This window comes from Nycticebus coucang, chromosome 5 (assembly GCF_027406575.1).
Source record: "Nycticebus coucang isolate mNycCou1 chromosome 5, mNycCou1.pri, whole genome shotgun sequence".
NCBI lineage: Eukaryota > Metazoa > Chordata > Mammalia > Primates > Lorisidae > Nycticebus > Nycticebus coucang.
This window is the reverse complement of record NC_069784.1, coordinates 65,403,941-65,548,119: the sequence shown is the minus strand read 5'-3', so window position 1 is coordinate 65,548,119 and position 144,179 is coordinate 65,403,941. Positions and strand designations below refer to the sequence as shown.

General features: G+C 37.9%; 1 protein-coding gene across 4 annotated transcripts; it reads left to right on the top strand.

Annotated features, from left to right (window-relative positions):
* The first annotated feature begins 43,481 nt into the window (after positions 1-43,481).
* Positions 43,482-106,658, top strand: MAP3K7 (mitogen-activated protein kinase kinase kinase 7). 4 transcript variants are annotated; one of them, XM_053591419.1, is made up of 17 exons: positions 43,482-44,012; positions 55,816-55,926; positions 58,558-58,623; positions 59,986-60,031; positions 61,088-61,226; positions 64,424-64,548; positions 67,237-67,365; positions 69,021-69,151; positions 71,016-71,097; positions 73,480-73,610; positions 74,564-74,696; positions 77,289-77,369; positions 85,646-85,710; positions 96,108-96,213; positions 100,669-100,730; positions 101,661-101,776; positions 103,612-106,658. In XM_053591419.1, exons 1-17 carry the CDS (start codon positions 43,893-43,895, stop codon positions 103,790-103,792), a joined length of 1,824 nt encoding a protein of 607 aa, XP_053447394.1. In that variant the 5' UTR covers positions 43,482-43,892; the 3' UTR covers positions 103,793-106,658. The 4 variants fall into 4 exon arrangements, with proteins under 4 accessions (XP_053447394.1, XP_053447395.1, XP_053447397.1 ...); XM_053591420.1 differs by having other exon boundaries at positions 43,536-44,012; positions 74,567-74,696; XM_053591422.1 differs by lacking the exon at positions 77,289-77,369 and having other exon boundaries at positions 43,536-44,012; positions 74,567-74,696.
* Positions 106,659-144,179: the final 37,521 nt, after the last annotated feature.

Sequence of the window (144,179 nt, the reverse complement as noted above, 5' to 3'; positions counted from 1 at the left end):
GGATGTTCTCAAAGACATCTGCCACAACAGAAATGCCAGCCAGTGAGGACAGTGGCTTGAGAAATGACAGCTTCACTGCCCTGGTTTGATGTAATCAAAAAACAGGAGGCTTACTGATAACAATGGTGAGGGGAAAAAGAAAGTGAAAATGTATTTGTTTCAATTTAAAAAAGACATCAAGAATTCTAATGAGTCAACTATCTTAGAACGTACAATCTGGAGGAGGGAAACATCTCAAGCTAATTTCAATGATCCATCCCAATTTCCCAATCGTGAGGTCTTTGCTGTGATATGACTACATCCTCTTTAATTCATACATGTTGATTTGATGTCTGTTATCATTCGATCAGCAATACCAACCTAGGAAGTGTAAAAGAGAGTGGGTTCTTAGCGGCAACAATAGTGAAAGGGCAGTACACTGATTCAGGGTGAAGTCTCCCACAGTGATTTTATCTCAAGCAAGTTGGTGTTTTGATTGGTTTTACTAAGACTATTTCTGTTTTTCCTGGGTGATCAGTGCTTATCTAAAACTATTTGGAAGAAAGTAAATGCAGTTCTGGGCACTGAGGTCCCAGACAAGTTTTCCACTTAATCAGCTCCCGCAGAGGAGTCCTCCTGTCCCTTAGACGGTTCCTTCTGCTGCTGCCCCCGCGCTCCGCTGGCCTCTCACCAAGATACGCTATAATTTCAGAGATGTCTAAAGGCTCTCAAAATACCTCCCTGTGAAATCTAATGCTGACAAATTCTCAAATCCAATATTGACAAATTCCCACTTCTTGGCTTTTTCTGTACCTTAAAGAATTGATTCCACATTACTGAAAGACCTAACACTTTGTCATCCACAATAATAGCACACCAACTTTGCAATTTCATAAGCTTTTTATTATACTAGAAAAGACACTGAGAAAATAGGATTAGTTTCCATTCCTTCAAACACGTGCCATCAACCAACCAAAGCCAGCCTAGTTTCTGGGAATATCAAAATAAAAGTTTTTAAGTGTTTTCTATCAGAGGGTTTTCTGTTTGTTGGGGAAGATGAATATACTATATACAAATAATTTCATTGCACATAATAGATGAGTCTTAAAAAGGAATCATGTGATAACTAGAAACAGGAACTTCCACTTGGGCCAGTCAAATAGAGACGATACTAGGGTAAAGGGCTAAGAGTATCTAACAAGTGACTGCAGTCTCAACAGTGACTCCACAGGAATAGATAAGCAGACATTTGGTGGAGCCAAATGGTGCCCCACCCCTTTCCCCTTCTTTAGAGCCTAAGGATCTCTCACATGTACTTTTTCCTGCAATCTGCTCCATCTTCCAGCCTTTTCCTATAGATGGGCTCTCTTGGCTTGTACATATGACCACATCAACACTCGAGACTGTATCTCCATATCATCCCTCTCTGTTTCTCCATATCAATTCTTTGGAAAGAGAATCTGCCTTAATCCACCCCTAGTCCAAGGATAGATTCTCTTTAAAGAAAGTGTGGTGATGGGGAAATAATTGTTCTGTCCAGGGAAGTAAAGTAATTTCACAATAAACCTTGGTAGGCAGTTCAGGCAAACACAATGTCTTGTTCAAAGGTACAGATGGAGCAAGGCAAACCACAGTAACCTATAAAGGCCCACGTATAAAGAAGAATGGCCGGGGGGCATTGATAAAGCTGAGCAGATAGCCAGGGACCGGAGGACAGAGTACTTTTGATGCTTTGCTTAGGAGTGTGTGTTTACTCTGTAGCTGATGGAGACAGGCTGTAAAAATTTTTAAGCAGAAACGAGACAAAAACAGATATATGTCTGAGAAAGAAAATCCTAACAGCAGGTGAAGCATGCCCTACATGGAGCCCAGGCTAAGTGCACCGTTCCAGAAGCTTTCCAGTAATTCAGACAAAAGATGATGCAAACTCAGAATAAGACAAGGCAAAGAAGATACAGAGGAAGGAAAGGGTTCCAGAATGTTAAAAAAGTAGAATCTAAAATGGAATGGGGTCAGTCCAGCAAAGCAGAGAATCATAAGCTTTGATACAGGGAAGAGAAGAAATGTTTAAACCAAACCCAAGGCAGGTGGTAACGGGTACACTAGAGATGGGGGAAGGACACACTGAAAGAAGTGGTGAGCAGGTAAGAGCCATTTTGCCTTCTTTCCAGTCTTTCCACAGACTCACCTCTTCTACATTCTCTGACTATTTTAACCCAAATAAATTATGGCAGACCCCAACTGTTGAGGGTATGAACACACAGGGCAGCAAGGGAATTGGAAATTAAACCTTAATCAAAGGCACACTCCAATCATCCTGTCATGTTATTAAAGTGTCAGTTCAGCGTATCACACAAAAGGACAAGCATTCTTTCCTAGTGAAGCCTTAACTTGTGAATGCTGGGCCTTGTTTCATTATGTATCTAATTAGAGACTTTTAGGGTGTTGTTTTCCTTTCAATTTCAAGAATAAAAAGTAAAAACTAAGGAATGTGAACTTCTCAGATGATCCTATGACTTTGAAGCCACATATCTGAATATCAGATCTCTTATTTTTGCATTTAGAAACCCTGGGGAGTGACACTATCTGACTGATTATGAATGCGTATATTTTCATAAGAATATGCAATCTTAACCAGCTCAGCACAGGACACTGAAGTTACTAAGTATCAATTAAAGATTATTCTTTTTTGTGTTGAATTCACTCCAGCAAGAAATTGAACAAAGGGATTTGAAATCCAAAAACAGTGGGACCACCTCCTGAGACATTATTAATTATTAGCAGGCCCCAGTCTTCCAGTTTCTTATCTCCCTATCCACCCAATGCTCCCATTGCTTTAAATCATTACGATTATTTGCTAAATGCCTTCAGTATGCTTGGTACCCTGGCAAGCACAGAAAAAAAGGTGCCATCCCTGCCCAGGGGCTTTCTACCTAAATGACACAGATATAATTTAAGTTTAAAAATGGGTTGTCAGTTACAGTCTTTTCAATGGGCTTTGAAGCAATAGGACAAAACTAAAAATAGGCAGGTTCATATACCTCTTTTCCCCTCATGGATCTTCTTTCTATTCCACAGCCCAGCTCACTAATCTAGACAACATTCTCACAGAAATACACCACACGTATAGTGAGAGGCCATTGATAGCTCAGAGAAAATCAGCATTAACACTTAGAAACAATCCTGAGCGTGGGTCCCACTTCTCACCTGCTCCCTGCTCTCCCAGGGCAGCCTGTGTTCAGAAGCAGCAGCAGCAAGAGGGCTGCGTGGATGGAGAACCCCAGAGCACCTTCCTCCTCCCCAACCCTTCCTCACCCAGCTCAAGCCTGGATGTTGCAGGCAGCACCCACATCCCTGTCCAAATCCTCACCATCCTCAGAGGCCTCACTCATCCCAGACCTCTCTTTCAACTCCGGTGACAACTGTCGAGAGAACTGGGGTCTGACACTTCAGTGCCCCTGAGTTCCATCCTTCCCATACCCCAAGAACACCCCTCAGCCACAAAGACTGTATTATATAGTTTCTATAGATGTCTAAGCATATGAAAGAAGGGGAAATGGGAGCGCTCTTTTACTTATATTTCTTCTCTCCATTCCCATGATTGCTAATAAAAAAACAATCCTTTTTAAAAGCCAAAAATGTTGTATTTGCCTCAAGGTCAGATGGATGATAGGACAAAAGCTCTTACTCCACAGGACGGAGAAAACTCCAGACAAAAACCACAGGAGACAGATGTGGGAAAGGAAAGCCCCCAACCATTCTTTGAGTCAGTGAAGGAAAGAACAGTGGGGTAACGGCTGCCAGTGATGGGGTGTAAGGACATGGCCCCACCTCCTATGCCCACTGCCATCGCAGCTTCCTCAGACCCCACCCCGGTCTCCAACCTTGGGCCTCCCGCCCCCCCACCCCCAGCGATTTATCCTGCCCTTCCCGGCTGCAGACCCGAGCGCCCCTGCACCCGAGCTCAGTCACCAGCACCGTCTCCTGGCTGATCATCACAGCGGGGTCCGTCTTCTGCTGCTTCTCAGAGCTAACGAAGAGCTCCCACATACACGCCTTTCTAGGAGAAGATGATTGAATTACCTAAATTTTCCCCCCGAAGGCAAAGCTCTGTCTGACCATGAGCCCAGTGAACAGCCCCTGCGGATACACGTCCGAGGGCTATACGCCTCCTATTCCCACCGCCTCGCTGCCCGTGACTTCACCCTGTGCCCTAACTCGCACACAGCCAGCTCCCCAGTCATCTCCATCCAGCGAGGTGCCACCACTGCTGCCACGTCCACAGCTGACAATTTCCAGCTCAGCCTCCTCCTCTGGCCACCCCCGTTGTTTTCTCTCTACACCGTTCCAGCCTGCATTCCCTCTCCCACGCAGGCTCTGCACACACTCACTGTTGATTTGGAGATTATTCGCTGAATGCCTACCATGCACAAGACGCTGTGCTGAATATAAGGGCTGGTTAAGTTTGGAGTCCCTGAGTTTTGACATTCCTTTCATGTCTGCTCCAGCCCGACAACTTCCAAAATGTCAACTAGGTCTCAGCCCACTGGTGCAACAGCAGCCCGCGCTCACTCCTCACACTCTCCTGGCATCCTCTGCAGAGTCCTGCATACTGCATAATTATTTTCTTGCTGACCCTTTATAGTCTTATCCTTGGGGCCACCAAAACCCGAGCCCATTTTCTCTGAATGAACCTCAGTTGTTTAATCAGTAAAATAAATGAAATAGCTTTCAATAGATAGCTCAATAAAACTGCGTTTTGCTTGCATAAAAGTAAATTCAAAAGTAGCTATGTCCTGATGGGGTTCTTGGCACATTTTAAGCAGAAGGAATATTTTAAGTTAAAAGAACTTGAGAAAATAGCAGAAGTAGGACGTTCTTCCTGAACTTCTCCCACCCTTTCCCCTGAAGCAGGTCATAAGGCCTCATGTGAGAGGTGTCTTCCCTGTCCTGGGAGGAAAGGAACACAGTTATCTCTGCAGAAGGGACACAGAGACGGGTCTGAATCAACAGGCCTCGTGAGTTTCCCCCAGTTTGTCACAGTTAGTGTAAACTCTATTTGTTCTGTCATATTTCTCCACGGCTATCCACTCTTCATCAAACTTACCATAAAACTATATAAAACATATACAAAACTACTATTAAAAAATTCAAATTTAACCATTTCTTCAAGTCTTCATTTTCTTATGAAGGCTTTCATATCATGTAAAACTTATATTAAATATATTTGTATGGTTGCCTCTTATTAATCTTTTTTTTATTATAGAGGCTTCAGCCATGAACCTGGGATGGGTAGAAGAAAAGAAAATCATCCCAAAATATGTATATCTAGTATGTGTCAATAAAAAGAAAGAGATACTTTTCCACCCTTACAGTTCAGTGATGACTTTCAGGAACCAAAGGAGTAATGAACTGTAATAAAAGAAAAACAAAATTGGAATTAAAATAGCTAACATCCCACAAGTGAGAGGTTCTGCTGCACCATGTAACTGGAAAACACAGATTTTCAGGGGAAAGATAAGTTTTCCACTTGGCAAAGAGATTTACAGTGTCACTTTGCAACCCATATGAACAAAGCATGGTTCAGTTAGTAAAAAATGAGATACACATATCACTTTTCTGGCATGCATCAATATAGAAACCTGTAGTGCATGTACAATAATCTCTCACTATAAGCTGTGAAATAGTGGATGATCATCTCCAGATTTTTAGTTCCCATTCTGTCTTCTAAACCTTGGCAAGTATCTATGAAAATAAGAATAATCAGGTGGGAAGTATATTTTAAAAACAGGTAAAATGATTTAAGATGGGATCAGTCTCCTGCTTTTTCTTCACTGCCCAAAGGCTGATACATGATTGTCAGATCTGGAATCCATAAATGCCGTAAGCAAAAAACTAGGTAATCCATAGGGGCGCGTCAGGGTTGCAGGGGTGAAAGGAGGAGAGAGAGACATAGACAGCAAATTTAAAGAAAACACTTCGTTATTATAGTTTCTAGATGTTAATTAATGTTTATAATAACATATGTTTTCCTAGTTTCTGTACTGCCTAAATTCTATCTACATTATCACCTAGATTTGCCAGTAAATTCCCTTTTTTCCTCTATACATTGTATAGATTTTTAATCTTATATTTTTCCAGACTTTTTCATCCCTTCCTCTCTCCCTACCTTTTTTCTTTCATTGGTGAGTGTAATCTGTTTTCCTCTCAACCATTCAATTTTTTTTCTAAGTTTTTTTCAGTCTTAAATCTGGTTTGTACACAATTGAGTATGCGGATAACAGAAGAAACCAAAACAGGATGCTAAAAATATGTATAAGAGCAATAGCAACTTCATTTTATTTTTTTAATCAGCTTTTATCCTCCTGGGGAGGATTTTCTACTTTATTTTTACTGATACAGGCATCTTTGCTCAGTTAAAGGTACAAATGTGAATCAGTGTTTCCAACAAGAGCACAACCCCTGTGGAAGCTGGACGCCCAGATAACTGAGGGCCTGGAAAAGCTTGTGGTGCCTTGACGCTCTGATGGGAACAGACCTGGGTCTGGATGAAGTTACCCACGCGCCTCCGAAGAAACAGATGTCAGCGCGACCCGTTAAAGTCAACCCTGAGCTAGGAGGCAACAATGAGCTGGGGATTAGCACTGACAGCTCCCTTAATGTGATTCTTTTGGACAGGGATTAATTTAATGTGTTGCTGTCAAATGAAACAAAAAACGAGATGGATTTACTAATGACTCTATTCTACACCACACACTTTTCCACTCCTGATCTATGTCAGGATGAATCTGACAGCGAGAAAAAAATAATTTTTAAATTGAAAAGGAAGAAGACATTGCCTTCTTGACAAACTTTCAAGGAGGGATTATTTTTACTGGGCTCCCAAGAGGGAGGATGAGCGTGGGGTGGAGGGCCACCTGGAGGGAGGCCTTGGGAGCCGCGGCTCCACGAAGGCTCAGAGCGCCAGGGCGGGATCCAGGAGTCCAGTCCCAGCTGGGCACAAACTTTCGTCACAGCCTCAACTTCACCAGGCCGCAGTTCCCAGCCCTGCTGTATTACAGACCCAAATTCTAAATTTCCTCTTAACTTTAAATTGCTTATCTCTAGAAGAGGGAGCCCCCAAACCCAGCAGGAGCCTTATCCTCGTCCCAAAGACGGCCCTGCCGAGTCCGTGACAGGGGGCGAGTCAAAGAGCGAAGGTTGATCTTTAGAAAAACGGTTTGCCAAGCAAAATGCTAAAGCTTCCTTAAAATAATTTGGATCCTCTTTGTTCTCCCTAACAAAGAAACTTTAATTCACAGTTTTCTGCGGAGACAATGCAGACGAGCCATTTTCAGGTGAAAGGTGTCTCGTCAATTAATAATCATTGAATAATCACGGAGGATTGACAGGAGCTGTTCACTGGGTGGGGTGCTCTGACACCAAGCCGCACGGTTTACCACCCAGACGCGGCGTGCTCTTCCCGGTGGTTTTGTGGTTTTGCCTGCGAGGCACACCCGTCCCGGTCGCGTGTGTGGTATTTGTGCATATGCATGTAAGTTACGGTGAGGTTTGTAAACTGCCCGGGCGTCCTGGCGCCTGTGGGTCCAGAACCATATGCACCAACGCTCCCCGGCAGCGCCCGAGCCCGGGCGTGGGACACGCTGTTGCCGCCGGGTGCCCAAGCCGGGGACGCGCGCAGCGCCGCCCGCAGGCAGGTCGGGGCGGAGATCGAGGCGCGGGCCCCGGGAGTGGGGCGCCCCGCGATGGCGTGCGGGGGACCGAGTGCGGCTCGGGGAGATCCGGGCGACGCGCGCAGCGGTGGGGTGGGGAGACTCTCCGCGCGCCGGAGACCCGGCCTCGACCCTCGGCCTCGGGCCTCGACCCTCGGCCCCGGTCCTGACTCCCGCCCGGCGCCTCCGCGCGCCGCGCTGCCTTTCCTCCCCCGCCCCGCGGCCCGCGTTCTGGCCAGCCCGGAGCCGGGGCAGCAGCGGGGAGAATCCTGTTTCTGGCGCTTAGCGCGGTGACCTTGAGCAGCTACCGAACCTCTCAAGGTCGATACTTCCCCACCGCTAAGCCGCTCCGGAGAGGGTGACAGGAGGGAGCGCAGGCCCGGCCCGACCTCCCGGCGCCCGGCCGGGTCCTCCAGGGACCCCACTTCCTCCTCTCCTGTTTTGCTGTCATTTTTGATCCTGTGTTTTCCCTTGGTTTTGTCTTCCCAATCTCTCGCAGAGTCCTTTCTCTTTTGTTTTTCCTTTTCTTGCCACGTTGGTTATTGTGACCAAATTCATCAAAGATTTGTTTCCACTCCCTAGACCCTGGCCTTCCTCAGACCACCATCCCGCCACGATCTCCATCGGCCCCCTCTCCGTGCCACCCCCCAAAACAAGCAGTCCAGAAAAAACCCCGCCTGCTATGTCACTGCGGTCTGACACAGGTCCCTTCGCCCCACTTGCAACCACTACATTTCTACTATGCAGGACCTCTGAGACAGCCCCTGCCCCCTCAGGGCAGGGGCTGTGGTGGCTTCTCTGTCCGTGAGGAGCTTGACAGGCTCCACCTGTGACCAGCGAGCTAAGTAGGGAAGCTGAGATTGGGACCCAGTATTCTTTACTCGCCGTGGTCTTAGTACAGAGAAAAACAAATTTATATGTAATGTTCCATATGCAAATATAAATATATATTTTTTAATCGTCAAAGAAACTGAAAGATATAGCATAAAAAATTAATAACACTGTGTCTACTCAAATGCTTTTTTTAAAAAAGTATCTGAAATTTTTACCTATGTAACTGTGGTTTGAATCAAATTCTTAATCATAAAAGTTTATCAGAAAGAGAGAAAATTATTTAACACCACAGAGTTGAATTGCCTGAAGATTACAAGCTGTATTTATACTCATTTATTGAAAAATGTTAAAGATGCTTAATATTGTTATTTCTTTACAACAAACTACTACTACATCCACCTTCATAGTATGTATGTATATATGTATATATATTACAAAGTATAGATAAAATGGTATAAACTATAACCAAAGTTTGAATAAGAACTTTTTTAAAACCTAAGGAAAAAAACTCTTGTAAAGAAGTCTAAATGGAGAATCTTCGGTTGCTTGCAAGTTACTTCAAACCTAAAAGTAGCAGGTTGCCTTTGAAATTATTTCTCATTTTTATTAGAATCTAATTGAAGATCACCTGTAAAAAGTGGGGGAAGGAAGACAAGTGGAGAAATAACCAGTTCTATACACAGATTTTTGAAAGAGTAAAAGAACCACAGTACCACCTTGTGGGGAAGAGAGTTTGTTTTTTTTCTTTTTGATATGCTTGTTTGACTTGCCTTTACTATAGTCTCTGTCTCTCTCTCTCACACACACACACATATTAAAAGTAAAAACAAATAAAGCCATTTAAGGTACAGTACACAAATTTAAGTCTACGTGAATAAATTGTAATACATGCTTTCTCTAATTTTTAAAACACACTAGCATGTTTACATCAAAACTTTCAAGATACTAGCAAGTTAAACATAACAACATGTGGTATTAGGAAACTGCACCTCTAATGCTGCAAACAAAAAAAAAAATCCCCTAAACACTGGGCATGAAACAGTAAATATAAAATTGTGTGCAAATCCTAAATGAAGGCTACCTGTTTAAAAGTTGGATTAGATTTCACTATTAAATACTATGTATGTTTTTTAAGATGTATTTCTTAGTTCAATAGCCTGGACCTAGAAAAGGCATATTCTTAGAGAAATATAAAGAAATATTTCATTTTTTAAGTTGTCTGTTTCTTTATGTCTAAGAATGGTAGAGCAGTGAGACATTTATAGAACCTACAATCACTACCTTAAGAAAACTGTTCTAGTTACTTTCAGGATATAAAGAAGGCATGAATCATAAAGCTTGCACTTAAAGAAGTAAAATTTTAAGACTCCAAAGCCAAGAAATTAAAAAAAAAACTATTGCTTTTCGATTGTATATCTGGAAATATCTTACAGAACATGAATGTTTCCTGCTCTAAATGTGTTTTCTGTGTGACAAGAGGGAATTCAAGGGTTACCTGTAGGCATTCTTTATTCTTTGTGCTTTAGAATCACAGGGCTGATACATCCCTCTGACCTTCAGGAAGGACTAAATCAAAAGCATCCCAGGAAGAGACCAGTATATTTCAAACTGTGTTCAGCAGAGCCGTAAGGACTATCAAAAGATTATGAGGGGAGGGAGACTTGAAGAGAGGCCCCTCACTTCTAGCTTCCACCAAGCAACTCTGCTTTCATCACTTTTCACATACAGGAATTCTGCCTGTGATTGAATGTAAACAACAGGCCCCACAGTTTTAAAAATGTTAGAAAATCATTAATCTAACCTAACCAATTTTGTAGAAGTCTAGAATTGCTATAAGAAATCTCCTGATGCTTCTTATGTGTTTATTAACAAAGGCATTTTAAAACCCACCCTGCTCCCACATACCATGCTCTTTTATTTAAACAATCCATTCATTACAAAATTCATGTAAGTTGGCTATTTTAAAAAATTCCATTAAAACCAAAGCATATTAAATTAAAAATCTCCCTATCATAACCCCAAGCCCTTCGCTCCCCAAGAGTAAAGCAGTTAACATTTTGATTTGTATCTCTAGACACTTTTCCTCTGGATGCACAGATGCATATACATGTGGGTGTACGTGCACATGCCCACATTTGTTTGTTTCAAGAAAACAAGATCCTACATCTGTGTTTTCCTCCTCAAAAAGATAGTATCTTTCTGTATCAGCAACTACTAAACCATTTCATTTCTTATAATGATGCCATCATATTCAAGATATAGAAGCATATAATTTATTTAATCTCATTTCTAGTGTTGACTATTTGGAGTTTTGCTTTTTCATATAGTCACACTTGTTCTTCCTTCTATTCAAAATACATTTCCTATACTTTTTACCTGGCTAACATCTACAAGTTTCAGTTTTTAATGTTACTTCCTCAGAGTACCACAATCTCAAATTATAAGAAGCAACAATTTCAAAATCTTAAAGCATAGTTTGTCAATACAACATACTTTTCCCAAAGGAGCCAATTTTTTCCCTATTTTAACATTTTAAAATACAAAAGAATACATTGTTTGTAGAGACAGAATCTTGCTGTTACCCAGACTGGTCTTGAACTCCTGGCGTCAAGTGAGCCTCCTGCTTCAGCATGAGTCAGTGCATCCAGCCAGAATAGGGTTGGTTTTTTGTAAGCATGGTTGCTTTTAAAAAGCATATTAACTTCTTCACAAGAAAACGAATTTTACATTCAGTTTAGATTTTTCCAATACCTCAAGAATAGGATTTATACTTTTTTTTTTAGAGAGAGCTATTTGGCTGCATCTACCAATATTTAAAATGTTCATGTCTTTAAACCCAACATCAAAGTAGCTTTTCTATAGGAATATTCACGCAAGTTCATTAATTCATTCAAGACATTTGTTATACCCATGTAAGTGCTTATTGTTTTGCTAATTTCTCACAAGCAAGCGGTTAAAAGAAAAAAAAAAAAACTCAGGGCCATTATATTATAGCAGTGGTATGCATGTCTTTATAAATTGTAATAGATGGTAATAGGAAAATTACATTATAATAAGTGACTTTAACAGTGGGTTTTCTTACCAAAGAGCTACAAAATGTTATACTGTAATATCTCTCATTATGTTTCACCTTTAAACCCAATCATTGATGATATACTTCTGAAGCATTCCACATTTGTTCTTTCTTTTTATTAATACACCTCGACACACGGACAAGCTGCTTAACTCTAATGAACCTTTGATTGAGACTGACAAATCACTGCTTTCAGGTCATGTTAGTCTTTGTCCCAGATTTATTATTAAGATATTTAGGCCTTTGTATTTTACCAGCTCTTTCATTTTTCTCTTGTGAATTCATTTTTCAAATAAGGATAAAATATAATAGGAGATTCAAATTCGTAAATATTATTCCTTGGATAAAGCCAAGAACATGGTGAGGCTAAATTTTGACTAGCATTTAATACCAAGCCAGCACAATTTTGAAATAAGATGGCTTAGAAGAGTCCAAATTCAGTGGACACGAGGTATTTGGGGGATGTTATTGTTTAATATAGTAAAGTCTGGCTGTAACACATGAAAAGGAATGTATAAAAGCTAAAGACTAACAAAATAGAAAATGTTTTCTATTATATTGGACAAATAAGGGCTAGAAAAAATACATAGCCCTTATCAATGGTTTCGTTTTCAAGGATGTCGGTTTTGATAGAATAGTGACAGAAAGCAAGATTATGCAGTGCTATGAACTCACAGAAAATTTAGAACGTGTCTGAGCATATCTAGAGAACAAATGTGATTTGGCCACCAAAGATATATTTGTAAAAGATGTTTCTTGAAAATAACTCATCTTTAGGTTAACAGAGACTGTCAAAGTACCAGTTTGACCCAACAAAGGGTAACGAGCTAGTCTCAACACAGAGGAATGATTTGGCAGTGCTGGCAACCTCCTATGAAACATAGATGGAGACTTCCTGAAAGTGCTGCTGAGAATCTAAGAGGCCAGAATGACCTCACAGTGAGTGGGAGGTGAGGGAGGTAACAACTAGAGAAATGCTGTTTGTCTCTATTAGTGTAATACTCTGACCTTGTGACCCGATTTTCGTTCTGTATCTGGTGCACCCTGAGGAAATACGAGTTGGTAACTTAACACTAGTCTCTAAATGGAGAAAGTCATTGTGCAGTTGACACTGGCTTGGTTGTGTTCGCTTCTTTCTTTCAAGCTTTGGCTGTGTTTGAATTTTGGAAGCAGAGTTCTTTCTATATGGATCATTGGAAGAACAGATAACTGCTGAAGAAAGATTATTTGAGGGCTCATTAATGACACTAACTGGTATAAATCCGTGTCTTGAAACTACAGTAGAAAAAAACCAAATCAAAACAAAAACCAGAATAGCCCTGGCCTCTAGTGGTTGGGACAAGGATATACAGGGAAAGGTATAAAGAGAAATTTCTGGGATGATGAGTAACATTGTACATTGTGATAGAGTTTGGTTTATACAGGTATATTCATTTGTAGAGACACCATAAATGCATTATAAAGATTTGTGCATTTATTATGTATAAAACTTACCTCAGGAAGAAAAAAATGTAAAAAATATTAATTCTTATTAATGATATGAGGGCTGAGGGGAAATGTACCAATAACTATATTTCTTTTTATCAGTAAATACTTCAAAATAAGATATAGCAATAGGTGGATAAAGGGCTAAATAGATGGATAAAGATGTGATAAAACAAGCAGAGTTAAGTGCTAATGACAGAACCTAGGTGGTAGATATTTGGGTGATCACAATAAAATTATTTCAAATTTCCTGTATGTTTCAAAACTTTCATAGGAAAATACTAGAGAACAAATTAATTCCTTGAATCTAAGAAGGGTTGAAGTCTAAAAGAGACCAGAGTAGACTAAGCCAAAATCTATTTATGTCCTATGTAAAGCCAACAAAGAACCAGAATGATTGGAATAGGCAAGATTGGAATGTCAACTCATCACATTTCCTATGCCTTGGACTTCCCTAGCACTGATTAACTCACCTAGAGGTCCTTCTTTCCTGGTTAGCTGGCCATTCTGTGTGTTAAGTGGTCAGTAGGTAAGCAGATATAGCTGCTCACTATATAACCACCCCAACTCACTCACATTTCACACTCAAAACAAACAAGCTTACAAGCAGACACTTGCCCATATTCTCAGGCTCATCACTGGCCTCCCTGTTGCTGAGCCTCTTCTGTCTGTGGTCAGGCTTGGGGTCCAGTGTCCCAGTGATGACAAATGGGATTCTGGGACCATCCTTCCCCTTTCAATTCCCACTCTGGGAAGCTCCAGTTACAAGGATGGCGTTTCTGTTTTGGTTCCTCTTATCTCATCAGGTATCTGTGGTCACTGTCCCATTTTGGAGCCTGAGTCCCATCTTATCACATAAATAGATGATGACTGCTGTACCAGAGTGATTTCTAGGACAGGCAGCTGAAGGAGAGGGAAAGAAGGGGCCCTGGACTTGAAAGAAACAAGATTCAAAGAAGGCCTGAGGGAATTCAGAGTGCTGCTAAAGAGCCTGAGGTCAAGACACATAGTTATTCAACAAATAGATTTAAGTCTCTATAATGTACTAGGTCCTATGCCAGGCACTAAGTAATTTGGTGAACAAAACAGATACATAGTCTCTGACATGACAGAGCTCACAGTGGTGTGAGAGGTAGTAAATAACACTAAAAAATAAAACACATAGACATGAATCTATTGTATACACATATACATATAATTTACTATATATACTATGGAAAAAGAAGTTTTTTGTTATAATACTAAGAGGACCCATTTTAGACAGAGTGGTTAGAGAAAGCCTTTCAGAAGAAATGCCATTTAAGCTGGGACCATGTGAAATAAGGTGCAATGGAGGGAGGGGAAGATAGTCAAGACAGAGCAGAGAAAATGCGGGAGTTTCTGAAGCAGATTACTGTTAGAAAGGAAAGAAAGCTGGTATGACTAGTGCAAGCTGGTGTGAACAGAGAGTATAAATCCTTGGATAAGGCTTTGGACAAGTGAACATGGGCCAGATCTTACTGCTCAGGCCCAACAATGTATTAAAGGCTGTGGATTTTATTTAAGTACAATGGGAAACCACTTAAGGGCTTTCTGGCAGAGAAATGAAGTCTTCCTGAGTGCCACCTGCCCCAGAGATGGCCATTTCTGGGTTCTATCCCTCCAGAATAACACAAGAATGTCAGCTCCAAGAGATCAGGGAGTTCTATTTGTATCACTCATTACTCTTCCCCCTTGTCTAAAATAGCATGAGCTTGGTAAACCTTCACTGAGTAAATAGTAGGCAAATCTCTAAGTACAACAGATCTTCTTTGAGATTACAGATTCAGGTCATGCTCAGTGTTCAATGACTTTACCCTCCTTTAGGCATCTAACTATGGATTCAACACCATAGGGCACTTCTTACTGCTCCACAGCAAAGAAAAGCTTTACTCTCCTGCATATAGAAGAGCCAAAAGATCCTTAAAATAGAAGTCTATTGTATTTGCTGTTTTGAACACAAGGTCTTATGGACAGAAGGAGAAAAATGAGTTCATACAGTCTATATAGCATCCTATGATTGCAAGTAAGAAAAAAAATAATGCAAATTGTGAAGGAGTGGTAGGAGAGTGTTGATAGAACAGCCGAACATTAATGATTCAGATAAGAGGACAACAGCAGATCTCAGCATCCCTAGACCCAAACGCTCAGGCTTTCTCAACAGTATTTTGTTTCTCTTCCATTTGTGTTCTAGTTCCTTTTACAGGCATTGTACTCAAGCAAGCTGTTCTCAAATGGTCCCCAAAATAGCTCCAGGCATACAGACTACCAGGCTGGCAACTCTAGCAGAAGGAGAATACCTCTTTCCTATAGTTCTAGCCAAAGTCTGACAGCCTGTCTTGGCTGACATTATCTACCCTTGAACCAACCACCAAAGGGATGTCCTGAAAGGGATTTACCACTATTCTTGGCCACTCCTAAATTATGTTCCCTCCATGGAAGTGGGGAGCAGCCAACTTCACCTAAAATCTAAATATTGACAGGGGGTCATTCTCCAGAGAAAAACCAAGGTGCTAATGCCAGAAGAAAAGTCAACTACATGGGGGTGTCACCTGTGGCTCAAAGAAGTAGGACAATGGCCCCAAGTGCCAGAGGTGGCAGGTTCAAACCCAGCCCCAGCCAAAAACTGCCAAAAAAAAAAAAAAAAAAGAAAGAAAGACAAGTCAACTACATGTTGGCTCAATAAGCTTAATCATCATTTCTATATGCCTTTAATAAAAGGCAAAAATGTCTAAGGAATACTCACATTTTATGAATCTAAAACTTTATTAATAAAGGACTCTATGTACATAACCTTTCTGCTATGTTTTCTCGAGGTTTAGCTAGTTGCAAACTTGAGGTGAGGCATCCAGTCGCTGAATGTACAGGAATACAGTGACCATGAGACAACCATAGCTTTTCATTTGTAAATGTTTACACTGATGTAATAAGAAGTAAACATCTGTAAGAATTTTATACATTTCTAAGAAGCTACTAACTTATTCTTAAAATTAAGCTGAAAAATTGCTATAATGTGTAAAACTAAATATGGCATTTATTTCACACTTACATATACTATTCTTCATAGTATTAAGAATTATTTGTGCTTCAGACCACTTAATAAAAAACATATTCAGTTTTGAGCATTTTTATACGTAATCAAAAGCTTTACAAAAATTATGTAGACATGGCTAAACAAAATATAAAAACTTCAAAAAAATGCTGATTTTGCTGAGACATTCCTGGAGAAATAAAACAGAACTTGAAATAAGTGAAATTCTACACTAATAAAAAGTCATCCATGTAAGAAAAGAATGAAAATGGAGAGAAAAAAAAGAACTAGTTAAGTGAATGTACCCGGTGTGCAAAATCGATAAACTACAATCAATATAGAAGAGCATAGCAGAGAAAATGTATCACCACTGTGAATAGTTTGATGCAAATACTAGGGAAAAGAATCAGACACATTGAGTAAAACCTCTTAATAACAACTATTAACATTTATAGGAATACCATATATTTACAAAAACAGCAAGTAAATATAGCCAGAAACAACAAAATAAGTTCAACTTTAAACTTCCATGAAGGCAGAGAGTTAAGACTAAGCAATGGCTGTATCTCTAAAGTCCAGTATAGCACCTGGCACGTAACAGACATTCAATACGCTTTGGTTAGCTAAAAAATGACATACATAATCACACACACAGTGATTTCTTTTTTTTTTTTATTAAATCATAACTGTATACATTGATATGATCATGGGGCATCATACACTCGCTTCATAAACCATTTGACAGATTTTTATCACAGTGGTTAACATAGCCTTTCCGGCGTTATCTCAGTTACTGTGCCAAAACATTTACAATCTACATTTACCAAGTTTCGCAAATACCCCTGTAATATGCACCACAGGTGTGATCCCACCAATCCCCCTCCCTCTACCCACCAACCTCCCCTTTCCCACTTCCCCCTATTGTTAAGTTGTAGCTGGGTTATAGCTTTCATGTGAGAGTCCGAAATTAGTTTCATAGTAGGGCTGTGTACATTGGGTACTTTTTCTTCCATTCTTGAGATACTTTACTAAGAATATGTTCCAGCTCCCTCCATGTAAACATGAAAGAGGTAAAGTCTCCATCTTTATTTAAGGCTGCATAGTATTCCATGGTATACATATACCACAATTTATTAATCCATTCGTGGATCGATGGGCACTTGGGCTTTTTCCATGACTTAGCTATTATGATTGGGCTGCAATAAACATTCTGGTACAAATATCTTTGTTATGTTGTGATTTTTGGTCTTCTGGGTATATGCCCAGCAGAGGAATTACAGGATTGAATGGCAGATCTATTTTTAGATCTCTGAGTGTTCTCCATATATCTTTCCAAAAGGAATGTATTAATTTGCATTCCCACCAGCAGTGCAGAAGTGTTCCCTTTTCTCCGCATCCACGCCACCATCCCTGGTCTTGAGATTTTGTGATATAGGCTAGTCTCGCTGGAGTTAGATGATATCTCAAAGTAGTTTTGATTTGCATTTCTCTGATGATTAAAGATGATGAGCATTTTTTCATATGTCTGAAGGCCGTGTGCCTGTCTTCTTCAGAGAAGTTTTTCTTCAAATCCCTTGCCCAGCCTGCGATGGGATCCCTTGTTTTTTTCTTGCTGATGCGTTTGAGTTCTCTGTGGATTCTGGTTATTAAACCTTTGTCAGAGATATACCCTGCAAATATCTTCTCCCATTCTGAGGGCTGTCTGCTTGCTCTGCTTACTGTATTCTTAGCTGTGCAGAAGCTTTTTAGTTTGATCAAGTCCCAGTAGTGTATTTTTGAAGCTGCTTCAATTGCCCAGGGGATTCTCCTCATGAAATACTCACCCAGACCAATTTCTTCAAGGGTTTTCCCTGCATTCTCCTCTAGTATTTTTATAGTTTCATGTCTTAAGTTTAAATCTTTAATCCAATGAGAGTCTATCTTAGTTAATGGTGAAAGGTGTGGGTCCAATTTCAGTCTTCTGCAGGTTGCCAGCCAGTTCACCCAGCACCATTTGTTAAATAGGGAATCTTTTCCCCACTGAATGTTTTTAATTGGCTTGTCAAAAATCAAATAGCTGTAAGTAGCTGGATTCATCTCTTGGTTCTCTATTCTGTTCCAGATATCTACTTCTCTGTTTTTGTGCCAATACCATGCTGTTTTGATCACTATCGATTTGTAGTAAAGTCTGAGGTCTGGTAGTGTGATTCCTCCTGTTTTGTTTTTATTTCTGAGTAATGTCTTGGCTATTCGAGGTTTTTTCTGATTCCATATAAAACGAAGTAATGTTTTTTCAAGATCTTTAAAATATGACAGTGGAGCTTTAATAGGGAGTGCGTTGAAATTATACATTGCTTTGGGTAGTATGGACATTTTGATAATGTTGATTCTTCCCAGCCATGAGCATGGTATGTTTTTCCATTTGTTAACATTTTCAGCTATTTCTTTTCTTAGAGTTTCATAGTTCTCTTTATAGAGATCTTTCACGTCTTTTGTTAGGTAAATTCCCAAATATTTCATCTTCTTTGGCACTACTGTGAATGGGATAGAGTCCTTAAATGCTTTTTCAATTTGACTGTTGTTGGTGTATATAAAGGCTACCGATTTATGAATGTTGATTTTGTAACCTGAGACACTGCTGTATTCCTTGAACACTTCTAGGAGTTTTTGTAGTCCCTAGTGTTTTCCAGATACACAATCATATCATCTGCGAAGAGCGAAAGTTTTATCTCTTCTGACCCTATATGGATACCCTTGATCGCCTTTTCTTCCCTAATTGCGGTGGCTAAAACTTCCATTACAATGTTGAAAAGCAATGGAGACAATGGGCAGCCTTGTCTAGTTCCTGATCAGAGTGGAAATGATTCCAATTTAACTCCATTCAATATGATATTGGCTGTGGGTTTGCTGTAGATGGCCTCTATCAGTTTAAGAAAAGTACCTTCTAGACCAATTTTCTTGAGTGTTCTGATCATGAAGCGATGCTGGATATTATCAAAAGCTTTTTCTGCATCAATTGAGAGAATCATATGGTCTTTGTTTTTTAATTTGTTTATGTGCTGAATTACATTTATAGATTTACGTATATTGAACCAGCCTTGAGACCCTGGCATAAAACCAACTTGGTCATGATGTATAATTTGTTTGATGTGTTGCTGGATTCTGTTTGTTAGGATCTTGTTGAATATTTTTGCATCTATATTCATTAGTGAACTTGGTCTATAATTTTCTTTACTTGTTGGGTCTTTTCCTGGTTTGGGGATCAGGGTGATGTTTGCTTCATAGAACATGTTGGGTAGTCTTCCTTCTTTTTCTACATTTTGGAACAGGTTGAGTAATATAGGTACTGATTCCTCTTTAAAGGTTTGGTAGAATTCTGACGTGAAACCGTCTCGTCCCGGGCTTTTCTTTTTAGGGAGGTTTTGTATAGTTGATGCTATTTCTGAACTTGATATGGGTCTGTTCAACATTTCCACTTGATTCTGGTTAAGTCTTGGAAGGTGGCGTGTTTCCAAGTATCGGTCTATTTCCTTCAGATTTTCATATTTCTGAGAATAAAGTTTCTTGTAATATTCATTAAGGATTTTTTGGATTTCTGATGAGTCTGTGGTTATTTCGTCTTTGTTGTTTTTGATTGATGATATTAGAGATTTTACTCTTTTTTTCCTGATTAGGTTGGCCAGAGGTTTATCTATTTTATTGACCTTTTCAAAAAACCAGCTTTTTGATTTATTGATCTGTTGTATTATTCTTTTGTTTTCAATTTCATTTAATTCTGCTCTAATTTTGGTTATTTCTTTTCTTCTACTGGGTTTGGGGTTGGAATGTTCTTCCTTTTCCAGTTGCATGAGATGTCCCATTAAGTTGTTAACTTCCTCTCTTTCCGTTCTCTTGAGGAAGGCTTGCAGTGCTATAAATTTCCCTCTTAGAACTGCCTTTGCGGTGTCCCAGAGGTTCTGATAGTTTGTGTCCTGTCATTTTGTTCCAAAAAATTGGCGATTTCTTTCTTAATCTCATCTCTGACCCAGCTATCATTCAGCATAAGGTTATTTAACTTCCATGTTTTTGTATGGGTATGCAGATTCCTGTTGTTACTCAATTCAAGTTTTATTCCATGATGGTCCGAGAAGATGCATGGAATAATTTCTATTCCTTTAAATTTATTGAGGTTAGACTTGTGACCTAAAATGTGGTCAATTTTGGAGTAAGTTCCGTGGGCTGATGAGAAGTATGTGTATTCAGTTTTGTTGGGATGAAATGTTCTGTAGATGTCTGCTAAATCTAAATATTGGATGGTTAGGTTTAAATCTAAGATTTCTTTGCTCAGCTTCTTTCTGGAGGATCGATCCAACACTGCCAAGGCAGTGTTGAAATCTCTGATGATTATGGAGCTGGAGGAAATCAAGTTACTCATGTCTGTTAGAGTTTCTCTTATAAATTGAGGTGCATTCTGGTTGGGTGCATAGATATTAATAATTGAGATCTCATCATAGTGAGTATTACCCTTAACAAATATGAAGTGACCATTCTTGTCCTTCCTTACTTTTGATGGTTTAAAGCCTACTATATCTGCAAATAAAATTGCAACACCTGCTTTTTTCTGATTACCATTTGCCTGAAATATGGATGACCATCCTTTCACCCTGAGTCTGTATTTGTCTTTTAAGTTGAGATGTGACTCTTGTATGCAACAAATATCTGGCTTGAGTTTTTGTATCCAGTCAGCTAACCTATGCCTCTTTAGAGGACAGTTTAAGCCATTCGCATTGATGGAGAGTATTGATAAGTCTGGTGGAATTTTGGGTATCGAGTTTTTCAAAGGTCCAGTGGACATTTTTAATCCTTTCGCCAGTGTGGAAGTTGGAGTTTGATCTGAAGTTTCTGAGTGAGTTTACTTTTGTGGTATAGGATTGGGTTGGTCATTGTGGAGGATAGGTCTGAGAATATCCTGAAGAGCTGGTTTACTTATGGCAAATTTTTTCAACATATGAATGTCATTGAAGTATTTAATTTCTCCATCATAGATGAAACTCAGATTAGCTGGATACAAGATCCTGGGTTGAAAGTTTTTTTGCTTTAGGAGATTAAAATTTGATGACCAGCCTCTTCTGGCTTGAAAAGTTTCAGCAGAGAGATCTGCAGTTATTCTAATATTCTTACCTTTGTACGTTATAGTTTTCTTTCGCCGGGCTGCTTTGAGAATCTTCTCTTTCATGTTAACTTTAGTGAAGCTAGTTATGATATGTCTGGGGGATGACTTATTGGGGTTGAATCGTGCTGGGGTTCTGAAGCTGTCTGCTATCTGAATTTCAGATTCTCTAGGCATGTCTGGAAAATTTTCTTTCATAATTTCATGCAGAAGGGCCTCTATGCCCCTGGAGGCCACTTCATCGTTCTCAGAAATCCCTATAATTCTTATGTTGCTTTTTTTCGAATTATCTGAGAGTTCTCTGAGTGAGTGATCCGTTTTTGCTCTCCATTTCTCTTCCTCTTTGAGAGATTGGGAGCGTTCGAAGACTTTATCTTCAATGTCAGAAATCCTTTCTTCTGCTTGCTCCATTCTGTTACTGAAGGATTCTACTGTATTTTTCATATCTGTGAGGGCTGTAAGTTCTTGCTTCAGTGTGTCTAAGTCTTTGGACTTTTGTCTTTAAATTCGTTAAATTCTTGAGACAATTTTTGAATTTCTCCTCGAATTCCTAATTCCATTTTATTAATCCTGTCTGCAATCCAAATTCTGAATTCGATTTCTGACATCTCAGCCAGTTGTTTATGAATGGGATCTTCAATCACATCTGCCGTATCTTTTCTTGGGGGGGTTGATCTATTCTGGTTATTCATGTTACCAGAGTTTTTCCGCTGATTCCGCCCCATGGTTATTTTACTCCCTTTGGTTTTTCCCCTGGGGTTTTATCGAGGGCCCGTACAGTGTTGTGGCCTGAGAAACTGGGGCCCTGTCTGGTGTGGTGGAGCAAAGTGGTTCTGTCTTGTTTTCAGCTGGTTTCTGTTCGATCCTATTGCAACTTCTACTCTGGCTTGAAGTCTCAGCTGTGTGGAAAAATCAGCAATTAAGTCACCCCGCCTGCCCACCTCTGGCCTCAGTTGGAAAAGGAGAATCAAACCTTCCTACAACCGCACACCCAGGGCACCACCTGAAAAGTCCTCAGTCTATTAGCCCAGTTCAAAAGGTCCAAATCAACTGTCTCAATCGGCACCTGTCTCGGGTGGGAGGGTTCAAGAGGTCTCTGGGAACTGGATCACAGGGGCCTGGTGATTCCTCTGACACAGCTCACCCCAGTGCAGCGTGGAGTCAGGAGGAGCCACCCAGCAAACAGAGCAGTCTAGGAAGGTTGACGTCTCCTTCCCCACTTTGCCCCTCCGTCAGACCCAGTCACTGGTATCTCTGCAGATGGCTAACCCAGTTGCCTGCAGTGAACAGACACTCCAGGGTTTTGCACCTGCCTGAATCGCAAGGAAGTCTGCCAGGCCCCCGCAGACTGCCGCTATCTAGCAGGAGGAGATGGGGCCTGACATCTTTGAGTGTTTGATGCAGGTGATGGGAAGGAGGTGTTCACTCAGGCTTCGCCCCGTCCCTGATGGATGCTGCTAACAGAACAGACAACTTTGCAGAGTTCTGTCTCTGTTCCTGTTGAAATCGCCTAAAGAAGACGGGCTGTTTTGAGTTCAAACGTCTTTGCTGTTGGAGGTTTGCGTCCGATCACCTCTCTGGGTCGGCCCCGCCCTGGAAGCTTCCTGGGTTTGTGAGCAGTGTCAGGAAATCCCCCGCTCACCGGTGGCCTCCTCTGGTTGCCCAGGGAGACAGGGGGTGTGGCCTCAGAATATCCAGAAGTGAGCGTTCTGCCATTAAAGAAAAAACGGCTGTTGATCTACCTCCAGGGAACTGCTGCTCTGGTGTGGGCACTCAGGCGACCCTTTTCTCCTCTGTCTCGCACCCCAGAGTCAGCACTGAGCGGCCGCAGTTTGTGCTGGGTCCACACCCCTCAAGAGATCCCCCAAGAATCAGAACTCTTGGGGCATAGGCCCCCAGACCCCGATTGGGAGTGGGGGGGGGAAGCTAGAGTTTCATTCAGTTTTATGCAACAATACGGCCCGGGGAGGGCTCCTGCACTGCACCGCAGGGAAGTGCCGCCAAGGCTTGATTTCCCCTCAGCAGAGTGCCCTCTCCTCGCTCACGTGTCCCAGAGTCAGCGCTGACCTGACGCAGCTCAGGCACTGTGCATTCCCCTCGAGAAATCACCCAAGGATCCGAACTCCTGGGGGATAGGCCCTCAGACCCCGAGTGACAGTAGGGGCTCTCAGCTCTCAGCGGGGAAGCTAGAGTCTTATTCAGTCTTGTGCCCCATAATGTTGCCCGGGGAGGGTTGCTGCACTGCACCGCAGGGAAGTGCCGCGAGGCGTGACTCCCCCTCAGCCCGGTGCCCTCTCCTCACTCGCGCACCTCAGAGTCAATGCTGACCAGTCGCAACTCGGGGACTGTCCACTCCCCTTGAGAAATCACCCAAGGTTCCGAACTCCTGGGGGACAGGCCTCCAGACCTCAGTGGGTGGGAGGGGAGCGCCGGGAGGGTTGCCGGCGAAGGATTCCCAAAGTTTTATTCAGTTTTATGCCTGGCAGGAGAACGCCACGGCACCCCAGTAGGGAAGGTAAGTCCAGTTTTTAGAAGGTCTCTCCCGTGGAGTGTAGTGGGAGGGCCTTTAATTTCTGCCTGCTTGTTTAATTGTGGGGCTCTTGAGCCGGTCTCATGGGGGAGGGGGACTCCCGTCCGCTTGGTGGTGGATTTTGTACCTTTAGTTTGCATCCTTGTGATCACAGCTTGCCTCAGCGGTGTTGATGTGTGTTCTTCAACCTTCTCTCTTGGTGAGGCTCAAGTCCACCAGGATACTTACTAAATTCCTGTCCCTTAACTATCCTTCTGGATCGGAGCCTCTGTTGAAAGCTGGCTTCAGTCCGCCATCTTGTCTCTGACATCTCCACACAGTTATTTCTGTTATTTAAAGTTAACAATTTATTGGGTCATTTGGCTACCTCAGAGTGAAACCAATCAATATAATACAAATTTATGTGAATGTGAATTTTGTGAATGTAAATTTATATACACCAGAATTTCTGTGACAGTAATCTGCAATCAAGTATACCAGATTCTGTCAGTCATAGATTGAGGTTTATAAATTTTCAGGCCTCAAAAAGAAACAAAAATTCTACCTGCTACCCCTATTTGGTAGACTTACACTGCTAGAACCAAGATTCTACCTGGATTATTTGGACAATATCAAGTTCTTGGTTGTGTATCCCCAGGAAGAAAACCCTGAGAAAAAAATTGAGTGTACATAATAATTTGGAACAATGATCCTTACAGAAAAACAGGAAGATGATGCAGAAAAGGAAAGGCAGGCAATATGGTATGTATTATGAAGTCAATTATCGTAACAGACGACATAGGGAAGCACTAGAATTAGTCCAGCAAAGAGGGTGAAGACCCTAGTTATTTATAACCTGTGCACCACAGGTCACTGGGTTAAGGGGCATCACCAGGGGGACATTAATTTCCATACACATCCAACCGCACAATGTATGTGGGCAAAGTGCATTTTGTTAACCCAAAGGTAGCCTCCGAACGAAGACGTAGTCACTGGCTCACATGCATGGAAATAGCAAGAGAGGATGAGGGGATCTGGATGGGCACTCAGCATGTCCATCACACCTGGAAAGTATCTTCTATTTTCATATAAACAAAGGAGACCCAGAGTAAAAAAAAAAAAAGAAAGAAAAAGAAAGAAAGAAGCCTATTAACAGCTTCCCTGCAACAGGGCACAGTGAGTCAGGGGAGATAAGACTCCAGGCATCTCTGGCTGGTGGGATCTGCCTATAATCATCCCTTTCATGATACAAGGAGCCAGCAAGGGACTTCTAGACCCCAAGAGGAAGACAAAAACAGTGGAAAACTGGCAAGTGGTTGCGTGTGTTTGATCGACCTAATCCCGCCAGCAGCCATAAGTACAAGCAGCAGTTAGACTGCAAACCAGAAAGGCCTTACCTGTAAACTGCTTTGGTGTTTTTGGACTTGGCACTCAGTTGAACTGCCTTGGGGAGAGCTTGAGCAGGAGTGCAGAGAATTTTGGGCATTATCTAGGGCCCCAGACTGAGCTGCTGAGCCAGACGGAGCTAATACTGTTCGACTGTGGGCCACAGGGAGCCATTATGAGAGAACAGCACCAGCAAGCTCCGCCCTCAGGGTCGCAGAGCAAGGATGGGGGGGGAAGCTAGTAACCTAGTGACTAACCAGCCTAAAGGCGGGGACTGAGCTGCCTTACAGCCTTAACCCTCAGGGGCAGAGTGAGACCAGTTTTGGCATACTAGAGCCTCGGGCTGTTGTCCTGGGTAGAGTGCTGTGGCGTCATAGCTCATAGCAACCACAAACTCCTGGGCTAGGCAACGCCCGGATCTCCATAAGAGCTGCACCATGACCCCTGACCCGCAACCCGCGCCCGCCGGGCCTCTGGATGCCCTGACCTGAAACTGCAGGAGCCACACAACCCTGTGTCCTCCTTCCTATACCCTCCCTGCCTCCACACCGGCCCGCTCGTCTGGCCAGGACCTCTGGTAGCAGCATGCCCTCTAGTGCCCTCCCTGCCTCTGTGCAGAGCCTTTCTCCTGGCCAGAGACTGCTGGAGTCTTGGGCTGTCTGTGCCAAAGTCACTGGGCGCCAGGCACTACCAGAACCGTGCGCACCACCTCCCGCCCTGTTGCTGGATCCAGGTGTGTCACACTCCGGAGCTGCTTCCACAACCAGAACTCCCTGGCTTGGGCAGCCCCAGAGGAACTACACAGGGTCACTCCCTACAAACATCCAACAACAATAGAGTGATCCCGCTGGGGTCTAATCTTGTAGAGACACCACCCAACTCTGAGGATGGCCAGAAGCAACGGTGTAAACTGATCTTGAGGCGAAATTAACAGAAAAATTCTGGCAATATGAATAATCAGACTAGATCAACTCCCCCAAGGATCAATGGGGCAGACACATCACAACATCCCATGCACAAACAAATAGCTGAGATGTCAGAAATCAAATTCAGAATCTGGATAGCAAATAAGATTGAATTAGAATTCCAAGCAGTAACCCAAAAGATATCTCAAGAATTCAACGAATTCAAATGATCAAAGATTTTGACACATTGAGTCAAGAAGTTGCAGCCCTCAAAGATCTGAGAAACACAGTAGAATCCCTCAGTAATAGAATGGAGCAAGCAGAAGAAGGGATTTCTGACATTGAATACAAAGCTTTCGAATGCTCACAAACTCTCAGAGAGGAAGAGAAATGGAGGGCAAAAACTGATCACTCTCTCAGAGAGCTCTAAAATAATTAGAAGAAAAACAATATTCGTCTTATAGGGATCCCTGTAAGTGATGAAGTGGCTTCATAAGGCACAGAGTCTCTTCTCCATCAGATTATGAATGAGAACTTTCCAGACATGCCAAGAGATTCTGAAATTCAGATAGCAGATAGTTTCAGAACTCCAGCACAACTCAACCCAAATAAGACAACCCCCAGACACATCATAATCAATTTCACTAAAGTTAATATGAAAGAGAAAATTCTGAAAGCAGCCAGATGAAAGAAAACCATCACCTACATGGGGAAGAATATTAGAATAACTGCAGATCTCTCTGCTGAAACCTTTCAAGCTAGAAGAGGATGGTCATCAACTTTTAATCTCCTAAAACAAAATAACTTTCAACCCAGGATCCTGTACCCAGCTAAACTGAGTTTCATTTATGATGGAGAAATAAAATACTTTAATGACATTCACATGTTGAAGAAATTTCCTATAACTAAACCAGCTCTCCAGGATATTCTCAGACCTATCCTCTATAAAGACCAGCGACAAAAGTAAACCCACGCAGAAAATTTTGATCAAATTCCAACTTCCACAGTCGCAAAAGGATTAAAAATGTCCACAGGACTCTTGAAAGGCTTATCAATATTCTCAATTAATGTGAATGGTTTAAATTGTCCTCTAAAGAGGCACAGGTTGGCTGACTGGATACAAAAACTCAAGCCAGATATCTGCTGCATACAAGAATTGTGTCTTACATTAAAAGACAAATATAGACTCAAGGTAAAGGGATGGTCATCTATACTCTAGGCAAATGGAAAGCAGAAAAAAGCAGACGTTGCAATCCTATTCGCAGATGCAATAGGCTTTAAACCAACCAAAATAAGGAAGGATAAGGATGGACACTTCATATTTGTTAAAGGTAATACTCAATATGAGATTTCAATTATTAGTATTTATGCATCCAACCAGAACGCACTTCAATTTATAAGAGAAACTCTAACAGACAAGAGCAACTTGATTTCCTCTAGTTCCATAGTAGTTGGAGATTTTAACACCCCTTTAGCGGTGCTGGATAGATCTTCCAAAAAGAAGCTAAGCAAAGAAATTTTAGATTTAAACTTAACCATTCAACATCTGGACTTAACAGACATCTACAGAACATTTCATCCCCACAAAACTGAATACACGTTCTTCTCACCCGCCCATGGAACATACTCCAAAATCAACCACATCCTAGGCCACAAATCTAACTTCAGAAAATTAAAAAAATAAAAAATTATTCCTTGCATCTTCTCAGACCATCATGGAATAAAAGTTGAAATCAATAACAACAGGAACCTACATACCCATACAAAAACATGGAAACTAAACAATCTTATGCTAAAGGATAGATGGGTTATAGATGAGATTAAGAAGAAAATCACCTAATTTTTGGTACAAAACAACAATGAAGACAAGAATTACCAGAACCTCTGGGATACGGCAAAGGCAGTCCTATGTGGAAAATTTATAGCACTGCAAGCCTTCCTCAAGAAAACAGAAAGAGAGGAAGTTAATAACTTAATGGAACATCTCAAGCAACTGGAGAAGGAAGAACACTCCAACCCCAAACCCAGCAGAAGAAAAGAAATAACCAAAATCAGAGCAGAATTAAATGAAATTGAAAACAAAAGAATTATACAACAGATCAATAAATCCAAAAGTTGGTTTTTGAAAAGATCAATAAAATAGATAAACCTTTGGCCAACCCAACCAGGAAAAAAAGAGTAAAATCTCTAATTTCATCAATCAGAAATGGTAATGAGGAAATAACAATAGACCCCTCAGAAATTAAAAAAATCCTTAACAAATACTACAAGAAACTCTACTTTCAGAAATATGAAAATCTGAAAGAAATCGACCGCCTGGAATCACGCCACCTACCAAGACTTAGCCAGAATGAAGTGGAAATGTTGAACAGGCCTATATCGAGTTCTGAAATAGCATCAACTATACAAAATCTCCAAAAAGAAAAGCCCAGGACCAGATGGCTTTACGTCAGAATTCTACCAAACCTTTAAAGAAGAACTAGTACCTATATTACTAAAACTCTTCCAAAATATAGAAAAAGAAGGAATATTACCCAACACATTCTACGAAGCAAACATCACCTTGATCCCCAAACCAGGAAAAGACCCAACAAGAAAAGAAAATTATAGACCAATATCACTAATGAATATTCATGCTAAAATACTCAATAAGATCCTAACAAACAGAATCCAACAACACATCAAAAAAATTATACACCATGACCAAGGGATTTATCCCAGGGTCTCAAGGCTGGTTCAATATACGTAAATCTATAAATGTAATTCAGCACATAAACAAACTAAAAAATAAGGACCATATGATTCTTTCAATTGATGCAGAAAAAACTTTTGATAATATCCAGCATTCCTTCATGATCAGAGCACTTAAGAAAATTGGTATAGAAGGGACATTTCTTAAACTAATAGAGGCCATCTATAGCAAACCCACAGCCAATCTTGTATTGAATGGAGTTAAATTGAAATAATTTCCACTTAGATCAGGAACCAGGCAAGGTTGCCCATTGTCTCCATTGCTCTTTAACATTGTAATGAAAGTTTTAGCCATTGCAATTAGGGAAGAAAAGGCAATCAAGGGTATCCACATAGGGTCAGAAGAGATCAAACTTTCACTCTTCGCAGATGATATGATCATATATCTGGAAAACACTAGGGATTCTACTACAAAACTTTTAGAAGTGATCAAGAATACAGCAATGTCTCGGGCTACAAAATCGACACCCATAAATCTGTAGCCTCTATATATACCAACAATAGCCAAGCCAAAAAAACAGTCAAGGACTCTATTCCTTTCACAGTAGTGCCAAAGAAGATGAAATATTTGGGAGTTTACCTAACAAAGGACGTGAAATATCTCTACAAAGAGAACTATGAAATTTTAAGAAAAGAAATAGCTGAAGATGTTAACAAATGGAAAAACATATCATGCTCATGGATGAGAAGAATCAACATTGTTAAAATGTCTATACTACTCAAAGCAATATATAATTTTAATGCAATTCCTATTAAAACTCCATTGTCATATTTTAAAGATCTTGAAAAAATAATACTTCATTTTATATGGAATCAGAAAACCTTGAATAGCCAAAACATTACTGAGCAATAAAAACAAAGCAGGAGGAATCACGCTACCAGACCTGAGACTGTACTAAAAATCGATAGTGATCAAATCAGCATGGTATTGGCACAAAAACAGAGAAGTAGATGTCTGAAACAGAATACAGAACCAAGAGATGAATCCAGCTACTTACCGTTATTTGATCTTTGACAAGCCAATTAAAAACATTCAGTGGAGAAAAGATTCCCTATTTAACAAATGGTGCTGGGTGAACTGGCTGGTAACCTGTAGAAGATTGAAACTGGAACCACACCTTTCACCATTAACTAAGATAGACTCTCACTGGATAAAAGATTTAAACTTAAGACATGAAACTATAAAAATACTTGAAGTGCAGGGAGAACTCTTGAAAGTATCGGCCTGGGTGAATATTTTATGAGGAGGACTCCCCAGGCAATTGAAGCAGTACCAAAAATACACTACTGGGATCAAACTAAAAAGCTTCTGCACAGCCAAGAACATAGTGAGTAAAGCAAGCAGACAGCCATCAGAATGGAAGAAAATATTTGCAGGTTATACCTCCGATAAAGGTCTAATAACCAGAATCCACAGAGAACTCAAATGTATTAGCAAGAAAAGAACTTGTGAGGGTGTTCACATGTTCTCAGGGTGAGCATGGGACTTGAAGAGAAACTTTTCTAAAGAAGACAGACGCACAATCTACAAACCCATGGAAAAAAGCTCATCATCCTTAATCATCAGAGAAATGCAAATCAATGTGGAATTGCATTTGCATTTCCACACCTACGGTGCGTCTTAGAATGGGTACAGGCGAACAATACTAAAGGCAGAACACATATCACCTAACCCCAGTAAGAGCAGCCCACATAACAAAATCCCAAAACCAGAGATGTTGGCGTGGATGTGGAAAAAGGGGCACGCTTCTACACTGCTGGTGGGAATGCCCAATAATACGTTCCTTCTGGAAGGATGTTTGGAGAATACTTAGAGACCTAAAAATAGACCTGCCATTCGATCCTATAATTCCTTTACTAGGTTTATACCCAGAAGACCAAAAATCACAGTATAACAAAGACATCTGTACCAGAATGTTTATTGCAGCCCAAATCATAATTGCTAAGTCATGGAAGAAGCCCAAGTGCCCACAGACCCACGAATGGACTAGCTAATTGTGGTACATCTATACCACGGAATATTATGCAGCCTTAAAGAAAGATGGAGACTTTACCTCTTTCATGTTTACATAGATGGAGCTGGAACATATTCTTCTTAGCAAAGTATCTCAGAAATGGAAGAAAAAGTATCCAATGTACTCAGCCCTACTATGAAGCTAAATTATAGCTTTCACATGAAGGCTATAACCCAACTATAGCACAAGACTATGAGGAAAGGGCCAAGGAAGGGGAAGGGAGGGGGGTGGTTAAGGTGGAGGGAGGGTGGGGCCACACCTACGGTGCATCTTAGAATGGGTACAGGCGAACAATACTAAAGGCAGAACACAAATGTCTACATACAATAACTAAGAAAATGCCATGAAGTCTACGTTGAACAGTTTGATGAGAATATTTCAGATTGTATATGAAACCAGCACATTGTACCCCTTTATTGCACTAATGTACATAGCTATGATTTAACAATAAAAAATAAAATAAAATAAAGAAAAATCACAAAAACAAAACAGTTTTGAGCTCCAGGCTAACCATGGTACAGTGACTACTGCAGTCACCATTGCTTGATACAGAGTGAATATGTGATTTAGAACTCAGCTCTCCAGGTCCAGACATGCCAGATCATAGCCACAGCAGCCCATTGGCACTGAGCTCTTGGTTTTCATTTATTTTTTAAAGTTCACTTTTGACAACCTAGCTAAGAGGGGATCGCTTTGAGGCAGGACTTTCCTTTCTTTTTTTTTTTTACAGAGACAGAGTCTCACTTTATTGCCATCAGTAGAGTGCCATAGCATCACAGCTCACAGCAACCTCCACTCTTGGGCCTAGGCGATTCTCTTGCTTCAGCTTCCTGAGTAGCTGAGACTCAGGTGCCCGCCACAACACCTGGCTATTTTTTTGTTGTTGCAGTTTGGCTGGGGCAGGGTTCAAACCCACCACCCTTGGTATATGGGGCCGGCCCCCTACCCACTGAGCCACAGGCACTGCCTATGGACTTTTTCTTCTGTAAGAGATCACCACATACATATTCCACACTCCATTTTTAGCCATAATGAACCAATAATAATAACTAACAATGTTAGAGTATATAGTCACTTAAAAAATCTAAAGTAGAAAAGCTTCTTTTTTTTTTTTGCAGTTTTTTGGCTGGGCCCAGACTTGAACCTGCCACACCCAGTATATGGGACAGGTGGTGCCCTACACCTTGAGCCACAGGCGCCGCCCAGTAGAAAAGCATGTTGAATGTAAGAAGCAAAGGCATCTTAGTTCTTTTTCTCTCCATATTCTGAATTTCTCTCTTTCTCAAATTCCAATGGTATCTCCAGGCTAAATTTGTAATGCAGATTTTATATCATATTATAGGTCTGCAGGTAATTTTGTAGCTTTCTGAAATGATTTTTATGCCAGTTCAATATGCTTCAATTGAAGTTGAATTATCAATTATGATAATATCTATTTTTTATAAATTAAGCTAAAGACCTAGGATATAATGTATTCCTTGTTTTTCAAAGGGATCAATCCAAGGCTTATTAAAGTTGATAATGAGTCCTTTAGAAAAAAGTAGAAATCAATTCAGAACGAGAGTTAAGGAAAGCAATATTATATGAAATCAAAAACAAAGACAACTCCGTTTGTGTTAGTTTAATAAACATCAGATGTCAATTAGAATATGCTACTGTTTTTCTTTTAATGAAAATGACCTATATTGATTAATAAACTTTTGAATTATCTGAATGTATGAGGAGGTTACTTACTCTCATTTAGATTGATCAAGAATTGCTTAATTTGATCTTGGAATAAAATTTCCCTTTAGGCTGCAGATGAAGATAATGCCATACTAACTTTTAATAATTATCATTTATCAAGGAAACCAGAGTATTTATTAGAAAAGTTAAAGAAATCTAGATATTTAAAACGCTAACATAAACTGCATGATAATATTTGCTCTTTTTCATCATCCCAATATTATCTATTTCCACTTAATTCCATGCAGTATAACAAATTACATCTGATGCATTCACTACAGTACAGTCCACATTCATTAACATCCCAGAGGATTCATTCTAGGTATCAATTGACCTTGCACTCTTCAGAACGTTTTACTCTGCTTAAATTTCAACTTTAACTTCTTCTTCCTTAAACCAAAGAATCTCTCCACTATCCCCTCTAAGTTTTAAGCATAGTTGTCCTTCAATCTTTAATAAAGTATCAAATAAAAGAAAGGGAATACTATTAAACAAACCATAATGATACAACTCAAAAGCATAATTATCTCATCAAATAAGGAAACAGAAAAGCTTCATATTTTTCTAGGGAAGGTTCATATTCAAAAATGATTCTTCAAATGAAGAAGATTAGAATTAATGATTTATCTTAAGAGACCCCAATATGACTCAAAGCAACTTGATCATCTGATACTTCAAGAGTTCCCTTGAACTAGAAATCTAACTCCGAGCTTTCAGGCAAGTAGGCTTTGGTGACTGTACATACAAGGGCTTTCTAGAGAGAGAAATCATCAAAATGAAATTATATTTTTGTGATTACAAAGCTAGTTGTTTTCCTTTCAAACAGTAATCAGGCCATGTTGATAAAACAATTATATGGGATACTAATGAGTTCACCCACAAGTATACCAGTATCTTTACACAGTAGTCCCCCATCTATGAGGTATGTTTCAAGGCACATAGTGGATGCCAAAAACCAAGGCTAGTAACAGCCCCTAGACACCCCATTTGTTTCTACCTGATAACCAAGATGGCCACTAAGCAACTACTGGGCAGGCAGTGTATATAGTATGGACACCTTTGGCAAAGGGAAGATGTGAAATTTCATCATGCTACTCAGAATAGTGCACAATATCAAACTTACGGTTTATTTCTGCATTTTTCCATTTAATATTTTCAGACCATGGTTGGCCATAGGTAACTGAAATTGTAGAAAGTAAAACTTCAGATAAACATGGAACTACTGTATACACCACACTTTTCAAGCCTTTTGTTTATCCCCCTTATTATAAGTGTCCTCAGCTTAACCAGCCTCCCTCTTCCTTTCACTGACTCAAAAGTAGTATGCTATCTTGGCTCGTTAGTTCAGATGGTGATTAGTGAATTTGGCAAGCAGGAATCAAAAGCCTTATCATCCTTTGAATAAACCAATAAAATTTAGTTACTGCACTTACAAAACCAAAGATTACAGCCAAGATCAGGGTGTCCTCACGGAAGTGGACCCTACCAGAAATAATCATCGCCTTTATTCAAAAGAAATGTACTACAAATCAAAACAGTCACTAAAACCAACTTTCTTCTTTTAAACAATAGGAAAATGGGCCCAAGATTAAAATGTAATTACTAATTTTTAGTTCTTTGAAATGAGTTACTCAAATAATTTATGAAGATAATTGTCACTGCCTGTATGTGGCCTCAAGGATTCTCAGCTCTGCCTGGGCTAGAGAGCAATGCTGCCCCAGTCACATCAGAGACTCACTGGGTCAAAATCTGCAGGAGTGCCACTGACTGATGGCACGGCTAACCCCTGTTGAGGCATCACATCATCTCACAGTGTTTCACTCATATTAACATTTTTGAATACCACATATTTTCTAGACACTGTACTACAGACTTTCACATACTGTTCCAGATACATTAAAAGAGTTAGAGATGAATTGACAGTTTAACATTTAGCAAAATTGAGATGATTAAAATTCCTCTTAACAACTCAAACAAAATACAGTATAACATTCACAGTTGATCACCTCTTCAACTTGACCTGATTTTCATAGACTGGACATGCACCACATGTACATATCAGTACAGGAGGCCTAGTTCCTTATGTTGGCCACCTTTTATGTTAACCAGTTTGTTGCAATCCCTTGGGTGGTCAACTTACAGAGATTCTACTATGTTTTAATATGGATAGGAATAAAGCATAACTCATTTAGCTCAATACTTAACATGGTTAGTCAGGCTTCAAAGACTAAAAGTTTACCAGATTATTTCTTCATTTAACAATTCAAGCAAAAGCATGTGCTTAATAATCTACCTCAAGCGCAAATGTAAGGATGTGCAGCACACCGCCTGGGAGAAGGAATTACCTACAACTTGGCCTCTACCTAACAGATGCAAACAATGTAACCTAATCATCTGTACCCTCATATTAATCTGAAATAAGAAAAATAAAATAAAAATCTTTCATATAAAATACAATAATAATAATAACAATCCATGATAAGATTGTCTTCTGCACTTTGGATAGGAGATTCCATTAAAGAATAGTGGTCAGAATTCCACTTCTGAAATTTCTTCTAATACTTCTAATATTTCTTCAAATATCTGAGCACTAGCTATTGATTTCTCAAACTTACCAAATGTGACAGAACAAGTGAATACTGAAGAGCAAACTAAAGCACCATTTGGGGAGGATTTTCCCATTAGGCTTTTCCCCTTTACTTTCTGAATGCCTCTGGGTATAATTTAAAGACCCTGTTACTTTTCCTGGTACCGTGTGTTAAAGTTTAAGTGTGTTACATAATTGAATTGAGTAACAATTTTTAGAAGATTAATTAGCATCCCAACAGAAATTTAACAGAACTTTTCATTAATACCTTAATCTTGCTAGTACCAATTTCCCTCTCAGAGCACTTTGAATTCCCAGAGATGGCTTCTAAATACGGAGCCTCTATTTACTTAATGGAGCTTTGCACCACTGAGAGCCGCTCTGCGGGGTGCTGGGGGCTCAGAGGAAGATGTGAGATGGGGCTGCTGAGGGACAAGAATGCAAAGTACTCAATTTTGATATGAGGACAATTAATGACAATTATGGTTATGGGGGGGAAACAGAAAGAGGGAAGGAGGGAGGGGGGTGAGGCCTTGGTGTGTGTCACACTTTATGGGGGCAAGACATGATTGCAAGAGGGACTTTACCTAACAATTGCAATCAGTGTAACCTGGCTTATTGTACCCTCAATGAATCCCCAACAATAAAAAAAAAAAAAAAAGAATGCAAAGTAGTCCCATTCAGCCTTGCAGGTTCCAAGCACTACAATATCCCTTACCCTGATTGCAGCTTCAGCAGAGTGGAGTGGTTTGTTTGTTGAAATAATTAATAGTAGATGGCATCCATTTTAGTGGAAAGTTTTAATTTGTGATTCCCTGAGGCTGTGTGAAATGAAACACCCTTATTTATTCCCGAAAATGAAACCAAATTGCTTCTGCAATTTTCTTCTGAAAAAGATCATCTAAGAACACTAATTTGACATATTAGTCTATGATATAAAACATTTAATGAATGCACATTTGTAGTAAAGAGCACTATTTTCCAAGAAGACTATTTCTGACTCACCTTCTGTATCCGATTAAATTTCTGCTCTGAAAAACTGATGCGAGGTGCACGGTGATGTTAACATTTTAAAACTTGCTTCCGAAGCTCAGAAAACAAAAATCTATTCTCTCTGATGTTACATATTTTTTAGTTAAAATAATTATTTCTGAAAGTGCCACAATAACTTTTAACAAGCAAACTGTTTGAATAAATTAAATAGCAGTGGGTATTTGGAAAGAAGAAGAACTAAAAGTTTACTCTTATAAAATCTAGGACGAATACTTACCTTAAAATTAGTAATATTAAGATCAGAGAGAGATTTAAACTGGCCAAAAGAACAAAGCATTTTCAAAACCCTCAAGTACTTAAAAATTTCCAATGCAAATATTATGCTAATTGTATAATAATGTAGCTATTTATTAAATAATTCCCTAATAATATTATAGAAAATATTATGTTAACCCAATTCTTATACCTTAAATAAATTAAACAGCATTTACTTAGAAATGTAGATATTCACTTACTTCCTAAAAATATATTTAAACACTTATGATTCCCGCCCCAGTGTAGCTAACATCCAATGGACAAGGTCAGGGAGGGAGCAGGACAGGAAATGAACAAGGGAGGAAATAATTTAATTAGAGGTGAGGTGAAAATAACGAGGAAAAACAGAGAAGGTGGGAACCTGAAGGAGAAGAATATCATCCTCTCTGAGGCCGTGATCACGCTGAGACCCGAGTGAGGAGACTCACCATCTCTGAGGCCATGCTCACGCTGAGACCTGAGTGAGGAAACTCACCATCTCTGAGGCCGTGCTCATGCTGAGACCTGAATGAGGAGACTCACCATCTCTGAGGCTGTGCTCACGCTGAGACCCGAGTGAGGAGACTCACCATCTCTGAGGCTGTGATCACGCTGAGACCCGAGTGAGGAGACTCACCATCTCTGAGGCCATGCTCACGCTGAGACCCGAGTGAGGGGACTCACCATCCCTGAGGCAGTGATCACGCTGAGATCCAAGTGAGGAGACTCACCATCTCTGAGGCCGTGCTCACGCTGAGACCCGAGTGAGGAGACTCACCATCTCTGAGGCCGTGATCACGCTGAGACCCGAGTGAGGAGACTCACCATCTCTGAGGCCATGATCACACTGAGACCTGAGTGAGGGGACTCACCATCTCTGAGGCTGTGATCACGCTGAGACCCGAGTGAGGAGACTCACCATCTCTGAGGCCATGCTCACTCTGAGACCGGAGTCAGAGGACTCACCATCCCTGAGGCAGTGATCACTCTGAGATCCAAGTGAGGAGACTCACCATCTCTGAGGCAGTGATCACACTGAGACCTAGGTGGGGAGAGACATGCATCGGAAATCTAGGAACCGGCAAATCCAAATTGGGAACACTTTACCTGTAAAGCATTAGCCATATAAAGGAATAGAAATATAACACATACAAAAATAGACTTCCTAACATTTGTGGGGGTCAGGTCAAGAGATAAACTGATAAGTGAATATATTCTATGCTCCTACCCCGGCAATATTCCCTTCAGCAGAATGTGGTAGTGTGAACAAATCTAGCCTCCAAATCCTGATGCCTCCCCCTGCCCTCCTACTCTGGGCTCTATTTGCAGTGTAAGAGGCCTACACACCCACATGGGGCATCCCAACTGCCGACTTGTGGCCATTCACACTTGTGGTCTCTCTCTCTCTCATACGCACACACAGAGGTACCCTTTGGCTAGCCCTCCAGAGGACAGACAAAAAGAAGCAGCTTGCACATATAGTTTTGGGGCTGTTTGGTTGGGTACTTCAGGGTCCTGATTATCTACAGCATGATTTCCTCATGCCTCCATCCCATTCTGGAGAACAAAAGTAGGATATTTCAAAGTGTGAGGCTCAGAGCAAAGACGCCCCTCCGGGGTTAGTGGATGTTACTATGCATGGAACATCACTAGCAAGCTTCTTTCCCTCCTCAAATCTACCCAGGCCTCCTCTCTTTTCCTTTCAAGTCAGCAACTAAACTATCCAGGGACAGCAGAGTCTTCTAGTGTCTGTGATAGAAAACTGCTTCCCCTGATATCACACCACTCAAGGGCTAAGAAAAGGAAAACCAGCAATTAGTTCACATTTAATCTCTATGAAACTTTCACTTTCAACCAGCTCCAAAACCTTTGATGTAAGTATTAGGTAGATAAACTAAAGTTCAAAGTTTAAGCAGTTTATTCAAGTTATGTGGCAGAATCAAGATAAGAACTCTGTCTTGAGAATTCTAAAACCTGTTCTTTGAAGATAAAGTGCAAAAATCCTAACTGCAATTAGTTTACTACCTCTCTTTAAAGGATACAAAAACCAGAAACATTGCAAAGAAAAGACAACAAGAGAAACAGAATAGCTTTAGTATGAAGACACCCTAAATACTTTAAACTTAAATGTAAAGATATTCATCTCAGCAATATTTATAATATAAAAATAAATGTTAGAAACAATTTTAGTGTTCAATAGCAGGCAGTTGGATAAATTGATACCCTGACTTCTTAGTTCTTGGCTCTTCTCAGTTCCAAAGACTTACCTTTCCTTTTCATCAGCCAAGATAAGAAGACAGCTTAAGACCAGGAGTTAGAGAGCAGCATGAGCAAGACAGTGAGACCCCCATCTCTACAAAGAATAAGAATAATTATTCAGCCATGATGTTGCATGCCTGTAGTCCCAGCAGGAGGCAGGAGGATTGTTTGAGCCCAAGAGTTTGGAGCAGTAAGCTATGATTGAGCCCCTATACTCCAGCCAGGGCATCAGAGCAAGACTCCATCTCAAAAAAAAAAAAAAAAAATAGTGCCCTCTCCTGAAAATGCATAACCTTTGAAATCACAAATTCAAGCACCTCATTTTCTAACTACAACCCCAAATCCACTCCATTTGCAGAGGAAACTTTCATTACACCTGTTCTTCAATCACATATCACACCTCCATCCCACTGACCCTCCTACCTTCCTGAATCTAACTTATTAACGTGACATTTTATATTTGAAATGGCTACCACATTTCCTGAGCCAGACTTTATAAGGATGATCTCTTTAAATTCTTTAGGGTCATTATCAAAGAGAAATTTTGTTCACACAAGTAAATGAAAACAGCATTTAAATGTTATTACGACCATTCTAAAATTTACAACAGATGAAATTATATTCAAAGACTCCAACAGCCCTCCCCTTCTTTAATTGTCAAATTCAATGTTCAGATTTCTTGTGATGATATGAATGAGTTTTGAAGCAAGTTGAACTTTTCATACCAAGTATTTAGAAAAACAATTGTGGAGATCTTATCTGCAGAATACACAGGAACCATCAAAGCAGTCAGCTATAGTTAGCTTGGATTGAGATGGGGGTGAACATTAGCTGCAAACAGAAATGTCAGCTAAATGTGATGTCAGACGCTGTCTTGGAGGTGCACTTGCCAGAAGCCTCTACTCCAACTTTGCACACCCACCCTTACAAGCCACATTGTGGACACCTAGAATACAAACCCTTTCAGTGCTCCGTAAGTTTGTTAAATTCCAGCTGAGTTTCCACTGGGATGCCAAAGACCTTGGATGAAGATGTGGGGAGCAGAAACAGAGAATAAATTCAGATATCAAAGAAATGCATACAATTGGGGAGCTTCCCTGTAGCAGTCTCACTGAAATGCTAAGGGATTAGCTTTCCTCTACATATCCCAGTTTTCAATATAGTACAGTAGAACATCTGAACTTTCTGAAAATAATAATATTTGATTGAATTGCACTGGTTTGATTCTTAGCAGTAAAATAGTACTTTCTAGGAATAGAGCTTATAATAGGGTTCTCCAGAGATAGAGCTTATAATAGGGTTCTCCAGAGAAACAAAGACAATAGTACATAGATATCTAGTGTGTGTGTATGTGTGTGTGTGTGTGTGTGTGTAGAGAGAAGGAGGGAGGGAAGGAGAGAGGTAGGAAAAGAGAGAGAAATAGATATTTATTATGCAAATTGGCTCACATAATCGTGGAGGCCATGAAGTCACACCATCTGCCATCTGCAAGCTGAGAACCAGGAAAGCCAGTGGTGAGGTTCAGTCCAATTCCGAAAGCCTGAGAACTAGCGGCAATGATGGTTTAATTTCCAGCCCAACTTCAAAGGTCTGAGGGGGACATTGATGTAAGTCCTGAAGGCAAAGGCCTAAGAACTAGGAGCTTCAATGTCCAAGGGCAGAAAAAAAATGGATGTTCCAGTTCTAAAAGAGGCAGTGAATTCCCCCCCCCTTTTTTTTTTACCTCTGATATATGGGGCCAGTGCCCTACTCCTTGAGCCATAGACACCACTGTGAACTTACCCTTTCTTTGCCTTTTGTTCTGTGTAGGCCCTCAACAGATGTAACGATGCCTGCCTACATTGGTGAGGGCAGATCTCTCAGTCTACTTATTCAAATGCTAATCTCTTCCTCTACATCTACCTCCAAGTTTTACCAGTTCTCTGGATGTCCCTTAGCCCACTCAAGCTGAAACAAAATTAACCATCACAGAGCTCCACCTGAATAAACAAGAAATGGACATTTGCTGGTGTCATACCCAGCAACCAGTCTCTGCTTTACTCTTCCAGAGAGTACTCAGATTTTTCTTCTGGTTAGCATCTTCTTCTCCTCAGAGTCCATGCTTCCATGAGCCCTGGATCTAAACTAAACAAGAGACAGTTATACTTTACTTAGTGGCAGGAATATGAGAAAAGCATCATCAGGCAATTTCACTGTTGTGCAAACACCATAGAAGTATATTTATACAAACTTAGATAGTATAGCTTACTACATACCTAGGCTATACCTATTGCTTTTAGACTACAAACCTGTACAGAATGTTACTGTACCAATACTGTAGATAATTATAACACAATGGTATTTGTGTACCTAAACATCTCAAAATATAGAAAAGGCACAGTAAAAATACAGTATCAGAGAGATAAAAAAAAAATGGTACACTTGTATAAAGCACTTACCATAAATGGGGCTTGCAGGACTAGAAAATTCTCTGAGTGAGTTGGTAAGGAGTTAGTTCAGAGATATGAATATTGATGAGACTTTCTATTATCAGAAGCTCTGAAAAAGGTGACAGGCAAAAAAAAAAAAAAAAGAAAGGAGTCTGCCAGTAAATTGTATAAGGATTGATTTTTGACTGGCATCAATATCAGAATTCCAAATCAGTGGACAAAACACAGAATCAGAAGTATTCGGGTAGACACTGTTCAAAGTCATGTAAGCAATTCACTTCAAAATGCATCTAACAAAATAAAGATGTATGTACATATGTATGTATGTAAAGATGGAAATATATCTATATACATATATGATAAAACAAATATAGTAAAATGTTCAAGGTAGAATCTCGGTGGTGGGTATACAGGTATTCACTATAGTAGTCTTTCAACTTTCCTATATATGTTATTTTTCATAATAAAATTTGAGTAAAAAATCAAACAGAATTCATCATGTCAGTAGTTATTAGCCCCATATCAGGATTCTTGCCCTAAACTGAAGGCATAGAAAATGGATCAGACATTCCAAGGCCTGTCAAAAGCTATTCATTTGTCCAAAACATATAAGAAATATTTTTTGAGTTGCCATTTGATAAAAATCCATTTTAACATCCAAGGTGTTAACAGAAATCAGATAGAGACTTGAGTGTGAAAGCACAAAGTAAGAGGTTACCATCCCAGTTTGGAAATCAAAGAAATGACAGTTGAAAATGATTATCATAATGATTAAATATTTCTATTTGGTTGCATGCACATCATTTCCCATGTCCAGTTTCTCATTTGGACAACTGAGTGATGATGAATGGGATCCTTCAGTGAGATAGGAAAAGCACACAAAGAACATATTTGTAGCAGGTGTCAACTTTTGAATTTGCTTTTGGCATCTTGGCTATGTTGTATCTAAATTGAGATGTCCAATAGGTCCAGAATTCAAGAAAAATCTGAATATTGGAAGAAGATAGGGAGTCATCATCATAAAAAAATGATAAGGGAAGTCAAGACCCTGATTAGAATCATCTAGAGAGAGAGTGTATAGCGAAAAGTAATTATTCTTTTTTTTTCATTATTTTACCCATCCACCAAACTGTCGTTGATCATTAGAACCAAAGTAAAAAGCAACAAAATGTTTTCCAAGAGATCACAGTAACTTTTTTTTTCAGAGACTTTCCTCATCTCACTAATTTTTTTTTTTTTTACTTCAGGTTAATGTAAGGGTACAAACAACTAGGTTACCTACCGTATTTACTTTTGTTAGGTAGAGTCCCTGTTGTAGTTGTGTCCCACACTCAAAAGGTGTGCCATATACCCTTACATTGCCCCCATTAAAGGGGAGCATACCAATCCCCTCCATTTCTTGATGGCCAAATCCAATGACCTATTTGTAATTCCAAATGTATTTAACTTCTGTACAGTATTTACTTGGCTAGATACTCTTTCACTGGAAAGCCCTCTTTTGGTGAAATCTGGATAACTATTCTCCTCACTTCCCCCTTTTAGACTGTATCTTTTCAGGCTCTTACTGAAGATTAGAATTTGACATTCACAGGTATTCATCTTTGGTCCTTAAATTTTCATCTCTAACTCCAATTTTCCCACAGTTAGGCTTCAGGTCAAACTGACTTACATTTTACAGCTAGTTTAAAACTAAGACTTGTGTTGACAGTACATGAGCAATACTGTCCGCCTTGGAGACAGATTGACCTAGTTTGTAGGAATCACAATTGTCTTAATCCCCTTAAACCTAGTTCCCATAGCCTGAAAATGAGACAAAAATATGTGATTTGCAAGGCTACTGGCGATTAATTTATCAACGCAAAGCACTTAGCGCCACGCACTTGTGAAATATAACTTGAGAGGAACATGACAAATTAGGCCACATTATAAATACCCTTCTCAACCCAATCCGTGTAAAGTCTGCAACACTAAAATATTAACTTCTGTTTGTGAGCACTCAGCCGCCCTACTGTTACTCAGGTTGCATGAACTGACTCGCTGTTTGAGAATCTCTCAACAACGTCAAGGACTAGCTCAAAGTAACAAACGAATAGAGGAGGACACAATTTGCAAGGCTTCTTAAAGAAACGGCTCGGCTTAGTATAGGGCGGAAACTGAAAAAGAAACAAGTGCAAACACATCCCGCCAGTCCACAGAGGCTCAGAGAAGGGGAAGCGAGAACATGACAGTTCACCAAGGAGACGTAAAATCGCAAATAAAATGACAAATTTTATGTTTCCCGCTGGTTCTCTAAGGACCAACCGCACTGATTTTCCGTCATGCTCCGCGCAACTTCCGTTAGCGCACCTTAATTACGTCATGCGTCAGCTCTCGCGGTATCATCAGGTTGCAGGGGCCCTTTAAGAAAAGTCTCGCGAAATTTCTTTCACAGATCGAAACTAGCCTCTCAGACTACTTCACCCCACCCCCAACCTGTCCTTCCTTTCTCTTCCCAAGTCACAAAATTCTCCCCTCCCCTTCCTCGAACTCACAGCTCTCCTCCTGTTTCCGATTTCAGACCGGAACCGGAAGTGTTGTGGGCGGGGCCGGCAGCGGAAAACGCAGCGGAGCCAGAGCCGGGACACGGCTGTGGCTGTGGCTTTACGTCCGCCACGGATCTCTGGGTGGCAGGACTGCGCGGCTCCAGGCTGAAGGTCGGTCCGGAAGCGGGTGGGCGCGGGTCTCACCCGGATTGTCCCGGCGGTACCGTCCCTGGGCCCCACGGGCGCCGCGAGGGATCATGTCTACAGCCTCCGCCGCCTCGTCCTCCTCCTCGTCTTCGGCCGGTGAGATGATCGAAGCCCCCTCCCAGGTCCTCAACTTTGAAGAGATCGACTACAAGGAGATTGAAGTAGAAGAGGTGAGCGAGGCCTGGCAAGGAGACGCCTATCCCGGCCCTACCCGCCTCTGCCCAGTCCTGCCTCTGAAGGCGCCTCTAATTCACAGGGTTCCTCGCCCCAGGATCCGCCCGGGAGCCCCCACAGTCCCGGCGAGATGGAGTGTGGGAGGACTGCACTCAACTGCTCCAGAGTAGCAGTCTTTTTTTCCTCACTTCGGCCGGTTGAGTTTGAATTTGATACTCCCGTGCCTGCATTTAGGTGACCTCTCACCAGAATGAACTGGTGACATAGGGTGGTCTCAGTTTTCATATCTGTAAGTAGTGAACTCAACGAAGACCACAGCCATGTGGAAGTTTAAATTTGTATTCTTGCGGGACGGGGATTGCGTTGTGTTCGACTTCTAGCTCAGCGCCTGGCACGTAGGAGATGCTAATAAGTGGTTGTTAAATTAGCAGATCTTCGAGTCAAAAGTGCTTCCCCTCGTACCAAAATGTTCTCACTTTCTCCAATACTATAGAGCAATGCTCATAATATTTAAATGGTCTGCCTGCAGTTGGGCTAATTAAATGAATTTTGCCATTGTTAACAGAGTGAGCTGCAATGAAAAGATTTTTTCACGTAGTCTATGCTGAAGAGAAATAACTAATGATTTCAGTGACAAGGAGAATATAACATCACACTAGAAATCACTGTTAGAAAACCGGAATCCATTCTTAATTTGGCAGTAATTTGTTTTATAGCAAGATATTCCAATCTGCCTTTAAGTGTTGCTTTCTTTCAAAATCACAGAAAGGTAGATTGGCTCTAAGGACTATAAAATTTAGAAAAGCAAAAATTACTTATGTTTTAAAGGCACGCTTTAGGACTTGTTAAAACTTTGGTTGAAAATAGCACCTTCCAGGGGGCAGCGCCTGCAGCTCAAAGGAGTAGGGCGGCTAGCCCCATATGCTAGAGGTGACAGGTTCAAACCCAGCCCTGGCCAAAAACTGCAAAAAAAAAAAGCACCTAACAGTTACCATTTATTTATCATCTTTAAAGTTTCCAACGTATTTTGCACTGCATGTAGCATAAAGAACCCTGTGCATCCCAGTGAAATATTACAGACTCTCAATTGTGTCTACTTTGAAAATCTAAAACTACTTTTAGGTAGCAGCAAATTACAAGTAGTAATTAACATATAATGAATAAGTTTTTCTTCCTATGAATGCTTTGGAAGAATAAGGGATTACTGAATCATGTATTTTTTAATTACATAAAGATCATTGAGAGCATCTTCATTTTACAAGGTAATATAGAGGGAAGAACGGGTCTTTGGAGATACAAGGTTCAGTATGTCAGATATGCCACTTGCTAGGCTATGCGATTTGGGGCACGTTTCCTAACCTTTAGTTTCCTTAACCAAAATAGGTAAAGTGGGGGTAATAATTTCTGTTTCATTTTATCTGTATAACAGATCCTAGTAGAAAATATGTACAGAACACTCAACCTGTAGTGGCTAGGGCGCCAGCCACATACACTGGAGCTGGCGGGGTTGGAATCCAGCCTGAGCCTGCGGAACAATAATGACAGCTACAACCAAAAAAAAAATAACTGAGTGTTAGGGCCTGCGCCTGTAGTCCCAGCTACTTGGGAGGCTGAGGCAAGAGACTCGCTTAAGCCCAAGAGTTTGAGGTTGCTGTGAGCTGTGGTGCAACAGCACTCTACCCAGGGCAACAGCTTGAGACTGTCTTAAAAAAAAAAAAAAAAAAAAACCAACGCGGTGCCTGACACATTTTCCCTGTATTAGAAAACCTAGTTCCCAGAGAGGAACAGTGACCAGCTTTTAAAGTTGGATGGCTAAAAGAAGATGTGTATTTTGAAAAGAGGGTGAAATGGTTTTGGTGTGTTCTTTTTTTCTGTTGAGGCTATGTTAAATTCCTTTTTCAGAGGTGGATAGTTGATCCAGCTTTCATGGCTAACATTCTTTTTTAAGAATAAAAATTCAGTGAGTCAGTATACAAGAATTGCAGTTTTTAAATAAGCATTTACGTCTACTCTGTGGTGAACTGCTGTGCATGTGGACTACAAATTGTTATATAATAACTTGTACTTTATCATCTACCAAAAACTACCTCATTTGGTTTTTATAACCTTAGTTTTTCTGTGCTGCTTTCTAAATCTTTTACCTTCTTGCTTTGTGGAAGACTGCAAGTTACTAAAAAGACATTTAACATTTTGATGCTCTGCTCCCAAATTTATTTCACATCTGGTTAGGTTTTTGTTTCCAGGGCCCATCTTTCAATCTGGATGATGTTTCACTGTGTATGTGTGTGTACACACACACATTTAGGGCATTCCTGGGGAGAGATTTTTATTTCTAGAAGAAAGTTTATTTCTAATATTAGACAGTCATTTAGAGGTTTTGTGGTTTGTGTTCTTTTCATTTTTTAACACTCAATTTATTTTCACATTGAAGGTTGAATTTGGACCTTTCTGACATTGACAGCATTACTTCATTTCCATTATACTCTTGATTTGCACACTTTCAAACAGTGTTATATAATCCGTGATATACCATTGACACCCAATATTTCTCAACTTAGATTCTACCCGTAGATTAAATCACGATCAAGTGAAAAATGACCAGAAACAAAACCCATTTTACATTGCTTTCAATGTATCGTATAACTGTATTACCTTTTAAATTGAGAAAATCATTTTGTATTTGTCAAATAACAATAAAGTTAATCATATTATACCAATATAATGAGAAACTACATAAAAAAAAATTTTAACTGCAGGCCAAATAATGTAGTCATTTAGTACATTTCTAAGGCATATGTATTGACTTAATTAAAATAATATAATCTGCATTCCTACTATTGTAACTCAGTATTAGTTTAGGCACTTCTTAAATTTAATTGTGATATCAAATTATGTAAGTTCTCAGCCTCAGAAATCTACCTAGGTACTTTTTAAAAGACATTTAGTTTTTACCATTCCAGATATGGGTCTGGAGAATGTTAGAATTTAAAAGAGTATACATTGGGAATAAGGTTGCAAGAAATAGTTAAGACAGCATGATGTAGTAGAAAGTGGATGGGCTGAAAATCAGGAAATTTAAATTCTGTACTGATTCTGCTATAATATGTTTCTGTAACTTTGCGCACGTCACCTAACTTTTCTGGGCCTGTGATTATTTGTGTAAGATGAGGGGTTAAACAGGATCGTTTAAGGCCTTTTCCAGTTCTAAAATAAAATCACATTCATTGTTTTCAGTATTTATGTTCTGTTTCCACAGTAAGCTTATAAGTTCTTTAAGGACAGTGATCATGATCTCTCATGGAATTAAGTTGGCAACCAGCTAATTCTGGCAAGATAGGATAAATGATATCCCATTTTACAGATACTGACAAGTGGTCATGGAGTTTGATTTGCCAGAAGCCACATGCCTAAGTAAATGGTAAAGCTGGGAATTGAGATTGAGATTTCTTACTCTTGAGTCTGTCGTTTTTTCCACTGTATTTACAATGCCACGTTAGTTCTTTCTGAAGTACTCTATAACTAAACCTTCTGGGAATGGGGAAATAAAATACTGATTTCCTTTATAGAGTATTTGGTCCTGAATATTTAACAAACGCTCCTTTCCATGTGTGAAACTGCTAAGTTATATAGAAGATGAATAGAAGAATCCTAGGATTCTCTCCTTAAAATGTCTGACTTATTATGAGACAAGAGTAAACACAGAGCAGTTAATTATGTTTTCAGAACCACAAATTTAAACTGGTGAATACATTGTTAATTGAGCAGTTAGGCCATAGTTTGAAAGGAGGGTTAATCACAGAAGACTCGCATTGAGTGGGGACAAGTTTTGAACTAGGGGTTTTGAATAAAGTGAATATCATAGCCTGCAAAAGTCACTGAGATGAATTGTCTTTGCAGTTGTTACTCTACCTACAATGTTCTTCCGGAGAATTTCACGTGACTGGCTGTGAACATCACTTCCTTGGAGAAGCATTCGCTGAGCAACTTAGATCTTTTGTCGTTTCTTTCATGGCATTTAGCAGTAACTGAAATTGTAAATCTCCCTCAGCAAACAAAACATAAGGTGCCTTATTCACATTTGTGACCCCAAAGCCTATACCTGGAAGGTTCTCTATAAATTTCTGCTCAATAAGTAAATGAAAATTTTCACAGTGTAATCATAAGAATTAAATGCCCATCTGGTTCTCTTACGTTACATGTTAACAAAACAGGGATGAAGATAAGTTATGTTATCTGACCAAGGCAGTACCTACAGAAATGAGATCTGGTTCTTATTCCAGTTGTTGATTTCATTACACTCCATTATACCTGTCCTTAGCAAATACTTTTGTTTAGCAGGGATAAAAGATGCTGTGCAGGGCCGGGTACTGTGAGCAAGCGAAGTACTGGCGGGTCTTCACTAAAGTGCTGAAAAGACCCTAATTACGAAAATTGCTTGTTAAAAGGGAGACCCCATTGTTAACCTCAACTGTAATGTATGAAGAAGAATACAGTATTGGATACGTGCATATAATCACTGTAGCATTTATATGTGTTCTTAAGCTCCATTAAAGAGATAAAGATTTTGTTTTAAAAACTAAAATATACTTGAAGGAGAGACATAGAAAGAACTTTGTCAGTGATACATGTTTTGTAGGATTCGGTTATAAGTATATGGACAACTGATATTAGAGAAAAACCTACTTTGTAGTGGTCTGAATAAACTGAGTTTGTAGATTCGTTAGTCCCTATTAATTATGTATATCAAAAATTAATAGTACCTTCTTTCCTGTAAAACTTAGTGACTGTTGATTTCAGTAGAGGTGGAAGGGTTACTATGGTAAAGGTAGCTACAGATATGATTTTTGTATTGTGCTTGTGTAACTGAAAAGATAACAGCTTATTTGAAAGAAAGACGTTAAATGGGTCAGATGTATTATGACAAACTTTAAAAGACTGCTTGAAAAATTCAGAAGTTTGAAAAATCAAAGCTTTACTTGTATTATCCAGTCCATCTTGTCAGCAAATGGCATTTCTACTCTGCTTCAGTTTATTAATAGATATTGAAGGTCTGAAATAGTTGGAGGTGCCAAGTCCTAGCTAATAAATGTAAGATCCATGCTTGTTCTGTCATGTTCCACATTTCTAGCCAGAGTGATGGCAGCATACATAGCCAGGGGTCCATTCACATAGTACATAGTACAGGGCCAAACCAAACTGACAGTTACTGTCACTGAACTAAAAATAACATGAATTCAGGACAATTAAAAGAGGTATTTCATAGTACAACTAAGTGTACAAGGGTATACATCCTTTCTAATTTAGTTTAGGTGCTTGGTTGGTTGTTTTGTTTTTGTTTTTTGAAGGAATGAATAGCTGGGTAGCATACATGAAGGAACGTAGTTATCTTCCAGCCTGAAGAAATTGGTTTTAAAGGAATTGTTTACTTTGCTTATCTTAAACACACAAACACACACACACATTCTGATTTTGGATTTTGTGCCTTTTCATAGTAATTATTACCACGTAATACTCATACCATCTTTCATATTCTTCTGTTACATTTTTTATTTGTACATTTTTTATTAAGAAAGTCAATTTCAATCTGTTTTCTTGTATGAGACTAAAATTTAGAAATGTTTATCATAAGAATTCAAGTCATTTTAATTTAGAAAACATTCATAAATTTTTAAGAAAATATTTCTAAATTGATTTCCCTTTTAGAACCAAAGTTGTCTTTGCATTCCTTTGTTCTTCTATTTTTGCAGATGAGGGATTGTGAAGAACATTAAAATGCTTATTCATAGGTCCACCATTTTGGTTGGATGTACGTATATGGTGGAGGAAATATTACTTGTAACTTGGATGCGTGATCTTGATGAAAATTGATCTTTGAGGAAAACAGTCACTCAAAATAATTGTTAATAAAAATGTGTCAGAGAAACTATCCAGATAAAAACACAATTCAAAAAGCATTTTGATTTATGAACTTGAATTAGAAGTTTGGTAGTAAGTAAAAAGTGTCTTTCAGTGTTTTGTAACTTGGATATTGGATTTTTCTTTGTTTACCCCCGTTGCCCCAGTATGTCTTAAGAGTGGCCGTCTATGCCACTCTTTTCTTCTAATCAACCATAAGTTAAAAAAATATTGAGTTGCTTTCTATAGTTTGTAACGTTGGCTAATTTCTTAACTAGTAATGCACATATATCCTTATGTGTTTTCAGGCTTGGCCTTCACAGTCGAGGCATGCCATTATTCTGTATCTGGTCTTGTCCACCATATTCTTGAGTAATACAAGAAGTAAATTTATTACCATAGTATTTGTATTTGAAACATTTTCTTAAGAGTACATAATAATGTTTTTAAAAACCTACTTTCTTGTAATATTTATGCTCACCAGCAGAATGTTGTTCTACATTGTCAGCCTGAGAAAGTTCTAACCCTAGTGGACTTTATTAACCAGTGAATCCTGCTAGGACAGTGTTCATGTGTGTTTTGATTGTGTTCTGCCAGTAAAACAAAACACTTTTTGTTTGTATACTATGGTTTTGAGTGTGTATGTGTAAACTAGATATTTTAAAACAATGGGAGATAAAATAACAATTAGCAAAACTTAAGTTATGGACCCATACCATCATTTGATGATGGGCCCTAGTCATAATAAAAACTTTCTAAATAAATCTTTCCAAAATGTGAGGATTGACTTAATTAAAATGAAACAATACAATCAGTAAATCTACTTCACCACCACCAAGTAAACTACAAATGTGAAAATAAAGGACAGATAATTGAGTTGGTATTTGACATGTTGGATTTGAGGAGCCTACAGAACCTCCACCTCCCACAGGCAGTTGTAAATATATCTTAAGTTTGGGCAAAAGACATGGACAAAGAACAATTTGAGGGTATGAAGCTGTGAGATTAGAGAACAGATTGAGAAAAAAGATCCAAGGACAGAATGTTGGAAAGTATCAGCATCTAAGGTTTGAACAGAGGAAGAAGAGTCATGGGGCACAGCCAGGGAGAGAGGGGCTGCCATCTTTGGTGATTATCTACTGTAAGCCCTTTACACACAAGGGCTATTAACCCAAGGTCACTCTTATTTCTACAGGAGATTAGGCCTTTTAAAGTTCTCCTTCTAAATAGTTAAAAATCTAATTTGAGCATAGTATTTTGAAAAGTTGACTGTTGTCAGTTGTATCAGACCTACTGTTTCTGAGCAGCATTTTCTAAGGTTCCCTTTTGGAGTCTTAGTTTTCTCGTCTTTAAGGGAGAAGTAAAAACTCTTGTATATTTACAGAGTTATGAGTTAAATTTTGTCATATTTGTGAGAAAGTGCTTTGTAAGTTGTAATGTTTTGTTAAACAAGTATAAGATTGCATTGTTAGACAAATAATAAAGTTGCACTTTTTTTTTAAAATGCCCTTTAAAATGTTATTTCTTGGAAAGGAGTTGAGGAGTATATTGGAATGCACCTTTTTCATTCTATATTAGCACCCTCTGCCATCACTAAGTTCTATTCAGACTTGCTCCCTTAGAGAGTTAGTATCAGAATGGGAGGAGGGAAGGCAAAATAGAACATAAAACAACTTTTCCTGTTGTATAGTATCTATTGTATCTTCCACCCAGTCCCTTCTGGATATGTGTGTATTTATACCCTTTTTTAAAATTCTAAAATTCTATGTTTGTATTTTGTATTTCTTTTTGAAGATTGTTCAGAAAAGTATTTTTCTATAACTGATTGCCACTTATGAATCCTCCCTCTTTTAAACTCAGTAGAGAAAAGCATTTTATCTTGCTACATTGAAGATAACTTGGTTAATTTCAGTGGAAAACATCTGTTTCAGATAATTTTTTACTCAGAACGTATAAGATTTATTTAGTTATTTCAGAGTTCAGTCTTCTCTCATAAGGATTTTCCTTTTCTCTTTTTCCTGCCCAAGATAGTATCTAGATGTTCTGGAAAGCTTTTGCCAATGAGTAATATCAGTGGGGGTGGTCTCTTATTTATGTGATGGCTTCATACTGAAATAACTTGTCTTATTATTATCTCTTTAATGTATTGGCCTCTTGTAGTGATTCTGAAATATCAAGATTACCTGGAGGGCTTGGTAACACAGATTGTCTGGGTCCTATGCTCCTGAGAATTTATTTTTCTTTCCATGTAGTACTATGCTTCTTAACCAGAGACCACTGGCTTAACGATTTCACTGTTCTTTTATCTGCTTTTTCTTTAAAACTGTTCTCCCCCCCCCCCCCGCCCTTGGCTTCTGTGATACTCTCCTGGTTTGCCTGCTGTCATATTGACTGTTTTCTTTTAACCTTTGCTAGTTCTTTCTCCTCTGTTTTGTTTTAAATGTTGAAGTGCTTCAAATCTGAGTTCTCAGACCTCAGTATCTACATGCTATTTATTGATGATCTCATCCAATTGATTGACCAGAAATACCAGCTATATACTGATGACTCCTAAGTCTGTGTCTCTTTGCTTGATTTCTCTGTAGATTCCCTGACTCAATTCCCAGTCCTCAAATCCCAGCCTAGATCTGACTGCCATCTTGGGCAAGTTGCAACAATGTGACTCCATGTGGCTCAAGCGGCTAAGGCACCCCTTGAAGATCAGAAAACCTTACCCATTTCTCCCTGCTTGCTGACGAAGCCTTTCCCTTGGCTTTCACTAACCCTGAAAGTCAGCTGTATTTTTCCTTATCCCCTGTATCTGAACTGCCTGCCAGGCCACAGCCTCGGATATAGGTCCCAGCACTCCCTACAACAGCCTCCTTACTTCAGTCAGAAGGCTCTTTAATTTTCTTTTACCTCGCTTTTCTCCTAGGAAGACTTTTTCTGTATCACTTCCATGTTTTGCCAGGGCTGAAGGAGCTTTGGCTATAACTTCCCTCTGTCTATCTCCCTTTTCACTGTCCTCACTCATTCTGTGAGGCAGGATCCAAGTGAGAAGGGGAGGGTAAAAGTCCTTTCTGCCCTTGAATCCCTAAGCCTATCCCGGACGGAGGTAGCAGGTAGTTCCTTAGTCTCCGTCATGGACTCTCACCTTTGGGTCTCCAGCTAATAAGTGTTTGAAAAATTGTAAGTGCTGTTAGTTTAGTTTTCAGTTTCTTCTCTACCTCATTTTTGTCACATGAAGACAGGGGTCTGTTCTTTATGCACGTTTTTTCTTCTCACACCTGTATCGCTATGTTTATGCCATTTGAAAAAAGTTGGAAGTCATTTTCTGATATACAGAAATTTAATTCCTTAAGCATTGATTCTTTGCTTATAACTTCACTCCTTTGCATTTACAAGTTATTATTTCTGTCATATTTCAGTTTGTATGTCCAACCTTGAACATCTTAGCTTGTCTCTATTACCATTTTAGATCCTGTTATTTTACCATGCATTTGAAATATTTTATGGCCCTAATGAGAGGAGAGGCTTCTTGAGGCCCTGGGCTCTCATCTTACAGGAACGTGCCTATTTTGTATTTCAGTGTGTTCTGGAAAATTGCTTTCTCAAGCAAAATAGAAAACTTATCATGCCCTCATTTGGCCACATTTTTTAAGTTGAATGCTTAGAGTCAACTGTCATCACTAGGTGGCACTTGCTGCTCACAAATAGTCATATTTATTTTTGTGACAAACGCACAATCCCCAAACATAATGTTTAGAATCCCTGTATGGGCATTCCTTAATAGAAAAATAAAACAAGGTGAGTCAGTTGCTTTGATATATGTAGTATTTATAAATACATGGTTGAAGAATATATTAAATTGCTTTGTAATTATTATTTCAGTTAATAGTAATATCAAGAGATAGGCTTGTGTCCATGTATATCTTCTTAGCCTAATGGTGCCATAAAGTTGAAATTTTTGAAGGATTTGTTTGCTCTTTATCTTAGTTGTGAGAGAAGTATTATAGCTTCTTATACTGACTCTTACTCAATTCTAAGCATTTACTATTCTTTTTTAGTATTTAAAGAAATAACCTAGTTTTGACTTTGAACTCCATTTTACTGTTGCGGAAATAGAAACTCAAACCCACCCAGCATTAAGAGCGCATAGGTGGACACAGCCCTGCATTTGCACTCAGTCCAGAACCTGAATGTGCTCTTTCCGTTATTCTAATGGTACCTGGTAGCCAGTATCCATATGTGGTGAAGTAAAGGATGTAAGCTTCAGGAAGGAAGGAGTTACCAAATGAAAGACCAGCTACCAGAGATGCTGTCCTACTTTGCAGTTTTGTCTAGAGGCAGCCCAGATCCCTGTAGCCAATAACAGAAACTGAATATAGAATATGTTTGTCATTACATGCTCTAGTCCTCAAATCCCAGCCTAGATCTGACTGCCATCTTGGGCAAGTTGCAACAATGTGACTCCATGTGGCTCAAGCGGCTAAGGCACCAGTGACATACACATGAGCTGGCGGGTTCGAATCCAGCCCAGGGTCTGCCAAACAATAATGATGGCTGCAACCAAAAAATAGCCGGGCGTTGTGGCAGGCGCCTGTAGTCCCAGCTACTTGGGAGGCAGAGGCAGGAGACTCACTTAAGCCCAGGAGTTGGAGGTTGCTGTGAGCTGTGATGCCATGGCACTCTACCCAGGGTGACAGCTTGAGGCTCAAAAAAAAAAAACAGGAGAATTAAATGTTAGTGCATGAAAAGTGCATAGAGTGGTACCTGGCACATAGTAAGCCTTGAGTAAGTGTTAACCATTTGGGTGGCTTTATACATTGAGCAATGTGAGAAATGTTCATACTGTGTCATGTAATGTGTGAAGCAGGATTTGAGCTATGATTAGTGCCTCCCTCTACAAAGTGTCCCAGTATGGATAATAAAGTATTTGATCACCTTAGCTGTGGTCAGCTTTGTTATACAAGAGTTTTGTGCCAGGAATTCCTTCATGTAAGTTTACATATGTGATACAAATTGGTATCATTGGCATTAGATTACCTGTTTTCAAACTGTACTTTACCACTGGCTAGCTACATAGCTTTGGGTAAGTTGGTTTACTTGGTGAAAGCTAGCTACTTCATACTGAAAATGAGGATGGCGTTAGTACTTGCCTTCAAGGTCTGTGTAAGTGAAGTAATATAAGTAAAGTGTTAGTTCAAGGCCCACTACTTGTAAAGTACATGTAAACGTGGCAAAGGGAGGTAGACTTTTCACTTAACAAAAAGGCCTTGGCACAGAGAGCTTAGTTAGACACATTAGAAGTTGAGAGATTGAAGGAGGTCCTTTACAGTGATAATATCTAATTTTGTTCTAACAAATATCAAAAACTACTTTTTGTTTTTATTTTGTATTGTTGTACATATTTTTATTGAGTAGATAATACATTTTATCTATCTTTCACCAGGGCCAATCTTTTAATACTTATATTTGTATCTTTTCTCCCTTATCCCTATTAAATTATTTAAAAGCCAATTTTAATTTCAGTTTGATAGCTTAAAATTTTTATTATGTGTTCTTTTTATTTTTATTTTTCCAAACCATCTTCTGTCTTGTCTGTCATCTCTTCTGTTTCAATTTTTTTCTGCATTTAACAAATTGCTTGGTGGTGTTTATGCCTCCATTTTTTGTTTGCTGGTTTTGGTTTTACTTGAGGGGGGGAGATGTCTAGACTATAAACTTTCAAAGGTAGAGATAGTTGTGCATTTCATTATTTCCTCACTTTAATGACAGTTCATGCTTGCTTGGTGGCAAATTTGGTATTGATTAATAATTTCTAAAATCTTTATAAGTCTTAAAGAGATTGACCTCCATGTTATATGTTGGGCTGGATGTATTTGCTTCTGATTGTGGGTGTTTTGTTTTTTGTTTTTAATTCAGGTTGTTGGAAGAGGAGCCTTTGGAGTAGTTTGCAAAGCTAAGTGGAGAACAAAAGATGTTGCTATTAAACAAATAGAAAGTGAGTCTGAGAGGAAAGCTTTTATTGTAGAGGTAAGCTGGGATGCCATTTCTGTTCTGTTCTTCACCTAAGATACTCTGTGAATTTAATAAGAAACTACAAAAAAAAAAAAGAAAAAGATTATTTCTCAGCTGTCATTTCTTTGTGTACATGTATGTCACAATTTGGCTGAACCAAAGGTAGGGGCATAGGAACATTTTTTCATTCACACTCTTAATTCTGATTGAAAATCAGGGGAAAAGAACCTTAACTACCATAATGAATTCATCTCTTAATTAAAGCGTGGTCTTATCCACAGAATTCACATCTATTTCAAGGCATAGTATCTTAATTTTAATATAGAAAAGAAGTAGTATTCTTTCCCATTACCTAAAATTAAGATAGGAAATTTTGGGGTTTTTTTTCTTTTCTTTCTTTTTTTTTTTTTTTGAGGCAAAGTCTCACTTTGTCACCCTTGGTAGAGTGCTGTGGCATCATAGCTCACAGCAACCTTTTAACTGAATGTTTTTAGGAATTCAGATGAGGTTAATTTAAGGAAAAATTTATAACTTCATTCTCTTATAGATTGAATAATACAGGAAAATTCAGTAATCACATCATTACTATGTTTTCACATTTATTCCTTATTAACTTCACATTATTTTGTATATTAGACCGTAGTATTTAACAAAATTAATGTTTTTATAACTTCACTGGCCAACGGGTAAGTGGCCTCTACCTTATAAACCTTCAGAATTTATACTTGTTTGCATTTAGTCATAATTTCAAAATATACTTTATAACTTTTTTAATATATCACATGGAGAAATGAAGATTTCATTGATACAGTGAGGTGACTTGTAATTGGCTGAATGAATGAGAAGTGCTGATGAATAGTTTGGTGTCATCATGTAGAAAAATGATCTCTAGTAGAATGTGCTAGGAGTCTGGTCTCAGCCTTGCCTTAATCATGATTTTTATTTATGGTTTAAATAAGATCGTTGGTTATATACGCTGGTATTGGCAGTTTCACAACATTGGGTGAAATAACATGTGTTAAATGCTAGGAATCATAAATCTAAAGATCATAATAGCTTGAGGAAAATTATTTAAAGTCATGATTATATGTGCATGGAATTTAAAAAGTCAAATGGTTCTCCAAAAGTTTTTAGTAAAAAAACCTTCATCCCCTATACCTCCTTCCATCTAACTTTCTGCTTCCCAGAGACAACTGTTTTGAGCTTATGCCCTCATTTGTGTTTTCCCCTAATCCATATGCTCCTTGTACACCTTCTGTAAAGATTAGCCTCTAATCATCTTCTGGGTTGATAAAAGATGGTCACTAAGCTGTTTGAAGGAATCTTTGGGTCTAGCTTTCAGCCTGTCTCCCACCCTCCTGTCACTAGTGCACTTGCATAGGTTCCTGGGACTACCGCTCCTCCCCAGACTTTTAGAGCTTGTAAGATAGCTCTGGTTGCTTCTCAGTTTTTCTAATTACAAGTTTATGATTCAGCTTTCTTAGGTCTATTCTATCACTTATTGCTAGTCATTTGCTTTCCAACTTTCAAAATGTGCTATTTTCTCTTTTCACAATGTATTGTAAATAAATATAATAAATAATGATTTCTTTTAGGACTACAAATCTACTAATGTTGGCTGTAGAGAGATAAAGCTTTCTAGTGGCCTATAAGATAAAGGTTTAGAGACCCTAGTAGACTTAATATGAGCCAACAGCATAATGTAGGTAATAGAGAAGGAAAGGAAGAAAAGAAGGAAAGGGGCACCAAAGTGGAGTTAAGAATGCAAGAAGTGACTTGGTGGAAGAGGGGGATATGTTAGTAGAAGTTTGACAAGAGAAATGAGTATACCCAAACCCCTTACTGGCCTCATTGTGAACCCTTGGGTGAGGGAAAATTAGAACTGGAAGTAGGGGCCAGCTAGGAAAGGGATATAGTAATTACTGCAATGGTTCAGGTTAGAATCACTAAGGCAATGGCAGCAGGAATGGAGAGAATAGAATTCATTCAAGACATGGGAATGATACAGGGACAAGCATACAGAAAGAGAACACATTTTAAGTAATGTAGATTTAAGTGGAAGTCCCACCTATACCACTTCCTAGCTATAGTATGATTTAATAATCCTCTCTGGGCCATAACTTTGAGATCTCATCTTTAAAATGGAAATGATAATACCTACCTTGCAGGGTTGTGGTAACTATTCAATGTCTATAAAGTGCCCACCAGGACCCACACACAGTAGCTAGACTGTTCAGTCAGTCATACCTGTGAAGGTGATGATAACAATGATAACATGGCTTCTGCTGGCTTGGATAACTCTGCTCGGTACCATCTCTGGAGTGATGTCCTGATGGTTCTCAACTGAGTTAATTTCTTCTTATTCTGTGTACTCATCATGCCATGTTCATAACTCCTGTTACGTAGCACTTTGCACATTGCTGTAATTATTTCTCTACATGTCTCCCCGAGTAAACAATGTGAGCTGGAGCACAGGGATCTCATGCCATTCTAAGAGCAGGCACACGGTACTCCCAGAGCCTGCTACAGAGCCAATAGTGAATGCTGAGTGGTTTAAACATTGTGTGCAATGAAAAGATTTTAATGATGCTATGAAATGAGCACCTCAAAAGTCATCACTTTAAAAGAAACCTTAATTTGTTCCAGCTTCGGCAATTATCCCGTGTGAACCATCCTAACATTGTAAAGCTGTATGGAGCGTGCTTGAACCCAGTAAGTTTGTTACTTTTTCATTGTCACCTGTCTAAGAGAAGTGACATGGCAGATGTGTACAAGTGCGTAGGTTATGAAGCTACCTTTTTTTAAAGCATGAAACAAAGCTTATTGAGGAAGAGAGGTTTACAGAGCAAGATACATTGGCCATAGACAGCAAATGGGCCTGTTTGTCAAAGTGAAGGAAAAGGCTTTGAAACCATCTTAATCTGCTGTCTTAGATATATTTCAGAAAGAACAGTTGGACTTTATGCATTGTTTCCAGTCTTTTAGAAAAATGGTATGAAAGTTCCTTTAGGTTGTCTGATCTAATAACTTCATCTTCTTACAAGGCTTTTGATAGCCTGTGACAGCACCTACTTACAATAGACTTAGCACTGAAGAACGTACCCAAAGGATAATATGGTCATATCTGTACATATCTCTTCACTCTGACAGCGCTCCTAGAAGACGAGATGACCTCAGGTCAGGGATTTTTAACTGCTGTGCCGTCAGAGGATCTTAGGTGTGCCTAGAAAATTTTTAAAGACCATTAATTAAGGGCAGCACCTGTAGCTTAGTGAGTAGGGCGCCGGCCCCATATGCCGAGGGTGGCGGGTTCAAACCCAGCCCCTGCCAAACTGCAACAAAAAAATAGCCAGGCGTTATGGCGGGCGCCTGTAGTCCCAGCTACTTGGGAGGCTGAGTCAAGAGAATCGCCTAAGCCCAGGAGTTGGAGGTTGCTGTGAGCCGTGTGATGCCACGGCACTCTACCGTGGGCAATAAAGTGAAACTCTGTCTCTACAAAAAAAAAAAAAAAAAAGATCATTAATTAAATTATTTTCAAAAGAAGTTCAAAGTATAGTAAGTATATTCTTTTTTTTATTTTTTTACTTTTTTTTTTTTTTTTTTTGTAGAGACAGGGTCTCACTGTACCACCCTCGGGTAGAGTGCCGTGGCGTCACACGGCTCACAGCAACCTCTAACTCTTGGGCTAACGCGATTCTCCTGCCTCAGTCTGCAACTTTTTTTTTGTTGCAGTTCGGCCGGGGCCGGGTTTGAACCCGCCACCCTCGGCATATGGGGCCGGCGCCCTACTCACTGAGCCACAGGTGCCACCCTATTTTTTTACTTTTTTTTAATCAACATAATTTAAGTGTGCCACAGAAGTTTACCTTTTTAGGTTCACGTGTGCCGTGAGACCAGAAAGGTTGAAAAACACTGTCTTAGGTCATGGATACTTTTTCCTGTTATTCACATAGTAGAGGTGAAAAGAATGATTTTTAACATATCTATAAAATCAAGGGGTTGAATGATGTTATTTCTCACGGGCCCTAAGGTGCTGCAGCTGTGTGGTTAATTCTCTGGGCGTGTTGCTTTCAGGTGTGTCTCGTGATGGAGTACGCTGAAGGGGGCTCTTTATATAATGGTGAGTGTCACTAGACCCGCTTTATCTAACAGATTAAAAGAATTTGAAAGGTTTTGATATAAACTCTAATTATTTAATGTTCTTTAAACTTTACCATCAGAGTCTCAAAAGGAGGTAATTAAAAGAAATCTACTAAAGATTAAAAATGAATAGGTAAGAAAGCTGCTATAGTGTTAGTATGTGAAATTTAGAAGTCTATCAATTTTTTAATTGACGGTATTTTATTATGTTAAAAGCATTAGGTAAAAATAAAGTTTGGTTTTTAAGTAGATTTTAGAATACCTCAGACTTCTGATTTTTCTTTTCCTTCTCATTTTAAAACTCTTTAGCCATACTTCCTTTTCACTCTGCTTTATTTTCTTTTCAAAAAATAAAGTTGTGAAAAGTCACTGTACAGAACTTTCAGTTGTAACAAAGAGAAAAAACTTTAGAAAGAACAAAGCTCTTTCACCTTAAATAGACCAATCATCAACATAAATGTATTGTTTCTTGTAGCATCAGTTAGAGAAAATAAATTGTAGTATTTTTTTAATTAGCATTGTTTATGTAAACTTTAACTTACATTTCCTGCCCATGTGTTCATCATTGTTAATGGATATTTAATACTCCATTGACTTTTTTTTTGGTTGAACTACTTCTAGTTTTTAACTTTACAGAAAACATAGTCGTCAACGTCTTGATACAAATCATTATATTTCTTAGTGTACTGTTTCCCTGCATCTCCCTTACAGTGTGAACCACAAGGCTGCTTATGATTTATGTATTAATGTGTGAAAGACTTTGTCTATCAATATCAATTTGAAAAAGCTTGGTAAATAATTTTACTTGAGTGTATGAATAGCAGTTTAATAAACTGTTTAACATTAGATACTTCTGTGGTAGTTATCTACTCAGAATTATTTGATATTTCTTTTTTATTTAGAAAAGAATTAAAAGCAGTGCTGATAGAGCCTGTGTAGAAGAGTGCCCCACCTAAGTTCCCATAGTGCTGCGTTCACGTTGTGTCTTTTGTCATTGGCAGTAAAGTCCTTCTTAGTCTGTGCCTTTCTTTTGCAGTGCTGCACGGTGCTGAGCCACTGCCCTATTACACCGCTGCCCATGCAATGAGCTGGTGTTTACAGTGCTCCCAAGGGGTGGCTTATCTACACAGCATGCAGCCCAAAGCGCTAATTCACAGGGACCTGAAACCACCCAAGTAAGTTCTGACACTATGTAAGTGATAAGTAAGTTCTGCCCTGTTGTCAGTCTCTCACTTTTTCTTGCCGCCCCCAGCCCACTCCCTAATTCAACTTGATAGCTATACAAAGAGTTCCTCTTTTTCTTTTTGGTATACTCAATATTTATTTTTAACTCACCTTCATTATGTTAGTCGTATATCTAAGCTTGCATTTTAGATGTTGTGTTTCGTGGGATTTTTATTTTTAATAACCCCTCCCTTTGATTAGCGTCCTTCTAGACTCTTTCAACTACACATCTCACTCTGCCCCTGCAGTGTGGCACCCGCGGTGCTGCCCACAGACAGCCCCTCGAGAACAAGCAAGACTGACTTTTTCTCCTGTGTCCCTAACAGCCAGCGTAATGTCCGCACGTATACCTTCTACAGACATTCCCAGAGTTACTATTACTTGCCCTTTCAGAAGAAAGCTAAAGGACATTTCTGGCATCTGAGTAGAGATGGAAAATATTCTGAATTTCTTCATAAGAATCCTTGTAACTTCGAAAAACTTCTAAATTCATTAGATAAGTACTTTAAGAAGCTAAAATTTGGGGGGTTATCGTATAGCTATTCAGCTAAAGAAAACATACAATAAAATGTATTGTTCCTTTTTCTCTCTGATGCTTTTTCTTTATTCACCTGTGACAAAGTAAAAAAAGTCCCCACATAGCTTCCCTCATGCCACCCCCACCCACCATATCAGAGTTCAGGTTAGACGTTCCCCCTAGGAGATCAGCATAGTCTTCAGTTTTTCCTTTCTCTTGATACTGGTTTAGAGTACTAAAACATCCCTTCTGGGTGTCACTTGTCACTCATGTTTAATCTGATACACTCCATGTGGGTTCCAATTCTTAGAATTGCTGTTCATGCTAGTGCACCTTATTTCTGCTCCCAGTCTTAAACTGATTTCTGTTTCCCCAGTTCCCTGGTAGAATAACGACATATTTTTAACTTCTGACACTGTTATCTTAGCTACCTGCCTTAACTAGTGAAGAAGACGTATCTTTTTTCTCTTATTTCCCCCCTCTATCAACACAGAGTTGAATTATTAAAGCAAACTAATTAGAATTATATCTGTTATCCAGCAACACATTGACTAATGCTTCAAAGGATGTAGGCACACATTGGGTAAAGACAAAGCCTTTTTTTTTGAGGAGCCTGAAACCATCAGATGCAAAACCTTAAAGTGTTGCTTTTCTTCTACGTTAGAGTGTGTTGTTTTGGCTTTGGAGTAAGTGGCTAGTTATTGGCACAGTATGTGGAGAAATAGCTTACAAAAGGAAGCCATTTCCATTTTCTAATATCTTTTAGATTGCATTAGTTAAGCAATATAAACAACTATCCCCAAATTCCATCCAGCCATAAATTTTAGATTTATTTAATCGACCTAATTAGACCAAATATATCCTTCTAAGATCGATTGTAGGTAGGGATTCTCTTGCTATTTACCTATTAAATCTCATTAACATATTCATAAGCGATCTGGTCAGGTCATTCATTCCTTTTGATCCTCTTAATGGTTGGATCCATCTTGCAAATTGTCTTTGGGGCACCTGTTACACAAATTGGACTTTAGAATTAGAACCGATGTTTCAGGAGGCAAAGAAAATTCTTCAATTTGACTGTGCTTTATATGTAATTGAATATACATGAACACCTGCTGTATCTTACTATCATTAGAAAACTTGCAAGTACTGTGATCAGGAGGAGTTCCTCAGATTGGTATGTAAAGAAAGCATCCGAGGATCTAGTGAGGAGTTTTATGTGGTATCAGATTGTGCTTGTGTCCCTGTTTTATTTATCTTGCTAGTTCATTCACAGGAACAACAGAAATAAAAAGGTATTCCAAATCTTATTTGTGTGAAAGTAAGCCTACAAAGAAAATTCCAGTGAGCCTTAAATGTTATTGTCATAGCTGGTGAACTATTACAAGTCTTACGAGTAAAGAAGTACTAATACAGAAGTCAGTGAGAAAAAATTGCTATCATATCTTAAATGTATCAGGATAAAACAAGGAGAACAGTTACAGAGTTCTTAAAATTTTCTTGGGTAAAAAGTGTAAGAGTTGGAACAAGAACATTGAGACGGGAAAATTTTTTTAGTTGACGTATATGCAGAGGTAAGTTGCAGTTAGCATTCTTGAATTATGGAAGTATTTTTGGTAACACAGATGTGAGTAGTAGTATTTGAGTTATGGAAATATTTTTAGTAGTATGGAGATGTGAATAGTGATTTATCTGGCGTATCTTAAGCATATTGGACTAAAAGAGAATTTTTATGAATAATCTCTCCAGATGTAAAAAGTTTGTAAGATTTGTCGTTAAAAAGAATCCCCATATATTACTATTGAAAATTAATTGCTGCAATGTAATTATGTAAAAAAAAGTATCCATGTCTATCTCTGTCTTCAAAAGCACAATCTTTTGAGTGTACTACTTGGCAATTGTAGTTAGGTAATATGGAAACTAAGAAAGTTGAAATGAAATCTTAAGTTTAGAACATTTTCTAGAAATCTCCCATTGGGTCAGTTTAACCATAATAAATTTGTACTCCTCCCAAACACATATATTCTGAACATAAAAATAGTTTAGAGATTGAATATTTTTGTAAGTATCTTCAAAGTGAAGATGTTTAAATTGAGGACCTTTTTTCCTTCTATATTGGCTTAACTTTATTTTCTTAAAATTAAATTATATAATGTTATTTTTTAAAATAACAGATATGGAGCGGTGCCTGTAGCTCAAAGGGGTAGGGCACCAGCCCCATATGCCGGAGTTGGTAGGTTCAAACCCAGCCCCGGCCAAAAACTGCAAAAAAAAATTAAATAAAATAAAATAACACATATGATTAAACTCCTATTTCAGGACACCATAATATCGACTTTACTCGAAGTTTTCTAAACTCCATGTTTTATTTTGCCCAGAGAGATGTACGGTCAGGAAAGATTGTGGAGATATGAAAATGTGAGTCTGGAGCTTAGAGAGCTGAGTCATGGTCAGTTAATTTTTGCTGACACTCCTTTGAGCTATTAGGCTGGTATAGTCACCAAATAACATTTCTCAGAAGTTGAATGGTAATATTCATTTTGTTTAACTTTTAATTTCCACAAATATCTCTTTTATTGTAGATCAAATATTAGCCTTGTAACTTATAACATATATATATATTTTTAACAGCTTACTGCTGGTTGCAGGGGGGACAGTTCTAAAAATTTGTGACTTTGGCACAGCCTGTGACATTCAGACACACATGACCAATAACAAGGGGAGTGCTGCTTGGATGGCACCTGAAGTTTTTGAAGGTAAAATGGCGAAAGCATTAAACGATTGGTAATCTACCTCACCCCATGTGAGTCCAGCTGTGTGTTTGTAGAGTTTCCCCATTTCCGTGGTTTTACTTATGCATAGTGTGTAACTATAAAGTATATATTGAAGTCTATGGAGGTATTAAATAAATACTATGTATAGCCTTATATCCTAAATGTTATAGCAAGGTTTAAATGGTCTGAAATCTTCTGTGCAGGTTCAGGGATATATGCAGTTGATCCTCGTTCATAGATTTCATAATCTCAAAATTAATTTATAACCCCAAGCTTTATTTATAACCCCAAAATTAATGTTTCTGGTACATTCATAGGTATTTGTAGATAATTGCCAGCACAGAGCAGAGCCATCCACCACATGTTCCTAGCTGAGGTTGTCTGATAAGGGAATCATCCACCTTTGTACTTCAGCTCTAAACAGGTGTCCTTTTTGTGATCTCTTTAGCACCACATTTTTGTCAATTTTGTTGGTGATTTTGCTGGCCCTCAAGCTAGTACTACCTAAATATGAGAAGATTGTGACTTATATTACAGAGAAAAGACCTGTTATATTAGCTTCATCAAGCATGAGCAACATGCTGTTGGCCATGAGTTATTATTAATATTAATAAGTTAACATGTATGTGAAATAAGGTATCTTTAAGCAGAAGCACACATGAAACAAGGTTATGTACTGATCAGTTAACAAAAAAGCTGTGACCAAAAGCACATAGGAACTTGGTCCTGTATTTCCCTCTAGGAGCACCGATTCAGAGTTAGATAATTCATTACTCATAGAGACTTTGTAGAACATAAATGCCAGTGATAACAGGAATCAATTGTGCTTTTGTATTGGTTTCCTAGTGACTGAATATTGACAGCCCTGAAGTTTAAGTGAGTATGTCTTAAAAAGCAAGTAATTGGGCAGAAATATGATAGTAAGGACTATAAGTTAAGGAAAAATTTAAATGTTTACTTTTTCTTTTAACCTCTATTTCTCACTCAGATTTTAAAAGATCAGTCTGAATTGTATGCTTGGTGTGTGTATAAAAACATCAAATTATCTTTTAAATGAAAAAAATTAAATTGAACATACAAATTGTGTGTGATTTATATTTTAGCAAGTGTGAATGCCCATAAAATTCAGACATGTTCAATTAATCAGATCCTATTATGGTTTATTTTATTTTTGCATAAAGTTTAAAGGTTTTAGGGGGGTTATATTATCTACTAGTTATCTAACTATACTTAGATATATGTAACTAACTATAGTTGTCCATCGATAGTTATCTAACTAGTTGCTTGGGTGGAACTCTTTTTTTCCTCAAATGCAATTAAAAAATTAGACTGGCCAGGCGCAGTGGCTCATGCCTATGATCCTACCACTCCATGAGCCTGAAGCAGGTGGATTACTTGAGCTCAGGAGTTCGAGCATAGCCTGAGCAAGAGTGAGACCCTGTCTCTAATAGAAATAGAAAAACTAGGTGGGTGTTGTGGTTCATGCCTGTAGTACCAGCTACTCAGGAGGCTGAGGCAAGAGGATTGCTCAAGCCCAAGAGTTTTAGATTGCTGTGAGCTATGGTGTCACAGCACTGCCAGGGCAACAGAGTAAGACTGTCTCAAAACAAAACAATTTAGGTTTTCCCTGCCCTTTTCCCTGAAGAAGACCAATTATTTCTAACATTAAAATACTATATAAAGTCTTCGTTAGTAGACCATCAAGTGTTACATTACACAAAATTAAATATACCTTCTGTGCCATATACAGAATACATAAGCTTGGCATTGTTTTGAAAATATATACTTATATATCTTTCTGTCAGTTAAAACAGCACAGTATTACTACAGATGGATTTAAAATATATTTGTTTATGCAAAAGTAATAGTTACCTTTAATTGTCTTAGAGCAACAAAGCTCAGACTGTAGGCTGTGTAGACATCTTCATATCAGAAAGAAGTCAACTGGCTGCGCCTGTAGCCCAAAATAGCTTGTAATGTTGAAACGTTGGGGTACAGCCTGCTTCTTCGAATATAAAGCTGATGTTCATTCCTACTGTGGGTTGGGTTTTTTTGTTGTTTTGGGAGGGATTTTCTTAGTGCTGATTCACCCACCAACTTAGTAGTGTTATAAATTTTGCCTTATAATCTGTTTACTATGAATTTGTTATCCATGATTTTCATGCAACTGTTTAAGTTTGAAAAATTAAGGATTTTATCTCACCATATGTGGAGTTTATTTTGTAACACTAAATTAGAAGGTTAATTTACTTTGATAGCAGAATAGTGCTATCCTATCAGAATGGGAAGAAAATTTAAGATTAAAATATTACAGAAAGGAATGTATAAATAAATGTTTTATACTCTGCCCCAAAGAAATCGTCAGTCTGAACACATAAAAGATAAGGTCTTTGTCTCTTGATGAAAAAAGGTAGAAAATAACTGACTTTCCAAAGTAAAGTTTTGAATGTATTCTTGATTCTTAATTTATTTAAAAATGTATTTGCTGCAAAGACTTGAAGTACTTCAGAAAGATTAATTTCTTAGCTTAGTTATTATGTGATAACATCTTATTTTTATCCAAGATACCCATTGCAAATTTATGAAACCAGCTGTTTCTTGAAGTCTTGATTTTTTTTTTCAAGTGATTTTATAAAAATGTCTTGAGATTATACTATTTTTTTTTTCTAGGTAGTAATTACAGTGAAAAATGTGATGTCTTCAGCTGGGGTATTATCCTTTGGGAAGTGATAACCCGTCGAAAACCTTTTGATGAGATTGGTGGCCCAGCTTTCAGGATCATGTGGGCTGTTCACAATGGTTTGTAAAAAGAAGTTTTTCTTGAATATACTTTATATCTTTGTATATTTTCTATTTGGAAGGTTTTTTTCCCTGCCTTTTTCCCTGAAGAAGGCCATTTATTTCTAACATTAAAATACTGTATAAAGTCTTTGTTATTAGACTATTTTTCTGTTTCTAATCTCTGCTCCTCTCTGTGTCCCAAAGTCCAGCAGGGCAGGATTGTGAGCAGCCCTGGCCCTCACAAGGGGTTGAGGACATTTGTTGTCTGTGCTCAGTAGAGGAGGGCCATCAGTACCCAGACAGAGCCCCCTGTCTACACAGACTCTCTCTTAATAGAAAAACATCAGATGTGACTCTCTGAGAAAAATAAATACATAAATAAAATCTCTCACATGATTAATATAATTGGGGAGCAGCAGCCTTTTTCTCCTGAAGAAGAGTCTTGCTAAGGAGAGAAAGCAAAGAGTTGTCACTTAAGCTCATAGACAAAACACAAAGTGCTTCACACACCATTTTTATATTCTCACCCATTCTTATGAAATTGAATCCTGTTGCCTCATTTTACCAGTTAGAAAACTGAGACTTCAAGAGGTTAAATAACTGGGATTCAAATCCAGACCTTTCTGACTTGAATGCCTGTAAGTCATACTGACTTATGGGTCATTGTCCTGGCGTCCCTCCTGTTCCTTTTCTACCTCTAATAATGATCTTACCTCACATTTGCTTTGGAAAAATAAGCTCTTCGTGAAGAAATGTTACTTAATCTTCCTAACTTTAACATAATTCTCAGTTACTTCATTTCTACCAATTGATGATAGTAATTTTGATTGATATTTTCATACATTATTCCACAAGTGACAAAAACAAATATCTGCCTGACATGTAGGTCATTCATAGACTACGAAACAGCCGTCTTCTGAGTAATGTTAGCTATTTTTACCAGTTTCCTATACTGCCTTTAATGTTACATTTAGTGTCATCGTAAAGAATGCTAGAATATTGACTAAGATGGTTTACTTTCTTTCTGTCATTGTCAGTAAATAATTGAATTCAGTGAATTAAGAAGTAAAAAACTAACTTGTTATTTGATAAAATAGCAAAACTCTCCTATATTCCAGGACTTGTTTAAGTGGGGACTTTGCTAATAATATCACAGGTTTAGTAATTACAAATGGTTGGCAGTTTTCAGCATGTAAAATGCAAAATGACCCTCCCCACAGAAGGGCTATTTGGTAGTCAATGAATATAACATGTAGGTGATCCTGTTTTTAGATATGGAAGATGATTTTTCAGTCGAATCTGAAAAATGCAATTCAAGAAAGGTTTTCTCAGATCATCATTTTACTTTTCTTAGCACACAAAGCCATTGTTACTTGTTTAAAAAGGTTTATAACAAACCAAGTATTGTTAATTCTCAGTCTTACTGTTAGTATAAAATGCTAGAAAATTTTTTATTTAACTTTTTAAAACGTAGTTTCCCTTTATGAAAATATACGCAGGAAGAATAAATGTTAACCTAAAGGACAGAAAATATACCTTTATCACTCTAAATTGTAAATCACAAATTATAGGATCTATAAAATAAATACTGCTTTGGAAATACATATAAAAGCTTACACAATTCCTTGGGCAAATACATTCTTTACCCCAGTTCTTCTAATTTTCAATTATAGGTACTCGACCACCACTGATCAAAAATTTACCTAAGCCCATTGAGAGCCTGATGACTCGCTGTTGGTCTAAAGATCCTTCTCAGCGCCCGTCAATGGAAGAAATTGTGAAGATAATGACTCACTTGATGCGGGTATAATCCTTCTTTTGAGGGGCTTTTGATTTAGGGGAATTTAACATATACTGAGTTCTAATGCAATTTTAAAGTAAAAGAAATGTTATTACTATATTCTGCTTTATACTTTTCTGTATTTTCTAAGTTAGAATGAGCATTCATTACTCGTATAATCACAAGAGAAAATGTTATTTAACGGAAAACATCTAAATCAGCGATTCTCAACCTATGGATTGTGACCAATGAAAATAATCCTACATATCAGATTCATAACAGTAGCAAAATTACAGTTATGAAGAAGCAACGAAAATAACTTTATGGTTTGGAGTCACCACAACATGAGGAACTGTATTAAAGGGGTGCGGCATTAGGAAGGTTGAGAACCACCGATGTAAATCTTTCTAATGGCAAAATGGCCAGACTAGATTTTTGGCTTGCTTTTTCCTTCTGCTTACATTAGTGAACAAGTCTGTAATGTGAGAAAAACTGAATTAAGTTAACTTCAAAGCCTTCACAGGACTTAAGTGTTTGTGACCCCAATACATGCTAAATGAAATTTTAGGTTTTGTTTTTTTTTTTTTTTTTTTTGGGGGGGGGGGAGGGTTGCAGTTTTTGGCCAAGGCTGGGTTTGAACCACCACCTCCAGTATATGGGGCTGGCGCCCTACTCTTTTGAGCCACAGGTCCTACCCAGTTTTAGGTTTTTTAATACCCAGTCTTAATCAAGCATTCAGTGGTTTATGTAAGACAGGGAAGAGGTTCCATTTTCAGACACATGTATTTGAGTGATTTTTTTACTATTTGGTTTTTTATCACATATTTTCAGGGTTTTGTATGCCAATAAAAAGTTAAACTCCTAGGATTTATAGACTAATTCAGAAGAATCCTTTAAAACTGATTACTAAATTGTTCTAGTCTGTAGATTAAAGACTTTTAGAATTATTTGAAATATTTTAGGCCTCTAGTTTTTGGTATACTCACAAAAACTGTCATTGGTACCTTGGCTTTAAAAAGATACTTTTGAAAGTCCCTGAATTTAAGGGCAGCTTATTCAGTGGAAGAATCTTATAATCTCCTTATATATAGACAGAGTGGTTTCTTAAATGATGAAAGATTAAACTTGTTCAGCCTGTTGGAAATTACTTAAACAAAGCAGGTTGAACTAATCTGGTTAAGGTTTACCATCATATTTGAATACCAGCTATATTGTATAGAAGCCTAGGCTTAAAACTTCGGGCTACATGAATTGTTTGAATTGTGATTGTATTTATATGTGCTTTGTCTAATTTGAGGGGAATACCTTTCCTTTTTTTCTTCTAAATTCTAATTTTTTTTTCAACATTCAACAACTTTCAACATTGTGTCTTCAATTTATAGAAGGACATTCATGATCTAGCCTTCTGATATTTAAAACATTAGTTCCAACAATTATCCTGTAGTATACCAGTTTCACTTATCAGACTAACATTCTTTGCAACACTTTGGAAGTTTACATCAGTGCTCTATGAACATAAATTATAATAAATGTGTTATAAATAATTACGAGGAATTACCATAATTATCTTCTATTTCACATTTTCCTCTGGAGAAATATTGGCTGTTTAAGACTATCTAGTTTCTGTGTAAACTAGACTCATAGGTACGTGCATGGCACTGATTACAATTTAAATTCAAAAAAGAGTAAAGTATTATCATCTTTGTAAAATCAAAAACTTAAGCAACTACAAATTCAGTATATACCTTAGAAAAAATAAAGCATCATCTTTGCTATAGGGACATCCCACAACAAAGAAATAATTCACATATACTCTTCGAGTTAATCTTAGAAGGATTTAATTTGTATTAAAGAAATTTTAAGCTGTGATTTACTTTTTTATATATAGTATTTTCCAGGAGCAGATGAGCCATTACAGTATCCTTGTCAGTATTCAGATGAAGGGCAGAGCAACTCTGCCACCAGCACAGGTAAATGGACCAGTAGGAAGAGTAGTGACCTAATTGTTTTTGTCTATGTTCCCATGAAATTATAATCAAGAAGCAAGGAATGATGTCTCCATTTGCATTTTAATTTCTTCATTTCATATGATTGACTGCAATTTGAGTTTCCAGGTGCCTTATTCTTCATAAAGCACCCAGATTAAAGAGTTATTGAAGACTTGCTTCCATGTCTTAGAATTTTTGCATAGTTATACGTAAGAAGATCGGATATTGTATTGCTGTGAATATTCTTAATTTGAAAAATAATTTTTACATGGATACTGCTAGATCAGATATTATTAGAAATTACTGAAAGTATATATATGTCTTATCATTAGTTCTCTTCTACAGAGATTCTTATTTAAGAAGCTGTTAAAAGTTCCTCAGTTTTCTAAAATATGAAGTAGTGGATGTGTAGTTCATAGTCATCAAAAAAATAGAAATAATACTGTAACTTAGAAATATTGTATTTCTCAAAATGTAATGGCATTTCTCAAAGTATAAGCATTTAATTATTAATTAAAACTAAAAGATGTGTATTTACAGTACACTTAAAATTTTGTTTTTATCAACAAATATTTCTCCCACCTCAATTTTATTTTTTTAAACTAGTTTTATTTAGTTTTTATTTATTTTAAACTAGTTTATTGTTTGGTTATTATCAAATTCCAGTTAGTTCTACTGAAAATCTTCAGTAAAAATATGAATAATTTTCAGCTTTCTAGCCCTCTCCCAAATTCGCTTGACTAATCCACAAGCCTGATGGGATCCAGTACTCCGCCCTCTCCTTGCGTGGTCCAGTGCAGCTGAGTGTGACTGCACATGTCTTCTCTCATCACATGCATATTTCATGCTGCTGGACACTTCTCCTATATTTTAGTACCTCCTCTCTGCTAGATGTTTAATGTTATACTTTAGCCTCTCCTCAAACTTCAGATACCTCCTTTCCACTCCTCACCATCAGCTGACCTTGTTCTCTTGTGTAAATTGGAATAATCAGAAGACAGCTTCCACAAACCCCCTCACTTCATCCACCCACCTACCTGCACCTGTGCCCAGCTACCCTGAATTTTCTTAAGTTATCAGTTACTATGCCTGAACTCTTCATGCTAATAACCAAAAGCAAACCTTTTTCCTTGTGCATTAATATCCCATCTGCCCTTCCTAGCAATTCTCTCCTCTCTTCCATGTTCAGTTTAACCCTTTCTGCTGGGATCTTTCCCAGAGCACACATCATCTGTATTTGCGTTGTCCAGCTTCTCTCTTGCACTGACTCCATTCAGACTTCCTTCATACCATGACTGTTATCAAGGTCACTAGTTATCCCTACATTACTAAATCTAAGGAATGATTTTCAATTCTCGTCTTGGACTCTTAGCAGCAGTTGACGCAACAGTTCATTGCACTTTCCTCCTTAAAATGCTTTCTAATTGGTCTCCAAGACGCCACACTGGCCTGGGTTTCGTGTTACATCTCTGGCCATTTGTTCTCACTTTCCTTCCTTCCTTTTTTCCTTTCTAATGTTATTCTTCCTCCCTCCTTTCCTCTTTCTTCCTCTTCCTTTTCCTTCTTCTCTCTCCTTTCTTCTTTCTTTTCTTTTTCTTCCCAGAAAAGTATATTTTCACTTTGCTTTGCTAATTATTCTTCATCTCCCCAGCCAATAAATGGCAGAATGACCAGGGCCTCTCCATTCAGCCTCTTCATTTGTCTGTCTACACTAAAGACCTGGGTAACCTCATCCACTGTTATGGCTTTTTATGCCATGTATTTACCATCTATATGGGATGGGTTTTTTTCCATCCTATACCTTAATTCTATATTCGTATATCCAATTACTTGCTTTCAGGGGTATTTTTTCTTTTCTGCCTCACATTGAAAAAATAGGAGTTGTCTATTGAATACACAAACACTGACAAAAGGTGCTGAGCAAAAAAAAGGTCCATGCATACTTTTTGCAGTGTCCAACACCCCAGCTAAGCAGAACAGTCCTCAGATAATCTGCATGAGGCCATTCACGCAGGAAACAGAAATATAACATCTTCGAAACGGAGTTCCTGGTAATTCCATCAAACCCAGTTCTCCGATAGTCTTCCCTATCTACTTTAATAGCCTTCAGTTAGCTAGCTGAGGCTAAAAACCATTTGGTTTTATTGATTATTAGAATATTATTTAAGCTTCTTGGTTCCTTTTTGTACTATCCTAAATTTCATTTAAAATGGTTTGTTTGGGGGTATCTTCATTAGCTTAAAAACTCTTATTTTATTTCTGTTTATGTCTTGCCAGTTTAAAAAGAACTTAAGTGACATGAATACTGAATGAAACTTTTGTACTTTTACTCATCTGTACTCATAAATGTTTCTCCTTTCTTAGGCTCATTTATGGACATTGCTTCTACAAATACCAGTAATAAAAGTGACACCAACATGGAGCAAGTTCCTGCCACCAATGATACTATTAAACGCTTGGAATCAAAATTGTTGAAAAATCAGGCAAAGCAACAGGTTTGTTATTAAAAATAAAATTATGTGATAGCCTTACCAGTAGTTAACTTCATATTAGCTAAAATTAATTATTTACCATTTTCTATTATATAAATCCTGAATCTTCTTTCTGAAGCAGAGAAGTAGTTTAAGAATAGAGATATATAATGAGATTACAAGGTTCTCCTTATAATTTATTACCAAATTGTTTTCCCTTTTAATGATTGCTACCTTTGCTAACTCTGTAACTCACTCCCTATCATAATTCCTAACTTCAGTGGTTGATGGTTAAAAATTAAAATGGATAGGCCAGGTGTGGTGGCTCATGCATGTAATCCCAGCACTTTGGGAGGCCAAGGTGGGTGGATTGTTTGAGCTCACGAGTTCAGAACCATCCTGAGCAAGACCCCCATCTCTAAAAAATAGCCGGGCGTTGTGGCAGGTGCCTATAGTCCCAGCAACTCAGGAGGCTTAGGCAAGAGGATCACTTAAGCCCGAGAGTTTGAAGTTGCTATGAGCTATGATGAATGATACCATGGCACTCCACCCAGGATGACAAAGTGAGACTCTGTCTCAAAAAACAAGAAATGTAAAATGGATATTTCAGCTGCACTACCCAGTTATAAGGAGTTATCCTAAATCTGTCATTTCGTGCTGTTCAGATTTATTGTATTCTTGCCATTATTTGGTTTGAAAATATTTTAAGGAATGATTTTGTTCATCTTATCCTGTGATATTTGGGTTAAGTAATAATTTGGGCATTTCATTTCCAGCTGTAGTGACTTTCTTTTCAGGAAGGTAGTTAAGTGTCTGCAGCTTGCTCCCCCTTACCCCTGAAGCTTCCTCTCCCTATAGTTTCCCTCTTCAGAGCAGAACAGGATCCTTAAGAATCTCACTTGATGTCTTCCTCCTAGGCTGCCCAAGATTTCTAAATCTAAAGAACTTTAGTAATTGAGATTGATGTGTAATTTTAGCAGAGCGAATCTGGACGTTTAAGCTTGGGGGCTTCCCGGGGGAGCAGCGTGGAGAGCTTGCCCCCAACCTCTGAGGGCAAGAGAATGAGTGCTGACATGTCGGAAATAGAAGCGAGGATCGCTGCAACCACAGGTAAAAGGGAACACTGTCAGGGGAGAGGGGAAAGGTGCTAGTCCCAGTCGTTTCCCTGGGCTTGTCAGACATTTTTGTGTGTTATGTATATTTTTAAGCAGGAAGTTTATAATATATTTTTCTAAGCTTCTAGCAATAATTTATGTATTTATCTCAAATTCCAAGCAGGAACTTATAAAATTTTTTACATTATAAAATATACCTTCCTAATTATAGATTTTATCAAATATAATTCTTTTTGCTCAAATATGTGCTAAAGTCTAAGTGAGAAATTGAAATTTTGCAAAAGCTAGACTGTTTTAGGAGATTTTGAGTGATTCCACTAGATTTTTGTGCTGAACTCAAATAATAGCAAATATTTAGTAGTGAAGTCAGCAGGAAAATGTACTCCAAATCCAAATGATTTGGCCTTACTGTCTGCTCCTTCTTCCTTCCATTGGCCAAAACGACTGTACTGGTTGTGCTTAATTCTTTTAATTGTGTAATAATAGATGATAATTTTGTTGGATCTTAAGAAAGTTAGCATTTAAATTCCATTTTGACAGTTCTTTTTTTTTTTTTTTTCATTTTGACAGTTCTTGACGTAATTAATCACAGAAGAACTGGTCAGCACAAAAACAATGACATGTGTAATTTCCTAAGTAGCAGGCAACCTTCTTGTCTCACCAGGTTTCTGCTTAGTAATGTCAGTTTAATTTGGAGGTGTTTTCTGATCTTACCCAGGGGTGGAGGGGAGTTGATGATAAAAGTAAAGATGTTTCTGTTGTCGATAACGTGAAAATGTAAATAGGGAAAGAAAAAAAAAACTTATTACCCCACTCAAAGATAACATTTTGGTGTATTTACCTCTAGTCTTTTAACTATACATGTGTATAAGTATGTATTTCCATGTGTATTTCCATATGTACTTTTTAACTTAGCTAACCAAGTTTTTTTAGATCTTTTTTTTTGGGGGGGGGTTCTAAATAGAATATTGTCATTGTGTGTGGAACTCTTGTTAGAACAAAGTTGTCAAGATGAACCGTCATACTAGTCTTCAACTAATCGTGGTCACTGATAATATCATCTAGCATTAGAATCCGGTAGATACAACACAGTATCCAAAATAACAGTATCTGAAACACATAAGCCTTCTCTTTCACACATAAACAAGTCTGGAGGGGCTTCATGAACATCCAGCAGCTGGTCTCCTGTCTCAGTGCCACACAATCCCTCAGGTACCTTGTGGTCCAGAATAACTGTTAGAGTTCTGGTCAGCACTTCCACATTCCAGGCAACAGGAAGGAAGAAATAGGGGAAGAGCAAAAGGACATCCACATTCTTTGAAGGGGCTTTCTGAGAAGTCCCTCTTAACAACTTCCACATACATGTCATTGGCCAAAGTAATGTCCTCAGATGTCTATACATTGCTCCCAAAGAAGGAGGGACCTGCAGTCTTTTCTACAGGAACTTTGGAGTCCTAAATAAAATCAGGGGTCTGTTGCAAAGAGAGAAGGGAAGAATAGAGATTGGCAGGAGACTACCATCTCTGCCCCAGATGAATCTTCAGAAATGATCACACTGAATGGAGTCACCAGCCACTGACAAGCCCTCCTGGTCTCCATGAGTCTCAAGTGTTTTCTTGGTATGTGGCTGTCCCCCTGGAGTGTCAGATGACCCTGCTCAGAGGGATGTATCCTCACACATCGGGAACCCTTGGACTTAAGGGATGTTGTTCAGAGTAGGTCTGCCAAGTTAATTGCTACCCTGAAATAGAAAATAGAATTACAATAATAGTTTTATGTCTTTTCTAGTATCATTTCTCTAGTCAAGTACTGGTTTATAATTATTCTTTACAGAAATGATATTTTACTAGAATAAAGATAACCAAACACATAAAAACTACTCTATTTGTTCTGCCTAAATATAGAACAGACCCTATTGTATGTCCTTTGAATTTTATGCAATTTAAATTTTTTAGTGAATTGTCTTACTTGGAAAGATTAATATTCTCCAGTGTTTCTACGACCTTCGTGTTTAGTGGAAATATACCCTATGCTTTGGAAACTCTAGTAAATATTCAGTTTACTAGCAATATGTATAGGTATTTGTAATGACAAAAGCATATCCATTTCACACTTTGTTTCAATAATGGTTATTTAATAATTGAATTTTAATTTATAGCACACTTCAGGAAACAGCTGACTTGAACATGTATTTCTGTGTTTATATAATTAAAGCAAATACAGCAGCGTATTTCTTTTTAACTTCTCTCTTCCTTCCCTCCTCTATCACATATCAGCGGTCTCACTTAGGTAGCCTGTTTCTGTGACATTGGAAATCTAGCTTCCTCATTACCCTGCAGCTTTGTCTCTGTCCTTTTTGTCCTACCAATTAAAACCAGTGTGTGAAACATCTTGTATTGGTAGTTGTTTGCTTTCTAATCAGGCCTTTTCCAAGCATGGATAAAAAGTTAGCTAGTTCTGCATGCCATTCTGCATGAAATGTTATTAACATAACTATTTGAAAATTATTCTGTTTTTGCAGTTGATTGTTCTCTGTGTTACTGTTTGTGGTTGTTTGCATGTATACTGTATGTATGTGTTTTTGCAGCCTATTCCAAGCCTAAACGGGGCCACCGTAAAACCGCTTCATTTGGCAACATTCTGGATGTCCCTGAGATCGTCATATCAGGTATCATAGACCACTTGAGTTGGTCTAACAGCTCTGGAACAAAATAATGATCCCTGGTACTTTGAAAATGCTTTTTGCTCCAATTTTTATAGGACATGAAAACAGATACCTTACATGCAGTAATTAGGGAGACAGATTGAAAACCACACAATTATTCTGAGATGGGATTGAAAAGATACCTCAGATCTCCAATAATTAGGATAAAATTAGAAGAGACAATAAACCTTTTCACAAAAGGGAACACCAGCCCAGAATTTCCCCCAACTTCCTCATATCTTGTGACTATGCACTAGACCCAGACCATTTGGGGACCCAACAAAAGAAGGAAAACTGTTTTAAATTTTTATGATCCTTTGCTCCTCTCCTTCCTTGGGTGCTACTTTCTGGGCTCCTGTCTAGACTTTGTTTCCCAGACTCTGTGTTGGTAGCAAGTAAACACAAAGTTGAGAGAAGAGAGTTGCTCACCACTGTTTTTCCTTAACCTAAAAGACTGAAACAAAGTAAAAGTAAGTGAGATTTGCTGTTCTGCAGAGCATCTTGCCAAAGAATCGTGTAAAATAAGCTGTCAATTCTGGTTCTTATGTATTAACAAGAAAATCTCATAAATTATGTCCTTATATATCTAACTTAGACATGGTACTTTAGTATCTCAAATTGGTAAACAGATTTTATTTCCTATGGTGATCATTCTATAGATAAATAGAAGTTTATCTTTAAACTTAAACTATTTTTAATAGAAACTTAAATGACATAGTGACCTTCAGTATTGGTTAATATGTGTTAGCAATACTATCATTTATTTATCCCTCTGCTTTTTTCCTCCACCCCTTTACCCAAAATCTGGATAAGGAAATATATAGTATTTCCCATACACATTCATGAGCGTGATTTGGATGAATTCTTTAGCACTCTATCCTTTGTGATTGTGCTTTTAGCGTAGTGTTTATATTATAGTTGAGTAATTAATGGTTTTTCTCTACTAAACTGAAACTCTCGGGATAAAGACCATGTTTTTGTTGGGTTTTATTGTTACTTATTTACTCATTGTATCAGTAGTAGCTGGCTCAACGCTTCACATGTTAAACATATTAACATGGTGTTTACTAAATCTGTATTTACTAAATGAACGAACCATTATTGACCATCTCCACTGGGTAGAAACTAAGATACAGAAATACAAATTATAAATTCTTAGGTGCCATTTGTCTATACAAAACTATTTTATGTTAGAATAATTTTTCATTGGTTATCAAAGTAGTTTTCTTATCTTAAAAATTGTTAACTGTGGCTATTCAAAGAATAAAGTTAGTTCATTTTTCATGTAGTAATTTTTATTTATTGAGTCTGGACTGCTTTTGAAATTAACAAAATACTTGAGATACTCTTAAGACCATGATGACAAGTACTATAAGGGAGTAATACTATTACTGAAGAAGTGGCAATGTTTAAACTTAAATATTGCTGAGCTGTGATTACCTTAAATGTTTGAGGGAATCAGGAAAGTTTAGACAAATGGCAGTATTACCTTAGGCCAGGTCTTCTAAGGCAATACCCACAGGACCTGTCAGTTGTAAACTATCATTCTTTCCGCTCTTCTCCCTCCCCTATTATCTTCCATAATATTGGCTATATTGGCATATATATATATAGAGAGAGAGAGAGATGGCATATATGGGAGTGGCCAGAGGCCAGGGATGTTGAACATCCTGTGGTGGACCCTACGGCCCCACCACAAAGAATTATCTGCTCAAAATGCCTGCAGTGCAAAGCAGCTCAAAGTACATCATCTTAATTGACCTTCATGACAACCTGTAACTAGATTATCAGGTGAAATTTTAGCTGTTTTACAGATGGCAAACTTAAATCTGATGTTGAGTAGTTTTCCCAGATTATAAAGCCAGAACCCCAGAACAGATCTGCTGACTCCAAATCACAGACACTTACTGTTCTTTTGGTCTAAGTCAGAGAAGACAGACTAACTCTGCCTTGATCCTCCTGAGGGTTCACACTGAGCAGAGCTCTTTAGCAGGGAGACCCTCTTTCATGACACTGGGTCTTGTGGTGTCAGGAAACCTGAGTTCTCTCAATTACCAGAGCAGCAATGTTACTCAAATGAAAATATTTAACAATATCTTCTATTAAGTATTCTTGTTAGTTTTTTCTCAGATATCCAAACATTAACTTAGTCAGCTATACTTTCTTTACTATAACAATATAAGCTCTTGAATTGAAATTGGTAGACACAAAAGCCAAATATTAACGTGTTTCTAGGTAATATTTTAAAATTAAATATAAAAATATACCTCATCCTTTAGGAATATCTCAGATTTCCTGCATGACATTTTAATTATAAAGAAAGATATTTAATTTCCCACATACCTTCTAGAATTTTTTTTTTGTTCGAAGTGGCTTTTCCACAAGTTCTGTGGTACTACCAAATGCTTCTTGCTATGTCCAAACTGTTATTAATTTAGCATTGGAACCAGCTGTAAGCATTTTTTAAAATACAGCTTTTTAAATCTGTGCAGAAAATTGTTTCAATAATACATCCCTTTGGCCAAATGCAGTATACACTGACTAATATGCTTCTGGAATTGAAATCTCTCTCTTAATCAGAACATGCTTCTTCAAGCAGCACAAAAAGCTTTCACACTTACATCTTTTTAGTGGCAAAAATGTTTAACCCAGTCAAGGTAAACAAACACAAAGACCCTAATCTAATCTTATTTTTCTGCATGCTCTTCAGAACTGTCACATATTTCAAGTGTGGAAGAAAAAGCCACTTAAAGCTACTATCAGCAGTGTTCATCCATTCAGTAGCTTCTCCAGCCCTGAAGAAACTGACCTTTAATACTTCCAGACTTTCTCTCAATCAGAGTGCAGTTTTTTTATACCTCTTCTATCTTATTCCTGGCTCTGAAGAAGTATTGGCAACTTTGGTGGGGTAGCTGTCCCTTCTGCTTCCCACTGTCCACCTGCCCCTAAAGCCTGAGCTGGAACTCAGCCTGCCTCCTATTACCAGACAAGACACAAGTTAGGAGTGGGTTACCAGTGGAGTACCTGTGACTTTCTACAGATTCTTCATTTGTGGAGAAGGTCCTGGCAAGTGGAATCGTGCTACCTAAGCAAAGTGAGCGTGAATTTACTGCCCAGGGTTTAGCCCATTTGCCCTGCACTTTACTAATGCATTTGCCTATTGAACATTAAATTGGTATGGGCTTTGAGAAGAAGAAATAGACTTCTTAAATATTTTCCTTTAAAAAAAAAAGAACTTGACTTTTAAAAAGCATAATTCTCCTTTTCAACCAGTACTTTTTAATTTGTTGCACTTCTATTTGCAGAAAAGAGAATAGGTGGCAGATTATTGGATTGCTTTAAATTTTTCTAAATTTTTTTCTTCCAGGACTTTAATAAGGCAGTAAGAACATAGATCTTGGTTTGGAGTTTCTTTATTTTCCCCCACATTTTGTATTTGTTGCTATCCAAGTTTCCAGGAATCTATTTTTCTTCTGCTTTCATCTCAGATACACAAATCCCTATTCAGGGATTGCGATTGTGAAACTACATTATACACTAATAATAATAATTTATTTGATGTTAGGAAAATACCTAAATTTTACATTTTTTAATCCAAATGTTAGAGATAGGTAAGATGTCTAAAAATTACCAAAAAAGGAGCAACAGCTTTTTCAGTATAAAGCGTTGAGTGAGAGGACGAGTAGTTAAGGTGAGTTTTGTTCATGCCTGTGGCATCGGGAAGCAGCGGGAAGCAGCAGTCCTGCTCTGCAGTTCTCACGTCAGTCATCACAGTCAATGCCTTTTGAAACCCAGTGGGAAAAATGCTGATATATACTGATCCTGATGCACACGTACCACCTATAAGGGGTTTGTGTGAAACATTGGTCAAAAATTTGTTACACATAGTTTATACCAGTTTGATTGCTATTATAAAATGAAATGATTCCAAAATGTGACTTGGAGAAGTAAAGTTTTCCAAATACTGATAATGTAATCATATTAGAAATACATCTTGAGAAAATTAGCTAAGTTGGAAAATTTTATAGAATATATTTAAGGAGTATTTATTATTGCTAGTATAATATCATAATAATTTTCTCGTCTATTTCATAGATAAGCATTGCCTTGAAGTTCTTCAATTTGAGAAACTGAACAGGGTTGTTATAACATACCTTTTGTTTTTCTAAGCCTAAAATAATATGACATAACATTTGAGAGTGCCAGAAATTCTTGACCAGAGAGGATTTTCTGTCTTATATACTGCTCTTAGGATGTGATAAAGAAAATTGAGGCTAGGTGTGGTGGCTGACAGCTGTAAACCCAGCATTGCAGGCAGATCTCCTGAGTTCAGGAGTTCGAGACCAGCCAAAGCAAGAGCAAGACCCCGTCTCTACTAAAAATAGAAAAACTAGAAGGGCATTGTGGTGCACACCTGTAGTCCCAGCTACTTGGGAGACAGAGGCAGGAGGATCACTTGGGCCCAGGAGTTTGAGGTTGCTGTGAGCTATGCACCACAGTACTCTACCTAGGGCATGGAGTGAGACTCTGTCTCAGAAAATAAAAAATTGAATATACAGATGTTTTTCAATCAGTCTTACTGAAATATGTGAAATAGTCTTGCCTAGTTCCCTAAGAGCCTGGATTTAATTGGTAGTTATTGTTTGTAATATCATCTTAAAGCTAAAAAGAAACCATAGGTGTCCTTCCAATTTCAGCTATATTTAATCTTTTAACTGAAAAAAATTTAACGCATATTCACTTTTCATTTCAGTTAAGGACATTTAGTTCTATTGTATATTGGTTTTTTGTCACAAGTATGTTAAGTAGTAAAATGAAATAAGTAGAATAGGGAAAGGCCCAAAAATATGCAGTAGGAAAACAGGTGGATAGTTTTCTAATTTAGTGTTGTTACCGTCCTTCAGAAGTTCCAAATATCAGATACTGACAAACAGATTAACTTTGGAGAACGCTAGGCAACTGGAAATAGAATTTTTAAGGACACCTGTATACTATTTTGTTTTCTCCACTAGGTTAAAAATGCCATCTTTCTTGTAGTATATTTGGTTCAAGAGCTAGTAGATACTGATGTCTGTAAGCATTTCTTTAATTGGAAAATTATTATTAAATATTTCCTCCTGAACAGTACACCAATGTGAAGAGACAGAGAGGAAGAGAATTGGATTTGTCTAGATCTAGCAAGTTCCTACCCTTGAACAGATAGTGAGTGTTACTAGCAGTTGTTAATCTTTGACTAGGGATGCTGGGGCCCATGGCTTGCTATACTAAGACATGCTATACCAGTTTCTGTATGTAGCCACCTCATGTTCAATAAAACTTTGTATCTATGGCTAATTAAATAGGGAATTTAATCTATCTTTACAATGAATACATAGGTAACCTCTCGTAATCTAAAAAATCCAATAAAGGTGGCTTATTATTAACAGAAAGCAAAACTCTTCAGTAATAATTGTTCTCCTTTTCCTTTATAGGGAAACATAAAGCCCCACCAAAGGGCTTTTTTAACGAAAGAGTCAGAATTTGTTGAAATCAGTAAAGGAATATGAAATTTGTGACAGCCTAAATGAGAATGCAGGTTTAAAAAATACATGCTCAGTTTACCATGAAGTAGTAATGTTATGCAGCAGTGTATCATACTGTACAAATTTTTAAATCTTGTGTATTTGACATATGAAGACAGAAATGTCCTGAAATTTCTAATATTTAAAACTTATAGATCTCAAATTTTCCAACATTTAGGTTAAGAGATGTCTCCAGCAAAATATAGTGTTGATTTTTACATGAAAAGAAGAAAGTCCTCAGGAAGTCTGAGAACTAGAAAGATGAGAGTAGTAAAGGTAAGGAGAGCTCCGAACGTGAACCAGTAAGAGTGACAGGGACGACTGGGGCCTCAGCAGCTCCCTGGGAGAACTTCCTGATAACTTTGAAATATTGGCTGTTTTTGAAGAGGTGGATTCTGTCTTTAAAAAGAACCAAATTTACCTATAAGCTACTATTCTTCCTCCACTTTCTATTGGAAAGGGGGTGGATTTGGGATGCACTGACAAAGTGTTGTATTCTTGACTCACAGGTCATCCCCCAAAATGTGATTTGTTGTCTATCATAGGTCATGCAAGCTCAGGAATTCATTACTCAGGACGTCATCCGCAGGCCTCACGTTCCCTGATCAGGCATCTGTTTATATCATGTTGCCCTCCTTTCTACTACTTTTTTCATTTACACTACCATGTATAATGTAGGTATGCACATATCAAAGAAGCAAAAAACAATGTAGAATGAGTGAGTTTCTAAATTAGTATTCAGTTACAAAAATATATTGGAATCAATTCAAATTTGCTGAGAACATACCCAGTAATTTTCATTTGAAATAATAGGAGATTGGTATTTTTACATTCACATTTCTAAGTTATGGCCTAAAACTTAATATTGGAGCAACAAGTATTTGTTGATTGCAATCCTGTTTTGCTTTGTCTGAACTATTTGCCAGATGGTTTCTGTCATGGTTGTGCTAATTAAAATTCTTTGCCTAATATTGCTTGCTTTGACTTCACTGTAGCTTGAATATTTCTCATTTTATGGCATTTGTTAACTGTCAGCTCCTCTTTCCCCTATTTCCTTAAGTTTTTACTTCCCTCTCCTCCTACCCTCTTCTCCCCACATCTAAATTTGAGTTCATTTTTTGTTGTTATTGCAATGGTGATGTAATGGTTTATAGACACATGTGTTGGGTGGTTCCTCAGATTCACAAATGTTGCTGTGTTGCTAATCTGAAAAGAGAACTCCAGACACTTTTACAAGCCTGTCTCATCACCGCTAATTTTAGAATAAGTGTGTTGAATGAAATGTGCCTAAAATTGCTTATTAGTCATGGTGGGTAGGGATCATTTTTGTCCTCAGGAAGCGGGGATAGTTGAAAGTATTCACAGAAGTAATCTAGTGTGTCTGACTCAATAAATGCACAGTTTGTTTTAATTAAAATGGAATGTTGAAACGTTTTGGAATTAAATAAAATTTGAAGTTAATTTGAATTCAAATTATGCAAAGAATTCTAAAGCATAGCTTAAAATGAAATAGTTATGATGTCTTATACTTTCCAAACTGGTTATCAATTTAAGTTTGTGCATCCCTATCCATATTATCACATTAAACATTCTATTCCTTTGTAAGGTTCTGTAAGTTTATGTGCAGAATAATAATGAGGGGGTCACACAGCTTTAAGTTATGTTGCTGATTGGTTTAAAATAAGATTTTTTTTTTATGCACAGGATTAAGAAAATAGAAAGTTTTATGAATGAATTCTGCTGCTTATCTGGACACATTAGTATGTGTTGTAAGTGTTGCCCTCTAGTTGATAAGTTACATAATACAGCTTTCATAGGCAAAAGAATTCTGAGTATTGTATCAGCTGTTACTGGTAGTATTTGTGTGTTTCCTTTTACACAGCTGCTCTGTCAGAAGACACCGTATGTATGAATAGTCCTATTCCCAAATAAAAGTGCTGAGTGAAGATATTGCTTAATTCATTCTGTTTTGGTGAAAATTTAATATTTGTAGAATTCTTTTCATGAAGTGATTATTAGCATAGAAGTTCCTAAAGTAGGGCTAACACAGTAGTCCATTTCAACAAGATGTGTATTTAAGAATTTAAGAATGAAATGAGAGTCATTCCTTAACAGTAGGAAATTAAGAATTGTTCACAAATAATAAATTACTATATTCCGACAGAGTGTAATAGGATTAAGTAAGTGTGACTCAGGGTAATAATTTAAGTCTAAGCATCCTTTTAGGCCCTGAAATGAACAAGTTATTGCTGCCAGTTAAAGGCATTTGTGTCTTACAACCTACTAGCTGTCTTGCTGTAAAAATCGTAACGTAAGGCCCTTGAAATAGATGCCATCATCAGCCCCACTTCCCAAGCACTCATCTGTTTAAACACGTGACAGAAGATGGTAGAGTTCAGCAGCTATTCGTGTGGCAGGAGCGGTCACTGCCTTAGGACATTCTCTGGTATGGGCCAGCAACTTTTGAGTTAAAACACTACAGCTGTTTCTCTTCCTTTCATTACATCTTTCTCTTCTTTTCTTCCCCCCAATAAACTCACTTATTCTTTTTCCCACAAACATTTTGTATAGATCCAAGGAGCAACAAATTCCAACATCCTACTATAGCAATTACACCTTTTATTGTCTATTTGAATAGATTTCAGTATTTTACCGGTGTGTGTGTGTTTTTTTTTTAAGGCAACGGACAGCCAAGACGTAGGTCCATCCAAGATTTGACTATAACTGGAACAGAACCTGGTCAGGTAAGACTTACTATTCAAACTTTTTGTCTTTCAAGAATTAATACTATACAGAAATCAAGAATTAACTATGATATAATCTGCAAGATTAGGTTCATGAGTTGGCCTAAAATTGTGATAGAAAAGGTCATTGATATTTGAATGAATTGATACTTGGGGTGAAGTACAAATGTCATTATTATTATAATTTAACTCCAAGAGCAATTTATGAAAGTAGGCAGAATTTAATTAGATTTCCTACTTTACCTAGGAAAGTAAATTGTTCAACAGCACTCTATGCATGTTATGTTTTTTATATTTATTTTAATAAGGTAGTATTCAATTTCATAACTGAACTCCTTTAGGGTTACATAGGGTATTGTCGTACCTAAAGAACTATAAATTTTTTTTTCCTGATCATTGTAAGGACACATACAATTAGGTTACATTATTTGCATTTGTTAGTGTTACATCTTTTAATTTGACATGCCACTGGATTTATGTTGTTGTAGAATACCCTTAAGGTAGCATTTACTAAGCAAATGGGTAAACTCTAGGAAGGCTTCTATCCCAGTTGCTTTTTCATTCTTTATGTTTGTATTTCTGGATTTTCCTCTAAACTCTCATCATTTCTTTCTTTGTATATGATCCAAAGTAGCTCAGTCATTATTTTTCCTCTGTTATTTACATGAAAGCACTTGACATATATAATTTATCTCAGATTCTATTAAAGAGCTAATTATGAGGCATTTGTTTTCAGTTGTGCTGAAATAACTGTTTAAGAATAGATGGTATAATAATGAAATTATTGCATCATGATTTATATTCACATAAAATTTTAGCATTATAGATTATAAGCCTTGTGATTTAATTTATGGTAAATGTCTATTAGTATTTTTTCATTCTAGAAAAGTACTTTATTATTATTTCACTTTTATCATATACTTTAAATTTTGGGGATTCTTTGTAGTCGTTAGTGAAAATTTAAAAGGCTTTTATAGCCATCAACTTAACTAATAAAAACCACTTCAGATATTTAAGTGATAAGTATCTGTGATCTTTATTTATTCTTTTTTTTTATTGTTTGGGATTCATTAAGGGTACAAAGAATGAAGTTACACTGATTGTGGTTGTTAGGTAAAGTCCCTCTTGTAATTGTGTCACACCCCCAAGAGGTGTGCCATACACCGTGACCCCCCCTCCCCCATCTTCATTTATATCTGGAAATGTGTTTATTTCACAACTTATAATGCCTATATACACATAAAATGTATAGAGACCCTTTATTATGTATTTTGTGGTATTCGTGACTCTAAATCTTGATTTCATTTATTTAATAACAGTTTTTGTGAGACCTCAGAACTTTTGACTCAAGTTTCACATTTTCTGCCCCTAAAATACTGAAAAGTTTTTTTAATCAGCCCATTTAGTAACAGATAGTCCAACCTCTGACAATTGCTTTAATTCCTTGGAGGTTTGATGAGCTCAGCTTTCAACTCTGCATACTATTGCCATTGATATTCCAGTCATGAGAACTTCTAGCCAAGATTCTCCCTCTGACTAGGAATGACAAGTTTGCTTGCTGTAGACATGTCAGGAGCTTCTAGTACGGCTTCTAGATAAAGGTATTGTCATAATTCAGAACCCATCTCTCCACACCAAGCCTTACTTACTTCCTCACAAGGTTTGTATTACTTGAGGTTATGATTGTTAACCTTTTTAATTCACAATATCTGTAGGTAATAAAATGCTGGAACTGAGGTGGACTCTAGTTATGGAACAATCGTCATTTGCTAGAATTGTTATAGAATAGACCACTCCAGAAGATTTAGAGCAAGGGGGAGTTTGATATGGCAGTAAAACCTATTCTAAAATGGGTGATATGTAACCATTGTATAGCCAGATTTAAAATTGATCCACCGTTTCCAAGTTACTGAAGTACTATAACCTTAAAATGCCTAATGTCCATTTTGAGATGAGAGTAACAAATAGTAATCCTAATGTATTCTGAATACATTTTTCCCTGAAAAGTGTATGTTAAGTGCCCATTAATTGTTTTTAATTCTACAGGAAAATAATATCCATTTGAGGAATAAAAGTATTCCTAATATGGATTTTTAGCATTTGAAAGTATAGTTCTTTTTGAAGTCTGGCTAAATAGGAATAGGCAGATGCTCAGATTTAATTTTTTTTTTTTTCTTGGCCATGAAAACTGATGGAAAGCATGAAGAAAATAAAATCTGGCCCACCCAGACAAATCATCAGAAGAGGAAAGAAAATGATAACATTTGATAACATCTCGCAGAGGTGAACCTACTGGAGTTTGTACTCTGGCTCTTGACTTGAGCCATAATCTTGGTAGAATCGTGCAGAATTTCCATGCGTAAACTAAAATCAAATTGGTTGTTTTTATACTGCCATTTTTATTTGAGAGGAGTGATGAATGAAGCAAACTTCTTAATTGAAAGGAATGATATGTATGTAAAAAATTACATTCTTACAACATACAACTCACTTTTTAATATAGTTTTGAATTAATCCAGGAAGCTTATTAAGCACTCATAATAGATGTGGCCCTCGGGAGGTTTAGAGAAGATATTGAGAAAGCAAAAGGCAGCCCCTGACATCCAGGAATTGATTTGACTTAAGGCCTCACTAGTCTTAGACATTGGTCTGGCCCTGACCAGACCAATGTAATTGTCATAAACAATCTCTTGGAACATTAACATCAGATAGAGATATGCCGAGGCCAGGATAAAATGAGACAAAACAAGACCACTGTGTAATGTCATCTAAGTACAGACAAAACCAAGTTTATTGTGCCATCCACAAAATACCACATATTGCCCTCTCCCAGCTAATAGGAGTGCCTGCTGCTTCCTTACCAATTACAACTTTATCCTCACTCTCTTCTGCCTTCCCTATAGAATTGCCCTTGCTTTCCGACACCAGCAAATCTGGAGTGAACATTTAGAGCGTCCCCAAAGTCTAAATCCTATAATACATCTTTTTCTAAAAGTCTCTTATGAAAATACCTACTATGGTGCCCCATGGTGAGTGTTCCCCTTTTCTGCAGAATATCAAACCCAACTCCTTCCGCTTTTGGTGCTTTCTTAGTGTCTTTAGCTAGATGGCATTGACAATACCAATAAAGCCCCGTCCACAAGAAGCTTATTTGTGCAGATCAGACTTATGCCCTGGTCAATTAGAAAACTACAGTAATAACAGCTCCCTTGTTATGCGTTGGCATCGAGGTAGTCAAATTCTATTATGTAAATATTGGTCCTTTTTTTTTTCTTCATTTGCAGATGGGTAAGCTGAGGAATAAAGAAGCTTACCTGAGTTTCTTTCTTATACTGCCAGTAATTGTTATAAGCAAGTTTTGAATCCAGATCTGATTCCAGAACACCCAAACTCTACAGTCTTACCATTCTGTCATGCCTGTAAAACAAAATGTAATATGTGCAGATGTAATCCCAGATCTCTTAAATTTTAAATATTTTGGCTTCCCATAAGTCTGCATAATCATTAATTGTTTAAATAGTGATGATGAGTTGTAGCTGTAGCATATCATTGAGCAAGGCTAACCCATCTTGACAAGAAATTTTACAGATGACTGCACAAATTTATTTTTTATGCATCTAAGTGAGCCATTTTATGTTTCACTACAATTATACTTTCTTACATATCCCGGTATATCCCTTCTGGAATCGTATCCAGCGTAGATCTATATTCAAGAATTCTCTTAGAAGGGGTGCAGTCAATTTAAAATTACACTGCAAGAAGATGCAATTGTGATTATTTAGAGGACTAGAGGTACTACATTTCTATACAAATGTTACAGTCTACTTTTACTAGTCAGATGTGTGAATTGGGGTGAGTTCCTTGATTTCCGTAAGCTTCAGCAACATTATCTGCAAATGGGAACCATAACACCACCCCTCAGAGTTCTTATCAAATGTGGAAGTGACCAGACACGCAGAAGATGCCAGCCATGCTGTGCCTGCCTCCTGGGTGTGCTCCAGGCTCTCACTGCCACTCCCTTGCGCTCCTGTTTGCTTATCACTACCCAGAAATAGAAAGAAACTTGCACTTGGAAAGACATAAAATCCACCAGCATTCTATTCTTTCTATATAACTTTTTTCAAAACTTATGTCAAAGGTCACAGAAAGTATTCGTCTTAAAGGCCTTTTATGACATTCGGAGATGTTATTATACATTATTTATTTTAAAGGATATGATTTATTGTGCTACTTTTGTCTGTCCTTATTCTGCACTTCGTGCAAATAGGTTTTCTTTTAAAGCTCTAAATCAGAAACTTAACAGTTTTAAATAATTCCTGGTTCATTCTCTTTCTATTGGAGAAGATCATGTAAGAATAATAAAATTCTAAAACTTTCTTATGAAGAGCTGTAGTGAAGCCAGAATTAGACTGAGCCAACACCTTTGGATTAGAGTGTTTTCCGTATGCCCTTTCATGTACAGATTTAATTAAATTGTCCATAGCTACCATAATAAAGGTCATACTCATGTAAATTTGCATTTACCGACTTACACCCATATTTTAAAATATTATTGAAATTTTACTTCAGTGAGAATGTCATATAAATCAGCATTTAAATCTCTGTGTTTTGTGTGTGTATCATTTTAGCAACTAAGATTTCTGAAGGTTTTAAATAGTTTTTAAATGTCAGTCTAAATAGTAACACTGGCATAAATTCTTGACTTAGGAAAGTATTTTTTCAGTCTTTCAGGTGAGACATTAAAAAGCTAAGCTTTATTTTTGTCTATAAAATAACTTCCAGTTCCTTTTATAAATAATAGGGATAAAGTTCTGGTCAAAGGCCAAATCTAGTTCATGGTAACTGCCCCTCCCGTCTGAATTGGCTTAGTATTGGTCACTGCCCGAAACTGCAGTGTGGCCTTCTGCACTCTCACAACCCCTTTCCCGTCTAATCCCAGGATGGTCAGGTTTGCCTAAAAGCTCTTACACCTTGCAGTTTATGTGAGAATAAAATAGAGTCATTGTAAGTGTCTTGACGGAAGGGGCCATCTAAATGAGTGTTAAAAGATTGAGCACGTTAATGGCCATCAAAGTTTTGCCTGTGCCTTTTAAAACATAACTACTATAAAATAAGATTTTTTTCTGTGGTTGGCATCAAGCCATACGTAAATTTAGCTGTGAACTAGTTTGATTTTTTTTTTTTAATTGTCAAATGTTACCTGTTCCTCTCATTTATGCCTTGTGTATTCAGAGATTATGGCTTGTTTTAAACATTTCTTTGAGTAAGTGTGTTAGCATATCGTGTTATCCATGGAGATATGCATTTCTTGAAATACAAAGACTTAGTTAATTTATAGATTTAAATCTAACTCACTATAGCTCGAAAGTAAGACCAGTTTGGATACTTGAACTAAAAGTATTAGCCTGGTTTTTTAGTTTCATAGCTGTAGGAAATTGTGAGATAAACAAACATGCAGGTGAAATGCTAATAAGCATTTCTTAGAAGTAGAGGATAAGAAATACGTAGCAAAGAATTCTAATATTCTAAATCCATTCTTACAGTTTGGAAACCTAATTCTTGTACCGTACCTTGTTCAACACATTGACTGCCATTCTAGAAAAAAATTTTTTTCCCTAGGGGCTGCAGTGTCTTATTAGGTCAAGAGACATGTGAGTTCTATATGCTTTATGAGGCCCTGGGCTCAAAACTAGTGTAAGTTAAATGCAACTTTTTTTTTTTTTTTTTTTTTTTTTTTTGGAGACAGAGCCTCAAGCTGTCGCCCTGGGTAGAGTGCCGTGGCATCACAGCTCACAGCAACCTCCAACTCCTGGGCTTAAGTGATACTCTTGCCTCAGCCTCCCAAATAGCTGGGACCACAGGCGCCCGCCACAATGCCCAGCTATTTTTTTTGGTTATAGTTGTCATTGTTGTTTGGTGAGCCCAGGCTGGATTTGAACCCGCCAGCTCTAGTGTATGTGGCTGGCACCTTAGCCGCTTGAGCCACATGCGCCGAGCCTAAATGCAACTTTTGAGAAAAGTTTGAGTTTCTGAAGCACTTTTAGTAGGAACCCAAGATGAAAGTAGTATTTCATCGGTTTTTCTCCAAAATTATTTTATTATTTTATCTCTAGAATTAGAGTGAAAGTACCTTTCACTGTTTAGTAACCTGAGTCCACTATAGTTTTCAAGTCCGAAATCAGAATTTTAACACTGTGTGGAACACTTTGTCATCACATTCCTAGCCCACCTTGAGCCCTTCTCCAGAGAGAGATAGGGAGACTGGAGAAGGGACCTAGAGCAGACACTGCAGCTTCACTAGAACTCACATCTGCCGGCTTCTACTCAAGGAAACTTCTTACTGCCTCCTGTTTTACTTGGTGCTGTCCTGCATTTGAGTGTTTCTGTAGTAACATATTAAAACTGGACATAGATTCTTCATGGATTTTTCTTATGTTCTGTTTTCTATAACTATGGCTTTTTTCTTAGTCTTCTATTTGGTATTCAGTAACACTTCAAGGAAAAAAAAGTGCCTCCATAAGATCTTTCTGAAAAATCCTGCCCCATGGTATTTACCTTTTACTAGAAGAAGACAGAAAATAAACCAAAAAAATCTCTACTTTACTATAAAAAAATAAATAAAATTTTAAAATAAAAAATCCTTACATTTAGTAAGTTTTAGTAGAATACAAATGCCTACATACAGTAACTAATAAAATGCCATGAAGGCTACGTTGAACAGTTTGATGAGAATATTTCAGATTGTATGTGAAACCAGCACATTGTACCCCTTGATTGCACTAATGTACACAGCTATGATTTAACAATAAAAATAAATAATTAAAAAAAAATCCTTACAAATTCCATTTTGGTTTTGTATCCTTTGAAAGTTTGGATATATGAAATATTAATACATAGACAAGAATATATATAATTTGTAAGTTATGAAACTTAAAAATAAAATGAACACTCATGAACCCACCACCCGGCTTAAGAAACAGAACATTAGCAATCCCAGTGAGGGGCCCAGTGTGTTCCTTGCCTGTGGATTCCCTGTTGTGACCCCACCAGCCTGTAACCCCATGTCTATTATAGGTCATGTTTCCAGACCTCATAAATACATTTTATCTGAAGTTCTCTTTAATGGCATTTAATTTTCTCAAATGCATTTTGAACGTCTGTTAGGGTTTTTTTCCTTTAATCTGTTAACGTGATAAATTGCATGAACAGAATTTCTAATGTCAAGTGAGTGACCTTGTGTTTTTTTTGTAAACTCAGCTTTTTTTTTTTTTTTTTTTTGTAGAGACAGAGTCTCACTGTACCGCCCTTGGGTAGAGTGCCGTGGCGTCACAAGGCTCACAGCAACCTCTAACTCTTGGGCTTACGCGATTCTCTTGCCTCAGCCTCCCGAGCAGCTGGGACTACAGGCGCCCGCCACAACGCCCGGCTATTTTTTTGTTGCAGTTTGGCCGGGGCTGGGTTTGAACCCGCCACCCTCGGCATATGGGGCCGGCGCCCTACTCACTGAGCCACAGGCGCCGCCCGTAAACTCAGCTTTTTAAATGATTTTTATCGCTTTTATACTTTTTATATAATTTTTATATAAATTTATTGCTTTTATACTTTTTATACAATTGTTTGTTGATATAATTTTTAAGAAATTGGACTTTTTCGTCTCTTTCCCTGAGGGTGGCTCGGGGGTTTTCTTCTAGTGCTCTCCTTGTTTATTGATCATGCTCTACTGCCTTTACTCAGTTAGAAAATGTTTCTTCTTTTTCTCATTTTTAGAATAATTTCTTTAAGACTAGAAAAAGCTTTTTCTTGAATGTTTGGTAGAACTTGTCTATAAAACCCTCTGGGCTTGATGATTTTTATAATGTATAGAAATTAGTAATTTATCTATTAAAATTCATCCATTTTACTTTTTTTAAATTTGCTGGGCACAATATTGTTTCAGTTTTTCAAGTATTATCTTTTACTATTTTTGCTTTGGGGTGCTTAAAGCTTAATTCTTTTTCTAACTACGTAAGTTATTAGATCGTTTGCTTATAAATTGTCGGTGCTTCTGTTTTTTTCTTTAAAGTGCCCTTTTAGTTGCACCCCACAGATGTTAGTAGAGTCACGTTAAAATGCAGTGTGAGTATTTTCTAATTTCCCTTTGTGTTTTTCTTTGATCAATGAGTTATTTAGAAGAATTTTTAAATTTCAAACATAGGATTTTTAAGGTTAATTTTGAAAATAATACAAAAGGATGATTATATTATGGTTTAGGCGAAACTGACATTCTTTAAACTTTTTTGAGATTTGCTTTGTGGCTTAGTACGTGATCAGTTTTCATAAATGTTCCGTGGGTACTTAGAAAGAATGCGTGTTCTTCATGTGCTAGGTGGAGGGACATATATAGGTTTAAATCAAGTTTGTTTTTTATGGAGTTTAGGTTTTATTATGTATGTATTTTGTTTTATTTTTTGTTTTGCTTTTGTTGTATATTATTTAAGAGGAGTATTAAAGTTTATCTCACTGTGGTAGTGATGTGTCCGTTTTCCTTGCATTTTTTTAACCTTATTTGCATATACAACATATAAATTTTAAATTGTCATATTCTGCATTGAGCCATTTATCGTTTTATCTCTTCCAGTAATTTTTTTTGTCTCTAAAATATGTTCTCTCTGCTATTACAATAAGGACTTCATTTTTGGTAGTTTTTGCCTTATCTTTTTTATCCTTCAATTTTTTTTATTTCTGGGAATTGGACATGTCTCTTATAAGCAGCCTTTAATTCTGATTTTATTTAAAAAAGGTTTGATCCATTCACATTTATTGTAGTTACTAATAGTTTGTTCCCTCTTATGCTTTCTCTCACTTCTTTTTTTCTTCTTTTCTTTTGAATTGAATAAATTTATTTCTCATTCCATTATTTTTTTTTTTCTGGCTTGGTAGTTAGTACTTATAGTAAGATATCTTGGAATTTTAATATTCATGTCCAATCTACTTAATATCTATACCCTTCTCCTGAACAATGCAAGGATTTTAAAATCAGTGCTCTTTTTGTTTATGTTATTGTTAAAAGTTTTAGTTCCATCTTATTTGTTTAACAAATGTAAATTAGTCACTGTTTTCATCAGTGAATATTTTCAGTATGTAGATTTATCCCTTGTTTACCAGTATTCTCGATGGCATCTTTAGTTAGATAAAATGATAAATGGCATCTTGGCCCTTCCATCAAGGAAAAATTATTCTTCTTCCAAAGATACATGCTTGAGAAATTTCTGTGGTAAGAATCTGTGGCTGGTAAACTAAGTTTTTGCTCATCTGAGAATGTTATTTTGATCCCATTCTTCACATTTTTGTTGGCTAAAGCATTTCTGGGTTGGCACTTACTTTCTTTCAGTACTTTGAAGGTACTATTGTACTTTCTTCAGCTCCCTTTGTGGCTATTAAGAATCTAACTGGTGTTCTTTTGTGAGTAATCTATCTTTTCTCTCTCGCTGCTGTTTCTGTCTTCTATTTGTTTGTTTTCTAGAATTTGACTATATATATATACCCCCATGTTAAACCCAGAATATGGCTTTTTCTCTTACTTTTATGCTTGTAGTTGGGATTTATTGTATCTTTCATTAATTCTGGAATCTTTTTATAGATTCACAGTGAAAACAAATTCTCTTTTCCACCCAGAACCACTACAAAGACTTACAAATTTATTTGCTGTTTGTAAGAGTATACTTTTTTTTTTGCAGTTTTTGGCCGGGGCTGGGTTTGAACCCACCACCTCTGGCATGTGGGAGCTGGGACCCTATTCCATTGAGCCACAATTTTTTAGAGTTCTTAGTAGAACTAAGAATTTTTTTCTTAGTTCACCTTTTTCCTGAGAGTGATGCCTTTGCTGGGTTTTAGCTTTAAGGAGAGGTCTCTCCAGTCTTAACTCCTACTGGCCCATTCTGATTGCAGCAGGCCGTCAAAAGGAAAGCTCCAGGCCATTGGAGTGCAGTTGAAATCCCCAGGGACAGCAGCTTAAGCACTTGTTGGTCTCCTGATCTTGCTTTGTTTCTGCTCTCAGAGTTTGTCTCTTTTTTGCAAACTCATCTGTTTTTAAGAGGTATCACATGTGAGTGCATGTAAATTTTTACATATGTATAATATTCTTAGGGTGTTTATTTTGTTTTTTAAGTATCTCTACTAATGTAAATTGAAGTCTGACCTTTGCCTTTTAATGGAAATGTTCTCATGGAGGTTTTTGTTTTGGTTTGGTTTTGAGACGGGGTCTCACGCTGTTTGTTGCCTGGGCAAGAGTACAGTAACCTGATGAGAGCTCTGCGACCTCATACTCCCAAGTAGCTGGGACTATGGGCACACATCTTACCTTGTTTTTTTTTTATTCAGAAATCACATTTTGTTCCTCCTGTCACCTTTTCTTACAGGTAAGCAGTAGGTCATCCAGTCCCAGTGTCAGAATGATCACTACCTCAGGACCAACCTCAGAAAAGCCAACTCGAAGTCATCCGTGGACACCTGATGATTCCACAGGTGACTAGTCTACTTTTTGATCGTAATTATAAAATTGAATTCATCACATTTATGTTCATTTAGTATTTTTATAACTGAAATGGAAGTCTCCTATTGGTTAAAAATGATTCAAAAGGTCAACAGTCAATATTCTATTCAATAGATATTTGTAAGTGAATTAAAAGTTACTAAATTCCCCAACATGAATAACTAACTGTCACAGTATGAGTAACCCTCCATCTAAAGGTAGTGTTGGAATAGTTTTATTATAGGCAAACAGAAAATAATGTGCTATAGTGGAATTAACTTTTCCCTAACATTAATAGAGTACCTTAATGAATGCTCCTGAGTTATTTAAATGAAAATTTTTATTTATATTTTGTTTAGTCAGGGAAAGATGATCCCTTAGACCTTGGAAAATTAAAGCATTTGGGATTTTACATAAGATCAACTATGTTATTACTAGTGGCAATTAAATTAAAATTAAAAAATCAGCTTTCTGATTTATAAACTAAAATATGGCAAGTATTTATAGTTATTTGGTGTGTTTAGTCAAGTTTATAATTTAATTTAAAAAATTAACTGGGTGGTTTTTACTCTGTGTGTCATGTGAGATAGAACAGAGTTTAGCCAGGGCGTACTCTCTAGCTTTAGTTAAATTTAAATTTAGTAGTGGCAAAAACTCCTCTAAGTTTCACCAACAGTGGAGTACAACCTGAGATTGTTCAGGGCATTGCCACTATTCACCAAACGTGCAGAATTCATCATAAGCGTGCGGTGAATTCCTCCCCAGTGATAGATAGGGAGGTGCACTTGTCAGATTGGATCATTAATGGTTCAGGTGATTTTACCAACTCATTTTGATTGTTAAACCCTTGACAAGTCAAAACAGCATAATTAATTAGATTTTTTAATTTAATATAAAAGAAATGTCTGTGTATTTTCAGAGAAACCTAGAAAGCATAACAATTCAATAATTACTGCACATAAGGAGTGCTCTTCAGTTTTTATTTACCCTATAATGAATCTAAAGAAGGACAGAATCTAGTGAGAGATCTAAACCCAATACAGGGAACCACAGAAGGCAAACTCACTAGTTTCTCCTGGGCTTAGAACTTTGCAAAGACAGACATGGCTCATTCTTTGCAATCCAATTAAAGTTGTGATGCTGACACATTAAAAAGAAACTCATCGTGCTATAGATTAAACTACTAAATTTATACTTACAAGCTGAGTATTTTATTAGTTAATAGAAAAATTAAATAAAGGCTGGCATAGTCCATGACTTTTTTGAAAATATTAAGACTTGTTCTTTAGTCATAAAGTAAAAAGAAGACAGCATTCCATAAAGGGAATGCACATTCAAAGAATATAGAGTGATAATAAGGATTGTGTTATGAGGGACAGAAAGGAGAATTTGTCTCATTTAACCAAACCACTGTGAGTTTGACATTCAGAAGAGGTTAGATTAGATTAACAATTGTAACATTGAAAAAAAAAATCATTAAAAAACCTTGCTATCGCCTGTGGCTCAGTCGGTAAGGCGCCGACCCCATATACCGAGGGTGGCAGGTTCAAACCCGCCCCGGCCAAACTGCAACCAAAAAATAGCCGGGCGTTGTGGCAGGTGCTTGTAGTCCCAGCTACTTGGGAGGCTGAGGCAAGAGAATCGCTGAAGCCCAGGAGTTGGAGGTTGCTGTGAGCTGTGTGACACCACGGCACTCTACCAAGGGCCATAAAATGAGACTCTGTCTCTACAAAAAAAAAAAAAAAAAAACCTTGCTATCTTGTAATTATTGCTTTTAGAGCCTAGAAGCTCAATTTCAATTTATAAATGAGAAAGTGAAATCCCACTTCTTGGTGTTAAAGAAAAGATAAAATTCAATAAAAAATCTTAAGTTCCAGGAGACACCATCTTCCAGTAATTCACCAAAATGACAAAAAAAGGGAGAGAGGAGAGGCACCCAATACATGTTCTCTAAGCCTCTTAGAAAACATGGAGTTGTTCCTTTGGCCACATAGACGCAAATCTACAAGAAAGGTGATATTGTAGACATCAAAGGAATGAGTATTGTTCAAAAAGGCATGCCACACAGATGTTACCACAGCAAAACTGGAAGAGTCTACAATGTCACCCAACATACTGCTGGCATTGTTGTAAACAAACAGGTTAAGGGCAAGATTCTTGCCAAAAGGATTAATGTTCATATTGAACATATTAAGCACTCTAAGAGTCGATCAAGATAGCTTCCTGAGATGAGTGAAAGAAAATGATCAGAAAAAGAAGGAAGCCAAAGAGAAAGGTACCTGGGTTCAGCTGAGCCAGCCTGCTTCACCCAGAGAAGCTCACTTTGTGAGAACCAATGGAAAGGAGCCTGAGCTCTGGGAACCCATTCCCTATGAATTCATGGCATAATAGGCGTACGGGATAGCACACAGGAGAACCAAGAGAACCAATGGCACAGGAGTATAAGGTGCTGGAATGTAGTCTCCATGAATTCATGGCATGATAAGTGTATAGTGTAACACACAGGAGAACCCAGACAATCAATGGAACTGGACCATAAGGTGTTGGGACCTATTCCCCATGAATTCACGGCATAATAGGCATAGCAAGCTTTGTTACATTCAATGGAAAGGCCCTTCCTGGCGCTGCTGGAACCTTTTCCCTATGAATTCATGGCATAATAGGTATTAAATCTAAAAGGGTACTTATTGTAAAAAAAAAAAAAGAATCTTAAGTTCCTCACTATGGAAAGGCTTTAATTATTTAACAAGCCCAGTCCTTGGACCTTTTTTTCACTCCCAAATTCCTGTTAAACATTGACATATTATACTTAATTCTAAAACACAGGTACAGAATGCAAATATAGTGAGATATATAAGGTTATCAGTAATTTAAGGGAAAAAATAGCAATGGAATGTTAACTTGAGGAAACTTTTTAAACATACTTAATTTTTCCTATTAAGTCATTTTTGATCAATCTCAATTTTAAGGAAAGCAGTATTTAGGAGCATAGTTTAAAAACTACTATTGGGAGTAGGGAGAGACTTGATCAAAGAAATAACAAATTAAGTATATTTCTTGTTTAGGCTTTTCAAAAGTTTGTGTTAGTACTGTAGATGACTTAGGATAAGTACTTTAAGGCTCTACTGGTTTGTTTTTCCTCCGTTGCACTGCAGTATTTAATGAACATTACTTTTTCAATCTGAAATGCATATTTGACTATTTAAAATTGCCCTTTCTTCCTAATCCTCCACTTAGTCTCATTAAGATTGAGCATGGTAGCAGCCACTGCCATGCACATTGTCTGTTTGGTCAGAGTTAGCTAATCAGCTTTTGAAGGTTCTTGCAAGCACGTTCTCAATGTCTTTACGCTGCTGAACCATCATACTGTCTTCTTTTTTTACTCAGTTGAATGCAGTCATCTGCTGTCATCCTGACCTTCCCTTTACACACACCACTCTTCCAAGAAGTCACTTGTCAGGAAAGGGCTGAACACCTCACTCGTTTAGTTCATGTTTTCTCTGCTAACAGTGGGAAAGCAGCTACTTCTGAAATAGCAAGATCTATGTGACTTTACAGTTAACTCTTATTTCTGGACCTGTTCTATCAAATGTTCATGTTTAGAAGAGAACATCTCACGCCACTCAATCAATTTGTATAACAGTTTTCTCTCTTTTAAAATATAAACAAACACTTTCTGCTCACATAGATTGATAGAGTTGATTGGTTGTTGGAATTAATCAATTTAACTATTTTTGGAACGACATTGAGTCACAGTTCTAAACCTCTTTTTCATTTCATACTATTCTTATTCGTAACATGCTCTTATCAATAGCATTTCTTATTTTCTGCTATGTTTTTAATCAATTTTAATTTCATGGAAAGCAACATTTGGGAGCTTTTTTTTTTTTTTTTTTTTTTTTTTTTAACAATGCCCTCACTGGAGGGCAAGATGGAAGGGGGCTCCCATTAGAATCTAGATAAATTGAAAATGATCTACTAGAAGAGAAAAAGTGTCTCTTGCTTGACACAGCTTTGTGTAGAACTTAGTACCATAAAGAAAAGAATGAGGTGTGCAGTTTGATTAAGTAGGGTCAGTTAGTACTAAATATAAAATACTTTGTAAAGGTCCCACAAACTCTCTGGGATAGCTCAGTGGACTGAGCAAGAGACTCGAAATATAAAGGTCCCATGTCACTGTTTCTGCTCACAAGCTTTAATATATGGCTTTCTATTCAGTTTATAGCCAACTTAAATTTTAGGTAGGAGAATGTAATTGCATTCTAATTATCGGATAATTGGATGTCCTCTTTTTTTCTTTAGAATTCAAAAACAAACTGTTGTCAGTAGCAGTAACTTTTATTTTACATGTAATTTAGTGGGAAAAAAGCATTTCATACATTCTTTCTTGCTTTTTATTTATAATTGTTTATGATAGAAAATAAATACAACACATTCTTGAATTCCAGATACCAATGGGTCAGATAACTCCATCCCAATGGCATACCTTACCCTGGATCACCAGCTGCAGGTAAAGGGGTTCTTCCCAATGGAAGTTTATTTATTATTTATTTATTTTTTAGAGAATTTATCTTTGAAGCTGACAATTATATTCCTATCCATCATTTCATATTCATTTATTTATACTTTTATTGGCCTCTTTAAACTTATAAAAGTCAAATTTACTCTTTTTTTTTACATTTTTAATGTAGTTTAATCACTACTGAGTATATATCTGAAGTTAATCAATTTTAAAATTGGCAGAATAATATATTCTTCTCCTGGCCGTCAGGTTAAAATATCCCTTATGTCTTTCTTCAAGACTACTGAGCATAGCATTTTTACTATTTCACTTTGGGGCATTAAAAGCTAAAACTCCACTTTGGGAGAATCACTTGAGGCCAGGAGTTCAAGACTCTGTCTCTACAAAAAAAAATTTTTTTAAACTTAGCCAGGCACATACCTGTCTTCCCAGGTGTTTGGGAGCCCAGGAGTTGGGGTTGCAGTGAGCTACAATGATGTCACTGCACTCTGGCCAGGGTGACAGGGTGAGATCTGTCTCAAAAAAATGTCTATGTGTGTCCCATAAGTTATTTTGTGATATATTCTCATGTTCATAGTGACTAAAAATGTAAATAATACCCTTCAGTGGCTCCTCATGAGTACAGGGACCATAAACACCTTTTGGCATAATACCGTCTGGCAACCTGAAATGTCACACCAGAGGCTACAAGTAGTCTAGTTGTAGTTCTCTGTAAAACATGAAAGTATTAAAACAGCAAGAGTAAATTTAAATGCTGAGCTAATTGTGAGGAAAGGACACTAAAGTTTTCTAGGACATAGTTTAAAACTTACTTTTAAAGCTTTAGGGCTATAAAAATATATCACAGGCTCTATCTGAACTCTCAGCCAGATGTAAAATTTGCTTTAATTATGTTTTAACATTCCTGATTATTTCCAGCCTCTGGCACCGTGCCCAAACTCCAAAGAATCTATGGCAGTTTTTGAACAACATTGTAAAATGGCGCAAGAATATATGAAAGTTCAAACAGAAATTGCATTATTATTACAGAGAAAGTAAGTTATCTTTTATGAATAAAAATAAAAACATTAGTATGTTGAGTTTAAGGCATGTTAAGATGCAATTTTGTTTGAAGACATGAAGACTTCATGATTTTTAAAATTAGTCATTAAGTGTATTCCCAACTTGGAGGCTTTATTTTCATGTTTAAGTTTTAAGTACCCTTTGACTGTTTTTCATTCAAAACTTAATCCTTTTGACTACCCATGTTTTATGTTCTCAGAATTTTAAAGGTTAAAGCTGCTTAGAGTTATTGTTATAAAGATTTATTGTTTCCTTGTACATGGGTAAAATGATTTACTAACTTTCAGTTGTACTTTATTGTAGAAATATGCCTGTAGCCATGTTCCTTCCAAGTGCATGTTTAGGACAGTAGGATTACTTGTTAGAGAGCCATACTTCATACTTCTGAGTGTTCTTCTGGGGAGTTTGATACCTGTACTTGTTTTTCTAAGAGTTACAAAAACTGCCTTCCTTCCTTTACAAAGCAAATCAATCCAATTCCCATACCACTAAATTCACAGTTTTTAAAAATGTATATATACGTATATATGTATCTGTATGTCTTCAGTTTTCTTAAGCATGACCCTCATGAAATTTTATATTTATGAAACTGATTTATGAGTGGTAACTAAAACAGGAACAAACATGGCAACTTTGCAGATGTATTATAATAAGATTCCATTGATTTATATTGATCTAAATAAATGAAAATTCTCTCTGTTTGAGGTAATTTGTGAAATTTTTTCTGTTTGTGCTTCAAAGAAAAAAAATAGTTTTGTCACAATTTAGTAATACAGTGGTTTAAGTGAAATCAATTTGGTATTTTAAAGATAAGCCTAAACAAGAAATTAAATATTACAGTCTGGAAATTATAGCAGTAATTGTGGAACTGCTGATACTTTATCTTTTTCTTTTTTGTTTGTTTGTTTGTTTGTTTGTTTTTTTGATACTTTATCTTGAAAAAAACTCTGTCTTTGTTTTTTTTGCAATTTTTGGCCAGGGCTGGGTTTGAACCCGCCACCTTTGGCATATGGGGCTGGCGCCCTACTCCTTTGAGCCACAGGCGCTGCCCAAAATTCTTGTCTTTCTAACACATATTTAACCTACATTTTTGTCATACTTTAAAATCATTTGAAAGAAGAGTTTTATGCTGGAAAAAACAAATGGTGGATTGGGATATGGGTTGTGAACTGTGGCAAATTCAATCAATTCTAAATAAAGTGAGAAATATTATTCAGAAATTATTTTTGAAGACTTTTCATGAGTTATTTATATCCAGTAACCTTACCTTACTTAATATTCTCCAAGTAAAAGGAACTTAAAGAAGTTTATCCAGATGATAAGAGATTCTAAGGATCTTTCCTGAAAATGTTCGAAAATGTTAGTGGCTTAAAAGGACAATATTGTATTACCTGGACTATAGTTAAATAGTATTACAATTCATATTCAGAATATAAGTATAAAAGTAGAATGTGAATGATGAAAACTTTGTTATTTTTCTATAGTCAGAGCTTTTTCCAGCCTTTTTTCTTCCCTCCTACTCAAAAATGGGAAACTAAGTGAAATTTTCTAAAACTTTTATTTTATTATCTTCTCTGCTTCACTAACTATCCAACTACAGGTACTTAATAAAAGGATATATGGTTACACCAGAAGAGCAGGAAACAGTTTGCACTCTGGCCTATAATGATATTTGAGGAGTATACTTAAGATACAGAATGGTAGACCCAGAGTAAAAGTTCTCATTAATTGAGCTTCCATCATCAGCTAGTAAGGTATCAATTTCTCTGCCCCGTGTAATTCTTTATTATGTGATATTTGTTTTTAGGCAAGAATTAGTTGCAGAACTGGACCAGGATGAAAAGGACCAGCAAAATACATCTCGTCTGGTACAGGAACATAAAAAGCTTTTAGATGAAAACAAAAGCCTTTCAACTTACTACCAGCAATGCAAAAAACAACTAGAGGTCATCAGAAGTCAACAGCAGAAAAGACAAGGCACTTCATGATTCTCTGGGACTGTTGAATTTTAAAATATGCAAAGAAGGACTTTTTTTTTAAGGAAAGAAGAATCCTTTTGATGACAATTCATGAGTGTTAGCTTTCTGGCGTGTTCTGAATGCCATCTGCCTACATTTGCTGCATTTGTTTCATTGTTTATTTTCCTTTTCTCATGGTGGACATGCAGTTTTACTGTCTCATCACATAACATGGTGGCACCTGCAACTTGACTAAGCAGCAGCTCTCAACTGGAGAACAGACACAGCACTGGCTGTGCGTGCATGCTCTGTGGGAGCGCTGGCCTGGCGGGACAGAGGGTATCCCGCTAGCTGCTATGTGCTGACTTCATCCTTTTTTCCATATTGGAGGTGAAACCTCAAGAATGATTTTGTTCTTGTATCTCATAAAAAACTAATGATTTTTTTCCCCAAAAAGATGGTGTATACCAAGTTAAGACAGGGTATTATAAATATAGAAACATTGGTGGTTCATTGCAGAAATAGAGAACTCTTAGGGATAGTTCACAGTGAGGGCTTTGATGCCAGTATCCTTGGGTCAGTACTGAACTCAGTTCCATCTAGAAAATATTTAAAGGTAAGTAGCGGCTGCTGTATTTAAAGAACACAATTTTATCGGATTTCATTAGATTAAAATTAGATTATAATACATTAAACAAAATGGAACTTTTTTTTAAAAACATAAACATGTTTAGTGATTGTATGTGTTGAAACTATAAAGTTTTTAGGACTCTAATATTAATATATCTGAAATTAAAAGGCAAAAGAAAATGATTCAGCTTAAATGATTGTTTCTTCCTGCAATAATTATTGAATTATTTTATCATGTATCTGGAAAAAACTGAAGAGATAGTGAAAAATGGAAATAATTGCTCCAGTTAAAAGACTTGGGCTTAGATTTCTTTTTATGATACCAAATAGGGAATAAACCAAGCAAATCAGAAGAAATTAGTAAAGAAGTTAAAGAAGTAAATATAAATTCAAGTATCCTACCTACCGTAGATACCATAATGATTGATTTTCTTTGCAAGCCCATTCGGGAATGCCTCCTGCCTTTAAATACTTTTAAGAGAATTTCAACACTTAAAAAGAGAAAGTATTTATATTGTTAACAATAACTTTGCTACCAACCTTCAAAATAATTTAAAAGTAATAATAAAACATCATTGAAATAATAGGCTATATAAGCTCTATTTTTTCAGTTGGTATTAAGTCATATTTTGATACCAGGGCAAGCTGTCTTTTAAATAAAGATGTCATCAGTCTCATTTTTATAGCATTCATGTTTCATGAAGAGAAAATTTTAAATGAAGGCCTAATTGCTGTGATTATTAGAATTCTATCAGGATTGTATTACAGTTTTTGCCCTATTTCAGGTAAGCAATTTGATCTAAGAAGTTATCTAAATATTCTTAAAAATACTAAAGCGGGTAATTTTTTCTTCCATGATGTTTTCCTCCTCCCACTGAGTTTTATAAAGAATTCCTTGTTTGTACAGGGAATAAAGATAAAGGACAATTTGTACTAAACTGTATCATTTTTAGCTTCTAGGAAGTAAATGTCTTCCATCACTTAGTTTAAGTAAAAGGAAGGTCATCATTCTCAAATAACTTGATTACCTAGCTGAAAGTGATGTTGGCCCCAGCATAGTAATAGTAAAATAAAATGACAGAGATAATAACTTTAGACTACAGAAAAGTATAACTCATCCATAGCATTGCTGCTTTTATGTACATTTGTCACTCCACCAAAAGGGACCTAGTCACTGTTAAGAGGCTTTCCTAATTTTCTCAGAGCATGAGATATCCAAGCATAGTGCTACATCTCCATTAGGATTTAGCATTAGAGATTTTGGATTTTATTTCTAGTTATTGATACGTTTTGATATATTATAACACACATAAAGGGAAATTTTATTGTTACTACAGTCACATCATAAAAATATCCAAATAGATAAACAGAAGAAAATAATAGATTTTCCTCACGGTACTAAATGCAGAAGGCTGTTGTACAGTTGCTTGTTTGTTTACAGTGAGTCCTGGGGATTCTCAGTACTGTAGTTGTCCTGGACACTGAGGACAGTTCAGCCTTACTCTGTTTTTAAATAGTTGTGTTGCCAGTTTCATGTTTTAAGTCCTGATGATCCCTGGAGAGGGGAGAAAAGGATGCCAGTGGTGATTAAAACCCATAGCCAGTTTCAACAGAGTCCCATCTACAGACTTTCAAATAAAGTTGTTAACTGGAGGCAAAGTTTTTATTAAATCTGGTTTTATAATTCTAACCCTCATTTTGGGGGGCAGGAATAGCAAAGAGGGGAGCAAGTTGCTGAAATGCTCAAGTCTGAGAAATTTACAAACAGACTGATAAGCCCTAATTACATTGTATTCTTGCCTTCCAGGAAAGAAAGCAAAGCTTTTATCTAACCTAGAGGGAAATACTTCTCAGCAATAAAAACTGCTTTTTGAGTTAACTAAAAATCAACTAAGAATAGTTTATCTTACAGCAACACAGCATATTGAAAAGACTTGTTAAAGGTTGTTTACAAATGTTTGACTATTTTTGCTGAAGCATTTTATCGAATGTCTTTTTCTTGAAGTTCTTTCATGTTCCTAATTTCAGCTCCTGCTTGTAGCCAGAGATCACAGGTGTTACCTGTGAAACTTGTTTATTTCTAGAAGTGTGTGTGGTTTTCAGCACTCAACTCCTCTGTTCAAATGGTGGAAAGTTCTACTTCTGTCCCTTCAGAACATTTTATGTAAAATGATGTAATGCAGAAATTCTTGTGCATACTGTGTAATTGAAGGAAGCTTTTTAGATTTATTTTTGTTTTTAATAAAATCCAGATTGTTATTCTAAACTGGTGCATACCAGCAGTGAGTGACTCACATCAGGAGGCAGCTGTGCTGCGCTGCCCTGGCGCCCTGTCACCTCACGTGGAGACAAAAAAAACCAAAATGTCAGTATTCTTCTAATATTCAAACTAGTGGACCTTAATCATGATTTTTGATAGTCTGGGTGATTGACCAGTAACACATCTTCTCCAGCTCGAAATTCTAGGATAAATGGATGCTCTTCACGGTTAGGTGAGCCCCGATCTGTGTGGAGCCCAGCATAGCGTGTGTAGCTGAGTGGTTCTTCTCATGAGACGACAGACTTCTAAAAGTATTTCTGAGTTACATTAAGTATTTCATTCTAGCCCCCAACCTACACGTTCTTACAGACCCTACCTTCATTTTTTAAATCCATTCATTTGCTCATTTCTTTAACAATTTTTTTTAGTTCAACAAAATGTTTCCTGAGCAATACAAAGGTGATGATTTAAACTGATATTCTCAGCGAAATTGTAGTAAGTAGCTTGAAAAGGGTTTACAAAAGGAAAAAATTACCTGGTTCACTCTGATAAATGTTTTATTAGAAACACTCAGCAACATTTTTCAGAAGGACATGACAGATTTTATTTTAATCAGACACAATGAAGAGATGGCTTAACTCTTAATAGAAGATTGACTGTCAATCTTTTATTTAAGTAAGAATGCCCTTCATTTTGAAGGAAATAACAAGTTTATTGATAACCCATTCCAAGCTGAGCAGTTCTTGCTACTACCAAGTTCCATGTCCATCTCAGCAAACAGTAGTTTGATGGTATTCCCACCTTCAGATGGGCACATGACTCTTAAAGGTTAAGGCTTGTAAGCACCTGAGTCTATTTTTCCATCATCATCTGTTTTAGACAGAATCTTATGCATGAGGACTTGCTGGCCACTATGAACCCATACTGTGAAGAACAACATAGGAAAAAATTTAAACTGAGTGGCAAGCAAAGGAAGGGAACCTGAGGTGACTTCCAACTAGCAGGCATAGAGGCGTTGAAACCTATGTACAGACAGCAACAAAGCTGACGGTGAGGCCTTCATGTTTCTTTTAAACTCAAGTCCGTGCTCTAAACTCCCATACTATTATTTTAAATACTTAACAAATTCTCAGGTGCTTTAGTTTGCTCATTCACTTATTTGGCAAATGGAGTATATTCATTCTAAAGACAAACAAAATGAAAATACTAATGGTAGTATTGTGAGACTTTGTCTGGAAAGATGACTTGTTACCACTCCACAGGAAAGCAGCCATTTTTTTTATATTTTTTATTTTTGGTGACAGTGTCTCTGTCACCCTGGTAGAGTGCATGATGCCATAGCTATGGCATCATAGCTCATAGCAACCTCAAACTCCTAAGCTCAAGCAATCCTCTTGTCTGAGCCTATCAAGTAGCTGAGACTACAGGTGTCGCCACAACACATGGCTATTTTTTCTGTTTTTAGTAGAGACAGGTCTAACTGTTGCTCAGGCTGGTCTTGAACTGCGCTCAAGTGATCCACCTGCCTTGGCCTCCCAGAATGCGGGGATTACAAATGTAAGCCACCATACCTGGTCAGAAAAGTGAAATTTTAACCTGAGGATTGGGTTGTTTTTTTTTTTTTTTTCATTTTTAAACAAGAAAGTTTTCTGCTCTTTGTTTTGTTTTATTCTTTTATAATTGGAGTATAATTTATACACAATAAATTGCATCCATTTAAAGTGTGCTTTTTGAGTTCTGATACTTGTGAAAACTACCCCACCAATCAAGATTCTGAATATGTCCACCACCACCCAGAATTCCCTCCTATCCCTTTGCATTTGTGCTCTCCCTCCCTCCCTCCACCCCAGCCAGCGCAACCACTGATGTGCATTCTAGCAATAGAGATTAGTTTGCATTTTCTAGGATTTTACATAAATGAAATCCTACAGTGTGGACTCCACTTTTTGAGCCTTCTCCCACCCACACTTGAATAGTTTTCATTCCTTTGAAAGAAATTTTAAGTTTTCTCTTTTAGGGGGAGGGTTTATAGATTGTAGCTCCTTTCTCCTTGCTAAAATCCTAGGAAAGACTTAACCTGATTATTAGACCATAACATGCAGAACAGTATTTTCAGTAGCAGTGAAAACCATCTTAAAAGTATTTGATACAGGACCTCATACAGATGTTGTCTGTGGGACTTCCTGCTAATAGCAGTGCACGTAGTATCCATAATAACAATACCTTGTCAGGAGGTCACCTTCCCACCATGCCCTGTGCTCCTCTTCCATCTGTGACTAGCCACATCTGTGGGAGTTCTCACAGCCCCTGCCCTGGCCAGTCTCACCAACACCACACTTCTATTTCAATGACCTGCCCTTCATGTCATTTATTTGAGGCACCTTTTAGAATTAGTGGTTTCTGTATTATGCATAACTTGGATTTTCCAAAATATATAAGCACTCTTCAATAAAGCTATTTTTAAGAAATAAATGGTTATGTATCTGAATTTTATGGTGCTTTTAAATTTCCAAGTCATGAAATGCATTCTTTACCCTGTAATTTAATGGTCAGTAATCTCTCAGAGATGCCGTCTAGCAGCAAGATTATCTCTTTGAAAGCTCCAGAAATTACTGAGTAAATGCTGGATATTTATCTTCTGAAAGGCAAAAACAATTTACATAATGTAATTACTTTGCAGACATTGCTTGTTTCTATTTGTAGATACCTTTTTAGTTATTACAGTAATCATTGATTAACTCATCTATTAAATTCAAATCAGAAATCTGAAAATGGGTGTAACTTCTTTTATGGTTACAAATAGTCATATTACTTCATCACACTGAAGAACACTTTTAGATTTTAATCAGCATCCTACAAAGATCCATAATTACGTGTCCATCTAAAATGCAATAGAAGGAAGTAGGAGGATGAACAACTGAAGCCAACTTTCAACAGAAGCTCCCATCCAGAGGGAGACATAATGCCCAGAAAGAACCCAATAAAGCTGAAGGTCAGGAGCTGAGCTGAGTGAGAAGATTGATAACTGCACATCATCTCTGCTGAGGCAAGCTGTGACTCCAAGGAAGCAAATTGCAGCTGAGATTTCATCCCAAAGCCACTGATTCACTATGATTGGACAAAGACTAGCTGAATACAAGACTGAGCCACCTAGCCCCATTGCACCAACAAGGTCCCCAGAGTCTCAGGCTGTAGTACTGAATGGGACCTTTGTAAAGTTGTAGGGGAAGAGCCGCAGTCACCCCAGCTCTTTGATAAAGGGCTGGTTAATTACAACTCCAGGAGCTCTCAATCCAATTTCACCTTACCAGCTTCTCTAGCCAAATGGTGAAAAATAATCATGGGGTGGAATCAGCAGAAAAACTTGGACAACATGAATAATCAGAGTAGGTCAACTCCCACAAGGAATGACAAAAGAGACACAACAGAAGATGCCATTCATAAACAAATGGATGAAATGTCAGAAATCAAGTTCAGAATATGGATGGCAAATAAGATTAACAAAATGGAAGTAAAGTTGGGAATAGAAATTCAAGGAGTAATTCAAAAGTTGTTTCAAGAGTTCAATGAATGCAAAGACAAAATCTCCAAAGATTTACTCACAATGACAAAAGAAATTCAGCCCTCAAAAGATCTGAGAAATACAGTAGAATTCCTCAGTAACAGAATGGAACAGGGAGAAGTAAGGATCTCTGACATTGAAGACAAAGCTTTTCAACACTCCCAAACAGAGGCAGAGAAGTGGAGAGCAAAACCGGATCATTTCCCTGACAGATTTGTGGAACCCTCCAAAAGAGCAAACATCTGCCTTATAGGAATACCTGAAGGAGTAGAAGATGTTCCTAAAGGCACAGATACTCTACTACAAGAAACAATTGAGGAGAACTTCCCAAGCATGGCAAGAGATAACCAAATTTCAGAATAGCAGACACTTTCAGAACCCCAGCACCACTCAATCCAAATAAAGCATCTCCTAGACACATTGTAATTAACTTTGCCATAGTTAATATGAAAGAGAAAATTATGCAATCAGCCATATGTAAGAAAATCATAACCTACAAGAGGAAGAATATTAGAAGGACTGCAGATCTCTCAGCTGAAACTTTTCAAGCTGAAAGAGGATGGTCATTGACCTTCAATCTCCTAAAACAAAACAATTTTCAGCCCAGGAAAATTGTATCCAGCTAAACTGAGTTTCATTTGTGATGGAGAAATCAAATACTTTAATGACATACACATGTTGAAGAAATTTGCCATAACTAACCCAACTCTCCAGGACATTGTCAGACCCATCCTCCACAATTACCAGCACAATGCTCTACCACCAAAGTAAACTCTCTCAGAAATTTTTGAACAAAACGCAACATCCACAGTGGCAAAAGAATTAAAAACATCCACTACTCTTTTGAGAAACTTGATACCCAAAACACTACCAAGCTTCAATTCTCTCAATTAATGTGAATGGTTCAAATTGTCCTCTAAAGAGGCATAGGTTGGCTGACTGGATACATAAACTCAGACCAGATATCTGCTGAATACAAGAATGTCATCTTACCTTAAAGGATAAAAACAGACTCAGGGTGAAGGGATGAATGATTATCAATAATTCAGGCAAATGAAAATTGGAGAAAAGCAGGGGTTGCAATTTTATTCACAGATACAATAGTCTTTAAACCAATAAAGGTAAAGAAAGATAAGGTACTCGGGAGGCTGAGGCAAGAGAATCGCTTAAGCCCAGAAGTTAGAGGTTGCTGTGAGCTGTGTGATGACACGGCACTCTACCGAGGGCCATAAGAGAGACTCTGTCTCTACAAAGAAAAAGAAAGAAAGATAAGGATGGTCACTTCATATTTGTTAAGGGAAACATTCAACATGAAGAGATTTCAAATATTAACATTTATGCACCCAGCCATCAGGCTCCTCAATTAATAAAGAAGACCCTAACAGACATAAACAATTTGATATCTTACAGCACCATAATAGTTGGAGATTTTAACACCCCTTTGGCAATGTTGGATAGTTCCTCCAAAAAGAAACTAAAACTACAGATGTTGGACTTAAATGTGACTCCACAACAAATGGACTTAACAGACACATACAGAACATTTATTTTTATTATTATTATTAAATCATAGCTGTGTACATTAATGTGACATGGGGCATGATACACTGGTTTTATAGGCCATTTGACATATTTTCACCACACTAGTTAACATAGCCTTCCTGGCATTTTCTTAGTTATTGTGTTAAGACATTTATATTCTACATTTACTAAGTTTCACATGTACCCTTGTAAGATGCACCATAGGTGTAATCCCACCAATCACCCTCCATCCATTCTCTCTCCTCCCTTCCCTTCCTCTCACCTTCCCCATAATCTTAGGTTATAACTGGGTTATAGCTTTCATATGAAAGCCATAAATTAGTTTCATAGTAGGGCTGAGAATATTGGATACTATTTCTTCCATTCTTGAGATACTTTACTAAGAAGAATATGTTCCATCTCCATCCATGTAAACATGAAAGAGGTAAAGTCTCCATCTTTCTTTAAGGCTACATAATATTCTAGTATATAGTGTACATATACTACAATTTATTAATCTATTCATGGATGGGTGGGCACTTGGACTTCTTCCATGATTTAGCAAGTATGAGTTGGGCTGTAACAAACATTCTGGTACAAATATCTTTGTTATAATGTGATTTTTGGTCTTCTGGATATATACCTAGTAGAGGAATTGTAGAATCGAATGGCAGGTCTATTTTTACATCCCTAAGTGTTCTCCTGTGGAAGGCTGACACCACAGCATCTGTTTTGTAGGCCAAGTGCTATTTCCAGTACTAACAGACTTAAGTTTCTATTTCCCTGCAAATGCCAGGCCTAAGTTTCTATTTCCCTGCAAACGCCAGGCCTCTTCTCGTAAATCACGTGAGCAAAACTTGGAAGCTTGCCATTGGGAACTTATCTCCGCCACGGCCAGGTTGCTTGGATACCTGGTGACACAAACTTCCTCCTTCACCTACCCTTATATATCCTGGAAGAACTTGGCAATAAATGAGACTTGATCAGACTCCAGTCTTGTCTCCATTCTTCGCGCCCCTTGCCCCTTCCCATCTCACCACCTCCTCCAGGTATCCCTGTCGACTGACCCGCGGGCCGAGTCATTCTCCAAACATCTTTCCAAAAGGAATGTATTAGTTTGCATTCCCACCAGCAGTGTAGAAGTGTCCCCTTTTCTCCACATCCACACCAACATCTCTGGTCCTGGGATTTTGTGATATGGGCTAATCTTACTGGAGTTAGATGATATCTCAAAGTAGTTTTGATTTGCATTTCTCTGATGATTAAGGATGATGAGCATTTTTTCATATGTCTGTAGACCGTGCACCTGTCTTTTTAGAGAAGGTTCTCTTCAAGTCCCTTGCCTAGCCTGCGATGGGATCACATGTTCTATTCTTGCTTATATGTTCGAGTTCTCTGTGAATTCTGGTTATTAAAACTTTGTTGGAGACAGAACCTACAAATATCTTCTCCCATTCTGAGGGCTGTCTGATTGCTTTACTTACCGTGTTCTTGGCTGTGCAGAAGCTCTTTAGTTTGATCTGGTCCCAGTAGTGTACTTTTGAAGCTGCTTCAATAGCCTGGGGGATCCTCCTCATAAAATACTCGCCCAGACCGATTTCTTCAAGAGTTTTCCCTGCACTCTCTTCTACTACTTTTATAGTTTCATGCCTTAAGTTTAAATCTTTAATCCAGTAAGAGTCTATCTTAGTTAATGGTGAAAGATGTGCATCTATATTCAGTAGTGATATTGGTCTATAATTTTCTTTTCTTGTTGGGTCTTTTCCTGGTTTGGGGATCAGAGTAATGTTTGCTTCATAGAACGTGTTTGGTACTCTTTCTTCTTTTTCTATATTTTGAAACAAGTTGAGTAATTTAGGTACTAGTTCCTCTTTAAAGGTTTGGTAGAATTCTGACATGAAGCCATCTGGTCCCGGGCTTTTCTTTTTAGGGAGATTTTGTATGGTTGATGCTATTTCAGAACTTGATAGAGGCCTATTCAACATTTACACTTGATTCTAGCTAAGTTTTGGAAGGTAACGTGCTTCCAGGTATTGGTCAATTTCCTTCAGATTTTCATAGTTCTGAGAATAAAGTTTCTCATAATATTCATTACGGATTTTTTTAATTTCTGAGGAGTCTGTTATTTCATCTTTGTCATTTCTGATTGATGGAATTAGAGATTTTACTCTTTTTCCTGGTTAGGTTAGCCAAATGTTTATCTATTTTATTGACCTTTTTGAAAAACCATCTCTTTGATTTTTTGATCTGTTGTATAATTGTTTTTTCTTTTTTTTTTTTTTTTTTTTTTTTGTAGAGACAGGGTCTCACCCTATGGCCCTCGGTAGAGCACCGTGGCCTCACACAGCTCACAGCAACCTCCAACTCCTGGGCCCAAGCGATTCTCCTGCCTCAGCCTCCGGAGCAGCTGGGACCACAGGCGCACGCCACAACGCCTGGCCATTTTTTGGTTGCAGTTTGGCTGGGGCCGGGCTTGAACCCGTCACCCTCGGTATATGGGACTGGCGCCCCACTGACTGAGCCACAGGCGCCGCCCGTATAATTGTTTTTTCAATTTCACTTAATTCTGCTCTAATTCTGGTTATTTCTTTTCTTCTAATGGGTTTGGAGTTGGAACGTTCTTCCATTTCCAGTTAATTGAGATGTCCCATTAAGTTGTTAACTTCCTCTCTTTCTGTTCTCTTGAGGAAAGCTTGCAGTGCTAAAAATTTCCCGCTTAGGACTGCCTTTGCAGTATCACAGAGGTTCTGATAATTTGTGTCTTCATTATCGTTTTGTTCCAAAAATTTGGCAATTTCCTTCTTAATCTGATCTATGACCCAGCTATCATTCAGCATAAGGTTATTTAACTTCCATGTTTTTGTATTGGCATGCACATTCCTGTTGTTAGTGAGTTCAACATTTATTCCATGGTGGTCCGAGAAGATGCAAGGAATAATTTCTATTCCTTTAAACTTACTGAGGTTAGACTTCTGACCCAAGATGTGATCAATTGTGGAGTATGTTCCATGGGCTGATGAGAAGTATATATATTCAGTTTTGTTGGGATAAAATGTTCTATAGATGTCTGCTAAATCCAAATGTTGGATGGTTAGGTTTAAATCTAAAATATCTTTGCTCAGCTTCTTGTTGGAGGATCTATCCAACACTGCCAAAGAAGTGTTAAAATCTCCAACTATTATGGGACTGGAGGAAATCAAGTTGCTCGTGTCTGTTAGAGTTTCTTTAATAAATTGTGGCACATTATGTTTGGATGCATAGATATTAATAATTGAAATCTCATCATATTTAACCTTAACAAATATGAAGTGACCATTCTTATCCTTCCTTCCTTACTTTTAAAGCCTATTATATCTGCAAATAAAATTGCAACACCTGCTTTTTTCTGATTACCATTTGCCTGAAATATGGATGACCATCCTTTCACCCTGAGTCTATATTTATTTTTTAAGTTAAGATGTGATTCTTGTATGCAGCAAATATCTGGCCTGAGTTTTTGTATCCAGTCAGCCAACCTGTGCCTCTTTAGAGGACAGTTTATGCCATTCACATTAATGGAGACTATTGATAAGTCTGGTAAAATTTTGGGTATCAAGTTTTTCGAAAGTCCAGTGGACATTTTTAATCCTTTCACCACTGTGGAAGTTGGAGTTTGATCAAAAGTTTCTGAGTGAGTTTACTTTTGTGGTAGAGGATTGGGCTGGTCATTATGGAGGATAGGTCTGAGAATATCCTGAAGAGCTGGTTTGGGTATGGCCAATTTCTTCAACATATAAATGTCATTAAAGTATTTAATTTCTCCATCATAAATGAAACTCAGTTTAGCTGAATACAGGATCCAGGATTGAAAGTTATTCTGTTTTAGGAGATTAAAAGTCAATGACCACCCTCTTCTGGCTTGAAAAGTTTCAGCAGAGAGATCTGCAGTCATTCTAATATTCTTCCCTTTGTAGGTAATGGATTTCTTCCGTTTGGATTCTTTCAGATTTTTGTCCCTCATATTAACTTTAGTGAAGTTAATTATGTGCCTGGGGGATGTCTGATTCATGTTGAATCATGCTGGGGTTCTGAAACTGTCTGCTATCTGAATTTCAGAATCTCTTTGCATGTCTGGAAAATTCTCTTTCATAATTTCATGGAGAAGGGACTCTGTGCCTTGTGAAGCCACTTAATCATTTTCAGGGATTCCAATGAGGCAGATATTGAGAGAATGATCCGTTTGGCTCTCCATTTCTCTTCCTCTTTGAGAGTTTGGGAGTGTTCAAACGCTTTGTCTTCAATGTCAGAAATCCTTTCTTCTGCTTGGTCCACTCTTTTACTGAGGGATTCTACTGTATTTTTCAGATCTTTGAGGACTGCAAATTCTTGCTTCAGTGTGTCTAAATCTTTGGTGGTTTTATCTTTAAATTCACTGAATTTTTGAGACAACTTTTGAATTTCTCCTCAAATTTCTAATTCCAAATTTTCCTCCATTCTATTAATCTTGTTTGCAATCCAAATTCTGAATTCGATTTCTGACATCTTGGCCATCTGTTTATGATTGGAATCTTCAGTTACATCTGCCGTATCTTTCCTGGGTGGGGTTGATCTACTCTAGTTATTCATGTTACCAGAGTTTTTCCACTGATTCCACCCCTTGTGAAATTTACATTGTTTGACTTTTCCCCGGAGCTCTGCCGAGGACCCGTACAGTGCTACGGCCTGAGAAACTGGAGACCTGTTTGGTGTGTTGGGGCTAAGTCGTTCTGTCTTGTTTTCAGCTGGTCTCTGTCCGACCCTAGTGAAACAGTTACTTTGGGTTGAAGTCTCAGCTGTGGAGAAATACCAGTAATTAAGTCACTCCACCCCCCACTGGCAACAATTGGAAAAGGAAAATCAAACCTTCCTACAACCACACACCCAGGGCACCACTTAGGTAGTCCTCGGGCAATTGGCTCAGTTCAAAAGGTCCAAATCAATTGTCTCAGTCATCACCTGTCTCAGGTGGAAGAGTTTAAAAGGTCTCTGGCAACTAGATCGCAGGGGTCTGCTGAAAACTCAAATATGACTTCCTCTGGTGCTTCATGAGGTCAGGAGGACCCACCCAGCAAATAGATTAGTCTGGGAAGGTTGATGCCTCCTTTCCCACCTTGCACCTCTGTCACACCCAGTCACTGATAACCCAACAGGGCTGTGACCCAGTTGCCTGCAATGAGCAGATGCTCCGGGGGTTTGCACCTGCTTGAATCACAAGAAAATCTATGTCTCCTCAGCTAGGCTGCTGCTCTCTGCCTCTATCTGGCAGGGGGAGGTGAGGCCTGACAAGGCCTCGGGCACTTGATGGAGGCTGGGGGTGTTCACTCAGCTCTAGCACTGCCCCTGATTGATGTTACTGACTGAACAGAACAACTCTGGGAATTTGTTTCTGTACTGGCTAAATTCCCCTGCAGAAGAGAAGCTCACAGAACTTAGGTCATGTCTTTGCTGCTGCAGGTTTGTATTCGCAGCACAGTTAGCTGTCATTTCTAGCCTCCTGCCCTCCTTTGTCTAGGCTGATGATCCCCTGGGGGCTGAGTGCATCTTAGGCTCAGTAAAGTGGTCCTCTGGGTCAGCCCTTCCCTGCGAGTCAGCTGTCACTGCATGTGCGTTTTCTATTCCCCATGCTCCACCCAGGCCATACCACCTCAGGCAAACCCTTTACTCATGGGTCCTGCATTTCTGTTCCAGATATGTTCTGCCAGTGGTTGCCACCTGAGAAGATGCTCGGCCTCCTCTAGTTACCCAGAGAGACAGGGGGTGTGACTCCAGAATATCCAGGGGTAAGCCCTATTGTTGTCCTATTGTTGCTCTGTACCTTGGGGCTCCGCTGCTCCCACGTGGTTCCCTCTCAGCCATCCATCCTCTCCTCACTCCCATGCCACAGAATCAGTACTGACCAGCTGCAGTCCAGGCCCTGTCCACACCCCTCAAGAAATCACCCAAGAATCTGAACTCCTGGGGGACAGGCCTCCAGACCTCAGAGTGGGAGTGGAGGGGAGTGCTGGGAGCTCAGAATTGCAGGTAGATAATATATACAGTTTACAGTTTTATGCCTGGCAGGAGAGTAGAAGAAGTAGGTCCACTTTTTAGAGGGTCTCCCCCATGGAGTATAATGGGAGGACTTTTGAACTCTGCTCATTTGTTTATGGGGTACTCCAAGCCATTCTCATGGGGGAGGGGACTCCCATCCACTTGGTGATGGATTTTGTACCTTTCATTTGTATCCTTGGGGTCGCAGCTCACCTCAGCAGGGTTGATGTGCGTTCTTCAACCTTCTCTCTTGGTGTAGCTCTAATCTGCCAGGTTACTTGCTAAATTTGTGTCCTTTAACTCTCCTTCTGGACGGGAGCCTCTGTGGAAAGCTGGCTTCAGTCAGCCATCTTGTCCCCGCCCCTCCAGAACATTTCATCCTAACGAAACCAAATACACATTCTTCTCGTCTACCCATGGAACATCCTCCAAAATTGACCACTTCTTAGGTCACAAGTCTAAACTCAGCAAATTTTAAAGAATAGAAAGTATTCCTTGTATTTTCTTGGAACTTCATGGAATAAAAGTTGAACTCCACAACAACAGAAATCTTCATACTCATACAAAGACACAGAAACTAAATAATCTTACACAGAATAATAGCTGGGTCATAGATGAGATTAAGAAGGAAACTACCAAATTTTTGGAACAAAATGATAATCAAGACATGAATTATCGGAAGCTGTGGGATACTGCAAAGGCAGCTCTAAGAGGGAAGTTTATAACATTGTAAGCCTTCCTCAAGAGAACAGAAAGAGAGGAAGTCAACAATTTAATGGGACATCTCAAGCAACTGGAAAAGGAAGAACATTCCAACCCCAAACCCAGCAGAAGAAAAGAAATAACCAAAATTAGAGCAGTGTTAAATGAAATTGAAAACAAAATAATTATTCAAAACATCAACGAATCAAAAAGTTGGTTTTTTGAAAAGATTAACAAAATGGATAAACCTTTGGCTAATCTAACCAGAAATGGAAAATTAAAATGCCTAATATCATCAATCAGAAATGACAGAGGAGAAATAACAACAGACAACATAAATTTTAAAAAATCCTTAATGAATACCACAAAAAACTATTCTCAGAATTAGGAAAACCTGAAGGAAATAGACCAATACTTGGAAGCATTCCACCTTCCTAGACTTAGCCCAGAAGAATTGGAAATGTTAAATAGACCTATATCAAGTACTAAAATAGCATCAACTATGTGAAATTGCCCCAAAATAGGAAAGTCTGGGACCAGATGTCTTCACATCAAAATTCTACAAAACCTTTAAAGAGGAACTAGTACCTATATTGCATAACCTTTTCCAAAAAATAGAAAAAGAAGGAATACTTCCCAATACATTCTATAAAGCAAATATCACCCTTATCCCCAAACCAGGAAAATATTCAACAAGGAAAGAGAATTAAGAGAATTATCTTTAATAAACATAGATTCAAAAATATTCAATAAAATCCTAGCAAACAGAATCCAGCAACATATCAAACAAATTATACACCTTGACCAAGTTCGTTTTATCCCAGGGTCTCAAGGTTGGTTCAATATACATAAATCTATAAATGTAATACATCATATAAACAAAATAAAAAATAAAGACCATACGATTCTCTCAAATAATACATAAAAAGCTTTTGATAATATGCAGCATCCTTTCATGATCAGAACACTTAAGAAAATAGGTATAGAAGGGACATTTTTTAAACTGATAGAGGCCATCTACAGCAAACCCACAGCCAATATCGTATTGAATGGAGTAAAATTGAAAACATTTCCACTCAGATCAGGAACCAGGCAAGGTTGCCCATTGTCTCCACTGCTTTTTAACATTGTAATGGAAGTCTTAGCCATTGCAATAAGGCAAGAGAAGGTGAACAAGGGTATACAAATAGGGTCAGAGGAATCAAACTGTCACTCTTTGTAGGTGATGTGATTTTTTTTTTTTTTTCAGTTTTGGCCAGGGCAGGGCTTGTACCCACCTACCGCCCTGTAGGTGATATGATTATATACCTGGAAAACCCCAGGGACTCAACTACAAAACTCTTAGAAGCGATCAAGGAGTACAGCAGTGTCTCAGGATACAAATCAATACTCACAAATCAGCAGCTTTTGTATATGCCAACAATAGTCAAGTTGAAAAAACAGTCAAGGACTCTATTCCTTTTACAGTAGTGCTAAAGAAGATGAAATATTTGGGAATTTACCTAACAAAGGACATGAAAGATATCTATAAAGAGAACTATGAAACTCTGAGAAAAGAAATAGCTGAAGATGTTAACAAATGGAAAAACATACCATGTTCATGACTGGGAGAATCAACATTGTTAAAATGTACATACTACCCAAAGCAATATACAAATTTAATGCAATCCCCATTAAAGCACCACTGTCATACTTTAAAGATCTGGAAATAATAGTACTTCATTTTATATAGAATCAGAAAAAGCCTTGAATAACCAAGACATTACTCAGAAATAGAAACAAATCAGGAGGAATCACACTACAAGACTTACGACTATACTATAAATTTATAATGATCAAAACAGCATGGTACTGGCACAAAAATAGAGAGGTAGATTTATGAAACAGAATAAAGAACCAAGAGATGAACCTAGACACTTATCACCATTTGATATTTGATAAGCCTATCAAAAACATAAATTGGTTGAAAGATTCCCTATTTAACAAATGGTGCTGAGTGATTTGGCTAGTGACTTGTAGAAGACTGAAACTGGACACATACCTTTCACCATTAACAAAAATTGACTCTCACTGGGTAAAAGATTTAAACTTAAAACATGAAACTACAAAGATTCTTGGAGAGAGTGCAGGGGAAACACTTGAAGAAATTGGCCTGGGAGAATACTTTATGAGGAGGACTCCCTAGGCAATTGAAGCGACACCAAATATACACTACTGGGACCTGATCAAACTAAAAATCTTCTGCACAGCCAAGAACACTGTAAGTACAGCAAGCAGACAGCCCTCAGAATGGGAGAAGATATTTGCAGGTTATGTTTCTAACAAAGGTTTGATAACCAGAATCCACAGAGAACTCAAACTTATTAATAAGAAAAGAACATGTGATCCCATTTCATTGCAGGCAAGAGACTTGAACAGAAGCTTCTCTGAAGAAGACAGGCTCATGGCCTACAGACACATGAAAAAAAATGCTCATCATCTTTAATAATCAGAGAAATGCAAATCAAAACCACTTTGAGATATCACCTAACTCCAGTAACAGCAGCCCACACAACAAAATCCCACAACTACAGATGTTGGCATGGATGTGGAGAACAGGGAATACTTCTGCACTGCTGGTGGGAACACAAGCTAATATGTTCCTTTTGGAAAGAAGTTTGGAGAACACTTAGAGATGTAAAAGTAGACCTGCCATTCGATCCTGTAATTCCTCTTTTAGGTGTATATCCAAAAAAAACAAAAATCACTTTACAACAAAGATACGTGCACCAGATTGTCTTGTCTATTGCAGCTCAATTCATACTTGCCAAGTCATGGAAGAAGCCCAAGTGCCCACTGACCCATGAATGGTTAATAAATTGTGGTATATGTATACCATGGAATGTTATGCATACTTTTAAAAAATATGGAGACTTTACCTTTTTAATGTTTACATGGATAGAGCTGGAACATATTCTTCTTAGTAAAGTGTCTCAAGAATGGAAGAAAAAATATCCAATGTACTCAGTACTATAATGAAACCAATTTATACTCACCCACACTTTCATATGAAAGATAAAGCATAACTATAGCCCAGGATGAAGGAGGAAAGAGGAGAGTGATGGGAGGGGGGGAGATTGGATGGAGGGAGGGTAAATGATGGGACCACACCTATGGTGCATATTGGAAGGGTAAATGTCAAATCAAGTGTAGAATATAAATGTCTTAACAATAAGTAAGTAAGTGAGGTGAAGGCTATGTTAACAAGTTTGATGTAAGCATTCCAAATTGTATATAAAATCAGCATGTTGTATCCCATAAATGCATTAATGTATACACGATTTATGTATTTATGACTTAATAAAAAATAAAACTAAGGGGGGAGACAAGATGGCGGACTGAAGCCAGCTTTCAACAAAGGCTCCCGTCCAGAAGGAGAGTTAAGGGACAGGAATTTAGTAAGTATCCTGGTGGACTTGAGCCTCACCAAGAGAGAAGGCTGAAGAACGCACATCAACACCGCTGAGGCAAGTTGTGATCACAAGGACGCAAACAAAAGGTACAAAATCCACCACCAAGCGGACGGGAGTCCCCCTCCCCCATGAGACCGGCTCAAGAGCCCCACAATTGAACAAGCGGGCAGAAAATAAAGGCCCTCCCACTACACTCCACGGGAGAGACCTTCTAAAAACTGGACCTACCTCCCCTACTGGGGTGCCGTGGCATTCTCCTGCCGGACATAGGGCTGAATAAAACTTTGGGAATCCTTTGCCGGCAACCCTGAATCCCCAGCGCTCCCCTCCCGCCCACTGAGGTCTGGAGGCCTGCCCCCAGGACTTCGGATCCTTGGGTGATTTCTCAAGGGGAGTGGACAGTTCCCGAGTTGCGACTGGTCAGCATTGACTCTGAGGCGCGCGAGTGAGGAGAGGGCACCGGGCCGAGGGGGAGTCACGCCTCGCGGCACTTCCCTGCGGTGCAGTGCACCAACCCTCCCCGGGCATACGGGGCCCAAGACTGAATAAGTCTCTGGCCTCCCCGCTGAGAGCTGAGAGCCCCTACTCTCACTCGGGGTCTCAGGGCCTATCCCCCAGGAGTTCGGCTCCTTGGGTGATTTCTCAAGGGGAGTGCACAGTGCCTGAGCTGCGTCAGGTCAGCACTGACTCTGGGATACGTGAGCGAGGAGAGGGCACTCTGCTGAGGGGAAATCAAGCCTTGGCGGCACTTCCCTGCGGTGCAGTGCAGGAGCCCTCCCCGGACCGTAGTATTGCGTAAAACTGAATGAAACTCTAGCTTCCCCCCCCACTCCCAATCGGGGTCTGGGGGCCCATCCCCCAAGAGTTCTGATTCTTGGGGGATCTCTTAAGGGGTGTGGACCCAGCACAAACTGCGGCCACTCAGTGCTGACTCTGGGGCGCAGGACAGAGGAGAAAAGGGTCGCCTGAGTGCCCACACCAGAGCAGCAGTTCCCTGGAGGCAGATCAACAGCCGTTTTTTCTTTAACGGCAGAACGCTCACTTCTGGATATTCTGAGGCCACACCCCCTGTCTCCCTGGGCAACCAGAGGAGGCCACCGGTGACACGGCTCACAAACCCGGGAAGCTTCCAGGGTGGGGCCGACCCAGAGAGGTGTTCAGATGCAATTCTCCAGCAGCAAAGACGTTTGAACTCAAAACAGCCCGTCTTCTGTAGGGGACGACAGGAACAGAGACAGAACCTCACAAAGTTGTCTATTCTGTTCTGTTCTGTTAGCAGAATCCATCAGGGACAGGGCTAAGCCTGAGTGAACACCTCCTTCCCATCACCTGCATCAAACACTCAAAGATGTCAGGCCCCATCTCCTCCTGCTAGATAGCGGCAGTCTGCGGGGGCCTGGCAGACTTCCTTGCAATTCAGGCAGGTGCAAACCCCTGGAGTGTCTGTTCACTGCAGGCAACTGGGTTAGCCATCTGCAGAGATACCAGTGACTGGGTCCGACGGAGGGGCAAAGTGGGGAAGGAGACGTCAACCTTCCCAGACTGCTCTGTTTGCTGGGTGGCTCCTCCTGACTCCACGCTGCACTGGGGTGAGCTGTGTCAGAGGAGTCACCAGGCCCCTGTGATCCAGTTCCCAGAGACATCTTGAACCCTTCCACCCGAGACAAGTGCCAATTGAGACAGTTGATTCGGACATTTTGAACTGGGCTAATAGACTGAGGACTTTTCAGGCGGTGCCCTGGGTGTGCGATTGTAGGAAGGTTTGATTCTCCTTTTCCAACTGGGGCCAGAGGTGGGCAGGCGGGGTGACTTAATTGCTGATTTTTCCACACAGCTGAGACTTCAAGCCAGAGTAGAAGTTGCAATAGGATCGAAAAGAAACCAGCTGACAACAAGACAGAACCACTTTGCTCCACCACACCAGACAGGGCCCCAGTTTCTCAGGCCACAACACTGTACGGGCCCTCGATAAAACCCCAGGGGAAAAACCAAAGGGAGTAAAACGTGGGGCAGAATCAGCGGAAAAACTCTGGTAACATGAATAACCAGAATAGATCAACCCCCCCAAGAAAAGATACGGCAGATGTGATTGAAGATCCCATTCATAAACAACTGGCTGAGATGTCAGAAGTTGAATTCAGAATTTGGTTTGCAGACAAGATTAATAAAATGGAATTAGGAACTCGAGGAGAAATTCAAAAATTCTCTCAAGAATTTAACGAATTTAAAGACAAAACCACCAAAGACTTAGACACACTGAAACAAGAACTTACAGCCCTCAAAGATATGAAAAATACAGTAGAATCCCTCAGTAACAGAATGGAGCAAGCAGAAGAAAGGATTTCTGACATTGAAGATAAAGTCTTCGAATGCTCCCAATCTCTCAAAGAGGAAGAGAAATGGAGAGCAAAAATGGATCACTCACTCAGAGAACTCTCAGATAATTCGAAAAAACACAACATAAGGGTTATAGGAATTTTGAAGAACGATGAAGTGGCTGCCAAGGGCACAGAGGCCCTTCTACATGAAATTATGAAAGAAAATTTTCCAGACATGCATAGAGCTTCAGAACCCCAGCACGATTCAACCCCACTAAGCCATCTCCCAGACATATCATAATTAGCTTCACTAAAGTTAACATGAAAGAGAAGATTCTCAAAGCAGCCCGGCGAAAGAAAACTATAACGTACAAAGGTAAGAATATTAGATAACTGCAGATCTCTCTGCTGAAACTTTTCAAGCAAGAAGAGGCTGGTCATCAACTTTTAATCTCCTAAAACAAAAAAACTTTCAACCCAGGATCTTGTATCCAGCTAAACTGAGTTTCATCTATGATGGAGAAATTAAATACTTCAATGACATTCATATGTTGAAAAAATTTGCCATAAGTAAACCAGCTCTTCAGGATGTTCTCAGACCTATCCTCCACAATGACCAACCCAATCCTATACCACAAAAGTAAACTCACTCAGAAACTTCGGATCAAACTCCAACTTCCACACTGGCGAAAGGATTAAAAATGTCCACTGGACCTTTGAAAAACTCGATACCCAAAATTCCACCAGACTTATCAATACTCTCCATCAATGTGAATGGCTTAAACTGTCCTCTAAAGAGGCATAGGTTAGCTGACTGGATACAAAAACTCAAGCCAGATATTTGTTGCATACAAGAGTCACATCTCAACTTAAAAGACAAATACAGACTCAGGGTGAAAGGATGGTCATCCATATTTCAGGCAAATGGTAATCAGAAAAAAGAAGGTGTTGCAATCTTATTTGCAGGTACAGTAGGCTTTAAACCATCAAAAGTAAGGAAGGACAAGAATGGTCACTTCATATTTGTTAAGGGTAATACTCAATATGACGAGATCTCAATTATTAATATCTATGCACCCAACCAGAATGCACCTCAATTTATAAGAGAAACTCTAACAGACATGAGTAACTTGATTTCCTCCAGCTCCATAATCGTAGGAGATTTCAACACTCCCCTGGCAGTGTTGGATCGATCCTCCAGAAAGAAGCTGAGCAAAGAAATCTTAGATTTAAACCTAACGATCCAATATTTAGATTTAGCAGACGTCTACAGAACATTTCATCCCAACAAAACTGAATACACATACTTCTCATCAGCCCACGGAACTTACTCCAAAATTGATCACATTTTAGGTCACAAGTCTAACCTCAGTAAATTTAAAGGAATAGAAATTATTCCATGCATCTTCTCGGACCATCATGGAATAAAACTTGAATTGAGTAACAACAGGAATCTGCATACCCATACAATAACATGGAAGTTAAATAACCTTATGCTGAATGATAGCTGGGTCAGAGATGAGATTAAGAAAGAATCACCAATTTTTTGGAACAAAACGACAATGAAGACACAAACTATCAGAACGTCTGGGACACTGCAAAGGCGGTTCTAAGAGGGAAATTTATAGCACTGCAAGCCTTCCTCAAGAGAACGGAAAGAGAGGAAGTTAACAACTTAATGGGACATCTCATGCAACTGGAAAAAGAAGAACATTCCAACTCCAAACCCAGTAGAAGAAAAGAAATAACCAAAATTAGAGCAGAATTAAATGAAATTGAAAACAAAAGAATAATACAACAGATCAATAAATCAAAAAGCTGGTTTTTTGAAAAGGTCAATAAAATAGATAAACCTCTCGCCAACCTAATCAGGAAAAAAAGAGTAAAATCTCTAATATCATCAATCAGAAACAACAAAGACGAAATAACCACAGACTCATCAGAAATCCAAAAAATCCTTAATGAATATTACAAGAAACTTTATTCTCAGAAATATGAAAATCTGAAGGAAATAGACCGATACTTGGAAGCACGCCACCTTCCAAGACTTAACCAGAATCAAGTGGAAATGTTGAACAGACCCATATCAAGTTCAGAAATAGCATCAACTATACAAAACCTCCCTAAAAAGAAAAGCCCGGGACCAGATGGTTTCACGTCAGAATTCTACCAAACCTTTAAAGAGGAATTAGTACCTATATTACTCAACCTGTTCCAAAACGTAGAAAAAGAAGGAAGACTACCCAACACGTTCTGTGAAGCAAACATCACCCTGATCCCAAAACCAGAAAAAGACCCAACAAGAAAATTATAGACCAATATCACAAATAAATATACATGCAAAAATATTCAACAAGATCCTAACAAACAGAATCCAGCAACACATCAAACAAATTATACATCATGACCAAGTGGGTTTTATCCCAGGGTCTCAAGGCTTGTTCAATATATGTAAATCTATAAGTATAATTCAGCACATAAAAAAATTAAAAAATAAAGACCATATGATTCTCTCAATTGATGCAGAAAAAGCTTTTGATAATATCCAGCATCCCTTCATGATCAGAACACTCAAGAAAATTGGTCTAGAAGGGACTTTTCTTAAACTGATAGAGGCTATCTACAGCAAACCCACAGCCAATATCATATTGAATGGAATTAAATTGGAATCATTTCCACTCAGATCAGGAACCAGACAAGGCTGCCCATTGTCTCCATTGCTTTTCAACATTGTAATGGAAGTTTTAGCCACCGCAATTAGGGAAGAAAAGGCGATCAAGGGTATCCATATGGGGTCAGAAGAGATCAAACTCTCGCTCTTCGCAGATGATATGATTGTGTATCTGGAAAACACTAGGGACTCTACTACAAAACTCCTAGAAGTGATCAAGGAATACAGCAGCGTCTCAGGTTACAAAATCAACATTCATAAATCGGTAGCCTTTATACACACCAACAACAGTCAAATTGAAAAAGCAGTTAAGGACTCTATCCCATTCACAGTAGTGCCAAAGAAGATGAAATATTTGGGAATTTACCTAACAAAAGACGTGAAAGATCTCTATAAAGAGAACTATGAAACTCTAAGAAAAGAAATAGCTGAAAATGTTAACAAATGGAAAAACATACCATGCTCATGGCTAGGAAGAATCAACATTATCAAAATGTCCATACTACCCAAAGCAATATATAATTTCAACGCACTCCCTATTAAAGCTCCACTGTCATATTTTAAAGATCTTGAAAAAACATTACTTCGTTTTATATGGAATCAGAAAAAACCTCAAATAGCCAAGACATTACTCAGAAATAAAAACAAAACAGGAGGAATCACACTACCAGACCTCAGACTTTACTACAAATCGATAGTGATCAAAACAGCATGGTATTGGCACAAAAACAGAGAAGTAGATATCTGGAATAGAATAGAGAACCAAGAGATGAATCCAGCTACTTACCGCTATTTGATTTTTGACAAGCCAATTAAAAACAGTCAGTGGGGAAAAGATTCCCTATTTAACAAATGGTGCTGGGTGAACTGGCTGGCAACCTGCAGAAGACTGAAATTGGACCCACACCTTTCACCATTAACTAAGATAGACTCTCATTGGATTAAAGATTTAAACTTAAGACATGAAACTATAAAAATACTAGAGGAGAATGCAGGGAAAACCCTTGAAGAAATTGGTCTGGGTGAGTATTTCATGAGGAGAACCCCCCGGGCAATTGAAGCAGCTTCAAAAATACACTACTGGGACTTGATCAAACTAAAAAGCTTCTGCACAGCTAAGAACACAGTAAGCAGAGCAAGCAGACAGCCCTCAGAATGGGAGAAGATATTTGCAGGGTATATCTCTGACAAAGGTTTAATAACCAGAATCCACAGAGAACTCAAACGCATCAGCAAGAAAAAAACAAGGGATCCCATCGCAGGCTGGGCAAGGGATTTGAAGAGAAACTTCTCTGAAGAAGACAGGCGCACGGCCTTCAGACATATGAAAAAATGCTCATCATCTTTAATCATCAGAGAAATGCAAATCAAAACTACTTTGAGATATCATCTAACTCCAATGAGACTAGCCTATATCACAAAATCTCAAGACCAGAGATGTTGGCGTGGATGCGGAGAAAAAGGAACACTACTGCACTGCTGGTGGGAATTCAAATTAATACACTCCTTTTGGAAAGATATATGGAGAACACTCAGAGATCTAAAAATAGATCTGCCATTCAATCCTGTAATTCCTCTGCTGGGCATATACCCAGAAGACCAAAAATCACAACATAACAAAGATATTTGTACCAGAATATTTATTGCAGTCCAATTCATAATAGCTAAGTCATGGAAAAAGCCCAAGTGCCCATCGATCCACGAATGGATTAATAAATTGTGGTATATGTATACCATGGAATACTATGCAGCCTTAAAGAAAGATGGAGACTTTACCTCTTTCATGTTTACATGGATGGGGCTGGAACATATTCTTCTTAGTAAGGTATTTCATTTTCTTTGAGACTATGGTGAAGGGAGTTGTGACCTTAATTAGCTTCTCATCTTGACTGTTATTGGTGTATACAAAGGCTACTGACTTGTGGACATTGATTTTATATCCTGAAACATTACTATATTTTTTGATGACTTCTAGGAGTCTTGTGGTTGAGTCTTTGGGGTTCTCTAAGTATAAGATCATGTCGTCAGCAAAGAGGGAGAGTTTGACCTCCTCTGCTCCCATTTGGATTCCCTTTATTTCCTTGTCTTGCCTAATTGTATTGGCTAGAACTTCCAGCACTACGTTGAATAGTAAAGGTGACAGAGTACAACCTTGTCTGGTTCCAGTTCTAAGAGGAAAAGCTTTCAGTTTTACTCCATTCAGTAAAATATTGGCTGTGGGTTTGTCATAGATAGCTTCAATCAGTTTTAGAAATGTGCCACCTATGCCTATACTCTTCAGTGTTCTAATTAGAAAAGGATGCTGGATTTTATCAAATGCTTTTTCTGCATCTATTGAGAGGATCATGTGATCTTTATTTTTGCCTCTGTTAATATGGTGGATAACGTTTATGGACTTGCGTATGTTAAACCAGCCTTGCATCCCTGGGATGAAGCCTACTTGATCATGATGAATGACTTTTTTGATGATAAGCTGTGATCTATTGGCTAGGATTTTGTTGAGAATTTTTGCGTCTATGTTCATGAGTGAGATTGGTCTGAAATCCTCCTTTTTGTTTGGGTCTTTTCCTGGTTTTGGTATCAGGGTGATGTTTGCTTCATAGAATGTGTTGGGGAAGATTTCTTCTTCCTCAGTTTTTTGGAATAATTTCTGCAGTACAGGAATAAGCTCTTCCTTGAAGGTTTGATAGAATTCTGGAGTGAAGCCATCTGGACCAGGGCATTTTTTAGTTGGAAGCTTTTTTATTGTTTCTTTGATCTCAGTGCTTGAAATTGGTCTGTTCAGGAGCTCTATTTCTTCCTGGCTAAGTCTAGGGAGAGGGTGTGATTCCAAATATTGATCCATTTCCTTCACATTGTCAAATTTCTGGGCATAGAGTTTCTGGTAGTATTCAGAGATGATCTCTTGTATCTCTGTGGGATCGGTTGTTATTTCCCCTTTATCGTTTCTGATTGAGGTTACTAGAGATTTTACTTTTCTATTCCTCGTTAGTCTGGCCATTGGTTTATCTATTTTATTTATTTTTTCAAAAAACCAACTCCTTGTTTCATTAATTTTCTGAATGATTCTTTTGTTTTCAATTTCATTGATCTCTGATTTGATTTTGGAGATTTCTTTTCTTCTACTGAGTTTAGGCTTAGATTGTTCTTCTTTTTCCAATTCCATAAGATCTCTTGTGAGATTGTTGATGTGCTCTCTTTCTGTTTTTCGAATGTAGGCATCTAAAGCGATGCATTTTCCTCTCAAAACTGCTTTTGCAGTATCCCACAGGTTTTGGTAGCTTGTGTCTTCATTGTTGTTATGCTCAAGGAAGTTAATGATTTCCTGTTTTATTTCTTCCTGCACCCATCCGTTATTCAACAGAAGATTGTTTAATTTCCATGCCTTTGGGTGGGGTCGAGCATTTTTGTTAGAGTTGAGTTCCACCTTTAGTGCCTTATGGTCTGAAAAGATACAAGGTAAAATTTCAATTCTTTTGATTCTGTTGATATTTGTTTTGTGTCCCAGGATGTGATCAATTTTGGAGAATGTTCCATGGGGTGATGAGAAGAATGTATATTCTTTATCTTTGGGGTGGAGTGTTCTATATGCGTCTATCAAGTATAGTTGTTCTAGGGTCTCATTTAAATCTCTTATATCTTTGTTTAGTTTCTGTTTAGAGGATCTGTCCAGTTCTGTAAGAGGTGTGTTAAAGTCCCCTTTCATGATGGTATTATCAGATATCATATTGCTCAGACTGAGTAAGGTCTGCTTCAAGAATCTGGGAGCATTTAAATTGGGTGCATAAATATTTAGAATTGAAATGTCTTCTTGTTGTAGTTTTCTCTTGACCAATATAAAGTGACCATCTTTGTCTTTTTTGACTTTAGTTGCTTTAAATCCACATGTATCTGAAAATAAGATTGCAACTCCTCTTTTCTTCTGAATTCCATTTGCCTGAAAAATTGTCTTCCAACCCTTGACTCGGAGCTTTAATTTGTCTTTTGAAGCCAGGTGTGTTTCTTGCAGACAGCAAATGGATGGCTTGTGTTTTTTAATCCAGTCAGCCAATCTATGTCTCTTCAGGGGGGAATTCAAGCCATTAACATTTATTGAGATAATTGATAAGTGTGGTAGTATTCTATTCGTCTTATTTGGGAGAGTCCATTGCTTAGTTTTATCTTTTGCATCAGTGTGGAGGTTAGGTTCTGTCCTTTGATTGATTTCTGAGTTCTTACTTTGCTGCTGATCCATTGTGGTGGTCAGTGTGCAGAACAGGTTGAAGTATTTCCTGTAGAGCTGGTCTTGTTTTGGCAAATTTCCTCAATGTTTGTATATCCGTAAATGATTTGGGGATTTCTCCGTCAATTTTGAAGCTTAGCTTAGCAGGGTACAGAATTCTGGGCTGAAAATTGTTCTGTTTACGTCGATTAAAGGTAGATGACCATTGTCTTCTTGCTTGGAAAGTTTCATTAGAGAAGTCTGCGGTCACTCTGATGGGTTTGCCCCTGTAGGTCAATTTGCGCTTACTCCTGACGTCTTGCAGAATCTTTTCTTTTGTCTTGACTTTGGACAGGTTCATCACAATGTGTCTTGGAGAAGCTTGGTTAGAGTTGAGGCGACCTGGGGTCGATATCCCTCTGAAAGCAGTGTGTCAGAATCTTTGGTGATGTTTGGGAAATTTTCTTTTATAATATTCTCTAGTATGGCTTCCATTCCTCTGGGGCATTCTTCTTCCCCTTGTGGAATTCCTATAACTCGTATGTTGGAACGCTTCATAAAGTCCCATAATTCTGACAGTGAACGTTCTGCTTTCTCTCTCTTCTTTTCTGCCTCTTTTACTATCTGAGTTAATCTCAAAAACTTTGTCTTCTACCTCTGAAATTCTTTCTTCTGCATGGTCTAACCTGTTGCTGATACTTTCCATTGCATCTTTAAGTTCGCTGATTGACTGTTTCATTTCCTTCAGCTCTGCTATATCCTTTTTATATTCTTCATATCGTTCATCTCTGATTTGATTCTGTTTTTGGATTTCCTTTTGGTTATTTTCCACTTTATTAGCAGTTTCCTTCATTGTTTCCATCATTTCTTTCATTGTTTTCAACATGTGTATTCTAAATTCCCTTTCTGTCATTCCTAACATTTCTGTATAGGCGGAATCCTCTGCAGTAGCTACCTCATGGTCCCTTGGCGGGGTTGTTCTGGACTGGTTCTTCATGTTGCCTGGAGTTTTCTGCTGATTCTTCCTCATGAGTGATTTCTTTTATCTGTTTCCTTGCCCTAATTTTCCTTTCACTTCCTCTTGCTCTTTAAGTTCTTGTGCCTGTGGACTAAGGATTACAGGACCAGAAGGGTGAGAAGGTTGAAGAGCAAAAAAGGGATGAAATAAAGGAGGACCGAGTGATAAGAAAAAAAAGAAAGATAGAGAAAGGAGAGGGAGTGGGGATAAGGAATATTGACAAAAAGAAGAGAGGCACAGAAAGAGGGAGACAGGGCAATATAGGTGTACAGTAGGGTACTTTGACACAACCTTAAAAAACCCCACCTTCTGGGGGTGCCCAGTTGCGTGGTTCCCTTGAGGTCAGCAGCTCTTTGCTAACCTGATCAGACACAGTACCCCACCTCCACCAAGTAGAGAGGAAAGACAAAAATGCTATAAATCAAACCAAAACAAGCAAACAGAAAACTTTACGGGGATACAATTGGGTGAAAAACCAAATGATAGCGGTAGAAACACTAGCAAAAATGAAGTTGTAGTTATTAAAAAAGGCAGCAATGGGAAATTATAATTAAACTAGAAAAATTGAGAAAGAAAAAGGGATCTGTATGGAAAAGATTGAAATTAGAAAACAAAAGAACATCAACAACGTCAAAATAAACAAACAAACAAAAAAAACAACCAAACAGAAAAAAAAGAAAAAAATACACAACCAAAAACAAAGCAGTTTGTATATGTTATTGAGTATTGTCTGGGCAACACGTGGTCTTCTGGGGTATGAGATGTTAGTCACAGTTCTGATACGACTGGAGGCTGCTGATTTCTCAAACACCAGCAGGTAGACACCCTAAATCTCTCTTCAGCCCACTTAAAAGGCACTTTGAACTTGTAAACTTGCTGAGCAGAAGCTTTCCCAGCTTTCTCACTGGAATCACTGCTGAAGTGGCTATCCACTTACCCAGTGTGCCAAAACCAGTCTCACTCTGCCCCTGAGTGTTAGGGCTGCAAGGCGGCTCAGACTCCACCCTTAGGCTACTTGGTTGCTGGGTTACCAGCTCCCACCCATTTTTAGCTCTGCCACCCTGAGGGCGGAGCTTGCCGGGGCAGATCACTGACAATGGTTCCGTGTGATCCACCGCCAAACACTATTAGCTCCGTCTGGCTCAGCGGCTCAGACTGGGGCCCTAGACAACTGCCAAAGTTCTCCGCACTCCTGCTCAGGCCTTCCCCAAGGCAGTTCAACTCAGTGCCAAGTCCAAGGACATCAAAACAGTTCACAGGTAAGGCCTTTCTGGTTTGCAGTCTCGCTGCTACTGAACTTACAGTTGTGGGCGGGTTTAGACGGATTAAACACACGCGACCACTTGCCGGTTTTCCACTGTTTTAGTCCTCCTCTTGGGGTCCAGAAGTCTCTCGCTGACTCCCTGTATCCTCATAGGAGTGATGATAGCAGTTCCCACCAGCCAGAGATGCCTGGAGTCCTATCTCCCCAGACTCACGGTGCCCAGATGCAAGGAAGCTGTTACTCGGCTGCCATCTTGCTCTGCCTCAGAATTTATTTTCTTAATTTACTTACTAAAGGGGAAAGAGAGCTAGGTTCCTAAACCCATTCGCAAAGGTCTATTTCAGGGGTGTCCAACTTTTTGGCTTCTCTGGGCCACATTGAGAAAAGAAGAGTTGTCTTGGGCCACAAGTTAAATACACAGACACTAACGAAAGCTGATGAGCAAAAAGAAAAGTTCTGTGCTTAATTTGCACGATATCTGCCACTACAGGGAAGCAAAAAGCCCTCACATAGTAATACTCATTATGCAGTAGCCTGTTCAGAGAATCTTAAAATTTTTGATCAGGTCCTAAGTTTGTGACCACTAATACAGAAAAGTGTGCATATGTAAGTAATAAGATTGTTTTTATGATTTTTAATTATGAAAGTAAAAGAAAAGGGGACAACATGAAGCTGGTAGGATTTCTGACACTGTATTTGAGAAGCTAACAGATCGTCATGAAGTTTGATGGAAGTAGTGGCAATTCTCAGTGAGTTCTCAAGGTGCTCATCACATATTTTGGTTCCAATTTTACTCATAATGTGCTTCATTGTTGAAAATAGTAGTTCACAAATGCAGATGCTGCCAAAAAGCAATGCCATGAATAAGGCGTGATTGTGAAGGGGGATTATTGTCTCCAGGAAGACCGGACCTATCAAAGCTCATGATCATCAAATTTTTCTATAAGTTGAATGTCAGATTGCAGCTCTGCACATTCCATTTGAAAATTGGCAGGTGATATATTTATGTCAATTGAAAATGGAATCACAAATGCACCAAAATGCTGATTATTTACAGAAATCTTGATTTGTTTTAAAATTCTTATAGCAAATCAAAAAGCAACATTTCATATTTTTCACTGTTCACAGGACTGCGTTGAGCCAACATATTGAAATACATAAAACTGTTTGCCTTAATGTGGTTTGTCATAATTTCAGTTTCATTTGGAACACAGCTATGGTTTGAAACATTGTATTGATAAAACTGATTTTTACCTTGAAGGCAAATGTTTAACTCATTTAAATGAGCAGTTAAATCCACTAGAAGTGCTCAATCTGTAAGCCAGTTTTCATTGTCAATTTCTAGCACAAATTTGGTTTTTGATACCATAAACAACTTGATAACATGTCACAAATCATAAAATCTTTCTGAATTTGGCCTCAACTTGGCCATTTTACTTCTGAAAAGTAAATGGCATCACCACAGTCAGCATCAATACTTAAAAGGAATTCCTAGAATTGGCAATGGTTCAGTCCCTTGGCCAGTATAAAATTCAGTCTTGATGAGGTTTGCCTTTTTAAAGCTTTTGCACATAAATTTTCTTGCTGTACTGTGCAATGATACTTCATCTAATGAGAGTTTGGAGCAGCACTTGCATCGTCTATTAATTTTACAAGTCCCTCTCTTTACCTACCATCACTGGGGCACCATCAGTAACTACACCACATATGTTGACAATGGACAAAGAAAATCGCTTTAACATATTTTTTTACTGCTTCGTATAAATCTCTTGAGTTAGTTGTGTCTTTTAATGGCACTAAGGAAGCCATTTCTTCAGTGACATCACGTTTGTCATCAGTAAGTGTGTCCTATAATAAGGTGGCCATTTCAGCCATACCTGCAGCATCAGTGTTGTCATCCATGTCAAAAGCATGAAATGTAAAATTAGCAGCTTTACTCTCCAAGCCTCTCTCACTAGATTTTCCAGTTTTTTCAATTCGTCCACCTGTTGTATCGTGAGATGAACTGATTGTAGAAATATTCCCCTTTTTTTCAGGGCAATTCTACCTGCCGTGTTTTCCATACATTGCTTAAAAACTCATAATCAGAATATGCTACCACATAACCAGCCTTTGCAGTGGAATCTGAGTTGAAACTTTTTAAGAAGATTTTTGTTAAGAAGATAGACCTTCTTCCAGTTCTGCCATTTTTTCCTTATGACACAATCCTTCATGTGCATTGATTTGGCAGCACATTTTTGCATATAAGGACTTTTCAAATTATAGTCTTTGAAAACTTGCACAAATTAAACACAGGGCCTTACTATTTGCCTCAACAAAAAAGTAATCTGTCCACTTTTCATTGAACAATCTTCATCCATAATTTTTCTTTTTGGGGGGTTCTGTTTTCTTTTGAGACAAAGAAGCCATACTGGGATTAAAACAATATCAGAAAAGGGACTGCATTTACTTTTATTATGAAAATTAATTAACAGAAATATAGAAAGCACGGTTTAGGCCCTTCCACATCTTAGCTGCTGGTGTATGATGAGGGAGAAGCTGATTGTAAAGCACGATGGGTGACATGTGAGGCGCCCCCAAGGTGTGGAAGCACCTTAATAATCAAATAAGAAAGCTCACCTGACTGCTAAATAACATCAGATGCCTAACGTTGCAATGGCAGTGTGAAATATTATTGATAGTGGCCACCTCGCCAAGTCACCACGAGCACATGTCATGTCTGATGGTGTCAATTCAACTGTCTGCACTTGGAAGAGAACACACTGGAAGCCCCACACAGCATAAAATGGAAGCTGCATGTGTGTACAAATAGCAAGAGTGTATGTATGTTTATGTGACATTACAACATGACATTGCCATCAACAAAATTCACACTCAAGAATCACACAATCAGGTTCCATGAAAAAAAATCTCATAATGTTTGGCTAAGTTTATGATTTGTGCTGAGCCATATTCACAGCCATCCCGGGCCACATGCAGCCTATTGTTCATGGGTTGGACACCCCTGGTTTATTTGGCCCTTTATGGAAATGAAATAATAATGTCATTCAGGGCAACAATTCTAACAAATTCTATGAAAGAAAACAGAAAAATGGAGTGCTAATATCTTCAGATATTGGCATTGCAGTGACTTTCTCCTTTTAAAATTTCTTTCTCTTTTGATTTTCTGTGCATTAAAAATAAGCACCAAGAGGAGAGGAAACCTTAGGCAACATGATGACCATGTTTTACTGACAAGTGGCGTTTCATGGAATATCTGTATGGACTAGGAATCCAGGCCTTTTTTCTATGGACACAACAATTGGAGCCATTTATCCTTTTGTTTAAACTCTTAAAATGAATGAAAATGGAAATACAATATAACCAGATCTATGTGATACAACAAAAACAGTAGTACTAAATAGGAAATAGTAATAAAAGCATTTGGCAGAATCTTAATGTGCACAATATTCAGCATGCCCCTTGGATGAAGGGCTTTTCTACAATTTGAACTTTACCTTGGAAGTGAGAACATTGTAACTTAAAAATCTGTACCCTCATATCAATTTGAAATAAAAATAAAAAAAATTTAAAAATTAAAAAAAAATAGTAATAAGCCTACATCAAAAGACTAGACAGATTTTAAATAAACAACATAACTTTGCACCTCAAGGAACTAGAAAAGCAAGAACAAACCCAATACAATACAAGCAAAGAAGTAATGAAATAAATAAAAGAACAGAAATAAATAAAACTGAGACTAAACAAAAAAGCACAGATCAATGAAATGAAAAGATGGTTTTCTGAAAAGATAAAATCACCAAACTTTTAGCTAGATCAACTAAAAAAAAAATAAAAGACTCAAATGAATAAAATTAGAAATGAAAAGAGACAAAGGCTGGTTCCACACAAATACAAAAAAATCATTCAAGACTATTATGAGGAACTATACACCAGCAAATTAGAAAATCTAGATGAAGTGGATAGTTTACTGGACATATACAACCTACCAAAACTGAACCATGAAGAAACAGAAAACCTCAACAAACCAATAGCAAGTAATGAAATCAAAGCCTTAATAAAAGGTTCTCTATCAAGGAAAAGTTCAGAATCTGAAACCTTCACTACCAAGTTCTACCAAACATTTAAAGAACTAATACCAATTCTACTCAAACTCTTCCAAAAGAAATCAAAAAGGAGAAAATACTTCTAAACTCATTCTAGAATACTAGAATTACCCTTATACAAAAATCAGACAGCAGAAAAGGAAAACTATAGGCCAATATTACTGACAGATATAGATGCAAAAATACTCAATAAAATACAAGCAAACCAAATTCAGCAAGGCATTAATAAGATCATTCCCCAAGATCAAGTGGTATTCATCTTAGGGGTGCAAAGATGATTCTATATATAAAAATCAATAAAAGTGATGCATCACATTAACAGAACCAAGAAAATAAACCATATGATCATTTCAATAGATGCTAAACAAGCATTCAATAAAATTATGACAAAAACCCTCATCAAGTTGGGAAATAGCAGGAACATTCCTCAACACAGCTACTAACATTGTACTGAGCAGGGGAAGAGTGAAGCCCTTTAAGGTCTCAGAACAAGACAAGGATGCTCACTTTCATCACCTTTATTTAATGGTAGCACTAGAATTCCTGACCAGAGCAATCAGGCAAGAGAAAAAAATAAAGGACATCTAAATTGGAACGGAAGACATTAAATTTGCCTTGTTTACAGATGACGTGATCTTATATTTAGAAAAACCTAAAGACTACCTAAAAACCTGTCAGAACTTATAAATAAATTCAGTGAAATTTCAAGATACAAAATCAACATATAAAAATCAGTGGCATTTATATATACCAACAACAAACAATCTGAAAAAGAAATTAAGAAAGCAATCCCAGGGCTGGTGTGGTGGCTCACACCTGTAACCCTAACACAGTGGCAGGCTGGGGGCAGATAAGATCACTTGAAGTTAGGAGTTCAAGATCAGTCTCAACAAGAGTGAACCTCATCTCCACCAAAAATAGAAAAAACTAGCTAGGTGTGATGGTGCATGCCTGTAGTCCCAGCTACTCGGGAGGCTGAGGCAGGAAGAGCACATAAGCCTAAGAGTTTGAGGTTGCGGTGAACTATGATGACGCCACAGCACTGTACCCAAGGTGACAGTGAGACTCCGGGGAAGGAAGAAAGGAATGGAGGGAAGGAGAGAAATTACACTCATAATAGATACAAAGAACATATCTAGGAATCAATTTAACCAAAGAAATGAAAGATCTAAATAAGAAAAACTACAGAACACAGAAAAAAAATTGAAGAGGAAACAAAATAATAGAAAGATATTCCATGCTCATCTATTAGAATTAATATTTTAAAAATGACAATACTACCTGAAGCAATTCACAGATTTAATGCAATCCCTATCAAAACACCAGTGATGTTCTTCCTAGAATAGAAAAAACAATCCTAAAAATCTGTATGGAACCACAAAAGCCAAATTAATCCTGAGCAAAAAGAACAAAACTGGAGGCATCATACTACCTGACTTCAAATTTACTGCAAAGCTATATTAACCAAATCAACATGGTACTGGCATAAAAACAGACACACAAACTAGTGGAACAGAATAGAGAAATGCAAATAAAAATCTACACATTTACATCCAAGTTATTTTTGACAAAGTCTCCAAGAACATACAATGAGGAAAGGACAGTGTCTTCAGCAAATGGTGCTGGAATACCTGGATACCCAAACGCAGAACAATGAACCAGACCAGTGATTTTCGACAGGTGTGCCATGAGAGGACTTCAGTCGAAATGTTTTAAGATTTCGATTAAGATTTTCTAAGATTTTAAATTTTAACTCAAAAATCTTCAAAGATCATTAATTAAATATTTTCAAAAGAAGTCCAAAGCACAGTAAGTATATTCTTTGTTTAACTCTTTTTTTGACAAACATAATTTAAGCGTGCACAGAAGTTTAACTGTAGGTTCAAGTGTGCTGTGAGACAAAAAAATTTGAAAAACACGGAACTAGACCCAGTCTCTCACCATACAAAAAAATCAACTGTAAATGAATTGAAGACTTAAATCCAAGACCTGAAACTATGAAACTACTTGGGGTGGGGGGGGAGGAAACATGGGTAAACGTTTCAGGACACTGATCTGGGCAGAGTTTGTGTGTAAGACCTCAAAAATACAGGCAACCAAAGCAAAAATAGATAAATGGTATCACATCAAACTATTATAAAAAGCTTCTGCACAGCAAAGGGAACAACAGAGTGAAGTGACAGCCCATAGAATGAGAAAGAATATTTGCAAAATATTCATCTGATAAGGATTAATAGTGAGAATATGTAAGGAGAGCATTCAACACAACAGTAAAAAATCCAAATAACTTGATTCAAAAATGAGCAAAAGCTATGGATAGATATTTCTCAAAAGAAGACAAACAAATGCCCAAGTTGTATATGAAAAAATGCTCAAACATCACCAATCATCAGAGAAAAGCAAATCAAAGATACAATGAAATATCGTCTGATCCCAGTTAAAATGGCGTTTATCAAAAAGGGAGTAACAGATTTGAGGGAGGACGTGGAGAAAGGGAAATCCTTGCACACAGTTGTTGGGAAAGTAAGTGAGGACAATCGCTGTGGAGAACAGTATAGCAGTTCCTCAAAAACACTAAAAATAGAACTACCATGTAACCCAGCAACCCTACTACTGAGTGTATATATCCAAAAGGAAGGAAATTAATATGTCAAAGAGATATCTGCCCTCCTGTGTTTACTGCAGCACCATTCACCATAGCTGAAATGTGGAAGCAACCTAAATGCCCATCCATTATGAACAGATGAAGAAAATGTGGCCTATATACAAAATGGAATATTATTCTGCCATACAAAAAATGAAATTTTGTCATATGCATCGACCTGGGTAGAACTGGATGTCATTATGTTAAGTGAAATTAAGCCACGCACAGGAGAAATATCATATGTTGTCGTTCATATATAGGAGCTAAAAATGTGGCTGTCATGAAGACGGTAGATTAGTGGTTACCAGAGGGGAAGGGAGGGGTAAGAGGAAAGAAGAGAGGTTGATTAATGGGTAAAAATGTACAACCCAATAGAAGAAATAAGACCTAGTGTCTGATAGATCCAGAAGGTGACTAGTTTACAATAATCCAATCCAAATGTTTCTAGCATAAAGAAAAAGCAAATATTTAAGGTAACGTGTATCCCAATTGCTGCAATTTAATCTTTATAAATTATATGAATATATTACATTATCATATGTACCATGAAAATAGTATATGTACATTTTTTGTGTATTGATAGAAAAAATAAATAAATAAAACAAATTTGAGAACTACCTACAATATAGCGTGAATAGAAAGGATGTGCCAATTGTAAATTCACGAGCTCTCAACCCACCCTGACTGTAAAAGCTGAGAAGGGTCAGAGGAAGGTAAAATCCAGCACATACCTGACACTCACAAAAGACTGGTGCACGGAGGTTAGGCTGAGATTAAGAAAGAGACATAGAGGGGCAGCGCCTGTGGCTCAAGGAGTAGAGCGCCAGTCCCATATGCCGGAGGTGGCGGGTTCAAACCCAGCCCTGCCCCCCCCCCCAAAAAAAGAAAGAGACATAGAGCTTTCAGAAACTGTGAAAAGGCAATCGAAAATGTTTTCAGATAAGTGGAGGCCTTCAAAAGGAGGGAATTGCGAACATAAAATCAAAACATTTTGAACATACAAACTTTCTCTTTTCCACTGCACCCATCCCTGCAAAAGAAGCACATGAAGAGTGAAACCAGGAAATTAGAGAATACTACTCAACAATTATGTTTATCACAGCACTGAGAAATAAGAGAAAAAAACAACCTAAACAGTAATTAATCAGGGTTAAATATAAGCAGAGCTACCTGATGTAATAGTATGTAGCCCTTACGAGGTATGATACAGTTCCACAATTGGTATTAAGTCTGTCCATACTGAATCCCTCAGAATATTAAAGGATTGGCACACCCCGAAGCAGGATTTATAACAAGAATGCAACCTTTCCTTCTTACGCAATTCATTATGAACGTATTCATTATGTGAACAACTTAAAAGAGAGGAACCACACAATTACATCAAGAGGCTCAAAGGACATTCCATACTATTAGCAAATAAAATGGAATTGCTCAAACTTGATAAAGAGCATTCACCAAACCACCAGCATATTGAACAGTGAAAATGTCATTTTAATTAAACCTGAAATAATTAAGATTTGAAAAGCAGATATTCACTTTCTATTATCATCCAATATGTTTGTAAAGTTTTAGCTAAATGAAAAAGACCCCTAACACTTAACCCCAATGAGAGTAGCCCACGTCACGAAGTCCCAAAGCTGCAGATGCTGGCGTGGGCACAGCGACAAGGGAACACTTTACCCTATTGGGGGAGGGGGGGGACTGGAAACTAGCCCAGCCTTTTTGAAAAGAAGTATGGAGAATCTCAAAGAGCTAAAAGTTAAACTTCCATTTGATCCTACAATTCCATTGCTAGGTCTCTACCCAGAAGAAGAAAAAATCATTTTGCCATAAGAACATTTTCACTAGAATGTTTATTACAGCTAAATTCACAACTATGAAGCTATGGAAACAACCCAAGTGCCGGTCAACCCATGAATGGATTAATGAACTGTGGTATATGTATACCAAGGAATATTCTTGAGCTGTAGAAAAGATGGAGACTTTGCATCATTTGTATTTACCCGGATGGAGTTGAAAAACGTTCTCCTTAGTAAAGTATCTTGAGTATGGAAAAGCAAGTATTCAATGTACTCAATAATAATATGAAACTAGTACATGAACAAACAGGCCCATACAAGAGAAAATCACAATTAAAATCAAGAAAGGGGGACCTGGAAGGGGGCTCAGTAAGTTCCCACCTAACAGACACAATGTAAGGGTATATAGCCCATCTCCCAGTGAAGGATTCAACTACAAGTCGGATGTTACCTAACAAACACAAACAATGAATGTAACCTAATTGCATGGACCCTTATTTTAGTCTGAAATTTAAAGAAATAAAAAGACCCCCAAAATTAGAATCAGAAGTACAAACGAGATTATTTTAAATCTTACTGACAATAGCAACAAATTTATAACATACCAAGGAAAATATTTAATAGGAAGGACTAAAGAAATTTATGGAGTCTTAGTGGATTATATAAAACAAGACCTGAATTTAACATTTTTCTAAATAGGAAAACAGTATCAAACATTTTATTGGTGGGCAACGCCTGTGGCTCCAAGGAGTAAGGCGCTGGCCCCATATGCTGGAGATGGCGGGTTCAAACCCAGCCCCAGCCAAAAACTGCAAAAAAAAAAAAAAAACATTTTATTGGTGTATATGTATATAGATTATTTATTTGTTTAATATAATTTCAATCAGAAATCCAGTGGAGTTGGGATTGGATCTATTTTGAACTGGACAGATGATTTTAAAGTTCTTAGAAGATGCTCAACAGTTGAGGTATAATTTACATACAGACTGAACATATTTAAAGTGTACAATTTGAAAAGTTCTGATAAGATGTATACACCTGTGAAACCACCATGATCAAGAATATAAAAGTTTCTCAATCCCAAATTTCCTTGTGTCTGTTGATAATCCATTTCTCTTTCTCCCCTTTCATAGTCAACCACTGGTCTGCTTTATGTACAGTAATTATTTTGCATTTTATAGAATTTAATCCTATAGGAGGTAGTAACTTTCTGCCTAAATTTTCATTTGGTATTATTTTGACATTCACCTGAGTTTTTGCATGGATTAATTTTCTGTTCCTTTATTATTTTTGTGTGGGATTCCCTTATCCATATAACAGTTTCTTTATCCCATCAATGAATATTTTGGATTATTTCCAGGTTTAGCTCCTATCAATAAAGGAACATTTGTGTGCAAGTCTGTGTTTTCATTCCTTTGAAACACAGTTGTGAGTGGAATAGCAGAGTTTTATGACAGGTATATGTTTACCTTCTTAAGATACTGCCAAACTTTTCTGAAGTGAGTACAAATTTATATTCTCACCAGCAGTGTGTGAGGGTTCCAGTCGCTCCACATCTTTGCCAACACTTGGTATGGTCAGTCTTTTTAATTTTAAATTTTCTAATAGGTGTGTAGTGGTATTTTTTTGTGGTTTTAATTTGCATTTCCCTGATGAGTTATCACTTTGAGCATCTTGTCATGTGTTTATTGTGCTTCTGTATAATTTCTTTTGTGAAATGTCTTTAGAAAATTTCCCCATTTAAAAATTATGTTCTCTGACATAAGTCACTATGAAAGTTTTGAGGCAGACTGTAATATGGTCCATTGTTTCACTTCCAAGAACCACAGTCAACAGCATCCTTTCTGATTCACTCATGCAAGTTTCAACTTGTTCAGCTTATTGGTGTTGCTGGCAGGGCTTCAGTTGTTTCTTTTCACATGGATTTTGCCTTTCTTGATTTTTTAGTATCTCAGAAATTTCATAATAACCCACTATTGAGATGTCAGACTTTTGTATGCTGTTAACAGTTGTTGCCTAATATTTGCATTGTATTTTCTTCCTTTGTGTGACTTGCCTTTTTATTTTCTTTTTTTTTTTTTTATTTTTTTTTTTTATTTTTGGGGATTCATTGAGGGTACAATAAGCCAGTTACACTGATTGCAATTGTTAGGTAAAGTCCCTCTTGCAATCATATCTTGCCCCCATAAAGTGTGACACACACTAAGGCCCCACCCGCCTT

What these genes read in the sequence shown, in the direction of transcription:
- MAP3K7 (XM_053591419.1), top strand. Translation starts at nt 43,893, where the DNA reads ATGTCTACAGCCTCCGCCGCCTCGTCCTCCTCCTCGTCTTCGGCCGGT. An exon ending in ATGGAGCGTGCTTGAACCCA is followed by an intron (nt 58,624 to 59,985) that starts GTAAGTTTGTTA and finishes TGTTGCTTTCAG; the next exon opens with GTGTGTCTCGTGATGGAGTA. An exon ending in TAATGACTCACTTGATGCGG is followed by an intron (nt 69,152 to 71,015) that starts GTATAATCCTTC and finishes TTTTATATATAG; the next exon opens with TATTTTCCAGGAGCAGATGA.